At 47.7% G+C, this 122,625-nt stretch overlaps 1 protein-coding gene across 1 annotated transcript; it reads right to left on the reverse strand.

Annotated features, from left to right (window-relative positions):
* Window positions 1-28,408: 28,408 nt before the first annotated feature.
* hhipl1 (HHIP-like 1) lies at window positions 28,409-92,931 on the reverse strand. The gene is made up of 9 exons (XM_070877598.1): window positions 92,644-92,931; window positions 82,474-83,120; window positions 79,813-79,956; window positions 66,846-67,174; window positions 43,564-43,690; window positions 42,824-42,969; window positions 35,770-35,851; window positions 31,296-31,378; window positions 28,409-29,227 (listed from the first exon to the last, which is right to left on the reverse strand). Exons 1-9 carry the CDS (start codon window positions 92,929-92,931, stop codon window positions 28,620-28,622), a joined length of 2,454 nt encoding a protein of 817 aa, XP_070733699.1. The 3' UTR covers window positions 28,409-28,619.
* Between the last annotated feature and the right edge of the window lie 29,694 nt (window positions 92,932-122,625).

The following is a 122,625-nucleotide window of genomic DNA, read 5'->3' on the forward strand; positions in this document are numbered from 1 at the left end:
GGTTATACACTTTGGTGCCAAAAAAATGAGAACAGAATATTATCTGAATGGTGGCAGATTAGTAAAAGGGGAGGTGCAACGAGACCTGGGTGTCATGGTACATCAGTCATTGAAAGTTGACATGCAGGTACAGTAGGCGGTGAAGAAAGCAAATGGTATGTAGGCCTTCATAGCTAGGGGATTTGAGTATAGGAGCAGGGAGGTCTTACTGCAGTTGTACAGGGCCTTGGTGAGGCCTCACCTGGAATATTGTGTTCAGTTTTATTCTCCTAATCTGAGGAAGGATATTCTTGCTATTGAGAGGGAGTGCAGCGAAGGTTCACCAGACTGATTCCCGGAATGGCAGGACTGACATATGAGGAGAGACTGGATCAACTGGGCCTGTATTCACTGGAGTTTAGAAGGATGTGAGGGGATCTCATAGAAACATATAAAATTCTGATGGGACTGGACAGGTTAGATGCAGGAAGAATGTTCCTGATGTTGGGGAAGTCCAGAACCAGGGGACATAGTCTAAGGATAAAAGATAAGCCATTTAGGACTGAGATGAGGAGAAACTTCTTCACTCAGAGAGTTGTTAACCTGTGGAATTCCCTACCGAAGAGAGTTGTTGATGCCAGTTCATTGGATATATTCAAGAGAGAGTTAGATATGGCCCTTACCTCAGTACCCCATTCCTGCTTTCTCTCCATACTCCTTGATCCCTTTAGCCGTGAGGGCCACATCTAACTCTCTCTTGAATATATCCAATGAACTGGCATCAACAATTCTCTGCGGGAGAGGATTCCACAGGTTAACAACTCTCTGAGTGAAGAAGTTTCTCCTCATCTCGGTCCTAAATGGCTTACCCCTTATCCTTAGACTGTGACCCCTGGTTCTGGACTCCCCCAACATCGGGAACATTCTTCCTGCATCTAACCTGTCTAGTCCCGTCTGATCCCTGAGTGGGGACGTGTTCCCGGATCCCTGAGTGGGGATGTGTTCTCAGATCAGGGTGTCAGGGACATGTTCTTTGACCCCGGACTTGGGACGTGTTCTCTGATATTGGAGTTGGGTTCTGTTCGCCGATCCTGGAGTCGGGACATGTTCTCTGATCCCAGATTTGGGACGTGTTCTCTGATCCCGGAGTTGGGATGTTTTCTCTGATCCCAGAGTCGGGTTGTGTTTCCTGATCCAGGAGTTGGAACTTGTTCTCTCATCCCGGAGTCGGAATGTGTTCTCTGATCCCAGAGTTGGGACGTGTTCCCCGATCCCGGATTTGGGATTTGTTCTCTGATCTCGGAGTGGAGATGTGTTCCCTGATCCTGGAGTCGGGACATAGTCCCCGATCCCATAATTGGGACATGTTTGCTGATCCCAGAGTCGGGACATGTTCTCTGATCCCGGAATTGGGACGTGTTCTCTGATCTCGGAGTCGGGACGTGTTCTCTGATCTCGGAATCGGGATGTGTTCTCTGATCCCAGAGTTGGGATGTGTTTTCTGATCCCAGAGTCGGGTCGTGTTCCCCGATCCCAGAGCTGAGACATGTTCTACGATCCTGGAGTCGGGACCTGTTCTCTCATCCTAGAGTCGAGACGTTTTCTCTGATCCCGGAGTTGAGATGCGTTCCCCAATCCTGGAATCGGGACGAGTTCTCAGATCCCAGAGTCGGGACGTGTTCTCCAATCCCGGAGTTGGGATATGTTCTCCGATCCTGGAGTTGGGACGTGTTCTCCAATCCCGGATTCGGAATGTGTTGTCTGATCCAAGAGCCAGGACGCGTTCTCTGATCCCGGAGTCGTGACGTGTTCAATACAGGTTTAGGATAGCATCACTACTTTTCTATTTTATCCCTCTCGAAATAAACCCTAGTGCTTGGTTTGCTTTTTTTTATGGCCTTGTTACTTTTAGTCGATACTTTTAGTGATTTAAATATTTGTACTCCGTGATCCAGACTAACAGAGAACAGAGAGTCGGGATAAATGGTTCATTCTCTCATTGGCAACCAGTAACTAGTGGGGTGCTGCAGGGATCAGTGCTGGGACCCCAACTATTTACAATCTATATTAACGACTTGGAAGAAGGGACTGAGTGTAACGTTGCCATGTTTGCTGATGATACAAAGATGGGAGGAAAAGCAATGTGTGAGGAGGACACAAATGATCTGCAACAGGACAGAGACAGGCTAAGTGAGTGGGCAAAAATTTGGCAGATGGAGTATAATGTTGGGAAAGTGTGAGGTCATGCACTTTGGCAGAAAAAAAATCAAAGAGCAAGTTATTATTTAAATGGAGAAAGATTGCAAAGTGCTGCAGTACAGAGGGACCTGGGGGTACTTGTGCATGAAACACAAAAGGATAGTCTGCAGGTACAGCAAGTGATCAGGAAGGCCAATGGAATCTTGGCCTTTATTGCAAAGGGGCCGAAATTGCCCCTTTCCTTAAGGCCTGTTACTCCCAAAAAGCGGCGGCCACACTGCGGAGCGCAGTTGCCACTGACTTTGTGAAATGGCTGCTGATAGCCCGATTGCCCTCCGGAGTTTTCCGGGCGGTGCCCCGATCCGCCCCCCCCTCCCCCCTTACCACTCCGCTGCTGCCGATCCATGGTGTAACGTCTGTAAGCTTGTAATGTTTGTAGCTCCACACTGTGGATGTGGACGTATTGTGTACTGCAACTGCAGAGTTAATAATAAACAGAACCAGGCATATTCTGGAGGCTTCCGAGAGAGAGCTGCCTGCCATGTTGGAAGCTGTGTGTGCTTGTGCTCTGTGAATATATCACACATGGTAAGCATATCCTCACCGTGCGCACCGCCGATCTAACTCCCCGACAGTGACATTACCTTTGAAAAATCTTCAGCCCACTCAGTGGTGCCAAAACAAGCTTTCATCTGGTGCTCCAATGAGGCTGTGGCCTTTTGCAGTGGCAAACGGTGTAAACCTCAAAGTTTTCTCAAAATTCAAAGATTCCCCCTCTGTGTGAAGAAACCCTAAGGAAGGATCATTTTGGACTCGCTTAAAATGAACTTTGGGATTGTAAAAGGTGCATGGGTCTGCAAGGGAAAAGGACCGCAAAACCAGAGGAATACTAACCTCTGAAAAGGCCAGTTTTTGGGTATTGGAGCTGTCTGGGATATTGGAGCCAAACAAATTGTCTGGGGAATTGTGTAAACTCCAAAACTCTGCTCCCTAGGAGACATTAACATAGCAACAATTGACCCAGAGACAGCCAGCCATAGCTCTAAGCATGAAACACATCCAGCACATGCATAATGTTAATCACCTATCCAGCCTGCATGGAAAACCCAGGCCTAGGCAAAATACACCAAAAATAGTTTTTACAATCGCACCTCGAATTCAACAGATCAACACATCCTAAACAAGTTACCGTTAACGAGCCCGCCAAAATTCAATAAAGAATTACCAAGCCTGCCAAAACTAAGACAAAGAATCGGGTTTGATTTGGCGTGCAGATTAGAAAGGCTCTCAAAGTATAAGTGAGGCCCTGTTTTGCAGCCAACAACTCACTTTTGCTTCTACACCAGCTTCGTATGCTTCAGACCTGGCAGAATTCGAGATCACCACACCAGCTTTCATTAACCTGGTTCTTCAGAACATCAACCAAGACAACATCGCAAATGACCAAGACACCAAGCATGCCGCAGCAGCAAGAGGCTCATGAAACAATCACCAAGATATTATCAGCAACCAAATTGGTAATATTGAGCCACCATGACCAACGATTTCCAAACCGAAGTCAACTCGACGAAAATCCCAACATTCGCTAGCTTTTCCACTCTACAAGCTATCCCTGAGCTACTAATGGGTAAAACATTACCTAAAATAACTTTAAAACCTACTGCTGAAGGAAGAAAGTGGGTACTTACTCCATAAATCCAATACGCGCCCTACTGCATCAGTGGACACCACCCAACTGAAGACTACACAGTAAGAAGTCTTCCACAACGTTTGGGGTACGGCAAGCAGAACCTACAGAGTCCAGAGAACCCCAAAATCGCGAACCACAGCTAACTGTCAAAAAGAGGATTGGTGAGCATTATCCCTGTTGCCCTAGAGTTTGACCTAGTCAAATTTAGGCATTGGGAGGTGGGAGGTGTGAAGGGGGCAAAATTCATGGGAACCCCACCCCCCCCGCCCCCCCAGTGTTTGGACTCATTGGAAAGGAAATTTAATTTGGAACTATCTACCAGAAAATTTGAAATACTAAAGTACACATGGAAGGAACTACGGACTTTAATCGAATTTGGGTTTTTACAAGACAAATTTAGTCTGTGTGGGCGGGCTTAGAGAAACTAAAGGGTGACCACCCTACAAAGAAACTAGTTTGAGTATTGACACTGTCTGGGGTATTGAAACTAAAGTAAATTGTCTGGAATTGTGGATACTCAAAAACCCTTCTCCACAAGAGACATTAACATAGCAACAATCAATTCCGAGATAGCCAGCCATCACCCTGAGCAGGAAACCAATTCAGCCCATGCATAATAACAAAAGGCCCAATCCAGCCTGCATGCAAAACCTAAACATAGACAGACATTTCAAATACCAAGCTAATATTTCCATCAAGAAACAGATTTAGAAGATCGACACACCTGAGTCAAGTTAACATTTTTAATAAGCCCGCCAAAATATGACAAAAGAAATTAAACAAAGAATTCTGGATTGATTTGGCACAAAGATTAGGACAACTCAAACAGTATAACTGGGCCCTGTTTTACCAAAGGGTATGCTATGCAGTTGTTACTGTCTCAGAAGACACTGCTAGGGATGCTTAGCATCAAGAAGGGAGAGAGACCACCACAGCAGTAATTAACTTCTCCAGCCTCAACATCCTGAAATCGAAAAGGAAGGAAGAACATCACCATCACGGCAGTAACCAACCACAGCCAACGTGGTACCACCAAAACCCACCGCGATCGACCAATTTCAAAACAAAACTCCACAAGGAAGAAACCGAAGAATCAAAAGTTTTCACCCTACAATCTAAGTCCTGACTACCAACAGGTGAAAACATTACCTAAAGAGACTTTGAACCTATTTCTAACGGAGGAAAGCAGGTACTTACCCCATAGATCCAAAACACGCTCTACCGCATCAGCGGACACCACCCAACTGAAGACGACGCAGTGAGAAGTCCTCTACGATGTTTGGGGTACGGCAAGCAGAACCAACAGTGAACCCCAAATTCGTGAACCACCGCTAGCTAACAGTAAAGGATTGGTAAGCATAGTCCCTGTTTGCCCTGGAGTCTAATCTAGCTAGTATTAGGTATTGGGAGGTGGGAGATGTATTATTCACTGTAACCCCTTTGAATGTGTGATGTACTGTTCTTTATTAGAGTAATTATAAGCTTGACATTGTATTTTCTTGTCTTTAATAAAATCAAAGTTCTTTTGCATCAAACCAGTTGTCTCTTGCACTTTATCACCCCCCCTCCAAATAAATCCAGAGTCTAGAACCCAAGGGAGTGGGAGCGATTCGAACCGCTCAGAAGGTCAGAGGTGAACCTGACCCCCGAGACCACCCCTTACAGGTGTATTATTTTGCTATGTAATAAAGTGTTCCTTATTTTAGAGATTGTAAGTTTTGACATTGATTTTATTCAGGAAAGAAAGTACAAAGTTTCTTGCCCCAAAACCAGTTGCCTGCTGCACTTTGTCACATCCCCAAATAAATCCAAAGTCTAGAACCCAGGGAGTGGGAGCGATTCGAACCGCTCAGAAGGTCAGAAGTGAACCTGACCCCCGAGACCACCCCCTACAATGGCAACCTTAAAGGGGAGGGCCTACTGCCACTGCTGCCATGTTTTATTTTGTCGGCCTCTTGGATGCCAGGCCGCTGGCCCGGCCAAAACCCTCCCTGGTGGCCCAGTGGTCTGAGATTTTAAAAACGCGAATGTTCTCCCCTTTAAGTGAAGGGGAGTGCCGTGGTGACGTTGTGCCATGATGATGTCATTGCGGCAGCTGCTCCACACCCCACCCCCCCCTCCACCCCCACCACCAACTTCCGCCCCTCAGTTGCCATCACCACTGCGGTTTTACCCCCTCAGGTGTTGAACCCACCTCCTTATGACCGACTTCCAGATCAAAACAAAACAAAACCAAAGAGACGAATGTCGCAAGAGAGTCGACCTTAACAGCAGCTGCGTTTCGGGGAGGGCAATTTGTATCCCTTAGATTCTTAGGGGCCGCGATTACCCCTTTTTATATACTTGTTAATGACCCTTTAACGTCCCACGGGGTAAGTTGCCCCGTGGCCACGAAGCTGGCAGACATCTGCTCTCAGGACGCTCCTTAAAGGGGAGGGCGCCAGTGTCCTGGGCCGCCATCTTTTTTTTGTCTGACGACTCTCGGGCCGGCCCAACGATGGTGGCCCTAGCGTTGTCCGGGCTGCAATCATGTAGCCCGGCACTCCATCTTAGTTGCTGGACTGCAGGCCTGGTCCAACGCTGCCCTGGTGGCCTAGTGAAGGCAATCCGAGGGCTTGCAGAGTGTGCAGCAGCCCTCTCCCTTAATCGCGGAGCTTCCGCATAATGCTTCCTTCAGGGTACCAGTAGCACCCCGGTTATTGCCCCCAAAGGAAGTGGAGCTCCGCTTCCTTTGAATGGTGGTAAGGGCAATTCCACAGCAGGGGCAGGACTCTGTGCCGAGCGCAGAATGTCCCGGCTCCAGAAGGTTACCAATCCCAATTGCAGGGCAATTTTGCCCCCTTATTTTCCAAGTAATATGTGACCTCCCTATCTTTCTTACCAAAATGTAATACCTTACATTTATTACCTGTGTTGAATTTCATGTGCCAATTATATGCCCATTCCGCAAGTTTATTAATGTCCTCCTTTAATTTGTTGCCGTCCTCCTCAATATTGGCTATCCCCCCAATTTGGTGTCGACCGCAAATTTAGAAATTGTGTTTTGGATTCCAAAATGTAAATCATTAATATAAATTGTGAGCTACAGTGGTCCCAGCACTGATCCTTGTGGAACACCACTACCCACCTTCTGCCACTGTGAATAGCTGCCCTTTACTCCTACTCTCTGCTTTCTGTTTTGAAAATCCAGATAAATTACATCTACTGCATTACTTTTGTCTACTTTCTCTGTTACCTCTTCAAAAAATTCAATGAGGTTGGTCAAGCAAGACTTTCCCTTTTGAAATCCATGCTGACTATCTATTATAGTTTCTGTTTCTAGATGTTCTTCTATTTTCTCTTTTAGTAGGGATTCCATTATTTTTCCTACCATGGATGTTAAGCTGACTAGCCTATAGTTCCCTGGACATGTTCTATCACCTTTCTTAATTTGCCTCGATTTCAGAATTCTCATCCTTGTTTTCAAGTCCCTCCATGGCCTTGCCCCTCCCTATCTCTGTAATCTCCTCCAGCCCCACAACCCCCGAGATATCTGCTCTCCTCTAATTCTGCCCTCCTGAGCATCTCTAATTATAATCACGCAAACATTGCTGGCCGTGCCTTTTGCCTAGGCCCCAAGCTCTGGAACTCCCTGCCTAAACCTCTCCGCCTCTCTACCTCACTTTCCTCATTCAAGACACTCCTTAAAAGATATCTCTTTGACCAAACCTGCGCTAATTTCTACTTCTGCGGCTTGGTGTCAAATTTTTATCGCATAATAATCTCGTGAAGCACCTTGGGACATTTCACTACATTAAAGGCGCCATATAAATACAAGTTTTTGTTGTTTGTTGTTGTTAAATATAGGTATTACTTTAGCTATCTGTTAGTCCTCTGGCACAACCTCTTTTTCTAAAGAATTACTAAATATGTGTAGTAAAGCCTCTGCTATTTCTTTCCTAGATTCTTTTAAAATGCATGGATGTAACTTGTCTGGACCAGGAGTTTTATTCTCTTTGAGCTTCATCAGTTTATTTAATATAGCTCCTCGTTTCATTTTAAATGCAGTTAACTCATTACTAATCTCATTAATCACCAGCTGTTCTATCTCCCTGGTAAATAGTGCAGGAAAGTAATTATTTAATATCTCTGCCATCGCTCTACCATTACCTGAGGTGGTATCCTGTTCATCCCTTAATGGCCTATTCACACCCCAACCTTCTTTTTTTAATTTATGTGCCTGTAAAATATGTTACTATTTTGTTTTATGTTCCTTGATAATTTAATTTCATAGCTCCTAATTTTTTTGACTTCTCTCTTAATCCCTTCATATTCTCCCTTATCATGCACTCCCCTGCTGTTCATGTACTTAATGGATGCCTCTTTCCTTGTCTTCAATTTTTCCCTCGTGGCTTTATTCATCCACGGTGTCTCATTAGTATTTAGCTTGTTCTTGTTTATTCGCAGAATATATTTTTCCTTGACTCTATTGAACACCGTTTTAAATGTTTCTCATTGTTGTTCTACATCATTGTTTGCCAATATTGTTGTCCATTTTATTATCCCAAGTTTTATTCTAAGCCTCTCAAAATCAGCTTTTTTCCAATCTATTACTCTGGTCTTACTCATAATTGTGTCCTTCTCAGTTATTATCATAAAGCGTATTATATTATGGTCACTATTGCTTAGATGTTCCCCTATTTTTACTTCTCTTATCTGCTCTGGTTCATTCCCCATTACTAGATCCAATAGCAAATCCTCGCTTGTTGGGCTTTTTACATATTTGGTTAGAAAGGAATCCTGTACACATTGCAGGAACTCTATTTCCTTATCCCCTTTACCGACCTCTTCTGTCCAATTAATATCTGGGTTGTTGAAATCCCCCATGATTTGTATTCTATGTTTTTTACTAATGTTCCTAATTTGGTTGCATATTTCTTCCTCCACCTCCCTTCCACTATTAGGTGGTCTGTAGACTACACCTATTGTATAATTGATTTATTATCTTTTATCTCTATCCACATGGATTCTATTTCTGCCTTGCTGATAACTGTGTCACTTTTTCTGCTGCCATTATGTTATCCCTAATAAGTACAGCTACTCCACCTCCCCTTTTCCCCTCTCTATCTTTTCTAAATATGTTATACCCTGCAATGTTTAATGCCCAGTCCTGATTTTTCTGTAGCCATGTCTCAGTAATCCCTGTTATGTCTGGTCTCTCACAACACAAGATTGCCTCTAGCTTCCCTGTGCATTGCTGCACAGTCAGATTAACTCGATTTTAATAGCAGTTCCTCTCACTTTATTTTGAACCATCTTTTTAAACTCCTGTTCTGTAACTCCAATTATTTCCTGGCCATCAACGTCCTCCCTTACTTTACTCTTCGCTATGCTCTCCTTTCCTGTTTTTTAATATTTAGGCTGGTTTCTTTTCTTGTAGATCCCTCCCCCTGTCTTACTAGTTTAAAGCCTTTGCCACCTCCCTATTTACCCTTTCCGCAAGGACATGGGTCCCATCCTGGTTCAGATGGAGCCCGTGCCATCGGTACAGCTCGTTTCTGTCCCAGTACTGGTGGCAGTGTCCCATGAAAAGGACCACTCCTTCTCACACCAGCTCTTTAGCCACGTGTTATTTCTCCTGATTTGACTGTTTCTATAGCAATTTGCACCTGGCTCAGGCAATAATCCAGAGATTATTACCCTCGAGATTCTGCTTTTTAATTTAGCTCCTAACTCCTGATACTCCCTCAGCAGGACCTCATCCCTGCTCTTGCCAAAGTTGTTTGTTCTGACATGGACCATGACAATTGGATTTTCCACCTCCCTTTCTAATTTCCTCTCCAGCCACCATGGGATATCCCTTACCCTGGCACTGGGTGGGCAACACACCCTTTGGGATTCTCATTCTTGGCTGCAGAGGACGCCATCTATCCCCCTAATTATAGAGTCGCCTATCAATGCCACATTTCTATTCTACTCTTCCCCCAGCGCCCCCCCCCCCCTCCCCCACCCTTGAAGAACTTTCTGAGCCACGGTGCCTTGGTCTGCCCTCCCTGCAGACTTTCTCATTGTCCTCACAGGTAGTGTGTACATTGTACCTGTTGGACAGGACAGTGTCTGCAGGACCTCCTTCTCAACCTCTCCCACGTCCCCGCTACCCGTCTCCCTAACAGTCCTGAACCTGTGCTTTCCTCTGGGGTGTGATTGTATTCTGGATAAAACTATCCAGAAATTCCTCCCCGTCCCTTATGTTTCGGAGGGTCTCTAACTCACACTCCAGCTCAGTGACTCTGAGCCGGAGTGACTGGAGGCAGACACTTTTCCTGCTGATGTGGGAATCCGGGACAGTCTCGCTGTCCACAAACTCCCACATACTGCAGACCCCACACACAACCTGCTCTGCCATCTCTAGATCTTTATTTTATTTATTTTTGTAAAGTCCTTACACAATGCCACAAATCCACACGAGGCACATTCTATGGACAAGGTCACTCCATGACCTGAACCTTTATTCACAGGACCAAGAAATGATGACCCTGCATGGGACCTCCTTTATATACCTGGATAACCAGGTGAGGAGTGTCTCCCACAAGTTCACCCCTTGTGGTCAAGGTGTGCATTTCTTACGTATATACAGTATTGCAGTGGTGTTACATAAAGGTCACATACATGACAATTTTGTTATTTAAGTAAAGTTTTTAATAAAATGATTATTTATAGTTATATTAATTGTTTAATTTATCTAGTTAAGTTAATATTTAATAATGTAGCAGTTATAGTTGCCTAGCTCTTAATTTAAAGATAAAACTATACAACTCACCCACCAATCACCTTCCTGTTGTCCTGTGACGTCAATCCTTGCTCTGCGAATGGGGGGCCCCGAGGTACAGTGTCAGTACTCTTCGGGCAATTACACAAGCTGCTCCAAGGTGAATGCACTCACCTACACTGCGATCTCTGAAAACCAGGGAGAGAGGACCTGCGGAAGGGAGGAAGTGGGTTAGTAGGTATATGTGTGTGTGTGTGTGTGTGTGTGTGCGCGCGCACGCTAGGCCCATGTAGCAGAGCCTGGTCTCCAATCGTCTTCGATCCCCTTGCCATTGGACCAAGACCGTGCTCTGACAAGCCCGTGTGGTGGCTCGTGTGCAACAGCCACCCCACGTTAAAAGAATTCATGCACAGGCATCTTCCATCCTTTAAAATGGCCCGCATTGGTCTCATCAGTCACCTTAGAACTCATTTTGGTGTGGAAGCAAGTCATCCTCGGTTCCGGGGGACTGCCTAAGGAGAAGAAGAAGCCATCGGGAGCAGCTCTATCCCACACGTGATCCCCCGTCTGGGCTGAGCTAACAGCTATCAGCTAAGGATCAGGCAGAAACAGTCACCCCCTTTCCTGCTCCCAATCCCTATTCATTTACTCCCCGCTCGTCGTTCCCATTCTCTGTAACTCCCTCCCTCAGCACCTCCTTCCCAGCTTTCAAAAGCCTTCCAAAGACACCCTTCTCTTCCACCGTGCTTTTGCCACCTTCCAATCGCACTGTTCCTCTTCTCCTCCCCACCCCACCCCCCCCCCGGTGTGGTGTCCAACTCCTTATTTACCACCCTGTAAAGCATTCTGAGCTATCTCCCAGTACCTGAGGCACCCGATGGAAATGGGAATGGTCGTACAGAATGCCTGTGCGTTAGTGTGTGCATGCGCATGGATGTTGGCCAAGAACAAGATCAAGTTTAGAGGAGATTTGAGGGGAAGTGTTTTCACCCAGAGGGTGGTGGGGGTCTAGAACTCACTGCCTGAAAGGGTGGGAGAGGCAGAAACCCTCACCACCTTTAAAAAGTATTTGAAGTGCTGTAACCTGCAGGGCTATGGACCTAGAGCTGGAAAGTGGGATTAGGCTGGATAGCTCTTTGTCGGCCGGCACAGACATGATGGGCCGAATGGCTTCCTTCCATGCTGTAAATTTCTATGAATAGTCCCCCCTCCACCTGCCCCCGCTCTCCCCAACTGTCCAACAGGAAGAAGAAGATGACTCCAGCCTCTGAGAGTGCTCTGTCAGCAGACCCAATGATGCTCTTCCGTGGAAAGGATGGCCACCTGCATGGAGCCACCTAATGCACCACTCGCATGAGCACATGCTAGCGAAGGACAACAGATGGCAATGGCTCATAGACCTCCTCTCTAGAAGGGGTCTAAATACAGACTTGGGTTCGTCATCATCCCACTGCTATGCAGCAAGGTGCTTTCCAGCTCCTTGCTAGCAGCGTGTGGCCCATGAGAGGGATGATGGTGAGAGGGGACGTGGAGCTGGGGGTTCCTCAAAGCACTCACAGTTCTCCCTCATTACCCCCTCTCAGTCAGAGCCGCAGATGCTTCCTCAGATCACGATGGCCAAGTCTGCCCCTGCACAGTCACAACAGGAGCAGATATTGGCAGAGCCATCAGGGGTTCCAAAGCATAAAGGAGCAGAAATTGCCCCTTTCGATAAGGACTCTGACCGCCGGAAAGCGTGGAGGGGCTGCCATTTTAGAAATTGCCTTCCTCAGGAGTGGAGCGATGTCCGGGACTGCTCCGCCCGTTTTCCCACCGTGACGTGCACAAGCCGACCCCTTACCATCTGGCGGGGACACCCTCATGAAATTGCCTTCGTGAAATTGCCCCTTACCCGAAATTGTTCTCTGCGAGTGGCCCCGCCACCGGCCGGTGTCCCCGGTGCACTGTGTGTGAAATGGATACATGGCCGCCCTAAATGGGAATGGCGTACTGCCGTGGCCGCCATGTTGTTTTTATTTTGTCCAGCCGACTGTCAGGTTGGGCTGATAATCAAGCCCCCAGGTTCAGCCCGGCCTCCAACAGGCTGGCCCGGCCGAAACCCTCCCCGGTGGCCCAGTGGACTTAACTAAAATGAATGCAGAGTTGGCAGCGGCTCTCCCCTTTAACTGAAGGGGAGGGACGTTGCGACGCACCAGCGCGAGCACGGTATCAACACGCCGCTGATGACTGACAGTCTTGGTTACTCCGCCCCATCCCCACTCGACCCCGCTAACGGCGGTCACTCCACTCCGCTCCCACCTCCACCCCCATGATGATCCACTTCCGCCCTGCTGGAAAAAAAACCCAGAGGAGCTGAATTTCCATTGCGGTGGCCAGAAAACTTCAAAAATGGTAGGCGCGCCCCGTTTCCAACAGACGGCAATTTCTACCCCAAAGTGTCTGCGCAGTCGCAGCAGGGAAGTGAGCAGCCTGCCTCTACCTCTGCTGAAGCCACAGGGGTTGCTCCTCATAGAAGCACACGTAAAAGAAAAATGACACAGAAGCAGATGCACAAGGGTAAGCACATGGGTGTTCAAAGAAATATTATTGTGAAGGTTCCGTTACTGTTACAACACATATAAAAATATTTATTTTCACTACTGCCCATTTTTGTCTGCTACTTTGGGAGTGGCTTTCTGAGTTGGATTGAATGGTGAGACTAGAGGGCTGGCCATCCTAGACTGGGTGATGTGTAATGAGAAAGGACTAATTAGCAATCTTGTTGTGCGAGGCCCCTTGGGGAAGAGTGACCATAATATGGTAGAATTCTTTATTAAGATGGAGAGTGACACAGTTAATTCAGAGACTAGGGTCCTTCACTTAAGGAAAGGTAAGTTCGATGGTATGAGACGTGAATTGGCTAGAATAGACTGGCGAATGATACTTAAAGGGCTGATAGTGGATAGGCAATGGCAAACACTTAAAGATCACATGGATGAACTTCAACAATTGTAGATCCCTGTCTGGAGTAAAAATAAAACGGGGAAGGTGGCTCAACTGTGGCTAACAAGGGAAATTAAGGATAGTGTTAAATCCAAGGAAGAGGCATATAAATTGACCAGAAAAAGCAGCAAACCTGAGGACTGGGAGAAATTTAGAATTCAGCAGAGGAGGACAAAGGGTTTAATTAGGAGGGGGAAAATAGAGTATGAGAGGAAGCTTGCTGGGAACATCAAAACTGACTGCAAAAGCTTCTATAGATATGTGAAGAGAAAAAGATTAGTAAAGACAAATGTAGGTCCCTTGCAGTCAGAATCAGGTGAATTTATAATGGGGAACAAAGAAATGGCAGACCAGTTGAACAAATACTTTGGTTCTGTCTTCACGAAGGAAGACACAAATAACCTTGGAAATACTAGGGGACCAAGGGTCTAGTGAGAAGGAAGAACTGAAGGAAATCCTTATTAGTTGGGAAATTGTGTTCGGGAAATTGATGGGATTGAAGGCCGATAAATCCCCAAGGCCTGAAAGTCTGCATCCCAGAGTACTTAAGGAAGTGGCCCGAGAAATAGTAGATGCATTGGTGATCATTTTCCAACAGTCTATCGACCCTGGATCAGTTCCTATGGACTGGAGGGTAGCTAATGTAACACCACTTTTTAAAAAAGGAGGGAGAGAGAAAACGGGTAATTATAGACCGGTTAGCCTGACATCAGTAGTGGGGAAAATGTTGGAATCAATTATTAAAGATGAAATAGCAGCGCATTTGGAAAGCAGTGATAGGATCGGTCCAAGTCAGTGTGGATTTATGAAAGGGAAATCACGCTTGACAAATCTTCCAGAATTTTTTGAGGATGTAACTAGTAGAGTGGACAAGGGACAACCAGTGGATGTGGTGTATTTGGAATTTCAAAGGGTTTTTGACAAGGTTCCACACAAGAGATTGGTGTGCAAAATTAAAGCACATGGTATTGGGGTAATGTACTGATGTTGATAGAGAACTGGTTGGCAGACAGGAAGCAGAGAGTCGGGATAAACGGGTCCTTTTCAGAATGGCAGGCAGTGACTAGTGGGGTGCCGCAGGGTTCAGTGCTGGGACCGCAGCTGTTTACAATATACACCAATGATTTAAATGAAGGAATTGAGTGTAATATCTCCAAGTTTGCAGATGACACTAGGCTGGGTGGCGGTGTAAGCTGTGAGGAGGATGCTAAGAGGCTGCAGGGTGACTTGGACAGGTTAGGTGAGTGGGCAAATGCATGGCAGATGCAGTATAATTTGGATAAATGTGAGGTTATCCACTTTGGTGGCAAAATCACGAAGGCAGAATATTATCTGAACGGTGATAGATTAGGAAAAGGGGAGGTGCAACGAGACCTGGGTGTCATGGTACATCAGTCATTGAAAGTTGGCATGCAGTTGCAGCAGGCGGTGAAAAAGGCAAATGGTATGTTGGCCTTCATAGCTAGGGGATTTGAGTATAGGAGCAGGGAGGTCTTACTGCAGTCGTACAGGGCCTTGGTGAGGCCTCACCTGGAATATTGTGTTCAGTTTTGGTCTCCTAATCTGAGGAAGGACGTTCTTGCAGGGAGTGCAGCTAAGGTTCACCAAACTGATTCCCGGGATGGCAGGACTGACATATGAGGAGAGACTGGATCGACTGGGCCTGTATTCACTGGAGTTTAGAAGGATGAGAAGGGATCTCATAGAAACATATAAAATTCTGACGGGACTGGACAGGTTAGAATGCAGGAAGAATGTTCCCGATTTGGGGAAGTCCAGAAACAGGGGACACAGTCTAAGGATAAGGACCAAGATGAGGAGAAACTTCTTCACTCAGAGAGTGGTTAACCTGTGGAATCGTCTGCCGCAGAGAGTTGTTGAGGCCAGTTCGTTGGATATATTCAAGAGGGAGTTAGATATGACCCTTACGGCTAAAGGGATCAAGGGGTTTGGAGAGAAAGCAGGAAAGGGGTACTGAGGGAATGATCAGCCATGATCATATTGAATGGTGGTGCAGGCTCGAAGGGCCGAATGGCCTACTCCTGCACCTACTTTCTAAGGGCTAGTTTTTCCACTTCACATCGCCCATTTATGGCCCATATATGGCCCAAAACGGACCTCTATCGCCCATTTTGTGCAAGAAGTGGAAACTAGGCCCAAAATATCAGCCGAAAAACAGGTGTCCAAGTTTCCACTTTGATCGCCGAGAAGATTGCCGAAATTATAGCCCACACAAGGCCCATCCCATGTTTCAGCACCTAGCATGCACTTCACTGGGCCGATGTAAGACCCAAAACAGTGCTGAGAAATAGTTGCTTAAGGGAAGGAAAATGGGCAGGACGCCATTTTGACTTCAATGGAAGGGTAGAGGATTAGTTGTGATTTAATTAGAGAGCTAGTTGTACTCAGAATATTGAGACAGGGAATATAAATAGGTATTATTACGTTATTTTTATTAAATAGGTTTTATATAGTATAATTTACTGAGAGCTATAAGTTTTCATATAGGTATTATTACATTGTTTTTAGTGAATAGGTTTTATATAATAGAATTTATTAGAAGGTGTTACTAAAGTACTCATATATTAATAGAATGCTCAGATATGGAATAACATCTGTGTAGTTGATAACTAACTAAGAGAGAAGACACACAATTTATTGAATTAAATGAAAAAAATTTTATAAACAAAAACACATATAAAATTTGAAAAACTATCCCTCCAACCCCCCGCCCCCCCACCCCCTGCACCAACCCACCCTTCCCTCAAATACAAAATCTTAACAATTAACCAATAACAACTAACAAAACTAACAAAATAGGAACAAGAACAATTGAACAAGTGAACAAACTGAAAAAAACACCCCCCTCCCTACCTGCGGCCACGTTTCCCTCCAGGTCCAGTCCCACCCCGTGTTCGAACCCCACCCGCCCATTTTGTTCCATGCAGACCGACACCAAGACGTCGTGCAGAGTGGGACGGCAAGATTTCCAGCCGTGGTGGAGATGACGGAACGGAAGCAGAAGCCTGAAGCTCCACTTCCGAGTCAGGAGGAACTGTGTCCTCCGTACTCACTTGCGTGTTCGGGGTCTCACTGCGAGCAGACATGACACCTTGGGGTGCAGCGCCGTGTCCAGCCAGCAACGCATGTCATAGGGCATTGGTTGCGGCTGTCAGCTGCCGAATGGTCTCCAAGGTCTCCTTTGCAGTCTGTGCCTGCTCGGAAGATCAATTGGAGAAGTTCGTGCGGAACTCACTCCAGGATGCTGGAAACTGGCTCCAGTTCACGGAGAACTGGCTCCAGTTCGCAGAGAATCCCGCGAACCCCTGGATAAGGTTGCAGCCAATCGCGATTGTCTCTCTGCACAGGGAACTCAAGCTCTCTGTCTGGCCCTCCATGGTAGGCAATTGCTCGCCACGCTGACCGGACCTCCGTGGGGTCGGGGTTTGCAAAATGACGCGCCTTGGCGTCGCCACCTGCACACCGCTTGGTCCCGGTGCTTCTTCCATCTCAATCGAGGCCGCAGGTTGTTACCCACCCACAAAAAAATCTCTTCATCCTCCTCCTCCTCATCCTCCGCCATCTCAGCCTCCTGCGAGCTGCTTGAGGGGTCTATCACATTCTCTGCTACTGAGCACTGCTCATCGGACACTTGACCTTAGAAAGGTGAATGAAATTTCTAAACAACTCATAACAATACATAACAATATATTTCAATATTTCAATATCAATATTTCAACATAACCCAAAACATTGCAATACTTTGCAAAACCACATATGCACAAGGGTTCATCAGGGTTAACATGGCCTCATTCGTAGATCAGACTACATCTAAATTAATGAATTATAATTGCATAACAAATGCGTAACTACGATATTTCTCGTTTGTATTTAGTAATGTTTGACACATCGCACATTTACCATTACTCACCAGACTCAAGGGTGGGCTCGGCCACACCACGAGTCGTGACCAAACGGCTTTCAGGCCCCACCAAGGCTACCGCAAGCTCCTCGTACACATTCAGTGTGTGCACCGTCACGGAGCCGCCACCCGTCCTTCTTTGCTCCGCGCGGTTGCGACTGATCTTTTTCTGTAAATGATAATTTAACATTGCATGGCATAAGCTACTGTACTTGACAATAAACATTGAAGACTGATTTAAATGTTCAATTATTACATAACATCGTAGTGCATATGAATAATTTTTAATTATTCTAATTATAAACAGCAAGTAAATAATACATATATATGATTTTAAATATGACTTTTAAAGATCTTTTAAATATTAAAATGCAACTTACTCTGGTAGCTACATATGAATAATTTTAAATACTATAACATGCAACTTAGTATTAAGGTGAATAAATGTCATTGGTAATGTAATTTTTTTTAAATTAATGTAGTTTTAAAATTAATGTTATTACTTCACATTATAAATAAATAACATTGAGGATTTCATTTGCAATTTATAAACATCAAGTAAATAATACATAATAACAATAATTTATAAACATGAATTAAATAATACATATGTGTGCTTTTAAATATGACTTTTAAATATGTTTTAAAGCCATATCTAAAATCCAACTTACTCTTGCAGCTGCCAGCAGGCTGTTCCATCTCTTGCAGCACTGGTCACCCGTCCGTACCTCATTGGATGCCGATGTGACCACATTGGCGATCTCCAGCCCGATCCGTCGATAGGAACGGGTTGGAGGTTTCCCAAGGCCACCCCGTGTCAAGTCCTCCCACCTTGTGGAAACATTTACAAGGGCCTTGTTCGCCTCCTCACTAAAGGCTTTTGCCCTTTGCCTCTCTATCTCCCTGCTATTTGGTGTTTCCATTCTTGAATTTTAAATCAAGTTAGCAAAATACAAACTTCTTCCTCGATGATTCTCTCCTTCTCTCTCTCCCGCTCCCTCCGACTCTCCCTGTCCTTCTGAGCATGTGCAATGACCCACGAACTCTCCAAAAGCGGCGAAAAAAATTGACCCAAAAAAAAACATCACACACATGCGCACAATGTCGTTGCTAGGGAAGCTTTTTTTTTGGGGACTTCCATTTCACTTCCTCTTTTTTTGGGCGATCGTGAGATCGCTGAGAAATCAGATCGTCCATTTGACATTGCTGGGGTAAAGCCGAGTGGAAAATCGCAAAAAAGTAAATGGGCCTTATGCCAGCAATCAGCATGGGTGATACATCACATTGCTGGAATAAGGCCCATTTTTTGGGGCCTTAGCCACCTAGTGGAAATTCTAGCCCTATATTTCTATAATGTTACCTTCGGCAATGGGTGTCGGTGTGAAAGGAATGGCTTGGTCATTGCTGGGATGCTTTATGGTGTTGCTGGGGTGGTAACTTGACACAGCATGTGGCCGTCATATGGGGGCGATGCAGGAAGTTAAATAAATCTGGCCATGATGATGTCCTTGGCCTCCCAGACAGCAACATCCTTCCTCCGCCTCGTCTTCCAGCTGATTTTCTTCCTCCTCCTCCTGTTCTTCCTCTGAAGATGCGGTGTGCTCAGTGTCTTGCTCCTCATGCATCTCTAATCCTCCTTGCTGCACTCTGTTGTGCAGTGTGTGGCAAACGACAATGTTTCTCGAGACCCTGGGTAATGCGTACTGAAGGGCTCCTCCAGATCTATCGAGGCATCTGAAATGCATCTTCAGCATGCCTATTATTTGCTCTATGACACATCTGCTCGACATCTGGCTTTCATTATAGTGCTTCTCACCCTCATTGCTTGGCTTCCTCAAGGGTGCCATGAGCCACGTCGTCAGTGGATAGCCCTGTCTCCAAGCAACCAGCCGGTGTGTTTGGCGGCATGAAGAGCTGAGGGAGGGTGGACCAGCACAGGATGAAAGAGTCACGGCAGCTGCCAGGGAATCTGGTGCACACATGCATGGTGATCTTCTTATAGTTGCAGACCAGCTGCACATTGAGGGAGTGGAAGCACTTGTGGCCCTGATGGCCACATGTGTGCAGTCGATGATGTCCTGCACCCAGAGCGGCAAAGCCCAACGGCAAAGCAGACACAGCAGCTGGCCGACAGCCATGATGTGCGAGGATTCTTCATCGCAGTCAAGGCCACCTACGGTCCAAACACCCAAGGCCCCACCCCCACTGCTGGCCAAGAATGGGGAAACACTCATCAAGGACACCGAGGCAGTCAGGGCCCGCTGGAAGGAAGATCTCCTCAATCGAGACTCTGCCTTTACTCAAATGTTCTCGACTCCAGCTCACAGCATGCTACCTGCCACGACCTCATTAAAACCCCAAAGCCACCCTGATAAAATGCAACACCCCCACTGACACCTGGGAGTCCCTGGCCAAAGACCACCTTAAGTGGAGGAAGTACATCCGGGAGGGCACTGAGCACCTCGCGTCTCATCGCCGAGAGCATGCAGAAATCAAGCGCAGGCAGTGGAAAGAGCGTGTGGCAAACCTGTCCCACCCACCCCTTCCCTCAACAACCATCTGTCCCACCTGTGACAGAGACTGTATTGGACTGTACAGCCACCTAAGGACTCATTTTAAGAGTGGAAGCAAGTCTTCCTCAATTCCGAGGGACTGCCTATGATGATGCAGCACCCATGGGAAGTCAGCCAGAGTGGCAAAGGCGAGCGCACGGTCAGTAACACTGGCTTAATCTGTGGCAACGTTCACATATTTGGCTGACTTGTTAAAGATGGCATCAGTGACCTGTGTGATGCATCTGTGTGTGGCCGACTGCAAGATGCCGCAATTGTCTGCTGTAGATCCCTGGAACCCGAGGTGAAAAATTTGAGGGCACTGGTGCCTTTGAAAGCTACTATCAAGGTATAGTCACCTCGTCCTCTGGGGTGCAGGTCTTTCTCTAGCAAGCTGCAAATATCTGCGACAACCTGGTGTGATATCCTGTATCTCCTTTGGCACTGTTGCTTAGTCATGTTGAGGAAGCTCATCCTGCCTGTATACCCTGTGTTGGGGTATAGCCTCCGGCATGGTGCAGCCCTGCACTGATGCCCTCTGTCCTGTGGAGCATCAGGTCATTGAGAAGGTTGTTGGTGGTGTGGCTGCTGCTGCTGGTTTTGGGGCTCATCCTGGTCCCATTGTGAGGACCAAGGTGAGACAGTATAAGCGACACCCATGCTGATGTAGTAGATGGCAGGTCAAGTAGAGATCAGAGAAGCATTCCATCAATGTTGTGAAGGTTACTAGCAATGTGGTGAGAGTGGCTTCTGAGGTTGCAGAAAAGACTTGCAAACTCTAGACACCTAAATCTCTGCTCAAAATGGGGTCAGCTAGAGCCTTTCCCGGAGGCAAGTAACGAGATGTCATGTGGGAGTATATATTGGGATTCCCATACTCTCCAGTAATGAGCCCTCACAATTGCCACTGAGCTTCTGCCTCAGGTTGACAGACGTGGTTCCTGAGCTGCCTGAGTCCCGTGGTCATTCAGCGAATTTCAAAAGGTCTGGTTAAAATCCCTGTCAAGGATTTAATTAGGTCGCCTGCCTCTGCCATTTGGGTCTGCGGTGTGCTGGCAAATGCGCCCGAGTTAAAGGTGCGAGGAAGGATGAGACGCATTCCTGACGTGCTCCCATTTATTGCCGACCCACCTCCAAACCAGCACGCACGGCAGCAGGACAATTCCAGCCATTATCTTTCTACATTCCCCTTCAGTGCATGTGAGTTTGTGCGTGAGCATCCATTTGGCTGTGCGTGTGACTGATTGTGAGTACATAAGAACATAAGAATTAGGAACAGGAGTAGGCCATCTAGCCCCTCGAGCCTGTTCCGCCATTCAACAAGATCACGGCTGATCTGGCCGTGGACTCGGCTCCACTTACCCGCCCGCTCCCCGTAATCCTTAATTCCCTTATTGGTTAAAAATCTATCTATCTGTGATTTGAATACATTCAATGAGCTAGCCTCAACTGCTTCCTTGGGCAGAGAATTCCACAGATTCACAACCCTCTGGGAGAAGAAATTCCTTCTCAACTCGGTTTTAAATTAGTTCCCCTGTATTTTGAGGCTGTGCCCCCTAGTTCTAGTCTCCCCTCCCAGTGGAAACAACCTCTCTGCCTCTATCTTGTCTATCCCTTTCATTATTTTAAATGTTTCTCTATAAGATCACCCCTCATCCTTCTGAACTCCAACGAGTAAAGACCCAGTCTACTCAATCTATCATCATAAGGTAACCCCCTCATCTCCGGAATCAGCCTAGTGGATCGTCTCTGTACCCCCTCCAAAGCTAGTATATCCTTCCTGAAGGTGACCAAAACTGCACGCAGTACTCCAGGTGCGGCCTCACCATGTTCTTATGAGGCGGCCCGGCCCGGAAATTGGTGCGGTCCCGGCCTGCAAGACCATCAGCAGGCCGGGGTCATTGGAGGGAGCAGTGTGCGGCAACATACCACTGCAGGGAGCAGCGCGTGCTGCTGCAGGAGGGCGACGGCTACAAAGCCAGGTCGCTGATTGCAATGCGAGCAGGCACAGTAGGAGCGGCGAAGGAGTGTCAAGAGTCCATAGAGGGAATTGACCGGGGCCCAGGAGAGGCATAAATCTGGGCCCAGAAGCGGCGAGGGCCGAGGGGCAGCACAGGACAGCTCACACTGCGATATGTGTGGCGCTCGGTCCGTGCAGCACAGCTGGTCTCCAGTTAGTCTTGGTTAATCCTGGTCACTGGACCACGACCTAGCCCTGTCAAGCCCGTGTGGTGGCTGCTGTGCAATGGCCATCACACGTTAAAAAAATCCACGCACAGGCATCTTCCACCCTTCAGGATGTAGTTCGGGATCTGGAATATTAGGTCCTTCATTGAAACACCTGTGAACTCATCCCTTTTTGGCGTGGAAGCAAGTCATCCTCGCTTCGAGGGACCGCCTATGATGATATCTGCCACTCTGTGTGAAAGTGACAGTGTGCGTGTGTATATATGTGTGTGACTGTGTGTATGAATGGGAGAGTTTATACTTGTAAAAACTTGGCCCCCTCCTATTTCTTACCTGTATGCTGCCCCTTGGCGACATCATCCAAAAAGTGATCTTATTGAAACATATAAGGTAATGAGGGGGCTCGACAAGGTGGATGCAGAGAGGATATTTCCACTCATGGGGGAAACTAAAACTAGGGTACACAGTCTCAGAATAAGGGGCCGCCCATTTAAAACTGCGATGAGGAGGAATTTCTTCTCTCAGTAAATCTGTGGAATTCTCTGCCCTAGAGAGCTGTAGAGGCTGGGTCATTGAATATATTTAAGGCAGAGATAGCCAGATTTTTGAGCGATAAAGGAAAAAGGGTTATGGGGAGCGGGGAGGGAAGTGGAGCGGAGTCCATGATCAGATCGGCCATGATCTTATTAAATGGCGGAGCAGGCTCGAGGGGCCAGGTGGCCTATTTCTGCTCCTATTTCTTATGTAAAACACGGCATCAGTTTCTACATTACCGCTAACGACACCCAGCTTTATCTCCACTTCTCTCGACCCCTCCACATTCTCTAAATTGTCAGACTGCTTGTCTGACATCCAGTACTGGATGAACAGAAATTTTCTCCAATTAAATATTGAGAAGACCAAAGCCACAAACTCCGTTCCTTAGCCACTGACTCTATCCCTCTTCCTAGCAACTGTCTGAGGCTGAACCAGACTATTCGCTACCTTGGTGTCATATTTGACCCTGAAATGAGCTTCCAACCACATATCCGCAGCACAACCAAAACCGCCTATTTTCACCTCTATAACATCGCCCGTCTCCCCCCCTGCCTCAGCTCATCTGCTGCTGAAACCCTCATCCATACCTTTGTTACATCTAGACTTGACTACTCCAACACATTCCTGGCTGGCCTCCCACATTCTACCCTACGTAAATTTGAGGACATCCAAAACTCGGCAACTTGTGCCCTTATTCGCACCAAGTCCCGTTCACCCATCACCCCTGTGCTTGCAGATCTACATTGGCTCCTGGTTAAGCATGTCTCGATTTCAGAATTCTCATCATTGTTACAAAACGCTCCAAGGCCTCGCCCCTCCCTATCTCTGTAATCTCCTTCAGCCTCACAACCCCCCGAGATATCTGTGTTCCTCAAATTCTGCCCTCTTAAGCATCCTTGATTATAATCACTCAACCATCGGTGCCGTTCGTTCAGCTGTCTAGACCCGAAGTTCTAGAATTCCCTCCCTAATCCCCTCTGCCTTTCTACATCATTTAAGACGCGAGTTAAAACCTACCTTCTTGACCAAACTTTTTGTTGTGTTCCTAACACAGATGAGACTGCACACGGGGAGGTTAAAGTAAGTGAGCTCAGTCTTTATTAAGACACTCCAGAGTAACAGTCCTTAGGGGCCGGCTTATATACAGTGCTCCCAAGGGATGCTGGGATCCTTTGGGACTTCAGGGGATGCGCTCCCTGGTGGCGGAACATGGGAGTGTATGCTTTACAGATACAAAATACTTTTGGCCATCTGCGATGATCTCTTCTTATAGAAACATAGAAATCAACAGTGCAGAAGGTCATTTCGGCCCGTCGTCTCCGTGCCGGCCGACAAAGAGCCACAAGGCCCTTGGTCAAGAGCCCTGAAGGTTACATATAAACCAATGAACAATGGCGGATAGGTAAAGAACATCTGGGCTAACCAGTCCACCCCACACAACCGCGACACTCCTTGCACCGCAACATTCTACACTCCACCACAACTGGAGCCATGCGGTCTCCTGGGAGACCAAAAAACAAAAAACTTAGGCCAATTGGGGAAAAAAATCTGGCCATATTCGATTTCCTTCTGTACTTACCATTGTACCTAAGCCAGCCAACAAGAGGTTATCCAGTCTAATTCCACTTACCAGCTCTAGGTCCATAACCCTGCAGGTTACAGCACTTCAAGTGTGGTGAGGCATCTACCACCCTTCCAGGCAGTGAGTTCCAGACCCCCACAACTCTCTGCGTGGCCCAGTGTCAAATTTCTGTCTTGTAACAATCCTGTGAAAGCGCCTTGGGACAATTTACTACGTTAAAGATGCTATATAATTACAATTTGTTGTATGTTTATGTACATCTGCTTTTGAGTGTGTGGATGGGCGTGAGTTTAGTTGCGTCTGCAGCTATATATTTGCATCTGTCAGCATGTTTGTCAGTTTTTATGTAGCTGTTTTTGTTTGTGCATGTAAATGTGTCTGAGAGTGTGTGTATTTAAAACTGGCTCATGTTTGTTAAAATGGTGGACAGAGGAATTCCATATGAATGTGTACCCCATTCCCCGGCAAATGGTTTTAACGGCGTTTCTGATGTGATGGCTTTCCCTTTTATTTAACAAATTAGATTTGTGAATTCCACCTTCTTACTCCCACTTACGTTTGTAGCGTGACTAGTGCAGATTCTGAGAAAATACATACCTGTTAATCTGAGTTCAGCTGGGACGGACACGATCGGTCAACACATTTCTGCGTTTGCTTCTCTGCAGCGGCTGTTTATTTCAGTGGTGAATCCACATCAACAGGCCTTGTCTTTTAGAGCCACTTTTACATTACTGCAATCTGCCAATGCAGCTTTGTCAATGTTGCTCACAACCCCCGAGATCATATAATAAATTAACAAACATTACCAACACAAAGGGTTGCCAACTCTGGCTGGACATATTCCTGGAGGTTTCATCCCATGACCTCCAGCTTCCAACCATCTTGCCCGGTTAAAGTGCATTTTACCCCATCTTCCACCTGTACTTGGAATTCCCATGCTGGCCATTAAGTGTGCTGCGATGGGCCAGCCAGTTAGTGTTACAGAGCACGTTGTGCTGTGCCACACGGGGGCCCAATTCATTAGAGTAACGGAGAAGCCGACATACAGGATAGTAGAAACCTGGGAGAGCGACATAAAAGGTGGGCTTACCTGTGCTCTCCCAAAACCTGGGAGAAATGTACTCCAGAGTAAAAGTGTCTTTAGAGGCTTAACTGAACTATAAGGAAAATTGTCCTGAAATATACCATCAAATCTATAATTTAATGTGACTTAATTTAACGTACTTGGTGCATTAAACATACAGGTTTTAGCATCCTTGTAGAATGACAGGCGTTTGTTTTTGTACTATCGCTCATTTCTCCCCCATCTCTCTCGAAGGTACTGGCTCTTTGCTGCGCTACAGATCCACGATTTCTTTCTGCTTGGCCCAAGTGACCATTCTTCATCTGTATCCAGTCAGTGTATTCAATCCTGGGACTATCGTGGCCAAACGCAATCCTACCGCTACTAGTCATTCGCACATCACAGTAAGTGTTGTTCGATAGTGAGCAGGGGGAGCAGTCTCCGAATGATTTCCTTCCTCTCCATCCTAGCCCAAGGATGGTTCTGAGGCCAATTAGCTCACCTCCAGTGCTAGCCCAGATGGTGCGATTAACCTCAGCACTGAGAAGGGGTTGAACCTGAAGGGTGTACGATTCAGTACCATACCATGTAGGATATTTATTTGGACTAATATCTTGAGTAAGATTCAGAAATGGCACTGTGCAATATTTTAATGAAATCCCATTGAGTTCTTTCCCATTCTTTCCAGCTCCAGGAAACATTAGCTTCATTTCATTGATGAATGAAATAACTTGGATTTCTATAGCGTCTTTCACACCCTCTGGACATCCCAAAGCGCTTTACAGCTAAATAAATACTTTTGAAGTTCAGTCACTATTCTAGAAAGAAGATTTGCATTTAAATAGCGCCTTTCACGACCATCAGACATCTCAAAGCACTTCACAGCCAATGAAGTACTTTTCGAGTGTAGTCACTGTTGTAGTGTAGCACAGCAAGCTCCCACAAACAGCAATGTGATAATGACCAGATAATCTGTTTTTGTTCTATTGATTGAGGGATAAATATTGGCCAGGACACCGGGGATAATTCCCTTGCTCTTCTTCGAAATGGTACCATGGGATCTTTTACGTCCACCTGAGAGAGCAGACGGGGCCTCAGTTTAACATCTCATCTGAAAGACATCACCTCTGACAGTACGTGCTCCCTCAGTACTGCACCGAAGTGTCAGCCTAGATTTATGTGCTCAAATTCCTGGAGCAGGACTTGAACCCACAACCTTATGACTCAGAGGCGAGTGTGCTACCAACTGAGTCACAGCTGACACTACGATCAGCTATAATCTAGGAAACTCGGCAGCCAATTTGTGCACAGCAAGGTCCCCAAAATAGCAACGATAAAGACCAGTTCATGTTTTAATGATGTTGGTTACGGTATAAATATTGGCCAGGGCTCGATGAGAACTCCCCTGCTCTTTGAATATTTTACTTCCAGAGAGGGCCGATGGGGACTCGGTTTAACACCTCTGACACTGCAGCACTCTCTCAGTACTGCACTGAGTGGCAGCCTGGATTATGTGCTCAAGTCTCTGAAGTGGGGCTTGAACCCATGACCTCTGGCTCAGTGCTACCACTTAGCTAAGGCTAACAGAAGATAGCCTGGAGTATGCACTATTTCAGACAAATCCTTTTGCCAAGAAAGCTTCCAACGTATGCCAGATAACTCAGTGTCTCGGGTCTATAATGAGGCACCAGAAGACCCTGTAGGAGTAAGTCCACACTTGCGGTGGAAGAAGGTATTAGCGTCTGCCAGCACTTGTGGAATTGTACCCCAGGAGGGATCACTGCCTTCTGGAGAGAAGGGGAAAAAACGAGGGAAATGAGGAGTACATTGGCCTTATAATAAAATGAATTCTGGAATTGCCTTGGTGTTTGGAGTCCAATAATAGCAATTTTGTCAATGGTATAGTAGCTAAATAAAGTTACATTTGTTTAAAGGAGCTATCGGTTCAGTTTTTGAGATGTAGATTGATCTGACATGGTTTGATCACCTTTCTACAACTCATCATTTAACTGTAATTTATTGAATATTTCACTCCACATTAATTAACTTCCTTCAGATCACAAACCCACAATGCTCACAACTTCCAGTCCTCTTCTGGTTTGTAATGTATGCACCTGTATGCTGTGAGGATGCTCACAGGTTTGTCGAGCTGGTGAGTTGGGAGTGGCTTAGCCAGTTACGTGATGTTCACAAGATTCAATAAAACCCCAGCTAGTTGGATTCGGGGGATCCACGATGAGGCAGGTGGTTGTGAACCTGGTGGATGAACTGATAATGTGTAGTGTGATTGTTAAACCTTTGCTAATAAACCAATGAGTTCTTAATAGCAATGTGTTGCTATGAATTCGTAAGCAAAGAACCCATGAAGCAAATACATTACATGGTTCAGTGACTGAATCACTGTGGGGCTAATAATGATCAGCTGCCCCAAGTACTATGGGCCGCGAAGGCCTGAGGCCTACCTGGCACTTGATGTGATGAGATCTCCCAATGCAGCTGGCCAATGACTGACGAGCTGGTCACAAGGCCCTTGTTTTATTTAAATTAGGGAGCCATCCCATAATGTGACGAGAGTGTCTGAGCAGTTGCACAGTGCCCATTCGGAACAGTGGCTGAAGGGGAAGTCCTGTTGAAGAATTTCTACAGTGGCCATTGCTCCTTTGAACTTTGCTCTCTTGCTCATAAGCATCAAATACTCTATCCTAAATGCCCTTCTTCCTTCCCACTTCCTTAATGTAATGAAATCAAGACTTGCTGCACTATCTCCTATTCCAACGGATTCTTTCCCACAACCTCAACATTATTTTCCTTTTTCAACCTTGTGGTGTCCTTCCCTTCACTTTGGTCAGCCCGAATACCTATCATCCATATTTGCCAAGAATACACAAGGACAGATTAAAAATACACTATTCCAAGGTCACAATATGTTTAAAATAAGATATTATTTCAAAAATGGTATACGGCTTTCAAAAAGATTGAGACTTTGCTGTAATTATTTATAAGCACCTCGTGCCAATATCTGTAACAGCCTCAAGCTGCTGCTGACTGTAGTAAGCACTCTCTCCTGCTCCGTGCCACCCTCCACCGGCCAAGAAATGGCCATCCGTTTTGGAAAGATTGTTCTTGCTTTTGATTTCACAGGCGGATTGCATTACATGCTCTTAATCTTCACTGTGTACTAGGATTGTCCAGCTGCTTCAGGCTCTGTGTACCCACACATGACGCCTGCATCCTCCCGGTGCGAACAGTTGGTTTCCCCAACGGCTGAATGGAGACATTGCAAGAGGCTCTTTTCGTTCCCTTCACATTCCACATCATCCAGAAGAATTGGTCCACTTCCTTCTCCAAACTCTGCTCTCCGATATGCCTTAATGGCAAATGGGAATCCAAGCTGGCGACACACAACAGCAGCCGACTGGCTGTTCCACAAGTCATCGCACACTGTCCCCCATTCTCCATTGATGTAAATCTCCACCCTGCCACGGTCTGACCTGGCCTGCTCATCCACAAGTCGCACTGCTCCATTCACAGGGCTACTTTGTGGTCTCCTGTTTGCTGAGTCATGGCCGCTCTGCTGGCTGCCAGTCTTTGTACGTGGTTTAGAAGGCCTTGGTGCTGAAGTAGCTGCTGTCTGCTCAGGAGCAACATCCCATTCTGCTTGCAACCTGTCTAAGGTCTTGAGGAGCTCCAGGAACCAGTCTGGGGTGTTTTCCTCCTGTTGTTGTGTGGGTCTTTGTCTTCCTTTGGACTTCTTTGCAGGCTTCTTCTTTGGGCGGTGCGTCAACTCTGTGTGCACAAAGAGCACTTCCATTTAAAGAATTACATTTAAAGAGCACCTTCTCTGTTAGAAATATCTCAAAATAATGGGCAGATGGAGTCTTAGTTTCTTGCTTTATTTGGCTTACAATGCAGCACGCCATCAGCGCATCCTAGTATGGGACTTGAACCTCTGACTCCAAGGTAAGAGTGCTACCAACTGAGGGAGGGGACTTGACAAAACATAACAGAGCAAACATAATGGCCAAGAAATTTGGGGCGTTAGCGCCTCCCGTTGGGCACAAATTACATTTCACCCGGGTGCGGCGTCACTAACGACTCTCGCTAAATTACACAGGAATTTATCGCTGGCGATAACCCATAGTGCCCCGCTCCGCTGGCCATAACATCATCATAGCGTGCAGCGCGCCGGACCCTAAACTGGGCATCGCCCCCTGAAGCTTCGGCGCTCGATGCTAGTGACAGCTTCAGGGGACGTGTACAGGGTGGTTGGTCGCACGCGGGGCGATAGTTAAAGCAGAGGTGTGGGCCATGCAAAAAAAAATTCATCTGATTTTTTGGTGCGCCCCGCTTTGAATGCGGGATCCCTGCCGCGATCGGTCAGCCCGCGCTATGCTCGAGTGCCAGGCTATTGGCATGGCACCCCCGCTCCCGGGTGGTCCATGGAGGCCTATTTTTACAATGCAGAGTTTGTAGCTTGGGCCCTTCCTGTTAATTAAGGAAAGAGTCCCAGCTACGCGGCAGCGTTACCCGGTCTTGTGTGTAGCACTGCACCCGGCTCCCGATGCATCTGCCCCACTGACGCTCCAGAGGGAAAGTGGAGCGCGTTATTTTGCCCAAATTCTCGCGAGAGGCAAGACTTCTGCACCTGGTGCAAACTCTCGCGCCTCGCGAGTGTTACTGGCCACAAACGGGGCACAACGGAATTTTCCCCCCAATATTTCTTTCTCTTCATACCCTTCAGTTATGTTACAAATCTTTAAAACCCACTTTCGGTGACTATTTTTCATTCTTCAATGTGGGGAGTCTCGGTCTTGGATGAAACATAGTAATTTTGTTCAGTTGTCAGAATCAAAAACATCCAGGTCATGTACAGCACGGGTTAGATACAGAGTAAAGCTCCCTCTACACTGTCCCATCAAACTCTCCCAGGGCAGGTACAGTACGGGTTAGAAGAGTAAAGCTCCCTCTACACTGTCCCATCAAACGCTCCCAGGGCAGGTACAGCACAGGGTTAGATACAGAGTAAAGCTCCCTCTATACTGTCCCATCAAACAATCTCAGGGCAGGTACAGCACGGGTTAGATACAGAGTAAAGCTCCCTCTACACTGTCCCATCAAACACTCCCAGGGCAGGTACAACACGGGTTAGATACAGAGTAAAGCTCCCTCTACACTGTCCCATCAAACTCTCCCAGGGCAGGTACAGCACAGGGTTAGATACAGAGTAAAGCTCCCTCTACACTGTCCCATCAAACACTCCCAGGGCAGGTACAGGGGGTTAGATACAGAGTAAAGCTCCCTCTACACTGTCCCATCAAACACTCCCAGGGCAGGTACAGCACGGGTTAGATACAGAGTAAATCTCTCTCTACACTGTCGTGTCAAACACCCCCATTTAGATACTGAATAAAACACCCTCTACACTGTTTCATGAAGCATCCAAAGCCAGATATAGCATGGATTAGATGCAGAATACTACTCCCTCTACAGTCCCATCAAGTTCTCCTAGGTAAGATACAAAAGAGAGATACAGAGCAAGACTTCCTATATAATATTGTATCAAACACCCCCAGGTGAAATATATATAGCATGGGATAAATGCAAAGTAAAGCCCCCTCTACGCAGTTGCCTATTTTAAATAAGCCAATCGAGGTGTCACTGATAGAAGGGCAACTGCACTAACTGAGGAGTCACCAAAATCAATTCCAAGTGCACCAGTTCCAATATAAGGTTACTACAATGGACAGCGACTGTAGTTTCTGTTTTTATTACTCAGCCAGTCCCACTGATGACCATAATGGTTAAGTCACACTGTACCTGTGGAGAAAACAAACCTGTCGAGTGGCACACGTACTTGGTTTAGGCACGAAGCTGATGAGCCGGCTTTTCACTTTAACGGGTAAGGGGGTGTAGTGACATTTTCGGGGCGGTGCTCTCCTGGTAGGCAGAAGAAGAATTAGGAGTTAAATGATTCCGTCCTCCCAAGAAACCATCTGATGTTTCCTTTCTCTTCAAAAAATCTGCTACAGAGTTCAAAACTTGTATCGAACCCGGCTTAGACCACACTTGGAGTACTGTGTGCAGTTCTAGTCGCCATATTATAAAAAGGATATAGTCACTGGAGAGGGTGAAAAACTGATTTACAAAGGTGATATCAGAACTGCGCAATTAGGGACCAACTATTTGTACAACACTGTTTTTGATAGACTGGCGTCTGTCCAGCCCTGCCCCCCAGCCCCCCACCCCGCTTTTTTGACCGACAGGCAACAAGCTCTGCCCCCTGTTAAGCTCCGCCCACCTTCCGGCCGAATCATTCCATGCGCGGGATGCCGAAAAGCAGGACCTGAGCCTCTGACTCCCCCTCCCCGGCCGGCCTGGGCCCAGAGAGCGGCGGGAGGGGGTCTGATGGCAGTGGGACTGGGCTTGTTAGTGGAGGGAAGGGGCTGATGGTGAGAGAGTGGGAGGGGGAAGAGAGAGGGGCTGGGGGGGGCGGGGACGGGGACGGGGAGACTGGAGGGGGAGAGAGAGGCGGGGGGGGGGGGAGGGAGAGAGACAGGGGAGTGAGAGAGGCTGGGGGGAGGGTGGGAGAGAGACAGAGGGGCTGGGGGGGAGAGAGAGAGACTGGGGGGGAGTGAGAGAGAGACTGGGGGGGGGAGAGAGAGACTGGGGGGAGAGAGAGAGACTGGGGGGGAGAGAGAGAGACTGGGGGGGAGAGAGAGAGACTGGGGGGGAGTGAGAGAGAGACTGGGGGGGGAAGAGAGAGAGACTGGGGGGGGAGAGAGAGAGACTGGGGGGGAGAGAGAGAGACTGGGGGGGAGAGAGAGACTGGGGGGGAGAGAGAGAGACTGGGGGGGGAGAGAGAGAGACTGGGGGGGAGAGAGAGACTGGGGGGGAGAGAGAGAGACTGGGGGGGGAGAGAGAGAGACTGGGGGGGAGAGAGACAGAGACTGGGGGGGAAAGAGAGAGACTGGGGGGGGGGGGAGAGAGAGACTGGGGGGTGGAGAGAGAGACTGGGGGGTGGAGAGAGAGACTGGGGGGGAGAGAGAGAGACTGGGGGGGGAGAGAGAGAGACTGGGGGGGGGAGAGAGAGAGACTGGGGGAGAGAGAGAGACTGGGGGGGAGAGAGAGAGACTGGGGGGGGAGAGAGAGAGACTGGGGGGGGGAGAGAGAGAGACTGGGGGGCAGAGAGAGAGACTGGGGGGGGGAGAGAGAGAGACTGGGGGAGAGAGAGAGACTGGGGGGAGAGAGAGAGACTGGGGGGAGAGAGAGAGACTGGGGGGGAGAGAGAGAGACTGGGGGGGAGAGAGAGAGACTGGGGGGGAGAGAGAGAGACTGGGGGGGAGAGAGAGAGACTGGGGGGGAGAGAGAGAGAGAGAGGGGGGGGAGAGAGAGAGAGAGGGGGGGGAGAGAGAGAGACTGGGGGGGAGAGAGAGACTGGGGGGGAGAGAAAGAGACTGGGGGGGAGAGAGAGAGACTGGGGGGGGGAGAGAGAGACTGGGGGGTGGAGAGAGAGACTGGGGGGGAGAGAGAGAGACTGGGGGGGAGAGAGAGAGACTGGGGGGGGAGAGAGAGAGACTGGGGGAGAGAGAGAGACTGGGGGGGAGAGAGAGAGACTGGGGGGGGAGAGAGAGAGACTGGGGGGGAGAGAGAGAGACTGGGGGGCAGAGAGAGAGACTGGGGGGGGGAGAGAGAGAGACTGGGGGAGAGAGAGAGACTGGGGGGAGAGAGAGAGACTGGGGGGAGAGAGAGAGACTGGGGGGGAGAGAGAGAGACTGGGGGGAGAGAGAGAGACTGGGGGGGAGAGAGAGAGACTGGGGGGGAGAGAGAGAGACTGGGGGGGAGAGAGAGAGAGAGAGGGGGGGGAGAGAGAGAGACTGGGGGGGAGAGAGAGAGACTGGGGGGGAGAGAGAGACTGGGGGGGAGAGAAAGAGACTGGGGGGGAGAGAGAGAGACTGGGGGGGTGAGAGAGAGACTGGGGGGGTGAGAGAGAGACTGGGGGGGAGAGAGAGAGACTGGGGGGGAGAGAGAGAGACTGGGGGGGAGAGAGAGAGACTGGGGGGGAGAGAGAGAGACTGGGGGGGAGAGAGAGAGACTGGGGGGGAGAGAGAGAGACTGGGGGGGAGAGAGAGAGACTGGGGGGGAGAGAGAGAGACTGGGGGGGGGAGAGAGAGAGACTGGGGGGGGGAGAGAGAGAGACGGGGGGGGGGGGAGAGAGAGAGACTGGGGGGGGGAGAGAGAGAGAGACTGGGGGGGGGAGAGAGAGAGACTGGGGGGGGGGAGAGAGAGACTGGGGGGGGGGGAGAGAGAGAGACTGGGGGGGGAGAGAGACTGGGGGGGAGAGAGAGAGAGACTGGGAAAGAGAGAGGAGAGGCTGGGGGGGGCGGGGGGGAAGAGAGAAATGCAGGGGGGGGGGGAAAGAGAGAAATGCGGGGGGGGGGGGGCGGGGGCGGGGAAGAGTGATTGCGGGGGGCAAGTTTCAGGGTGTGGCTTATCATCCAAGGGGACGAATCAGAAACAAAGGCCATTTTGGCATTGCAAATAAACGTGTCTGTGCTATTAAATTCATCAGGAATGCATGAACAGGCTTGGTCTCTTTTCTCTTGAAAAAGGAAGGCTGAGGGGTGATCTAATAGCGGTCTTTAGAATTATGAAAGGTTTCTATGTTTCTATGTTTTGATAGAGTAGACACAGAGAGAATGTTTCCACTTGTGGGGAAGAGCAAAACTAGAAGCCATCAACACAAGATAGTCACCAAAAATCAAATAGGGAATTCAGGAGAAACTTCTTTACCCAGAGAGTGGTGAGAATGTGGAACTCGCTACCACAGGGCGTGGTTGAGGCGAATAGTATCGATGCTAGATAAGCACATGAGAGAGAGAAGAATAGAGGGTTATGCTGCTAGAGTTAGATGAGGAAGAATGGGAGGAGGCTCGAGTGGAGCATAAACGCTGGCATGGACGTGTTGGGCCAAATGGCCCGTTTCTGTGCCCTATATCCGACGTAATTCTATCTAAAACACTTTTGCATTAAACTCATTACCTACTTGACACAAGTATCTACCAATATTTGAAATCCAATCTTCTCCCAGAATTGAGAATCACTAACTTTTATAAGTTATATAGGATTGGAGCTCTACCAATGACACAGTGGGTAAATGCACCAGACAACGTGATGCTATAGGCTGGGGTGGTCAGAGATTTGATCGCATGTGTGCGCTGAGTTATCTGATCTCAGCCGAGTGGGTAGAAACCTCTGGAATAGGTAGTAAAAAATATCAGCCAGGGTTCCCACTCCTGACTACTATCATGTAACTCCTGCTGGTACGTGCACATGCGTACATGTCACTTGTGAGGACAGGATCAGGCTTGGCCGTGATGCCACTTGAGTTGAATATCCCATTGACACTCAATGTCTAGGTTTACCCATGAAGAATGACAAACTCCAGAAAGGGTCAGCACTTTCAAGATAGAAGGGGGAGAAAATTGTAAAATAAACTACTTTGGCTTGATTGACATCTCATTGAATTGTAGTCTTGGGAGAATTACCTACTTAGGATGTAAAGGGAAATTTCTGGTGGCGGGCCCCCAGATACGGAGCCTTGGCAGGAGCGGGTATCAGGAAATCGGTCCATTCTGGTGATTTTCTGTTCATTAAAATGCACAGAATACACTCCCTGTGGGCGAGGCTCAGCCCTGGGACCACAAGTAGCCTCATATTCCCAAATGTTGATCTGCCCCAATGATTTTCTGAAATTAATGTCCTAATTGCTTTTCCTGTTGAGGTTCTTCCACATTATAGGAATGCAGCTGAAGACACACATCAATTTTTCCCTTCATCAGCCGAGGCTCTGGGAGCAGAAGGGTGACTGATCCACAAAAATGTGGATTTATCAATGCTCTCTCCGATTAAGAGCCATTTTGTGTGAAGTAAGTATGGCGAGCTGGTGCACAAGTTTGCTTTCTGCATTACACCGTTAAGCCCAGCAAACCCACAGAGACTGGATCCCAACTCAAAGCCTAAGAGCAGGAGAGAGGCTCGAAGAAGCCGCTCTCCTGAAAAAGATCCACGAAACAAGCACCCAGACGAAGGGTCGTTGACCCGAAACGTTAACTCTGCTTTCTCTCCACAGACGCTGCCTGACCCGCTGAGATTTCCAGCATTTTCTATTTTTATTCCAGATTCCAGCATCCGCAGTATTTTGCTTTCACTTTGTTATAATGTCCTTGGGCAGATTATGAGTCAAGGCTTTACCTACAAGGCTCTCAGTAATCATTCAGATGCTCCAGTTCTACTTATTTTTATCAAATGCGTTTGTTGCTGTGCCTTACCGTGAAGTGTCAACTATTTTGTAAACCACTCCGGCAGTAGATGTAGCTGTAGGAATCCGCGTAGACAGGAAATATAATTCCCCTGGGGAGAAAAATGATTTGGAAGAGACAGAAGTGAATACATTTCAATTTCAGTACTGTCAACAGATTCAGATGTTACCGCTCATCTTGAGAAGGCGAAAATCGGTTTCTACTGCATTTGTATTTATATAGCGTCTCATTGCATCCCAAACTGCATCACATCCAATTAATTACTTATTGAAGAGTAGTCATTGCTATTATGTAGGTAAATGGAACAGTCACTGTGCACACAGAAAGATCCCAAGTGAAAGGCCAGCTAATCTGTTTATGGTCAGGTCACCAAGTGAATAATGCCATGGGATCAGACAGCAAGGACCTCAGTTTAACACCTTACTGAAAGATGCCACTTCCCGACATCGTTAAAATCTTAATCTTAGAATTACAGCTAGGCCATACAGGAGTAAAATCAGGAAGCATTTTTTCACACAGTGGAAAAGGGGAGTGGAAATATGGAACTTGCTCCCTCCAAAGGCTGTGAATGTGGGTCAATTGAAATTTTCACGACTGAGATCGATGGCTTTTCATTGAGTAAGGATATCATGGGATACGGGCAAAGGCAGGTAAACATAGAAACATAGAAAATAGGTGCAGGAATAGGCCATTCGGCCATTCGAGCCTGCACCGCCATTCAATAAGATCATGGCTGATCATTCCCTCAGTACCCCTAAATGGAGTTGAGGTACAGATCAGCAATGAGCTGACTGAATGATGGAGCAGGATCAAGGCACTGAATGATCCACTCCTGTTGCCTTGTTTCTTCAGTAGATGTCAGCCGTGACTCAATGGCAGCACTCTCATGAGCATCTCTGACAGGGCAGCCCTCCCAAAGTACTGCATGGAAGTGTCAGCCTGGATTACGTGCTCAAATCTCTAGAGTGGGTCTTGAACCTTCTGACTCAGAGGCAAGAATGCTATCACTGAGCCAAAGCTGACACCATCAGGGTTGGTTTTTTTAAAAGGCTGCAGGATGTAGGAGCATCCTCCTATAAGATTGAGGGAATTAGAGTTCAACAGCTTTGAGGTCCTGTGTCAACCGTGACTCAGTGGGTAGTACTCTCGCCTCTGAGTCAGAAGGTTATGGGTTGAAATCCCACTTGAGACTTGAGCACAAAAATCTAGGCTTCACTCCAGTGCAGTGCTGAGGGAGCACTGCACTGTTGGAGATGAGATGTTAAACCGAGGTCCCATCTGCTCTCTCAGGTGGACGTAAAAGAACCCATGGCACTAATTTGAAGAAGAGCAGAGAAGTTATCCCCAGTGTCCTTGTCAATATTTATTCCTCAACCAACATCACTAAAGCAGACTATCCGGTCGTTATCACATTGCTGTTTGTGGGAGCATATTGGCTGCTGTGTTTCCTACATTACAACAGTGACTACACCTCAAAAGTACTTCATTGGCTGGAAAGTGTTTTGGGATGTCCTGTGGTTGTGAAAGGTGCTGTACAAAATGCAAGTCTTGCCCTTCTTTTGTTGATAAAGGATGATTTAGATCAGGATTCAATGTGACCAGTATTGATTTCAGTAATTTCACCACCTTTTCAAGGGCAATTAAGGATGAGCAATAAATGCCAGTGACATCCACATCCCATGAATAAATGTTTTAAAATTACGTACATAGGAGCGTAGGAACAACTTGAAACATAGAAACATAGAAAATAGGTGCAGGAGTAGGCCATTTGGCCCTTCGAGCCTGCACCACCATTCAATGAGTTCATGGCTGAACATGCAACTTCAGTACCCCATTCCTGCTTTCTCGCCAATGCCCCTTGATCACCCGAGTAGTAAGGACTACATCTAACTCCTTTTTGAATATATTTAGTGAATTGGCCTCAACAACTTTCTGTGGTAGAGAATTCCACAGGTTCACCACTCTCTGGGTGAAGAAGTTTCTCCTCATCTCGATCCTAAATGGCTTACCCCTTATCCTTAGACTGTGACCCCTGGTTCTGGACTTCCCCAACATTGGGACATTCTTCCTGCATCTAACCTGACTAAACCCATCAGAATTTCAAACGTTTCTATGAGGTCCCCTCTCATTCTTCTGAACTCCAGTGAATACAAGCCCAGTTGATCCAGTCTTTCTTGATAGGTCAGTCCTGCCATCCCGGGAATCAGTCTGGTGAACCTTCGCTGCACTCCCTCAATAGCAAGAATGTCCTTCCTCAAGTTAGGAGACCAAAACTGTACACAATACTCCAGGTGTGGCCTCACCAAGGCCCTGTACAACTGTAGCAACACCTCCCTGCCCCTGTACTCAAATCCCCTCGCTATGAAGGCCAACATGCCATTTGCTTTCTTAACCGCCTGCTGTACCTGCATGCCAACCTTCAATGACTGATGTACCATGACACCCAGGTCTCGTTACACCTCCCCTTTTCCTAATCTGTCAACATTCAGATAATAGTCTGTCTCTCTGTTTTTACCACCAAAGTGGATAACCTCACATTTATCCACATTATACTTCATCTGCCATGCATTTGCCACTCACCTAACCTATCCAAGTCGCTCTGCAGCCTCATAGCATCCTCCTCGCAGCTCACACTGCCACTTAACTTAGTGTCATCCGCAAATTTGGAGATACAACATTTAATCCCCTCGTCTAAATCATTAATATACTTTATATAGCATATAAAGTACCTTTATATGCAATATGCCTTTATATAGCATATTTAATGTAGTAAAACGCCTCAAGGGGTTATAAAACAAAATTTGTTTGGGAGGCCAGCCAGGAGAGCACTGAAGTAACAAAGTCATGGATGAGGGTTTCAGCAGCAGATGAGCTGAGGCAGGGGTGGAGACAAGTGATGTTACTAAGATGCGGTATTGGTGAAGGAGTAGATATATGGGCAGAAGCTCAGCTTAGGGTCAAATAGGACACAGATGTTGCAAGCAATCTGGTTCAGCTTCAGACAGTGACCAGGGAGACGGATGGAGTCAGTGGCTCAGGAACAGAATTTGTGGCAGGGACCAAAAACAATGGTTTTGGTCTTCCCAATATTCAATTGGAGGAATTTCTGCTCATTGAGAACTGGATGTTGGACAAGCAGTTTGACAATTTAGAGACAGAGGAGAGGTTGAGCGAGATGATGGTGAGGTAGAGCTGGGCGTCATCAGCGTACATGTGGAGCCTGGCGTGTTTTTGGATGATGTCACCAAGGGGCAGCATGTAGATGAGAAATAGAAGGGAACCAAGAATAGATCCTTGGGAGATTCCAGAGGTTATAATGCGGGGGGGGCCGGCGGAGGGGGGGGTGATTCTCTGGCTACAACTGGATAGATAATAATGGAACCAGGCAAGTGCAGTCCCACCCAGCTCGATGACGGAGGAGAGGTGTTGGAGGAGAATGGTCAAGCACGTCAAAGGCTGCAGACAGATTGAGAAGGATGTGGAGGCATAGTTTACCATGGTTACAGTCACATAGCATGTAATTTGTGACTTTGATAAAGGCCGTTTCAGTGCTGTGACTGGGGAGCAAACCTGATTGGAGGGGTTCAAACATAGAGTAGAATTACAGCACAAAAGGCCATTCGGAGACAATCGTGCCTGTGCCGGATCGTGGAAAGGGCTATGCAATGAATCCCACTCCCCGGCTCTTTCCCCATAGTCCTGCAATTTCTCCTTTTCAAGTATATATTCAATTCCCTTTTGAAAGTTACTATTGTGGGAAAGATGGGCATGGAAAGCGGAAAAGACCATTATACTACATCTGGCTGGTCCCAGAATCAGTGAAATATCATAGATAGGGAGGAGGATAAGTGTGCAGGATGGACTATTTGGAATTGATTACAGTCACCGATTTTATTAAGCTGGCTATAAAAATAATGGGCTGAATCTTAATTCCGAAAAATGAGTGGGTTGGGCTCATTCCAGAGGTTAAAATGCAAAAATTCTGGAACAGGAACCAAATCGCTCACTTCCGGTTTTAACAGAGGCGGGACAAGGGGCAGGCGACCAATCCGCTCGTAGGAAGCGGGTTGGTCATTTAATCATTATAACAAGGCTGCCTGCCTTCTGTCATATATTGATGCTTGGGGTCAGTAGATACCAGGGTCCGCGCACACGTGTGTACCGCCTGATGACCTGCGACAGTGGCGCCCCCTGGTGGTCTAGTGACCCCAAGCACCAATACATAACACCTTCACTTTAACAGACATTCTATTTTTAACCACAGGCAACTGGGTTTCCCTGGCCACGAGAAACCCGGCAGCTTAAAGGAGGCAGGAAGCGCTGAATCCATGAGGTAAGTGCCTTCACAGCACTGCTTGTGGGCCAGGAGGAGCAGAACTGTTTGCTCCAGGTCCAACAAGCTACCCAGTAAAGCTCTGCCCCCCACGATCTGTCTGCCCCACCCCCCGCCTCGGACCAGCATCGGTACTCTGATCACCACTGGGTCCCCCCAGACCACTATCAGATCAGCCCACCCCCCACCTTTCACAATCCGGACCCCCACCACAATAGGAAGCCCCCAGGGCCACCATCAGTCCCTGGGGATTAGCACGGCCCAAGATCTCTCTCACTACTCCAATGCACCTACATAAGAAAATAAGAACATAAGAAATAGGAGCAGGAGTCGGCCATTTGGCCCCTCGAGCCTGCTCCGCATTAAATTAAGATCATGGCTGATCTGATCATGGACTCAGCTCCACTTCCCCGCCCGCTCCCCATAATCCTTTATTCCCTTATCGCTCAAAAATCTATCTCCTCCTTAAATATATTCAATGACCCAGCTTCCACAGCTCTCTGGGGCAGAGAATTCCACAGATTTACAACCCTCAGAGAAGAAATTTCTCCTCATCTCAGTTTTAAATGGGCGGCCCCTTGTTCTGAGACGATGTCCCTTAGTTTTAGTTTCCCCTATGACTGGAAATATCCTCTCTGCATCCACCTTGTCGAGCCCCCTCATTATCTTATTTTGATAAGATCACCTCTCATTCTTCTGAACTCCAATAAGTATATTCCCAACCTACTTAACCTATCTTCATAAGTCAACCCCTTCATTTCCGGAATCAACCTAGTGAACCTTCTCTAAACTGCCTCCAATGCAAGTACCTAAGTAGGACTCCCAAAGCAAGCGCTCTACTCGGAACACCTTCATGGCAAAGTAACCAAAGGTGGACAGAGGAAACGTTACAAGGACCCCCTCAAAGCCTCCCTGATAAAGTGCAACATCCCCACCGACACCTGGAAGTCCCTGGCCAAAGACCGTCCTAAGTGGAGGAAGTGCATCCGGGATGGCATTGAGCGCCTCAAGTTTCATCGCCGATTGCATGCAGAAATCAAGTGCAGGTAGCGGAAAGAACATGCAGCAAACCAGTCCCACCCTCCCTTACTCCCAACGACTGTCTGTCTCACCTGTGGCTCTCGTATTGGACTGTTCAACCACCTAAGACCTCATTCTAAGAGTGGAAGCAAGTCTTCCTCGATTCCGAGGGACTCCCTATGATGATGATGATGATCCTTCCTTAAATCCGGAGACCAAAACTGCACGCAGTACTCCAGGTGTGGCCTCACCAATATCCTGTACAGTTGTAGCAGGACTTCTCTGCTTTTATACTCTATCCCCCTTGCAATAAAGGCCAACATTCCATTTGCCTTCCTGATTACTTGCTGTACCTACACATTAACTTTCTGTGTTTCATGCACAAGAATCCCCAGGTCCCCCTGTACTGCAGCACTTTGCAATTTTTCTCCATTTAAATTATAATTTGCTTTTCTATTTTTTCTGCCAAAGTGGATAACCTCACATTTTCCCACATTATACTCCATCTGACAATTTTTTTCCCACTCACTTAGCCTATCTATATCCCTTTGCAGATTTCTTGTGTCCTCCTCACAATTTGCTCTCCCATCTATCTTTGTATCATCAGCAAACTTGGCTACATTACACGCGGTCCCTTCACCCAAGTCATTAATATAGATTGTAAATAGTTGAGGCCCCAGCACCAATGACTGCGGCACCCCACTAGTTACTGTTTGCCAATCGGAAAGTGACCCATTTATCCTGACTCACTGTTTTCTGTTAGTTAGCCAATCCCCTTTCCATGCTAATATATTACCCCCAACACTGTGAACTTTTATCTTGTGCAGTAACCTTTTATGTAGCATCTTATCGAATGCCTTCTGGAAATCCAAATACACCACATCCACTGGTTCCCCCTTATCCACCCCGTTCTTTACATCCTCAAAGAACTCCAGCAAATTTGTCAAACATGATTTCTCTTTCATAAAACCATGCTGGCTCTGCTTGATTGAATCATGCTTTTCCAAATGTCCTGCTACTGCTTCCTTAATAATGGACTCCAGCATTTTCCCAATGACAGATGTTAGGCTAACTGGTCTATAGTTTCCTACTTTCTGTTTGCCTCTTTTTTTTTTAAATAGGGGTGTTACATTTGCGGTTTTCCAATCTGCTGGGACCTCCCCAGAATCCAGGAAATTTTGCTAGATTACAACCAATGCATCCACTATCTCTGCAGCCATTTCCTTTAAGACTCTAGGATGTAAACCATCAAGTCCAGGGGGCTTGTCTGCCTTTAGTCCCATTATTTTACCGAGTACTACTTCTTTAGTGATAGTGATTGTTTTAAGTTCCTCCCTACCTATAGCCCCTTAATTATCCACTATTGGGATGGTTTTAGTGTCTTCTACCGTGAAGACCAATACAAAATATTTGTCCAAAGTCTCTGCCATTTCCCTGTTCCCCATTATTAATTCCCCAGTCTCATCCTCTAAGGGACCAACATTTACTTTAGCCACTCTTTTTCTTTTTATGCACTTGCTTGTGAAATAAGCTTGCCACCTGAAAGGCCTCCAGCCTGTCAATCAGACTGCCTGTGGGCCGCAACCCCACTTAAAAGAGCTCTGTAGTTAAATTCTGCAGGACATTCCCCCGCCCTGTGCAAAGAACAGCCTCCAGGCTGAAATCCAGGCCAACGGGTACAAATCACAGTATGTGTCAGATGAAAATTACCTGCTTCATCTTCAGCAAAGGAGATAATGTAGCGAAAGTATTGATTCAAGAGTCCTGGGAAAAGACATGTCTGACCCTTTCCCATGCAGATCTTATAATCATCCCACCTTCCTGTTCTGGAATCCTCAGCCAGAGCCATTAGACGCCTGTTTGGGGAGTAAGGACAAAACACAGCATAATAACAGAGCGACAATTAGTTAACAAAGCAGGTGAAATACTATGATTGATGCTAAGGAGCTTTCTTTTCCATGTACATTTTATGTTCAGCTAAATGAGGATTATGGTGGGGAAATGGAGCATTTTCTTACTTCCAGCATCCAGTGTCAGTATCAGTGGCAGCTGTGGCTCAGTGGGTAGCACCCTCGCCTCTGAGTCAGACGAGGAGCAGAGCTGTGTGAGTCAAAACCTCATCTCCTTTAAAAATTCCTCTATGGCGTCACCTCACAGTATTTCTGCCCTATATCCCAACCTGTGCCTTTAGTCCCGAGATGCTGGTCTCGTGTGCACTGACCGAGCTCCTACTCCAGCATTAGTGGCAGAGCCTTCAATTACCTTGACCGTCAGAAACTCCATCCTTAGTACCTCTTCCCCTTCCCCATTAAAAACCTTGGAAAAACCAGATTCTTAAACCATGCTCTCTAAACTCTTCCACCATTGCTTGACATCCATTTCTCCACTGTAAAACCCCGTGGGACGTTTATTATGATAATATAAATGCAAATCAGTTGTTAATGACTTACCCACTCATAAAGTCTCCGAATATGTAGAGTCCGTTAAGGTTGGGAGATTCGCAGCCTCGATAGATATAACCCCCAGTGATAGACTTGCCAACGCTATGAGGATAAGCATGTATAGGCAGGACATCATCTGTAAAAGAACAACAGTGTTAAATATCTCAGTCAGCCAATCAGGAGAAAAGCTGAGAGGTTGTTGGGAATGAAGGACATGCGTCTGTTTAAAATAGCTCAGGTATATTGTTCATGCAGTTTCATCAGATTCTCTAGATATACACAGGGTCTGCTATCATAATAATCGCACCTTGCAGTGCTGAAATTGCTGCGGTTTGTGGAGGCGGGCACCAAATTACCATAGCACAGATGGGCACAAGAGCTACTTCAAGTACATCTCCATCATTAGCCTGCTCATGTTGGCTGGAAGCTCCAGTCGCCCATCTGCATGGGGGCCGATCTAAAAACATGTACACAAATAAATCCTTTGCAAAACCAGACTCCGCACCTGACCAGTCTGGCTCATTCACTTCGCGTACTAGCCTCCACTGATTCATCAAATCCCACTTAAGGCCAAGGAGGAGGACCTTGCAGTAAAGGGTGTCCCCACGCTGGCTCTACCCTTTAGCTGTCATTTACCTTGTAAGGGATGGAAGAGACTCCGGGAAACAGTAGATACTTCACACAAATAGGCTTCATCTGTTTTGCAAGATTTCGCCAATCTCCCATCAGAATTATAGCTGAATACCAGTGGAACGCCCAAGGAATTGGGGCCAGGGGCTGCTATTCTCTATAATATACACAGGGGCTGCTATTCTCTATAGCATACACAGGGGCTGCTATTCTCTATAGCATACACAGGGGCTGCAATTCTCTATAATATACACAGGGGCTGCAATTCTCTATAATATACACAGGGGCTGCTATTCTCTATAGCATACACAGAGGCTGCTATCCTCTATAATATACACAGGGGGCTGCTATTCTCTATAATATACACAGGGGCTGCTATTCTCTATAATATACACAGGGGCTGCTATTCTCTATAATATACACAGGGGCTGCTATTCTCTATAATATACACAGGGGCTGCTATTCTCTATAATATACACAGGGACTGCTATTCTCTATAATATACACAGGGACTGCTGTTCTCTATAATATACACAGGGACTGCTATTCTCTATAATATACACAGGGACTGCTGTTCTCTATAATATACACAGGGACTGCTATTCTCTATAATATACACAGGGACTGCTATTCTCTATAATATACACAGGGACTGCTGTTCTCTATAATATACACAGGGACTGCTATTCTCAAAATATACACAGGGACTGCTATTCTCTATAATATACACAGGGACTGCTATTCTCTATCATATACAGAGTCTGCCCTTCCCTATAATATACACTGGGACTGATTTTCTCTGACATAAACACCGTGGCTGCTATTCCCTATAATATACACAGGATTTCTATGCCACTTTAAGACATATTAGCCTAGAAATCTGAAGATGCTTAAGATGCCGCAGATGTTCGCACCCTCCCCCCCCAAACCCATATGTTGGTAACGGCTCCTGCATAGCCGTTCAGTGGCCGTGCCTGAAACAGGTGTTCCTCCTGTTCCATATGCAAATAGAGGGCCTAACGCCTGCTTCAGGCACACTTTACGAAATTCGTTAGCGACCGACTGCAGCATGCACTGTGCATACTGTGGTCAGTATTCTCAGGTGCTTGGCAAGACGCTTCCTCCCCAAAGATAAGTTGTATCTTTTCTACTAACCTTATTGTGGAGTCGGGGAGAGCTGGAGTGCTCCTTACGGCACCACAGTACATTCACGAACCAGCAGTATGGCCCCCACCCCCCCCCCCGCCCCCTTCTCGAGTGCCATCCCCCTACCCCCGGACTCTGCCGGCATACAGGCCAACCGATCTTCATGCTTTCTGGGACCAGCGAGCTGCCTCTGGGGCCACAACTGGCTCCTACAGCTTGACACTAATAAACAAATGAGTCCAGCCGACTAATTTCCGGTGGTTGTGCCATGGCCTCGTTAGGCACGTGCAGTGAGCGCCGGTCGGGTGTGGTCCAATTTCTAGGCCATTGTGTTTGTTATTCCCTAAAACATAAATTGTGTCTGCTGTTTCTTACTACATGCATAGAACTGCTCCCTCATATGTATAGAAAGTGTTATTACTACAATAAACACAACAGGGGGTATATTCCAGGTTGGAATGCCTGGGTACAGTGACTATCTGAAAACCAGATGGTTGTGCACCCACCTGTGAAGGAGTCTGCATGACTTCCCTTCTATTGAAATTATTAGCAGGAAATTCTTCAACCACTGATTTGTCGATATTCGTTGCACCCAGGCAATTTTTCACTGGGATAGTTAGCACCTATACTACACTATACAATGGGTCTGCTACTCCCCCATGATGTAAATGGGGTCTACCATTCCTTATAAATTACGCAGGTTTACCATTCCTTATAATGTACAAAGGCCTGCTATTTCCTAACATTTTCTAATATCAGTTGTGGGCAAACTCTTTGAATCTATAATTCAAGCTAATAATTAGCAAGCACTTACATTTTTATGGGTTAAGCAAGCACATCGGTTAAAGGCAAGTCATGTTTGACAAATGTAATAGAATTGTTTGAAGAACTGGGTCGATAAAGGGAATGCAATAATGTGGTGTATATGGATTTTCAGAAGGCATTTAACGATATGTCTCACAATAAATTTGTTAGAAAAGTGAGTCTTATAGTTTAAGGAAATGTAGCAGCACTGATAGAAGTGTGGTTGATGGAGTTAGAGTAGTTGGGTGTTGCTCGGGTTGGAGAAGGCTTGGAAGAGTTGGAAGTGGTGTACCCCAGGGATCAGTGCTGGGTCCACTTTTGTTCTCAGTATATATCATCATAGGCGGTCCCTCGAACGAGGATGACTTACTGCCATGAGAGATCACAGATGTTTCAATGAAGGACCTGATGTTCCAGTCCTGAACTCCAGTTGAGGTGGTGGAAGATGCCTGTGCGTGGATTTTTTTTTAAACGTGTGGTGACCATTGCACATCAACCACCACACATCAGTCACCACAAGAGCTAGGCCTTTAACCAGTGGCAAGGATTAACCAGGATGACTGGAGGCCTGCTCTGCTGCACGGACCTAGTATGCACACATATCGCAGTGTGGGCTGGTCCGTGCTGCCCCTGAGCCCTCGGCTCTTCTGGGCCCCGTACCCTCATTCACCGCAGCTCCACCCACGATGTTCCAGGGCCCGGCGCTCCAGCTCTATTTATAGCCCCGACCTGCGGTGGTGTTCTCTCACATAGGTCGGGGCGGCCCACGATGTATATATAGTATAAATCAGTATATATAGATGATACAGTATAAATCATGTATAAATGATACGTATAAATCAGCATATAGATGATACAGGGAACACAATTTCAAAATTTGCAATGGCACAAAAGTAGGGGCTTTACAGCAAAAAGAGGCTGTACATTACTTCAAGTAGATATAGACAGGTTAGCAGAATGGGCAGGTGGTATGAATGTGAATAAGGCAATACATTTTTGGAGAAAAATCAAGCAATAGCAACATCCTCACAATATAATGACAATATAGGATGTGGATGAATAGATGGACCTTAGCGTTCAAATATACAATTCTTTGAAAGTGTGATTGCAGGTAGACTGTGATTGGGTTTTATAAATAGAGGCATAGAGTATAAGACTAAATCAGTAATGATGAAGTTATACCCAACATTGATTAGACCACAGTTAAACACAGTTAAAGTACTTTGTGTAGTTTTGAACGCACCGTTATACACAGGACATTAAAGCCCTCGAAAGTGTATAGCATTGATTCACCAGGATGACACCAGTACTGGGAAACTATAGTGATCAGAAAAGCTACAGATGGGTATGGTAGCATAGTGGTTGTGTTACTGGACTAATAATCTAGAAGCCAGGATTAATAATTTGGAGAATGAGTTCAAATCCCACTACGGCAGCTGGGGAACTTAAATTCAGCTAATTAAATTTTTAAAAATCTGGAATAATTTTTTAACAATAGTATCAGTAATAATGACCATGAAACTACCAGGTTGTTGTAAAAACTCATCTGGTTTATGAAAGAATGCACCATTTTTTGCTATATAAATTTGTTGTAACTCTACTATAACTTGGCTCAACGTAAAAGTTGATCAAATGTTATAGAAACATAGAAACATAGAAAATAGGTGCAGGAGCAAGCCATTCGGCCCTTCGAGCCTGCACCACCATTCAATATGATCATGGCTGATCACGCAACTTCAGTACCCCATTCCTGCTTTCTCTCCATACCCCTTGATCCCTTTGGCCATAAGGGCCATATCTAACTCCCTCTTAAATATATCTAATGAACTGGACTCAACAACTTTCTGTGGCAGAGAATTCCACAGGTTCACCACTCTCTGGGTGAAAAAGTTTCTTCTCATCTCGGTCCTATATGGCTTACCCCTTATCCTTAGACTGTGACCCCTGGTTCTGAACTTCCCCAACATCGGGAACATTCTTCCTGCATCTAACCTGTCCAATCCCATCAGAATTTTATATGTTTCAAAATTTCAGTGAGCATAAGCCTAGCCGATCCAGTTTTTCTTCATATGTCAGCCCTGCCATCCCGGGAATTAGTCTGGTGAACCTTCGCTGCACTCGCTCAATAGCAAGCACGTCCTTCCTCAGATTAGGAGACCAAAACTGCACACAATACTCAAGGTGTGGTCTCACCAAGGCCCTGTACAACTGCAGTAAGACTTCCCTGCTCCCATACTCAAATCCCCTCGCTATGAAGGCCAGCATGCCATTTGCTTTCTTTACTGCCTGCTTTACCTGCATGCCTACCTTCAGTGACTGATGTACCATGACACCCAGGTCTTGTTGCACCTCCCCGTTTACTAATCTGTCACCATTCAGATAATAATCTGCCTTCCTGTTTTTGCCACCAAAGTGGATAACCTCACATTTATCCACGTTATACTGCATCTGTCATGCATTTGCCCATTCACCTAACCTGTCTAAGTCATCCTTCAGCCTCTTAGCATCGTCCTCACAGCTCACAATGCTTAGTGTCATCTGCAAACTTGGAGATATTACATTCAATTCCTTTGTCTAAATCATTAATGTATATTGTAAATAACTGGGGTCCCAGCACTGAACCTTGCGGCACCCCACTAGTCACTGCCTGCCATTCTGAAAAGGACACATTTATTCCCACTCTTTGCTTCCTATCTGACAACCAGTTCTCTATCACATCAATACATTACCCCCAATACCATGTGCCTTAATGTTGCACACTAATCTCTTGTGTGGGACCTTGTCAAAAGCCTTTTGAAAGTCCAAATACACCATATCCATTGGTTCTCCCTTATCCACTCTACTAGTTACATCCTCAAAAAACTCTAGAAGACTTGTCAAGCATGATTTCCCTTTCATAAATCCATGCTATATACCAGTATGCTTTGCAAGGCCAGGAGGCTAGCTGCTGTGAGAACTGTTAATTAAAAAAAAAACCTGCTGAACTTTGCAAGCTGCCTTTCTCATAGGTAAGGGAGTGGGAGACCTAAGGCAAGAATAAAGCAATTGAGCCATCATGGAAAAACAAGAATATGAATAACGGACTACTGATAAGCAGTAATGAAAAAACAACTGCTAGTCTAGTTTGATATGTATAAAGTGGGAAAGTTATCATGTTTTAGATTATAAAAAGTATGGACAAAAGACACACGCTGCTGCAGTCGTTAGAGGGCAATGTGGTCAGTTGCCAATTAAAGTCATCGGCCTAGCCATCAACGAACCGACCACTCGCTGGGGTCAGTATGTATGCGGTGTTTTCTTATTATCACTTGATTTTAAAGTAAGGGAATATTACTGTATGCTGATGTATAATCAGGGTATTATACGCTACAGTTCTGTGTGAACTTACTTGTCGTTTCTTGCTGTTTTTAAGTAAAATAAGTTTGTTTTACAAATCCATTGGATTTTGCAGGTGCAGCAGGTAATCAGGAAGGCGAATGGAATGTTGACCTTCATTGCAAGGGGGATGGAGTACAAAAGCAGGGAGGTCCTGCTGCAACTGTATAGGGTCTTGGTGAGGCCACACCTGGAGTACTGCATGCAGTTTTGGTCACCTTACTTAAGGAAGGATATACTAGCTTTGGAAGGGGTACAGAGACGATTCACTAGGCTGATTCCGGAGATGAGGGGGTTACCTTATGATTATAGATTGAGTAGACTGGGTCTTTACTCGTTGGAGTTCAGAAGGATGAGGGGTGATCTTATAGAAACATTTAAGATAATGAAAGGGATAGACAAGATAGAGGCAGAGGTTGTTTCCACTGGTCGGGGAGACTAGAACTAGGGGTCACAGCCTCAAAATACAGGGGGAGCCAATTTAAAACCGAGTTGAGAAGGAATTTCTTCTCTGAGGGTTGTGAATCTGTGGAATTCTCTGCCCAAGGAAGCAGTTGAGGCTAGCTCATTCAATGTATTCAAATCACAGATAGATAGATTTTTAACCAATAAGGGAATTAAGGGTTATGGGGAGCGGGCGGGTAAATGGAGCTGAGTCCACGGCCAGATCAGCCATGATCTTGTTGAGTGGCGGAGCAGACTCGAGGGGCTAGATGGCCTACTCCTGTTCCTAATTCTTATGTTCTTATGTATGGAGAGAAAGCAGGAAAGGGGTACTGAGGGAATGATCAGCCATGATCTTATTGAATGGTAGTGCAGGCTCGAAGGGCCGAATAGCCTACTCCTGCACCTGTTTTCTATGTCTATGTGTTATTTATTCGACAGGTCTGAACTCTGGAAACTGTGGGATGGGGCGAAGGGTGATTACCCCACGTCTTACATTTACTAATGTCCCTTAGGAAATCTGCCGCCCATACCCCGGTCTGGCCTATATGTGACTCTAGACCCACAGCAATGTGGTTGACTCTTCCGTTCCCTCTGTGGTTCAAGAAGGTGGCTCACCACCACCTTCCATGGGCAATTAGCGATGGGCAATAAATGCTGGCCTTGTCGGCGACGCCCACATCCTGCGAGAGAATTTTAAAAAAGATATTGAGACTATTTCCATTGGAGGAGAGAAGGCCAAGAGGAGATTTAATAGAGGTTTTAAAAATTAGTTAAGAGTTTTGATAAAGTGAATCAGAGAGACTATTTCCTCTGATTGGGGAGTCAGTTTTGAGGGGTCATCAATTTAAAATCACCATTACTGCTTGCTGATGTATAATCAGAGTGTAAGTATTAACAGAGTGAGGTTCAGATTTCTTTACACAGGTTTTTAGAGTATGGTATGCTTTGCCACAGGGAGTGATTGAAGTAGACCTTTGCATCTTTTAAAGGAAAACTGAATAAATATTTGAAGCAGGGGAAGGTACAAGGTTATGGGGAGAGGGCAGGGCAGTGCTTATGGATTGCTCTCGTAAAGTGCCAGCACAGACAATGATTGGAATGGCCTCCTTCAGTGCTGTAAACTTCCATGGTTATTAAATAACACACAGGAACTGCTTTCCCTGTAATACCCACATGGGCTGCTATTCCCCAATGTGATACCAAGGGACTTCTATTACCCATCTTAATAGGATCTCCTATTCCCTATACTATATACAGGGTCTGATATTCAACAACAACAACTTGTATTTATATAGCGCCTTTAACGTAGTGAAACGCCCCAAGGCGCTTCACAGGAGTACTAAAATTTGACAACGAGCCGCATTCATAGAAATTAGCGCAAGTGACTAAATACTTGGTCAAAGAGGTATGTTTTAAGAAGCGTCTTGAAGGAGGAAAGAGAGGTAGAGAGGCGGAGAGGTTTAGACAGGGAGTTCCAGAGCTTGGGGCCGAGGCAACAGAAGGCATGGACACCAATGGTTGAGTGATTATAATCAGGGATGCTCAAGAAGGCAGAATTAAAGGAACGCAGACATATCGGGGGGTGGGGGGGTTGTGAGGCTGAAGGAGATTTCAGAGATAGGGAGGGGCGAAGCCATGGAGAGACTTGAAAATAAGGATGAGAATTTTGAAATCGAGACGTTGCTTAACCGGAAGCCAATGTAGGTCAACGAGCACAGGGGTGATGGGTGAGCGAGACTTGGTGCGAGTTAGGACATGGGCAGTCGAGTTTTGGATCGTCTCTAGTTTATGTAGGGTAGAATGGGGGAGGCCAGCCAGAAGTGCATTGGAATAGTCAAGTCTAGAGGTAACAAAGGCATGGATGAGGTCTTCAGCAGTGGATAAGCTGAGGCAAGGGCGGAGATGGGCGATGTTACCGAGGTGGAAATAGGCGGCCTTCGTTATGCTGTGGATATGTGGTCGAAAGCTCATTTCAGGGTCAAATATGACACCAAGGTTGCGAAGAGTCTGGTTCAGCCCCAAACAGAATTTGGGGAGAGGGATGGAGTCAGTGGCCAGGGAACGGAGTTTGTGGCTGGGACCAAAAACAATAGCGTCGGTCTTTCCAATATTCAATTTGAGAAAGGGGCAGTATATAGATGAGAAATAGGAGGGGGACAAGGACAGATCCTTGTGGGACACCAGAGGCTACGATGCAGGAGCGGGAAGAAAAGTCATTGCAGGTAATTCTCTGGCTGCAATTAGATAGATAAGAATGAAACCAGGCGAGTGCAGTCCCACCAGCTGGATGACGGTGGAGAGGTGTTGTAATATAAACAAGGGCTGCTATGCTCAAGAATATACACAGAGGTCGCTCGTCCCTTTAATATGTACAGAAGCTGCCAGAACCTATAAGATACACAGGGGCTGCTATTCTCTATAATATACACAGGGGCTGCTATTCTCTATAATATATACAGGGGCTGCTATTCTCTATAATATACACAGGGGCTGCTATTCTCTATAATATACACAGGGACTGCTATTCTCTATAATATACACAGGGACTGCTATTCTCTATAATATACACAGGGACTGTGTAGAATTTACCAATATCTCGCAAAGATTCCAGGTACCTTTCCCCTGCAGAGGAGAAGAATCCCTTTCTGTGCTTTTAAAATGAGTTTAAAGGGGCAGACGAAGCCTGCGGGGGATAAAAGGGGATGCATTCATGGAGACCCCCCCCCCCCCCCCCCACAGTGTTTGGACTCATAGGAAAGGGAATTCAAAATGGACCTAAATTGCAGAAGCTTGAGATCCCCTAAACATCTATAGGAAGGAGCATATCAATTTTAAGATTCTACAACATTTTGGCTGCGAAAAAGAATGACCAAATACAGGAGGTGGGGCCAACGTCTGAAGCAAATTTGTGTATTAAAGACCCCAGGCTATTCACCCCCTAAGAGATAATCGAATTACCCAATCAAGCACAATGGAAATCATGGTCAGAAAAACTGGACAATCCTAAAACAATGCAAAACCAGTGATAGCACATTCTCACACCCTAATCGAGTTACTGCTGACAAAGGAGACATTTGAAAATCAATGGGCAGAACAGTTTAAACCGAGCCCAAGAGATTTGATGGGAGATAACGGAGCATTTTTTGGGGATATATCTATCCCCCAGTTTTACAAGAAAAACTGGCGGAACACAGACTAGCAGAACACAGGAACGAAGCAGAACACAGACTCGAAAGGGACACAGACAGACACAAGCAGCCGGAGTGAAGAAATGGAGTTGTGAAGGAACTTACAAGAAATCGTCAAGGACCGACTGAGCACGAGGCCCACGAAATGGAAGGTTGTCAGCAACCAAATTGACAAACCCGGGCTACCGGCAACCAGCGAAACGACCAACCAAAACCAACTCAGCAAAAACCGAAGAATCGACATTTATTTCCAATCTACAATCTACTTCTGAACTAGTTAGTTAGGGGAATTGGGAGGGGGAAGGCTGGGATAACTTGTGTAAATGTATCTGCATTCTCCTCTTTACCCCATTTAGAGTTTAAGCTGTATTCTTTTCCCCACAGGCTGTAATTTGACAATTTATTTAATGTGTTGTACCCCTCAGTGTGTTTTGGTCTGTGTGAGTTATTAAAGGTGTGTCTTTTCCTTCTTTTTAAACACAATTAAAGGTGTGCCTTTTACTTCTTTTTAAACACAATAAAGCCATACCTGCTTCCTACCTTGAAACTGATTGTCTGTCCAAGTCTGTCACAGTCCCTTCATAATTCCAGTGTCTAGAACCAAGGGTGTGGGAGCGATTCGGAACCACTCATATAAGGTCAGAAGGGAAAGCTGACCCCCTGAAACCACCCTTTACATAATTGTGACCCAGATGGGACACTGGTACAAGGGACGTGATAAGAGAGAGACTGGTTTCAGGAAACAAAGCAAAATGGAAGAGGGGATTTCCTCGTATGTGTTTAAGAGAGTAAATGTGGCTAAGGAGTGGGTACTCGATCTATTGTATGCTGAGCGTCCAGAAGATGCTGCAGCTCAATGGACCGAGAGCAAGGACCATAAAAGGTCGAGAGAGAAGGCCATTTGGCTAATTTGCCTTCAGCAACAGATCCGGCTTCTAGATGAGGAGAATGAGAAATTAAAGGGAGTATTGAGGTCCTGCGCAAGGGCCACAGTCGGGGAAAGGCTGTGGATAGAGGTCGGACAGTTAAAGGAAAGTAGAGAGCTCATTAAAGAAAGGTACAAAACCCAACTGGACCTTTTACAGTGTCAGATTATTGAAGCCAAGAATAGCGAACGGGCGTTGCGGGAAGAGAATTCCTGCCTCACCAAGCAAGTTAAAGAGTACGGGGAGAGGGTGAGAGACATTCAGGTAGCCTATAAGGTAGCCAGTACCAGGGAATTTGAGGCAGGAGACCACGGCCCCTGCCAGCAGCAGATCCAAAGCTTGAATCTTGCTCTATCCCGGGCTAAAGGCATGGTGTGCCTGATAAACCCGGGTTTAGCCCAGGAACACCTGGTTGGGCAAGGAGAAACCCCTCAGTCACTGCTTGCAGCTCCCAGGAATGGCCCGGGTCAGCCAGAGTGCGGGGCAGGCAAGGATTGTGAACTACCAACACCGGCAGCCCCGAGTTTTAACTCGGCTTGGCAGCAGGGGGAAGAGGGCGAGCCAATACAAGAAGGGCCGGAACCAGGGGCCAATGCACCCGGTCCTGCAGCAGAAGTTTGGCCCGCCTGATGCCAATGGGGCAGCAGGACCCCTAGAAAGCAACTTCGTAGTTCCCCACGACACCCAAAAACTGAGGGCTATGATAGGCCACCTAAGTAAGCTCACCCAACAGGGGGATCTCTCGGTACACTTCCTGGAAGTGGAACACACAGGGGATATTAACGGGTGCGATGATTCAGAGCAGGCTAAGCTGTTGCTCTTCTCGCTAGACACCAAGCTGTGCCATTCCCTCTCTGCAGACAGCAGAAAGGGGTGAAACACGTACGCTACAGTTAAGGAGGAGGTTCTAGAGGCCATGGGTATGAACGACGGGAGTCCTTTCTCTCGAGTGGAGAAAACAGTGCAGCTCTATGGGGAGACTCCACAGGCTTTCGCCGACAGGTTGTGGCCGGTCTATGAAAGGGCCTGTAGTGGGGTTCTTGACCGGGCCCACCTGAACCCTAACGAGCTGGCTCACTGGCTCCGCAGCCTGGTGGCAAACAGCTTACCTGGAGTAAAGGCAAAAGCCGAGGTCTGGTTCGATCCAAGAGATCCCAGAACCACCGAAGAGACAGTGGTCAGACAGTTGACACTGGCTTACTGGAACAGTAGAGGGACAGAGGAGCCTTCCTCTAAAGGGAGGGTCCATGAGATTAAACCCAGCCAAGGCGCGAGAGAGTGGCATCAGGAAGGTGGGAACCCTCCCCACAAAGGGGGCGAGTGTTTTGGGTGTGGGAAAAGTGGGCACTGGAGGAAGGACTGTAGGAACCCATGGAAAGAGACTAAGGGAAAGGCCACTTCAGCCCCAGCCCGTAAGGCCGGGGCAGGAACATCCGACTCATCTGAGACACTCGTAGCCGCCCTACAGACACTCATAAACGGACAGGGAGCAGTAGCTATCGCAACTGGTGCAGTAGCCGGTACGGTAAAACCCTCTGCTCCAACCCACCCAGATGCATGATTAGAGCCAGCGCAGCCTGTGTACCTGTGTTCCCTAGAGTACGATGCCTGGAAGAGACCGTGCGTTACGATGGAGGTGGAGAAAGTGAAAGGGACCTACCTGCTAGATACTGGTGCTTCCAGCACCCTTGTATATGCAGATAACCCAGCTACCTCACCTCTATCGAACGGGGTCACGTACAGTCTAGTGGGGTTCACAGTCAATGAGCAAACTGGTTTGTTTTCCATCCCGCTCACCATTCAGTTAGGGACACTCAAAACCAAATGGAAGTGTGTCCTGATGAAATGGGAGCAGAAGGGAAAAGGGATCCTGGGGGCTGATTTTATCATTGACCACCAGATCCTAGTGGATCTCAGGAACCACTGTCTATGGGGAGCCATAGTGACTGACAGGGAAGGTGTGGTGGTGGTGATCCCAGAAAAAGGGCCCAAAGGAACATTGTGTACCGTGAAGCCAAAGGAGGGTTACGACTTGAAATTACTGGTCAGTAACACCCCAGTGGAGTACCAGGCATATGTACGGGTACACTTTGCAGCATTTGCCACCCACAAACATGACTGTGGTAGGGTAACGGGGGTGGAAGTTAGTATAGTAGGGGACCCCATGACCCGACCACAAAAGCAATATAACTTCCCCAGAGAGGCAGAGGCAGACCTGACAACGGCGCTGGGATCACTGGTAGAGCAAGGGGTGTTAAGACCGATAGCAACCCATGTGAACTCTCCACTGTGGCCGGTTAAAAAACCGGACAACTCATGGAGGGCCACCGTGGACTATCGAGTACTAAATAAGAATATCCCTGCCTGTGCACCCACTGTAGCAGCCGTAGCGGATCTCATAGGGAGTATTCCAGCATCCGCGACCACTTTCACGGTGCTGGACATTTCAAATGGGTTCTGGTCAATTCCTTTAAAACGGGAGGACCAGTACAAGTTCGCCTTTACCTTTAAGGGCCAACAATACACTTGGAACTGTCTTCCCTAAGGCTTCCACAATAGTCCCAGCATTTTTCACCAATGTATGGCGAACTGTTTAAAGGGCTTTAGCAGACCCCAGCAGTTGGTGCAGTATGTGGATGACCTGCTCCTGTTTACCGATCAGGAGGAGGAGCATGGCCCACTGCTGGCCGAGCTGCTGGAGCTGCTAAAAGAAGAAGTTAAAGTAAGCCCCAAGAAGGCACAGATCGGCCAGAAGGAAGTCAAATTCCTGGGGCTGACTGTGCGCGCTGGGGAAAGGGCCATAGACAAGGCTAGAAGGGAGGCAGTACAGGAGTTACCAGCCCCCAACACAGTGACAGGGGTAAGATTCTTTCTAGGGCTCACCGGGTACTGCAGAGACTTCATTGAGGATTATACAGCCACCGCAGCCCCTCTGCTCAGGCTCCTACACAAGAGTGTGGAGTGGGACTGGGATGAGGGTTGCGAGGCAGCATTTAATCAGCTCAAGAAGGACTTGCAGACCGCGCCAGCCTTGGGAGTGATAGATGTAGGGAAGGAGCTTTTCCTGGAGGTGGCAGCCAGCGGGGACAGTTTAAGCTTAGTGCTGCTTCAAGAGCAGCACGGCCAGCTGAGGCCGGTGGTTTACTCCTCCAGGATCTTCACAGATGTGGAGAAGGGGTACTCCAACTGTGAGAGACACCTCCTAGCCACACATTGGGCAGTGAAAAGATCCTTGATCTTCACGGGAGGGTCTCCTCTAACACTCCTTACCCACCACACACCTACTCAGATGCTCCTAGATGGGAGGATTAAGGACGGGACAGTGAGCAGTGCCCGCTTGCTCGCTGGACCCTGCTCCTCTCCCAGATGGACCTCAGAGTAGAAGGCCCCCGCGAGCCAAGGCTCGCAGCCAACCTAATCTATCCAGGGAAAGCCCATAGGTGCTCCATAGAAGGGGTATGGGAGGTGAACATTGGCCTTCGGGCTGGGTTACACCCTACAGGCCGGGACATCTACGTGGACGGGTCCAGCACGGTATCTGCTGGCGAGCGACTCACTGGGTGCGGAGTCTACGACCCAAGGGCAGGTATTGCCCTGGCAATCAAGCTCCCCAGCACCATGAGTGCCCAGCATGCTGCATTGTCCACCGTAATGTACGTGGTGACCCACCCCGAGGAATTCCCTACCCTGTACACGATTTGCTCGAACAGTATGTTCACCTGCAATTCATGTACGGAGTACCTGGCTATCTGGTCCCGTCGCGGATACACGTCCGCTGACGGGAGACCCCTGGCAATCAAGCCCCTGCTGGAGAAAATCATGACAGTGGTGGGGGAAGAAGGAAAGATCTACATACATAAGGTGAAGGCCTATTCAAAAATCGAACCCCGTGCAGAGGGAAACCAACAGACTGACAAACTGGCCAAAGAAGGTGCCCGCACGGGAAAGTTCTGGGACCCCTATGACACCGGCCGCATAGCAGCGGTCAAGAATAAGAACAGGGCAGCAGAGAGTACAGGGATAGCTTTGGCCCTGGACTTAAAAACAGTTCAGCTACAGGACCCAGTCCTGAAAGCTGTCCTGAATCGCTAGCTAGAGGAGAGAGAGTAGAAGGTCCGTACGGCACAGCAGCCATTACCGTTAAGGAAGGCATGCTGTTTAAAGAGGGACAATGGGTCGTGCCACAGCAGTACCAGAGGGAATTCCTAAAACTGGCCCATGAGGGTCCAGGAGCGGGACACCCCGGGCCTGAGACCACCGGGCAACGGGTGGAACAGGCAGGATGGTGGCCGGGACTCAGGGAGGACGTCCGCGAGTTCTGTGCGAACTGCCTGGTGTGTGCTGCGAACAACACTGACCCCCAGAAAAGGAAGGTGTCCCTAGGACATGTCAGGAGGGTAGAGGGACCATGGCAGTCAATCCAAATTGACTACATCGGGCCCCTACCCACTGCCCAGGGAGGCTACAAATACTGCCTAGTCCTGGTGGACGTGTTCTCAAAATGGGTTGAAGCCTTCCCCTGCCGAACAGCCACCGCACTAGGGACAGCTAAGATTCTAGTGAGGGAAGTGTTCTCCCGGTGGGGACTCCCACAGTATGTGGAGTCGGACCAGGGGAGCCATTTCACCGGGCAGGTAATGCAGGCAACCCTTAAGGTGCTCGGCATTGAGGGGAAATGGCACGTTGCCCACAATCCCCAGTCATCGGGTATTGTGGAGCGTTTAAACCGCACCATTAAAGAAAGGCTGCGGAAGGAAACGGGAGACTCACCCCAAAAGTGGGTGGAGGTCTTACCATTGGTCCTAATGGGGATCCGAGCCAGCCAGTCAAAGAGCACCAGGTATTCCCCATACGAGCTCATGACTGGCCGGATCATGCGGACCCCCACCCATGTCCTAGCCCCGGTGCTCACAGAAGGTCAGCTCAGAGAGGGACCGGTTTATCAGGAACCTGTTTGAACACCTTAAACAGATTCACTGGCAGGCTGCTAGTAACATGGGCAGACAGCATCAGGGGAACCGATTGCTGCTCGAACCCAGAAAACACCACGAATGGGCGATAGGGGACCAGGTCATGGTGAGGAACTATACTGGGGTCGGGGTTTTTGAAGCATTATATATGGGGCCATACAGCATTGTGGACAAGGCAAGTCCGATGGTCTATGCCATAAAGCTGCCCCGCCGTACTAAGTGGTTCCACATCAACCAGTGCAAGCTGTACAGCCCAGGGTCAGCCAAGCACAGAGGGCAGCCAGGAGGGGTGAACCGTCCTCAGGACAGGGACCCTCCGTTGGCCACCCCCGATGGTGGAGGGCCCACAGGGAATGTGGCAGGCTCAGAAACCATGCCTATAGGGGCGGTAAATTGCAGTACTGGAGGGGCTATCCCACCCATCGTTTGGGATTCAGACGCACCCCCAGTAACCCAAGCCCTGAGAAGGACCTTCCGTACACCACGGCCAAAGATACCATGGTCACCGGCATCTGAGCCTCAGCGATTCTACCCTAGGAGAAGGGCAGCCCGACAGGAAAGGCCGAAGGTCAGAAGTACAGAGGCCGCTCAGAGTAGGAACCACCAGCCAGCCGCCTCCAGCGGTGAGGGTCTCACAGGAGCAGTAGCAACGAGCTATCCCAGAGACAAGGGTCTCCAGCTCACCGGCTGCGGGGAAACCCTAGCATCCAGGCGGCTATCAGGCCGCACAAGGCATGGGCCTGACAGGGACTAACCAGGCCACCTGGAGACGGGTGGCGGTTGTACATAGCTCTAATTTTAGTTTAAGGCAGCTGACTGCACCATTTTACATTTTAAGGTTTAGTTTAGAATTGAGGGTAATGTTGCAGTAATGTTTAAGTGATTATTTTGAGTTTGTCTTGTGTGTCAACCAGCCTGAGAGCAGTTCTCGAGGGCAGGATCCAGACATTACCGGACAAACCTCAGGAGACCAATTGATTTTGTTTAATTTTAATCTATGTTTTTTTCCTTCTGTAATGTGGTTGTACGTTGCCTATATGCTGGTGAATATAATGTAACTGAAATGAAATGTAACTGTGCTGAAATGCAATTGTAGTGATTGAACCCCCTCCAAGCTGGGAGGGTATAAATGTAAAAGGTTTGTACCTATAAAGGGAAAAGTGTGCATCTATGGTGATGTTGCATAAGTGTAATGCATTTTGTGTATTAGTTTAGCTAATTTACAGGGAAGGTTATCTCTTGGGAGTCAGGAACTTTGCTCACCTTGAAGATGATATCATAAGTGATATGGTATCACAGGGGGGAATGTAGAATTTACCAATATCTCGCAAAGATTCCAGGTACCTTTCCCCTGCAGAGGAGAAGAATCCCTTTCTGTGCTTTTAAAATGAGTTTAAAGGGGCAGACGAAGCCTGCGGGGGGTAAAAGGGGATACATTCATGGAGACCCCCCCCCCCCCCAGTGTTTGGACTCATAGGAAAGGGAATTCAAAATGGACCTAAATTACAGAAGCTTGAGATCCCCATAACATCTATGGGAAGGAGCATATCAATTTTAAGATTCTACAACATTTTGGCTGCGAAAAAGAGTTACCAAATACAGGAGGTGGGGCCAACGTCTGAAGCAAATTTGTGTATTAAAGACCCCAGGCTATTCACTCCCTAAGAGATAATCGAATTACCCAATCAAGCACAATGGAAATCATGGTCAGAAAAACTGGACAATCCTAAAACAATGCAAAACCAGTGATAGCACATTCTCACACCCTAATCGAGTTACTGCTGACAAAGGAGACATTTGAAAATCAATGGGCAGAACAGTTTAAACCGAGCCCAAGAGATTTGATGGGAGATAACGGAGCCTTTTTTGGGATATATCTATCCCCCAGTTTTACAAGAAAAACTGGTGAAACACAGACTAGCAGAACACAGGAACGAAGCAGATCACAGACTCGAAAGGAACACAGACAGACACAAGCAGCCGGCGTGAAGAAATGGAGTCGTGAAGGAACTTACAAGAAATCGTCAAGGACCGACTGAGCACGAGGCCCACGAAATGGAAGGTTGTCAGCAACCAAATTGACAAACCCGGGCTACCGGCAACCAGCGAAACAACCAACCAAAACCAACTCAGCAAAAACCGAAGAATCGACATTTATTTCCACTCTACAATCTACTTCTGAACGGCCAACGGGTGAGAAATTACCTAAACGGACTAACTAAAACCAAAGAAAGTGGGTACTTATCCCATACATCCAAAACGCAACTTAGCGCATCAACGTACGCACCCCAACCGAAGACTACGCAGTCCGAAGTCCTCTCCTCCGTCCAGGGTACGGCTCGCCTAGAAGGCCAAGTGCAGCGAACCCCGAAACCGTGATTCACCGGCAACTGTCTAAAGGGATTGGTGAGCATAGCCCCTGAACCCTCAGAGCTATAACTTAGTTAGTTAGGGGAATTGGGAGGGGGGAGGCTGGGATAACTTGTGTAAATGTATCTGCATTCTCCTCTTTACCCCATTTAGAGTTTAAGCTGTATTCTTTTCCCCACAGGCTGTAATTTGACAATTTATTCAATGTGTTGTACCCCTCAGTGTGTTTTGGTCTGTGTGTGTTATTAAAGGTGTGCCTTTTCCTTCTTTTTAAACACAATTAAAGGCGTGCCTTTTACTTCTTTTTAAACCGATTGTCTGTCCAAGTCTGTCACAGTCCCTTCATAATTCCAGTGTCTAAAACCAAGGGAGCGATTCGGAACCGCTCATATAAGGTCAGAAGGGAAAGCTGACCCCCTGAAAACCACACCTTACAACTGCTATTCTCTATAATATACACAGGGTCTGCTATTCTCTATAATATACACAGGGGCTGCTATTCTCTATAATATACACAGGGGCTGCTATTCTCTATAATATACACAGGGGCTGCTATTCTCTATAATATACACAGGGGCTTCCATTTCCCTACATTATGAGTTAAACATAGGAGCCTATTTTCTGAATGTGGTTGTCTCGATCTCACATCAGATTCGAGCTTTTCAAACCTAAACGATTTACTCTAAAAATAGTAACCGTCAGAACTTACTAGTAACAATTGTTGCTGTTATGTGCCAAAAAAGATATCTAAAAATTTGCTGATGCTAAATTAGGGCCCATAACGAACATGAGAAATGCAGGAGACAAAGGGCAGTGGGCAGATATATTCGGCAAATGCAGTTCAACATAAATAAATGTGAATGAGCACATTTTGGGAAAAATGCTGCCATTGTGCCTCTGGATTAGGGAAGGATACCCGGGTTCCCACCGGATTATCAGGAGCGGCAACCCAGATATTCCTCCCTAGCCCCGAGGCACTGCGGGAGCATGACATCTCAGCCGAGCTCAGGCTGTGAGAGGGGATGGGATTGGATTTGACTGACATATCATGCTCCCACAGTCGAATAGCCCGCCGATGATCACCAATGAATAACTGGATGAGGGAGAGGGAGGAAGACTGGTGCTGGTGGAACTGTAACCCAGTGAGGAGAACAATTGGCAGTTAAAACATTCTTCTCCCCCCACTCCACCGAAACAGCAAACCTTGGAGCTCTGCCAACACCATAAACTATGAGCGGCAGCGCTTTGAAACCGGCGCTTTAAAACTGACGATACAAAGATGGGAGGAAAAGCAATGTGTGAGAACACAAAAAATCTGCAAAAGGACATAGACAGGCTAAGTGAGTGGGCAAAAATTTAGCAGATGGGAGTATAATGTTGGAAAGCATGAGGTCATGCACTTTAGCAGAAAAAAAATCGAAGAGCAAGTTATTATTTAAATGGAGAAAGATTGCAAAGTGCTGCAGTACAGCTGGGACCTGGGGGTACTTGTGCATGAAACACAAAAGGATAGTATGCAGGTACAGCAAATGATCAGGAAGGCCAATGGTATCTTGGCCTTTATTGCAAAGGGATGGAGTATAAAAGCAGGGAAGTCTTGCTACAGTTGTACAGTATATTGGTGAGGCCACATCTGGAATACTGCGTGCAGTTTTGGTTTCCATATTTACGAAAGGATATACTTGCTTTGGAGGCAATTTAGAGAAGGTTCACTCGGTTGATTCCAGAGATGAGGGGGTTGACTTATGAGGAAAGGTTGTGTAGGTTGGGCCTCTTCTCATTGAAATTCAGAAGAATGTGAGGTGATCTTATCGAAACGTATAAGATTATGAGGGAGCTTGACAAGGTGGATGCAGAGAGGATGCTTCCACTGATGGGGGAGACTAGAACTAGAGGGCATGATCTTAGAATAAGGGGCCGCCCATTTAAAACAGAGATGAGGAGAAATTTCTTCTCTCAGAGGGTTGTAATTCTGTGGAATTCACTGCCTCAGAGAGCTGTGGAAGCTGGGACATTGAATAAATTTAAGACAGAAATAGACAGCTTCTTAAACGATAAGGGAATAAGGGGGTTTTGGAGAGCGGCGGGAAAGTGGAGCTGAGTCCATGATCGGATCAGCCATGATCGTATTGAATGGCGGAGCAGGCTTGAGGGGCCATATGGCCTACTCCTGCTCCTATTTCTTATGCAAAACTATGACAATCATTCAGCTTCAGATTGCTGGGAAATCCACCTTTGGAAGTGGGTTTTCAGCCAAACAGTAACTACATTTGGAAGATACTGCTGTCACCCCCAGAATGGAGGGCAGCACCCCAGTGGTCGAGGGAAGTAGATAGGCAAGTAGAGTACTGCAATATATACAAACCGGTGTAGCTGTCAGATGTGGCTCAGACGAGGAGAAGTAGTGCTTCATTTTGTAAAATATATATTTAAACTTCTTTTCTGATGTGGGATCTAGACAACCACATTCAGAAATAGGCTCCTATGTTTAACCACTGTGAATCTGGATTACTGTTATAAAGAAATAACATTGGGCCAGAATTCACTATAGCAGGGCATCTGCTGTTCGTTAGACTTGTCCCTGCAGACTTCTGCTCCAGAAAACATGCCCAGAATGTTGCTGAAAGAATGAGCTGCTAACGCAGCCGCGAGAGAATTGTGCAACCGGGAACTGAGTGAGCGGGGTATCCCCATAACCAATGAGATACACGGATTGGGAATTAAACAGTGGGAGAACGGAGAAGGCGGGCCAATTGAATCATAGAATCATAGAAATTTACAGCACGCAAGGAGGTCATTCCCTGTATTACAACAGTGTCTACACGTCAAAAAGTACTTCATTGGCTGTGGAGCGCTTTGAGATGTCTGGTGGTTGTGAAAGATGCTATATAAATCTAAGTCATTCATTTCGGCCCATTGTGTCCATGCCGGCCAACAAAGATCTATCCAGCCTTATCTCACGTTCCAACTCATGGACCATAGCCCTGTAGGTTATGGCACTTCAAGTGCATATCCAAGTACTTTTTAAATGTGGTGAGGGTTTGTGCCTCTACCACTGTTTCAGGCAGTGAAAAAAATTCCTCTTATATCCTCTCTAAACCTCCTATAAAAGAGCATACCACTACAACTTCCAGCGCGAGCCGTTCCAAGTTTGCGACGATTTCGAGGTGGGCGACTGGGTGACATCATCAAAACCCAGGTCGCTGTTTGGAACGTGGGCAGGAACTTCGACGGGGCTCAGGTACAGCGAAGTAGCGGGAAGGTCGGGGCGGAGGAGCGGCAAGAAATCGTGACGGAGGTGCAGCGAATATTTGTGGTGGAGGAGCGACGAAAGATTGTGGCGGAGGAGCGACGAAAGATTGTGGCGGAGGTACGTCAAATGAGTGTAAAGGGGCCAGAAGGGGCGAGGGCCCAGGGGCAGCATAGGCCAGTTCACACTGCGATATGTGTGCGCACTAGTTTCGTTCAGCAGAGCAAGTCCCCAGTCATCCTGGTTAACCCTTGCCACTGGACCAAGACCTAGCTTTGTCAAGCCCGTGTGGTGGCTGGTGTGCAACGGCCACCACACATTAAAAAAATTCACGCACAGGCATCTTCCACCCCTTCAATTGGAGTTCAGGACTGAAATATCGGTCCTTCATTGAAACATCTGTGAACTCATCCCTTTTGGTGTGGAAGCAAGTCATCCTCTTTCGAGGCACGGCCTATGATGATGATGATGATGATGATGATGATGGACATTATGGGTATCCAAGTTCTTTGCATTTGTTGACCACTTTGGTGTGCACGATTAAGCTTCAGAAATGAAATATAAAACTTAAATTCGTGTCCTCATTAATTTTTATATATCTCAAGGTACTTTGATTTAGGTTTTACCCACCAATGAGTAAACAGTGCGAAGAGGATCCCTTTCCAACCTTCAGGCCTACACATTTGAAACATGAACAAAGCAATAAGAAAGAATATGTATTTATATAGCATCTTTCAGGACCTCAGGAGGTCCCATCGCACTTCATAGCCAGTGAAGTACTTTGGAAGTGCCCTCATTGTGGTAGTGTAGGGAAATGCAGCAGCCAATTTGCACACAGCAAGGTCCCACAAACAGCAATGCTATAAATGCCAATTGAACGATTTTGGTGAGTTTGGTTAAGGGATAAATGTTGGCTAGGACACGGGGAGAACTTTTGTGTTCTTCGAATAGTGCCATGGGATCCTTAACATCCACCCGAGGGAAAATGGGAACTTTGTTTAATGTCCCATCCAGCTCGGTCAGTGGTGGTGCTACTGAGACATTGAAGTCCCCCACCCAGAGTGCCCTTGCTACGCTCAGTGCTTCTTCCAAGTGATGTTCAACATGGAGGAGTACTGATTCATCAGCTGAGGGAGGGCGGTAGGTGGTAATCAGCAGGAGATTTCCTTGCCCATGCTTGACTTGAAGCCATGAGACTTCATGGGGTCCGGAGTCAAGGACCCCATGTTGAGGACTCCCAGGGCCACTCCCTCCCGACTGTACACCACTATGCCGCCACCCATGGTGGGTCTGTCCTGCCGGTGGGACAGGACATACCCAGGGATGATGATGGAGGAGTCTGGGACATTGGCTGAAAGTTATAATTCTGTGAGTACGACTATGTCAGGCTGTTGCTTGACTAGTCTGTGGGACAGCTCTCCCAAGTCTGGCACAAGTTCCCACTTTGCAGCATGAGCTGGGTATGCCTTTGTCATGTCTAAAGCCAGTGCCAAGTTCAATGCTGGGTTGTGTGTCTGGTTTTATTCTTCTTATTGCTTTCTTTAGTGGTTTGTTAGAACTGAGTGGGTTACTAGGTCATTTCAGACGGCAGTTAAGAGTCAACCACCTTGCTGTGGGTCTGGAGTCACGTATAGGCCACACCAGGTAAGGATACCTGTATATTATAGGGATCATAGAGATGACTATTCCATATAATATACATACAATATGCTGCCCCTCTATAATATATTCACTATAATTTCCTGTGTGAAGCACCTTGGTACATTTTTCTATGCTCAAGGTGCATACACAGGGTCCATTATTTTTTGTTTTGACAAAGTTGCTGCATCAAATTGTTTCCTGTGATAAAAGGCTCAAAGACTCGGGAGAAGAAGTTAAAAAGGAGCAAAGTGAGGCAAAATGTTTTCACCCAAAGGGTAATAGAGTTATGGAATAAATTACCAGCAAAGGAGTGAAAATGGAAAAAATTGCAAGTGTTGAAAAGGTGAAATCCAAACAGAAATGACTGGAAATATAAAGCAGGTCTGTCAGCATCTGTGAAGAGAAAGGGCAGGTTAACATTTGGGCTGTCGAACCTATGAGAGAACTGAAAGACAGAGCAGACAGTAGAAACAGGATCACAAAGATCTGGATGATCTGGGTGTTAGGACCTTAGATGAGCATTAAATAAAAAATTGTTACTCACTCAGGGAGGAATTTGCACAGAGCTTCTTGTCGTAGCATGAAAACCCTTCTCTCGCTTTCCAGCCATAGTTCTTCCCTTTCTCAACAATGTCCACTTCCTCAAATTTGTTCTGTCCTACATCGCCACAGAAGATCCTTCCTTTCCCATCCTTTGTTTGAGGGTCACCGCGATCCACAGAGCATCGCCACATATTCCGTACGCCGTAGGCATAAACCTCTGGCCGTGCATCTGGATCCAGGACGAATGGATTGTCTGGTGGAATCTTATAAAGGGGACCACGATTATTATTGTTGACATCAATCCGAAGCACTTTACCCAGTAAGGCTGACCTGGAAAGGTGTGGAGACGCAGATTACATTGCAACTGTGACAAGTAACACTTTGCATTTGAAATTTTATATCGCTTGTTCATTTTGTAATACAGTAGCCCTGAAATTCTGATGTCCCCCCCCGTCCGTAAGAAGTTCCTACGGACCCGGGAAGGCATCGGAAAAGCCGGTTTCCAGTGCACAATACACATGCGCTGGAAGCCAACATTTCCGATCTGTCAAGTTTTTGGTCTTGACAGATGGCCGTATCGCAGGAGCGAGTACACTTGCAGGGTAAGATTTCCGATATTTACTAATATCTTGCCCTGCAAATGTCCTTTAAAATCCTGCGTCTGAAAAAGCAGGCGTATAGCCTACTTTTATAGGCGCAAGTGGTTAAAAATACATATACAAATAAAAAATAAAGTTATAAAAGCACCTTTTATGTTTAAAAACCCTCCCCACTACGGTAAGTTTATTTTAAGTGTTAATACATTTTTTTTTAAGTCCGAAAACTTTTCTTTCATAACAACTTTAATTTAAATGCATGTTAATTGTATACATTATTTTCTATTTTTTTATTAGTTTTTAAGTGTTTGGGGGGGTTTGTCATACATAGTAATAGGAATTCTGTACTTACGGAACTCCCATTGCTATGAATCAGAAACTATACTGTACCTGATTGGCTGCTGTCACTGGATCCCGGCCTGCGCACGTGCCCACGTGCACGTGCTGCGCGAGCAGTCACCTCTGGGCCTCAGGCTCGTAAGTTCGGACAGTCGCAGCAGCAGCAGATCAGTGCATATCTTTATGCTTTTTTTAGGTCGTTTCCCCGCAGCAAGAGGTCGAACAGAATTTCAGGGCCATTATGTTCTTTAGTGTTGGGAAGGTTGAATCTCTCATATATATGGGCATCAAAGAGATAAAACAGTAGCAGAGAAAAAGGTTAATTGAAGGGAGGTAATCCTGGAAGAACCACACCATTACTTAAGCAAGGAGGGAAGGTCTGGGTAAAATGTCTTCAATAAAGACATGGTAGGCGGAATTTCCTGAAATATTTCTGCTACCTTAGTGGCAGTAATGGGGCAGAAACCTGTTAAACTGGATCCATTTTTGCCTCCGACATATGTTCCAATGTCGCTTCCATATTTAGGTGGGTGCATTTAAATAAATTAATAATGATAAAGTGACATTCTGCTCTGCATGTTTTGACATCATCATCTTCCATCACCCACTCCTGCCTCAGCCCATAAGCTACTGAAACTCTCATCCATGCCGTCATCACTTTCAGACTTGACTATTCCAATTCTTTCCTGGACGGCCTTCTATTTTCCACTTTCCGCAAACGTCAGCCCATCCAAAACTCTGCTGTCCACATCCGAGTCTGCAACAAGTCCTGTTTGCACATCATCCCTGTCCTCACGTATTTAATGTGAAGCCGGGAAGAGAACGTGCCCAATTTAAAGTTCACACTGTGTTCAAATCCCTTCATGGCCTCGTACGTCTCTGACTCTGGCCTACAGCAGGCGGTGAAGAAGGCAAATGGTATGTTGGCCTTCCTAGCTAGGGGATTTGAGTATAGGAGCAGGGAGGTCTTACTACAGTTGTAAGGGCCTTGGTGAGGCCTCACCTGGAATATTGTGTTCAGTTTTGATCTCCTAATCTGAGGAAGGACATTCTTGTTATTGAGCGAGTGCAGTGAAGGTTCACCAGACTGATCCCTGGGATGGCAGGATTGACTGGGCCTGTATTCACTGGAGTTTAGAAGGATGAGAGGGGATCTCATAGAAACATATAAAATTCTGACAGGACTTGACAGGTTAGATGCAGGAAGAATGTTCCCGATGTTGGGGAAGTCCAGAACCAGGGGACATAGTCTAAGGATAAGGAGTAAGCCATTTAGGACTTAAATGAGGAGAAACTTCTTCACTCAGAGTTGTTAACCTGTGGAATTCCCTACTGCAGAGAGTTGTTGATGCCAGTTCATTGGATATATTCAAGAGGGAGTTAGATATGGCCCTTACGGCTAAGGGGATCAAGGGTATGGGGAGAAAGCATAAAGAGGTACAGAGGTGAATGATCAGCCATGATCTTATTGAATGGTGGTGCAGGCTCAAAGGGCCGAATGGCCTACTCTTGCACCTATTTTCTATGTTTCTATATTTCACCATTGGGACCATGCTTTCAGGTGTCTATTCCTTCTCGAAAGCCCTCCATCTCGCTACCAACCTCTTGTCCTTTAAAGCCCTCATTAAAACCCACCTTGATTACCAAGCCTTTAATCACGCCTCTTAATATTTTCTTATATCTCAAAGACCAAACTTGTCTGATTACGCTGCTATGAAGCACCTTGGGTTGCTTTTTGTGTTCAGTTTTGGTCCCCTAATCTGAGGAAGGACGTTCTTGCTATTGAGGGAGTGCAGCGAAGGTTCACCAGACTGATTCCCGGGATGGCTGGACTGACATATGAGAAGAGACTGGATCGACTGGGCCTGTATTCACTGGAGTTTCGAAGGATGAGAGTGGCTCTCATAGAAACATATAAAATTCTGAAGGGACTGGACAGGTTAGAGTGCGGAGAGGCGGCAGTTCGGAGAGGCCTATAAAGACCAGGAGTCCGGGGAGTTCGGAGAGGCGGGAGTTTGAGCGGCAGTTCGGAGAGTCTGTAAAGGCCAGCGAGTCCAGGGTGTTCGGAGAGGTGGGAGTTCGGGCGGCAGTTCGGAGAGGCCAGCTGGTGCAACTGCAGCAGGGAGAGAAGGCAAAAAAGTCGAAAGAAATCGAAAGGTGATGTCACAGCCAAGGGGATAAGTGATTGGCTGGTGATTGGTGAGTAGTTTTTCTTTTTCTTTTCTTTATCATTAAGTAACCTTTAGCGTTGTTGTTGCCAAATTAAGTTAATCTAAGGGTTAAGTCATGGCAGGAGAGCTCGGACACGTGTTATGCTCCTCCTGTACTATGTGGGAAGTCAGGGATGCTTCCGGTGTTCCTGATGACTACGTGTACGAGAAGTGCATCCGCCTGCAGCTCCTGACGGACCGCATTGCGACACTGGAGCTGCGGATGGATTCACTCTGGAGCATGCACAATGCTGAGAATGACGTGAATAGCACGTTTAGTGAGTTGGTCTTACCGCAAATAAAGGGTACACAGCCAGATAGGGAATGGGAGACCAACAGGAAGAGCAGTGCAAGGAAGGTAGTGCAAGGGTCCCCTGCGGTCATCCCCCTGCAAAACAGATACACCGCTTTGGGTACTGTTGAGGGGGATAACTCATCAGGGGAGGGCAGCAACAGCCAAGTTCATGGCACCGTGGGTGATCTGCTGCACAGGAGAGCAGGAAAAAGAGTGGGAGAGTTATAGTGATAGGAGATTCAATTGTAAGGGGAATAGATAGACGTTTCTACAGCCGCAACCGAGACTCCAGGATGGTATGTTGCCACCCTGGTGCAAGAGTCAAGGATGTCTTGGAGTGGGTGCAGGACATTCTGAAAAGGGAGGGTGAACAGTCAGTTGTCGTAGTGCATATAGGTACCAACGATATAGGTAAAAAACGGGATGAGGTCCGACAAGAGAAATTTAGGGAGCTAGGAGCTAAATTAAAAAGTAGGACCTTAAAAGTAGTAATATCAGGATTGCTACCAGTGCCACGTGCTAGTCAGAGTAGGAATCGCAGGATAGCTCAGATGAATACGTGGCTTGAGAAGTGGTGCAGAAGGGAGGGATTCAAATTCCTGGGACATTGGAACTGGTTCTGGGGGAGGTGGGACCAGTACAAGCCGGACAGTCTGTACCTGGGCAGGACTGGAACCAATGTCCTAGGGGGAGTGTTTGCTCGTGCTGTTGGGGAAGAGTTAAACTAATATGGCAGGGAGATGGGCCCCTATGAAGGGAGACAAAGGGAAGTAGAATGGGGGCAGAGCAAAAGATAGAAAGAAGAAAAGTAAAAGTAGAGGGCAGAAAAACCTAAGGCAAAAAGCAAAAAGGGCCACATTACAGCAAAACTCTAAAGGGGCAAAGTGTGTTAGAAAGACAAGCCTGAAGGCTCTGTGCCTCAATGCGAGGAGTATTCATAATAAGGTGGACGAATTAACTGCGCAGGCAGCTATTAACGAATATCATATAATTGGGATTACGGAGACATGGCTCCAGGGTGACCAAGGCTGGGAACTCAACATCTAGGGGTATTCAACATTTAGAAAGGATAGACAGAAAGGAAAAAGAGACGGGGTGGCATTGATGGTTAAAGAGGAAATTAATGCAATAGTAAGAAAGGACATTAACTTGGATGATGTAGAATCGGTATGGGTGGAGCTACGGAATACCAAGGGGCAGCAAACGCTAGTGGGAGTTGTGTACAGACCACCAAACAGTAGTAGCAAGGTTGGGGACAGCATCACACAAGAAATTAGGAATGCATGCAATAAAGGTACAGCAGTTATTATGGGTGACTTCAATCTACATATTGATTGGGCTAACCAAACTGGTAGCAATGCGGTGGAAGAGGATTTCCTGGAGTGTATTAGGGATGGTTTTCTAGACCAATATGTCGAGGAACCAACTAAGGAGCTGGCCATCCTAGACTGGGTGATGTGTAATGAGTAAGGACTAATTAGCAATCTTGTTGTGCGAGACTCCTTGGGGAAGAGTGACCATAACATGTTAGAATTCTTTATTAAGAAGGAGAGTGACACAGTTAATTCAGAAACTAGGGTCCTGAACTTAAGGAAAGGTTTGAGGCGTGAATTGGCTAGGATAGACTGGCAAATGAGATTTAAAGGGTTGATGGTAGATAGGGAATGGCAAACATTTAAAGATCACATGGATGAGCTTCAGCAATTGTACATCCCTGTCTGGAGTAAAAATAAAACGGGGAAGGTGGCTCAACCGTGGCTAACAAGGGAAATTAAGGATAGTGTGAAATCCAAGGGAGACATATAAATTGGCCAGAAAAAGCAGCAAACCTGAGGACTGGGAGAAATTTAGAATTCAGCAGAAGAGTTTAAAGGGTTTAATTAATTGGGGGAAAATAGAGTATGAGAAGAAGCTTGCCGGGAACATAAAAACTGACTGCAAAGGCTTCTATAGATATGTGAAGAGAAAAAGATTAGTGAAGACAAACGTAGGTCCCTTGCAGTTGGATTTAGGTGAATTTATAATTGGGAACAAAGAAATGGCACACCAATTGAACAAATACTTTGGTTCTGTCTTCACGAAGGAAGACACAAATAACCTTCCGAAAGTACTAGGGGACCGAGGGTCTAGTAAGAAGGAGGAACTGAAGATATCCTTATTAGGCGGGAAATTGTGTTAGGGAAATTGATGGGATTGAAGGCCGAGAAATCCCCGGGGCCTGATAGTCTGCATCCCAGAGTACTTAAGGAAGTGTCCCTAGAAATAGTGGATGCATTGGTGATCATTTTCCAACAGTCTATTGACTCTGAATCAGTTCCTATGGACTGGAGGGTAGCTAATGTAACACCACTTTTTAAAAAGGGAGAGAGAAAGCAGGTAATTATAGACCGGTTAGCCTGACATCAGCAGTGGGGAAAATGTTGGAATCAATTATTAAGGATGAAATAGCATTGGAAAGCAGTGACAGGATCGGTCCAAGTCAGCATGGATTTATGAAGGGGAAATCATGCTCGACAAATCTTCTGGAATTTTTTGAGGATGTAACTAGTAGAGTGGACAAGGGAGAACCAGTGGATATGGTGTATTTGGACTTTCAAAAGGCTTGTGACAAAGTCCAACACAAGAGATTGGTGTGCAAAATCAAAGCACATGGTATTGGGGGTAATGTACTGACGTGGATAGAGAACTGATTGGCAGACAGGAAGCAGAGAGTCGGGATAAACGGGTCCTTTTCAGAATGGCAGGCAGTGACTAGTGGAGTGCCGCAGGGCTCAGTGCTGGGACCCCAGCTCTTTACAATATACATCAATGATTTAGATAAAGGAATTGAGTGTAATATCTCCAAGTTTGCAGATGACACTAAATTGGGTGGCGGTGTGAGCTGTGAGGAGGACGCTAAGAGGCTACAGGGTGACTTGGACAGGTTAGGTGAGTGGGCAAATGCATGGCAGATGCAATATAATGTGGATAAATGTGAGGTTATCCACTTTGGGGGCAAAAACACGAAGACAGAATATTATCTGAATGGCGGCAGATTAGGAAAACGGGAAGATTAGGGCAACGAGACCTGGGTGTCATTGTTCATCAGTCATTGAAAGTTGGCATACAGGTACAGCAGGCCGTGAAGAAGGCAAATGGTATGTTGGCCTTCATAGCTAGGGGATTTGAGTATAGGAGCAGGGAGGTCTTACTGCAGTTGTACAGGGCCTTGGTGAGGCCTCACCTGGAATATTGTGTTCAGTTTTGGTCTCCTAATCTGAGGAAGGATCTTCTTGCTATTGAGGGAGTGCAGCGAATGTTCACCAGACTGATTTCCGGGATGGCAGGATTGACATATGAGGAGAGACTGGATCAACTGGACCTTTACATATTCGAGTTTAGAGGGATGAGAGGGGATCTCATAGAAACATACAAGATTCTGACGGAACGGGACCGATTAGATGCAGGTAGAATGTTCCTGATTTTGGGGAAGTCCTGTGCAGCTACAGGGGAAGGCAAAAAAGAAGTAGAAAGAAACAGAAAGGTGACATCACTGCCAAGGGGGTAAGTGATTGGCTGGTGATTGGTGAGTAGCTTTTCTTTTTTCTCTTCTATAACAGAGAGTAAACTTTAGCATTGTTGTTGCCAATTTAAGTGTATCTAAGGGTTAAGTCATGGCAGGAGAGCTCAGTCACGTGATATGCTCCTCCTGTACCATGTGGGAACTCAGGGACACTTCCGGTGTCCCTGACGACTACGTGTGCGGGAAGTGTATCCGCCTCCAGCTCCTGACGGACCGTGTTGTGGAATTGGAGCCGAGGGTGGATTTACTCTGGAGCATTCACGATGCTGAGAATGACGTGAGTAGCACGGTGTAGCGAGTTGGTCTTACCGCAGGTGAAGGGTCCACAGCCAGCTAGGGAATGGAAGACCAGCAGGAAGAGCAGTGCAAGGAAGGTAGGGCAGGGGTCCCTTGCGGTCATCCCCCTGCAAAACAGATACACCGTTTTGAGTACTGTTGAGGGGGATGACTCATCAGGGGAGGGCAGCAGCAGCCAAGTTCATGGCACCATGGCTGGCTCTGCTGCACAGGAGGGCAGGAAAATGAGTGGGAGAGCGATAGTGATAGGGGATTCGATTGTAAGGGGAATAGATAGGCTTTTCTGCGGCCGCAACCGAGACTCCATGATGGTATGATGCCTCCCTGGTGCAAGGGTCAAGGATGTCTCGGAGCGGGTGCAGGACATTCTGAAAAGGAGGGTGAACAGCCAGTTGTCGTGGTGCACATTGGTACCAACGATACAGGTAAAAAAAGGGATGAGGTCCTACGAGATGAATTTAAAGAGCTAGGAGCTAAATTAAAATGTAGGACCTCAAAAGTAGTAATCTCGGGATTGCTACCAGTGCCACGTGCTAGTCAGAGTAGGAATCGCAGGATAGCTCAGATGAATACGTGGCTTGAGCAGTGGTGCAGCAAGGAGGGATTCAAATTCCTGGGGCATTGGAAACGGTTCTGGGGGAGGTGGGACCAGTACAAACCAGACCGTCTGCACCAAGGCAGGACTGGAACCAATGTCCTAGGGGGTGTGTTTGCTCATGCTGTTGGGGAGGAGTTAAATTAATATGGCAGGGGGATGGGAACCAATGCAGGGAGACAGAGGGAAACAAAATGGAGACAGAAGCAAAAGACAGAAAGGAGATGAGTAAAAGTGGAGGGCAGAGAAACCCAAGGCAAAAAACAAAAAGGGCCACTGTGCATCAAAATTCGAAAGGGTCAAAGTGTAATAAAAAGGCAAGCATGAAAGCTCGATGCCTCAATGCGAGGAGTATTCGGAACACAGGAGAGGGCTCTGAGCTAGTTAGAATGGGTGAGAGCTCAGATGAACAGGGTCCCAAGAAAGAATGCAAAAGGCAGGAGGCAACAGAGCAGAGTAGCACTGGGGTAAGTGTAAACCATAAGGTGATAGGAAGGGACAATATGTATGAATATAAAGGGGCTGCAGGAGGGCTCAAAACTAAAAATCATGGTTTAAAAACTAGTATTAAAACACTATCTCAACGCACGCAGCATTCGAAATAAAGTAAATGAGTTGACGGCACAAATCATTATAAATGAGTATGATTTAGTGGCCATTACAGAAACGTGGTTGCAGGGTGGCCAAGACTGGGAATTAAACATACAGGGGTATCTGACAATTCGGAAAGATAGACAAGAAGGGAAAGGAGGTGGGGTAGCTCTGTTAATACAGGAAGATATCAGGGCAGTTGGTCAAATCAAATCGCACGGGGTAGCCTTGAGGAGGAATTCATAGAATGCATACGGGATTGTTTCTTAGAACAGTATGTTCCAGAACCTACAAGGGAGCAAGAGTAATGAGACAGGAATAATAAACAATCTCCTAGTAAAAGATCCTCTCGGAATGAGTGATCACAGTATGGTTGAAATTGTAATACAGATTGAGGGTGAGGAAGTAGTGTCTCAAACGAGCGTACTATGCTTAAACAAAGGGGACTACAGTGGGATGAGGGCAGAGTTGGCTAAAGTAGACTGGAAACACAGACTAAACGGTGGGACAATTGAGGAATAGTGGAGGACTTTTAAGGAGCTCTTTCATAGTGCTCAACAAAAATATATTCCAGTGAAAAAGAAGGCCGATAAGAGAAGGGATAACCAGCCGTGGATAACCAAGGAAATAAAGGAGAGTATCAAATCAAAATCCAATGCGTATAAGGTGGCCAAGGTTAGTGGGAAACTAGAAGATTGGGAACATTTTAAACGACAGCAAAGAATGACTAAGAAAGCAATAAAGAAAGGAAAGATAGATTACGAAAGTAAACTTGCGCAAAACATAAAAACAGATCGTAAAAGCTATTACCGATATATAAAACGGATAAGAGTGACTAAAGAAAATGTTGGTCCCTTAGAAGATGAGAAGGGGGATTTAATAATGAGAAATGTGGAAATGGCTGAGACCTTAAACAATTATTTTGCTTCGGTCTTCACAGTGGAAGACACAAAAACCATGCCAAAAATTGCTGGTCACAGGAATGTGGGAAGGGAGGACCTCGAGACAATCACTATCACTAGGGAGGTAGTGCTGGACAGGCTAATGGGACTCAAGGTAGACAAGTCCCCTGGTCCTGATGAAATGCATCCCAGGGTATTAAAAGAGATGGCAGAAGTTATAGCAGATGCATTTGTTATAATCTACCAAAATCCTCTGGGGAGGTACCAGCGGATTGGAAAGCAGCTAATGTAACGCCTCTGTTTAAAAAAGGGGGCAGACAAAAGGCAGGTAACTATAAGCCAGTTAGTTTAACATCTGTAGTGGGGAAAATGCTTGAAGCTATCATTAAGGAAGAAATAGCAGGACATCTAGATCGGAATATTGCAATCAAGCAGACGCAACATGGATTCATGAAGGGGAAATCATGTTTAACTAATTTACTGTAATTCTTTGAGAAGATAACGAGCATGGTGGATAGAGGTGTACCAATGGATGTGGTGTATTTAGATTTCCAAAAGGCATTCAATAAGGTGCCACACAAAAGGTTACTACAGAAGATAAAGGTACGCGAATTCAGAGGAAATGTATTAGCATGGATAGAGGATTGGCTGGCTAACAGAAAGCAGACAGTCGGGATAAATAGGTCCTTTTTGGGTTGGAAATTGGTGGTTAGTGGTGTGTCACAGGGATCGGTGCTGGGACCACAACTGTTTACAATATACATAGATGGCCTGGAAGAGGGGACAGAGTGTCGTGTAACAAAATTTGCAGGTGACACAAAGATTAGTGGGAAAGCGGGTTACGTAGAGGACAGAGAGGCTGCAAAGAAATTTAGATAGGTTAAGCGAATGGGCTAAGGTTTGGCAGATGGAATACAATGTCGGAAAGTGTGAGGTCATCCACCTTGGAAAAAAAACCAGAAAGGGAATATTATTTGAATGGGGAGAAATTACAACATGCTGCGGTGCAGAGGGACCTGGGGGTCCTTGTGCATGAATCCCAAAAAGTTAGTTTGCAGGTGCAGCAGGTAATCAGGAAGGCAAATGGAATGTTGGCCTTCATTGCAAGAGGGATGGAGTACAAAAGCAGGGAGGTCCTGCTGCAACTGTATAGGGTATTGGTGAGGTTGCACCTGGAGTACCGCGTGCAGTTTTGGTCACCTTACTTAAGGAAGGATATACTACAGAGACGATTCACGAGGCTGATTCCGGAGATGAGGGGGTTACCTTATGATGATAGATTGAGTAGACTGGGTCTTTACTCGTTGGAGTTCAGAAGGTTGAGGGGTGATTTTCTAGAAACATTTAAGATAATGAAAGGGATAGACAAGATAGAGGCAGAGAGGTTGTTTCCACTGGTCGGGGAGACTAGAACTAGGGGGCACACCCTCAAAATACGGGGAAGCCAATTTAAAACCGAGTTGAGAGTAAATTTCTTCTCCCAGAGGGTTGCGAATCTGTGGAATTCTCTGCCCAAGGAAGCAGTTGAGGCTAGCTCATTGAATGTATTCAAATCACAGATAGATAGATTTTTAACCAATAAGGGAATTAAGGATTATGGGGAGCGGGCGGGTAAGTGGAGCTGAGTCCACGGCCAGATCAGCCATGATCTTGTTGAATGGCGGAGCAGGCTCGAGGGGCTAGATGGCCTACTCCTGTTCCTAATTCTTATGTTCTTATGTTCTTATAACCAGGGGACACAGTCTTCGGATAAAGGATCGGCCATTTAGAACTGAGATGAGGAGAAACTTCTTCACTCAGAGAGTTGTTAACCTGTGGAATTCCCTGCCGCAGAGAGTTGTTGATGCCAATTCATTGGATAGATTCAAGAGGGAGCTAGATATGGCCCTTACGGCTAAGTGGATCAAGGGATAAGAAGAGAAAGCAGGAAAGGGGTACTGAGGTGAATGATCAGCCATGATCTTATTGAATGGTGGTGCAGGCTCGAAGGGCCGAATGGCCTGCTCCTGCACCTATTTTTTATGTTGCTATGTTTTTCTATGTTACAGACACTATACATATGCAAGCTGTTGTTGTTTCTGCCAAATCTGGGCATCAGGATATCGCATTGCTCGGAAAGGCCCAAGACACCGAAGCGTTTAACTCTCCACAGAGGTGAGCACAATAAATTCAAGGACCATCAACGCACGCATCATGCAAGTCCAGATGAGTCTACCTTTCCGATTTAACCTGCTGCAGGCATCCGACTCCAGTAGCAGCAGCCACGCCACGCAACCGCCTCTCCCCCCATCCCAACAGTGAGCGCCCCAGTGGCAGTGGGAATCCTGCTATGAGCTTGCCGAAAAATTTAAATAAGCTGACCCTATAAACGTCACCGGAGTCAGTGGTGGGTCAGTTAATCAAACAGAAGCCATTCTTTGTTGGTAGGTGTCATGTATTCAACCAGCATTGTAACCCATTTATAATCTGACCTAAGTTGTACACTGTGAGAACAATGACCACTAGGTGGTGAACTTGTGGGAGACACTCCTAACCTGGACCTTCAGATATAAAAGGGCAAGCTCCACCCATTTCCATCACTTGAGTGCTATGGAATAAATGACAGGTCACAGACTGACCTTCTCTCAAGCGTGGGCCTCGTGTGCATTTATACTGTGTAGTAAGGACGTATCAGTAGGCAAGGGTTCTTTGGTAATGATAAATACTACTGCAAAGTTCGTTATGGTTTGGTGAAATAGAGAAACAAGTTAGGTTCGAATTTTCTTAAGGTTTTGATTCTCACTATAATCACTACTGGCCTGATGGGAGTAGTCTGTAGAGCCAATAATTGTATAGTGGCCGGACCTGTATGAAACCACTTCCGTGGTGAAAAAAAAGTTGTCTTTAATCACACCCATCCAACTGCCATATCTAAAGGAGATTGAGAGAGAGTGAGAGAGAGAGAGGGAGACTAAAGTGCTGGTACATTCGAAAGGACAAAAACAAACGGAAAAACTCAATGTAGAGTGTTCACTAAACCAGACAAATTTGTAGTGAAGTAGAAGTGTCTTTTCCCTTCGTAACGCATCATTTTAGATGGATGTAGGGGATTTAGGAAAGATCTGCTTGTGTGGCAATCAAAGCAGCACAGCATTTAACACATACACTGGCTCACTTCGTGGTCTGTGCTCAACTAACTGATCTGAAATGGGGTGGCAGTGAAGATGCTAGAATTGGCTGCAGTTCCTCGTGCAGGGAAGAAACATTGCTCCTATCTGCTATCCGGTAACCCGCACTGTTGGGGGTGGGGGGGGGGGGGAAGAACAACATCGGGCTTCGGATTGATGCCTTTCACAGTTAAGTAGCTTATAGACACTCATAAAATTCAGCTCCCGCAGAAGCTCCAATGGAAAGCGAATCATGCGGTGATGGGGCCGGGGGGGGGGGGGGTGTAATATGAGCAGCTGATCAGCTATCATCCGTTTTGCGCTTCCGCCAAAGTTGAATTTCATTCCCAGTGTTTCATAAAGTAATGTTGTCACATGACTGCTTTCAGAAAAACATTGCTGAAACTGGAATGAATGGAAGAAATAATACTTTACTTGTTTTGAGCATTTCCGAATTTCCCGAAAGGATCACCAGCCATTCCGCCATCTCCGGTGAAAATGTAGAGATAGCCATCATCTGCAAAAAGAAGCTGACCCCCATTATGGTTTGATGCTGGCTCGTCTACTTCCAAAATAATCCTGCAAAAACAATAGGACTTCTGGTGAAAGTTGGCAATAACTTAGAAAAGAATCAATGTCTTTCGAACAAAAGTAAGGCTTTTATTGGCTACATTTGGGGCACACTAAGTTGGCATTCCATAATTGGGACAGTGAGTTCCTCACAGAATCATAGAAATTTATGGCATGGAAGGAGGCCATTTGGCCCATCGTGTCTGTGCCGGCTGAGAAAGAGCTATCCAGCCTAATCCCACTTTCCTTTCTGCCTCTACCACCCTTTCAGGCAGTGAGTTCCAGACCCCCACCACCCTCTCGGTGAAAACAATTCTCAAACCCTCTCTAATCCTTCTATCAATTACTTTAAATTTATGCCCCCTGGTTATTGACTTCTCTGCTAAGGGAAAGAGGTCCTTCAAATCCACTCTATCTAGACCCCTCATAATTTTACACACTTCAACTAAATCTCACCTCAGCCTCCTCTGTTCCAAAGAAAACAACTCCAGCCTATCCTCCAATCTTTCCTCATAGCTAAAATTCTCCTGGCAACATCCTCGTAAATCTCCTCTGTACCCTTCATCTCAGTCAAGCTGAGCAGACATTACTCATTTCACCATCATCATCATAGGCAGTCCCTCAAAATCGAGGAAAATGCTTCCACTCTAAAAGTGAGTTCTCAGGTGACTGAACAGTCCATTACGGGAATTACAGTCTCTGTCGCAGGTGGGACAGACAGTGGTTGGAGGAAAGGGTGGATGGGGAGTCAGGGTGTTTGTCAAACAGATGCCCCCTCATGTCATTCTCAGCTATTTCTAGTTGGTGATGTAGTTCTCAAATTTTTGCACTCCCTCTTCCAACCTGATCTCCAGATAGTTACACAAACAAGGAATCAGTCTTTTGAACTGGCAGCTTCTGCAGATCCAACACAATCTAACATTGAACTCAATCTCTATATCATTGCTCCGCTCATCCTTGACGTTTCACGCACCATTAGATGTTGGCTTATGAATGGCATTGGCAGGGGTTAGGCTATAGATTTGCTGCATCTCCTCTTCACCAATGATTTGTGCACAGTCTAGGAAAACCTATGGAGAGGAAGAAGAGGGACTGGATGGGTTAGCATTCTGCCCTTTCAGTTCACACCCAGCCTAGAGTGGCTATAAGTAGTCAATGAATCTGGGTCATTTCAACTCAATTCCTAAGGTCTATACCATAAAACTGGCCACATATTGACATTAAATTGGTTCCACAAGGGCTGGTGTAGGAAAAATAAATGTCTCAGAGGTGCAACTGAGTAGCTTTCCTCACATTTGGGTTAAGGTACATCGTAGTGAAGTGGACTGTCTGTGCTATATCTGTTCTGACAGCACTTGATCCTGGAACCTGGCGCCACTTCTTTGATCCCCAAAGCATGGGAAAATGCAGGGTCCTTCTGCATATCTCAACGTTAAAAAATAATTCTCCGCTGCACTGAAGAGGCATTTTCTTTACCTCATCGGAGCTCAGTATAGCATCTCAGAGAGATTATCAAATTAGAGCTTATTTGTACTTCAAACCAAAACCAATACATTTCACTGGTAGAGAAATAAGACTTTTACCCCATTAGACTCTCAACTCAAATTTATATAGCGCCTTTCACAACCACCGGACGTCTCAAAGTGCTTTACAGTCAATGAAGTACCTTTGGAGTGTAGTGACTGTTGCAATATGGGAAACACTGCAGCCAATTTGCACACAGCAAGCTCCCACAAACAGCAATGTGAGAATGACCAGATAAACTGTTTTTGTTATGTTGATTGAGGGATAAATATTAGCCAGTACACCGGGGAAAACTTCACTGCTCTTCTTTGAAATAGTGCCATGGGATCTTTTATGTCCACCTGAGAGAGCAGACAGGGCCTCAATTTAACATCTCATCTGAAAGACAGCAGCTCCGACAGTGCAGCGATCCCCTGGAGTGTCAGCGTAGATTTATGTGCTCAAATCCTGGAGTGGGAACTTGAACCCAAAACCTTCTGACTCAGAGGCGAGTGTGCTACCCACTGAACCACAGTTGACACATATAGAATTGAAAAGACAGTGTTCTAACCCAAAGTACCATTCAGTCCCCTCAACAATACAAGCAGAAGGAATTTATGGGCAAAGTTTCCTCTTTTGTACTCTCGACGCAAAGCATCGCAAACTGGTGGGTGGCACTTGGAACATGGTGTGAAGGAAGAGGTGGCCATTAGACAGCCGAGAGATTTTCTGCCCATTAATTTAAATGGACAGCAAATTGGGCAAACTGTGACAAGTGCACCATGCTCAGTGCCCAATATTATGATAAGATCCCTCAATGTGCTCTGTTTTAGGAACACAAAAGTAGAAATTGATTCCTTTCGTGTTCCGTATGGTAGGGCATCAATCGGCAGTGTGGCGGTGAAGGGATCGGACGGTGTCAACAGAATATATATATGGACTCTGGAGAGAGTGGGTTGTATGACCTTTTCTGGATTTTCTAATGTCTATATGTAGAGCTGAAATGTAATTATTTGCACCCACCTCTCAGATCTGTGATCCAACACGTTCATGTCATTAGAAGAAATTCTAAACTCGCTGATTCTGATCTTCTCCTCAAAATGCAACTCAACAGAGTAATATACATAGACCTTTCCTGTGTGCTTGAATTTAGGGTGAAATGCCAGACCCAGAAATCCTCGCTCATCCCCTTCCCAGGGAGAGGTTAAGACCGCCCGAGTAATGTTCAAAAATGGCTTCTCAAGTCTGGCCCGGTTGGGCAGGTATGCCCACACAACGCCAATCTGTTCTGCGATAAAAAAACGATGAGTTCCATCATTCGCATGTACCATAGCGACAGGATTGCGCAAACCATTTGCTAATTCCTCCAGGCACAGCTGGAGACAGCCATCAGAGTCTGCTATCACCACCCCGAGGTTTTTAGTCAGATTCTTGTTGGACAGAACGTGAGGGAAGCAATAATCTAGATCTTGCAGCTGTAAGACTTCACAGAATTTGTCTCTGTTGGATACGAGCTCCAGAAGCTTTCCTTCTCCCACTAAAGGTCCCACAGTTGCCTTGCATTTATTCCAGAATTCAAAGCAGTATGCACCACAAAGACCAGGCAACTGTCTCAATGGGGTGGTTGGATCCTCTGCATCGTACATATGAGCAGAATATGGAGAGCATTCCTGTAGAGAAAATAGATCACGGTCAAATGAATTAACTGTCAGCAACAATTTACATGCATATAGATGCTTCTTGTAAGCAACTTCCCTGGGTGCTTTACAAGAGACAGAAAGACACTGAGCAAATGGGAGAAAAGTTAGGAAATGTGACAGAAGGCATGCTCAAAGAGGTAGGTTTTGAGGAGTTTTTTGGAGTCGGATGAAGTGCGGGCTGAAGGGTTTATTACCAACCCTGGAATGAAGCGAGGGGGGTGCACCGTATATGATAGCAGAATGTGCCACCTTGTTATATAGGCCTGCAGAATATGCAGAAGTAGAGTGGAGCCAGCCGATGAAGAGATTTGAAAATATGAACAAAGATTTTGAAGTTGATGCGCTGGGAAATGGGAAGCCAAAAGGGGATGGCTCGGTCAGGCAATGGAGCGTGAAACAGTGCAGTTTAGGATACAAGTGCAGAGTTATGAATGGGTTGAGAGTTTATGTAGGGGAATACTACATACTATTGTCCCTTTCCTTCCAGGTTCATGTTGGCACTCTCATGTTCTCCCTCTGAATTTCCGGTTCAATCTGGCCCTCTTCTCCTTCACAGCCCCAAATTCATGCTGGCATTCATTTCTTCCTTACCCCAGAATTTTTACAGCCACACTGCCACTGGTCCAAAGGACGAATTCCTCATCCTGTGACATTTCCTGGACAAAGTATGTTGTGACTTTCAATCACACGCAGCATCAGAAGGTAGGAGCACTGAGCAGTGCTGAGTGAAGGGGAGTTACTGAGTTATGTTAAGGGACTATGAAGTGATGTGTTTGAGATTGTGTATAGTGTGTTACCTACAGTGTAATCTGTGTGGAACTGTGTACAAATTGGGCCAGATTTTACGATAAGAATAACGGTGAGGCTAACAGCTTTATAATGGAGAAAATCGGATAGCAACTTCTGGGGTCCGCACATGCGGAGTTAAATGCAGAAATCTGGAAGTTGCTGTTAGAGAAACCCTGCTCCTCTAAGTGATCAGGAAGGCCAATGGAATCTTGGCCTTTATTGCAAAGGGGATGGAGTATAAAAGCAGGGAAGTCTTGCTACAGCTATACAGGGTTTGGGTGAAGCCACACCTGGGATACTGCGTGCAGTTTTGGTTTCCATATTTACGAAAGGATATACTTGCTTTGGAGGCAGTTCAGAGAAGGTTCACTAAGTTGATTCCGGAGATGAGGGGGTTGACTTATGAGAAAAGGTTGAGTAGGTTGGGCCGCTACTCATTGGAATTCAGAAGAAATGTGTAAGATTATGAGGGGGCTTGACAAGGTGGATGCAGAGAGGATGTTTCCACTGATGGGGGAGACTAGAACTAGAGGGCATGATCTCAGAACAAGGGGCCGGCCATTTAAAACTGAGATGAGGAGAAATTTCTTCTCTCAGAGGGTTGTGGATCTGTGAAATTCACTGCCTCAGAGCGCTGTAGAAGCTGGGACATTGAATAAATTTAAGACAGAAATTGACAGTTTCTTAAACGGTAAAGGGATAAGGGGTTATGGGGAGCAGGCAGAGAAGTGGAGCTGAGTCCATGATCAGATCAGCCATGATCTTATTGAATGGCGGAGCAGGCTTGAGGGGGCTTATGGCCTACTCCTGCTCCTATTTCTTATGTTCCACAGAGTGCGCTGTTGCAGTCCTTGCCAACAGACTCAACACTGAAATGAATGCAACGGCTTGAACTTGCTCACTAGTTCCACATTACGACGTGATGTGATAATTACTGTCAAACGACCTCCCTGGCCCTGAAAAATTAATTTTATAAGTGTGGAGTCTAATTCCCTTAGAAGATAATTAGTGTTGGAGATTAAAAAATATAATTTTTTTTTTTTACTGTGCTGCCTTTTATCTCTCAGTATTTCTGAATCTTTATTAAACTTTTTGTACATGATTTAACTCAAATTTATATTTCCTCCTTTATACTTCCTGATTCAGACTGCATGTCTCAGTGATGATTCTTCAATCTCACAGTTTCTTGACCTGCTCACAGATGTTACAGATCCCCTGAAGAGGGCACCGTGCTGGATCAGATGCCGAATTAGAGCAAGTCTGACCGAGAAAAATTTGTGGGCAGCTGTCAGCGAGGTGAATGGCAAGTTCTGTTCCTTTGCCACTGATTGCAAAATCTGGGCTAGTGAATTACAACAACAAAAACTTGTATTGATCTAGCGCCTTTAACATAGTAAAACAACCCAAGGCACTTCACAGGAGTGTTAAGACAAAAATTTGACACTGAGCCACATAAGAAATTACGACAGATGACCAAAAGCTTGGTCAAAAAGGTAGGTTTTAAAGAGCGTCTTAAAGGAGGAAAGCGAGGTGGAGAGGCGGAGAGGTTTAGGAAGGAGTTCAAGAGTTTAGGGTCTAGGCAGTTGAAGGCACGTCCACCGATGATTTGAGTGATTATAATCAGGGATGTGCAAGGGGGCAGAATTTGAGGAGCGCAGATATTTTGGGGTGGGAGGGTGGGGGCTGGTTGTGAGGCTGAAGGCGATTACAGAGATATTGAGGGGCAAGGCCATCGCGGGATTTGTAACCAAGGATGAGAATTTTGAAATTGAGGCGTTGTATAATCGGGAGCCAATGTAGGTCAGCGAGCACAGGGGTGATGGGTAAATGGTGCGAATTAGGACACGGGCAGAGTTTTAGATCTCAAGTTTACGTATGGTAGAATGTACGAGGCCAGCCAGGAGTGCATTGGGAGTAGTCAAGTCTAGAGGCACGGATGAGGGTTTCAGCAGCAGCTAATCTGAGGCGGGCCGGAGACGGACAATGTTAAGCAGGCGGAAATAGGCGGGTTTAGTTATGCCATGGATATGTGGTCGGAAGCTCATTTCAGGGTCAAATATGACACCAAAGATGCTAACAGTCTGGTTCAGTCTCAGACAGATGCTAGTGAGAGGGATGGAGTCAGTAGCTAGTGAATGGAGTTTGTGGCGGGGACCAAAGACAATGGCTTCAGTCTTCTAAATATTTAATTGGAGAAAATTTCTACTGATCCAGTACTGGTGTCGGACAAGCAGTCTGACAATTTGGAGACCATGAAGGGGTCGAGAGAAGTGGTGGTGAGGTAGAGCTGGGTGTCATAAGCATACAGGTGGAAACTGATACCATTTTTTTAGATGATGTCATCAAGGGGAAGCATATAGATGGGTACCAAGGATAGATCCTTGGGGGACACCAGAGGTAACGATGCGGGAGTGGGAAGAGAAGCCGTTGCAGATGATTTTCTGGCTACGATTAGATAGTTAAGAATGGGACCAGGTGAGTTACTTACAGTATGTGTATAAAATTGTGTGCACGTGAGATACCTATAGTCTGTGTATAGGACTGTGTACAAAGTGTAATAAATATGGGATTGTCTACAGAGTGATTTACATACAGTGTGTTGTGTGTGGGATTGTGTACAGAGGGATGGTCATGGTCGTGGCCCAGAATCAGCATGGTCGGAGTCGAGGAGGGGCAGGGTTGTGACACAGGAGCGGCGGGGTCGTGGCCCAGGATTAGCGGGGTCGGAGGCGAGAATGGCGGGGTCGTGGCCCAGGATTGGCGGGGTCGGAGGCGAGGATCGGCGGGGTCAGAGGAGAGGAACGGCGGGGTCGTGGCCCAGGGGCGGCGGGGTCGTGGCCCAGGATTAGCGGGGTCGGAGGCGAGAATGGCGGGGTCATGGCCCAGGATTGGCGGGGTCGGAGGCGAGAATGGCGGGGTCGTGGCCCAGGATTGGCGGGGTCAGAGGAGAGGAACGGCGGGGTCATGGCCCAGGGGCGGCGGGGTCGTGGCCCAGGGGCGGCGGGGTCGTGGCCCAGGGGCGGCGGGGTCGGAGACGAGGATTGGCGGGGTCGTGGCCCAGGATCGGCGGGGTCAGAGGAGAGGAACGGCGGGATCGTGGCCCAGGGGCGGCGGGGTCGTGGCCCAGGGGTGGCGGGGTCGTGGCCCAGGGGCGGCGGGGTCGTGGCCCAGGGGCGGCGGGGTTGTGGCCCAGGGGCGGCGGGGTCGTGGCCCAGGGGCGGCGGGGTCGTGGCCCAGGGGTGGCGGGGTCGTGGCCCAGGGGCGGCGAGGCCGTGGCGGGGTTGGAGTCGAAGAGCGGCGGGATCGTGGCCTAGGAACGGCAGGGTCGGCGGCGGGGTCGTGACCCAGGATTGGCGGGGTCAGAGGAGAGGAACGGCGGGGTCGTGGCCCAGGGGCAGCGGGGCCCTGGCGGGGTTGGAATCGAAGAGCGGCGGGATCGTGGCCTAGGAACGGCAGGGTCGGCGGCGGGGTCGTGACCCAGGAGCGGCAGGGTCGTGGCAGAGTCGGAGTTGAGCAGAGGCAGGGTCGTGGCCCACGATCAGCAGGATCGGAGGCGAGGATCGGCGGATTCAGAGGCGAGGAGCAGCGGGGTCGTGGCCCAGGAGCAGCGGATCGGAGTATAGGAGTGGCGGGATCGTGGCCCAGGAGCGGCGGGGTCAGCGGTGGGGTCGTGACCCAGGAGCGGCAGGATCGTAGCGGAGTCGAGGTGTGGTGGGGTCGGAGGTGAGGAGCAGCGGGGTCGTGGCCCAGGAGCGGCGGGATCGGAGGCGAGGCGGGGCGGGGTCGGGGCCCAGGAGTGGCGGGGTCTGAGTCAAGGAGAGGCAGGGTCGTGGTGGTGTCGGCATCGAGAAGCGACGGGGTCGGAGTCGAAGAGCAGCGGGATCATGGCAGGGTCAGAGTTGAGGAGCGGCGGGGTCGGAGTCCAGGAGCGGCGGGGTCATGGTCGAGCATATAACAACAACAGCAGGGCCGGGGCCCAGCGATGGTGCAGCAGAGCTGGTCTCCAATTGTCTTGGTTAACCTTTGCCACTGGACCAAGACCTAGCTCTATCAAGCCCGTGTGGTGGCTGGTGTACAATGGCCACCACACGTTAAAAGAATTCTCGCACAGGTACCTTCCACCCTTCAAGATGTAGCTCGGGACCCAGAATGTCAGGCCCCTCATTGAAACACCTGTGAACTCATCTTTTTTGGTGTGGAAGCAAGTCATCCTCCATACAAAGGACTGCCTAATACTATACTACCACAGAGGGAGTTACATACAGCATATGTGTGTGGGATTGTGTAGAGGGAATTACCTACAGTGTGATATGTGTGGGATTGTGTAGAGTGAGCATCTACAGTGTGATATATATGCGGTTGAGTTACCTACAGCACTTTGTGTGTGATAACATGTAAGGTAGCACGTATGTGGTATATAAACCGCTGGTTGCCTTGAATGTGTTTTCATCAAGATCTGACAGAATGCTTAGTTAAGTGTCAACCTTAAAATGCTTAATGTTAATAGTCATTATGAGGATGATTGCATGAACATGAGGTAATTACAGATGGGGAAGGTCATTGGCTCATCTTAATTGATCCATCCCGAGAGGTGCTACATTTCCCCCATTGCAGTATGCAAGTGTCTTTAAGCGGTTTTGTCTCCACCACTCTATCCCTTATAGGGTACATTTTACAACTCCTCACTGCCAGTGCGAGTAGTGAATCATGGACAACACTTCCTTATCTTATCAAATTTGTGGATTTTGGCCCTTAGTTGTATAATCAGCGAATGGGAGTCATGTGCAAATTCCACACACAGAAATGACTCCGATCAAACCTGCACGTGCTGTTTAATATTTAATTAGTCGATCAACAAACCACATTCCACCTCCACAGGGAGGTACCCTGAGTAAGCCTGTTGGAGTTTGTCAGTCAGGGTTTGTCAAGAATGACCTGTCTGGTGTGGATCAGATTTGTAGGGACTTGTTTTACAGCAGAATTCTCTGTAGTATTAAGCTTTAACTTTAATCCTTTGTTCAAAATTGCAAAGGTTGCCTGTTCTGGATACGGAAAAAAAACAAGGAAAATTGGGACTTTAAAAACCTTCAAAATAAAACTGGTTTCTTTCCCTTTTCTCATTTCAGAAGAAAATTATTTTTATGAGAACAGTTGAAATAAAAACAAACAATCAATTGGTTGCTGTTGGGGTTTGGGCAATGTGATCAGACACTATCCTTTCATCTCTGAGACCTGGATTCAAGTCCAGCACAAATGGATGGGACAAAATCCTATGTCTGATGGGAGTTCAGTTAGTTCGTAAATTGATTGTCTTTTTACCTCTGGTTAAAATGCTGCCCAGTCAGAAATAATTGAAGGCCTCACTCACCCTCTGATAGGAATTATAGAAATTTACGGAACAGAAGGAGGCCATTCGGCCCATCGTATCCGCGCCAGTCGAAAAGGAGCTATCCAGTCTAATCCCACTTTCCAGCTCTAGGTCCGTAAGCCCTGCAGGTTACGGCACTTCAAGTGCATATCCAAGTACTTTTTAAATGTGGTGAGGGTTTCTGCCTCTACCACCCTTTCAGGCAGTGAGTTCCAGACTCCCACCACCCTCTGGGTGAAAAAGTTTCTCCTCAACTCCCCTCTACCAATCACTTTAAATCTATGCTCCCTGGTTCTTGACCTCTGCTAAGGGAACTAGATCTTTCCTGTCCACTCTATCTAGGCCCCTCATAATTTTATACATCACAATTATGTCTCTCCTCAGTCCCTCTGTTCCAAGGAAAATACTCCCAGCTTTTCTCATAGCTGAAATTCTCCAGTCCAGTCAACATCCTCATAAATCTCTTCTGTACCCTCCCCAGTGCAATCATGGCCCAGAGTGTACACGGACCCGGGAAGGCGCCTCAAAAGTAGTTTTTCAGCGCACAAACCGGCTGGAGCTTGACAGATCTTCCCTTTCTCCACATCCAGGGCAAGATTGCGGTATTTACCCATATCTTACCCAGCGGATGTCCTGAAAACTCTTGCACCTGATAAAAGCAGGCACATAGCCTACTTTTACAGGCATAAAAGTTTTAAAATACACAAAAACATAATAAAATAACATTTAAAAAAACACATTTTGTTAAAAACCCTCCCCATTATGATAAGTTATTTTAAACCATAATTAAAAAAACTTTTTAAAAAATCGGAAAAATATATATTTTTATAATACATAAATAGCTTAAATTTAAATTAATAAAAATATGTGGTGTATGTTTTCCATTTTTTCTTAGTGTTTTGGGGTTTCTCAATCATAATAATGCATTCTCCAACTTGCGGAGTTCCCATTATTATGAATGAGGACATACTTTACTTGGATTGGCTGCCCAGAGCCATGTGACTGTGCATGTCCTGACGTGCACACGCTGCGACGCGCAGTCAGTGGAGGCCTCAGGACCGGGATCTCACGTGGGCGCAGCAGGAACAGGTAGGTGTGCATCTTTTTTAAAAACTTTTTTTTACCCAATTGCCTGCTGGAAGCAGCCAACCTGGATTTCTAGGCCCATATCTTCCTGTAATGTTGTGACCAGAACTGCACGCAATACTCTAGCTGTGGCCTAACTAGTGTTTTAACAGTTCTAGCATAACATCCCTACTCTTATATTCTCTGCCTTGGCTAATAAAGGAAAGTAATCCGTATGACTTCTTAACCACCTTATCTGTCCCGCCACCTTTAAGGGACATGCACCCCAAGGTCCCTTTGTTCCTCTACACTTCAGTGTCCTACCGTTTAATATGTATTCCCTTGCCTTCTTAGCCCTCCTCAAATGCATTACCTCACTCTTCTCCAGATTGAATTCCATTTGACCCTTTTCTGCCAACCTGAACAGTCAATTGATATCTTCCTGCAGTCTACAACTTTCTTCCTCACAATTAACCATTCGGCCAAATTTTGTATCATCTGCAAACTTCTTAATCATGCACCCCACATTGAAGTCTAAATCATTGATATATACCACAAAAAGCAAGGAACCTATTACTGAGCCCTGTGGAACCCCAGTCTTCCAGTCACAAAAACACCCATTAACCATTACCCTGTGCTTCCCGCCACTGAGCCAGTTTTGGATCCAACTTGTCACTTTCCCTTGGATCCCATGGGCTTTTATTTTTTTGATCAACCTGCCATAGGGACCTTGTCAAAGGCATTGCTAAAAATCCATGTCGACGATATCAAACGCACTATCTTCATCGACCCTCGTTGCCTCCTCAAAAAATTGATTCAAGTTAGTCAGACACGACCTTCCCTTAAAAATTCCATGCTGATTTTTTAAATGAGGAATAGGGTGGTTCGTAATCCAACCCAGACTGCTTGGACACATGGCACAACATAGGAAACAGGCACTGGGGAGAAAATAACTAAACAATCTTTAAATATATATATATAATGCAATCCCTACACTGTCTTGGGAGTTTAGTGTTAAGGCCTTGCGACTACCTAGTGCCACTGGCTTTTTCTTTCATTTGGTTTGATACATATGAGAAAACATAGAAAGAAGAAGTATGGGATTCCACCCTACTCGTGTAATCTACTTTGAACACGAGGATGGGAATTTTAAATTTGAGGCTTTGCCAGACGAGGAGCCAATGCAAGTCAGCGAGCACGGGGTGATGGATGAGTGGGTCTGGGTAAGGGTTAGGATACGGGCTGCAGAGTTTTGGGTGGCAGTATGAGCTGTGAGGAGGATGCTAAGAGGCTGCAGAGTGACTTGGACAGGTTAGGTGAGTGGGCATATGCATGGCTGATGCAGTATAATGTAGATAAATGTGAGGTTATCCACTTTGGTGGCAAAAACAGGAAGGCAGAATATTATCAGAATGGTGACAGATTAGGAAAAGAGGAAGTGCAACGAGACCTGGGTGTCATGGTACATCAGTCATTGAAAGTTGGTTGGCATGCAGGTACCGCAGACGGTGAAGGCAAATTGTATGTTGGGCTTCATAGCGAGAGATAGGAACAGGGAGGTCTTACTGCAGTTGTACAGGGCCTTGGTGAAACCACACCTTGAATATTGTGTACAGTTTCGGTCTCCTAATCTGAGGAAGGACATTCTTGCTATTGAGGGTGTGCAACGAAGGTTCACCAGACTGATTCCCGGGATGGCAGGACTGACATATGAGGAAAGACTGGATCGACTAGGCTTATATTCACTGGAATTTAGAAGAACGAGAGGGGATCTCATAGAAACATATAAAATTCTGACAGGATTGGACAGGTTAGATGCAGGAAGAATGTTCCCGATGTTGGGGAAGTCCAGAACCAGGGGTTACAGTCTAAGGATAAGGGGTAAGCCATTTAGGACCGAGATGAGGAGAAACCTCTTCACTCAGAGAATTGTGAACCTGTGGAATTCTCTACCACAGAAAGTTGTTGAGGCCAGTTCTTTGGATATATTCAAAAGGAAGTTAGATGTAGCCCTTACAGCTAAAGGGATCAAGGGGTAAGAAGAGAAAGCAGGAATGGGGTACTGAAGTTGCATGATCAGCCATGATCATATTGAATGGTGGTGCAGGCTCAAAGGGCTGAATGGCCCACTCCTGCACCTACTTTCTATGTTTCTATGAACTCAAGTTTATTGAGGGTGGAAGATGGGAGGCTAGCCAGGAGAAAATTGGAATAGTCGAGTCTAGTGGTAACAAAAGCGCAGATTAGTAAGATCCAATGAAAGTCACTTACCTGACACAGAATATCCTGGACGTACACACCACACGTGGCATACAGAGAATAATCAAATTTGTCCATGACTCTGTAGAAGCGGTTCATGATTTCCCTATCTTTGGTGGAGTCACAGCAACCAAACTTGCTGTACATGGCACAGAAGGTCAGGCCATTTGGTGGCTGGAAGGGGGGCTTGAAATCCAAGCATTGGGGGTGGCATTTCACCAGTAGTGCAGGGAACGTAATGGGAACGAGGAGGGCAAGGAATTGCCACCCACAGCCATGCCTGCGATACCCACAGGCCATACTTGCCTCCAGTTGCAGCCCGAGTAAAGGGAGATGACTGCTGACACAAAGCGAGCCTGATCACAGCGAACTAACTGTGCGAGTAAAACAGTGAAAATAATGGGTCTGCAGCAAAGATCTGGACTGTGCACTTTGTTCTGCTCATTTGACAAACCTCAGCCTCTCACAGCAGCACTAGATATGGTCAGGTCAGGCAATCTTTAAACTCTTAATCTGACATCGTGTGCAGCACAAGGCAAACAGAACTCTGCACCAACAAGAAAATATTTGCTGAGATCCTGACAGTTAAAATATAACTACCCTTAATTGCAGGTGTCTGGCGAAGCAAGTTTAACCCGCCTTAGTGCTTCCTGTTTTGTCATTCCAGCAGGGAATCGTGCTCCTGTTTGATTTGAAGTATTGCTCAGTTTTTATGTTTTGACAGCAGAAATATTTTGAAAAGTTGCTACCTGTGTTGGGTTTAGGAATGTTTGGAGAGGGGTGGAAGGGGGATAATGGACCACTGGCTGGATGGCACGAAGGCATCTTTTGCAGCAAAATACAATTACAGGTAAAAAGAGACAGAAATAAAGCGAAAACACAGATAATACAGCAAAAGGAGAGAGAAATATAGGGCAGCTAATACAGAAGAGAGAGAGAAATACGGGGAGAAGAAAGTGGAATACAGTAGAGAGAAATACAACAACTTGTATTTATATAGGCCTTTAAAGTAGTGAAACATCCCAAGGTGCTTCACAGGAGTATTATAGACAAAAATATAAATTTGACATTGATCCAGATAAGAAGAAATTATGGCAGATGATCAAAAGCTTGGTCAAAGAGGTAGGTTTTAAAGAGCGTTCTGAAGGAGGAAAGAGAGGTAGAGAGGCGGAGAGGTTTAGGGAGGGAGTTCCAGAGCTTAGGACCCAGGCAGCTGAAGGCACGGCCACCAATGTTTGAGCGATTATAATCGGGGATGCTCAAGAGGGCAGAATTTAAAGAGCGCAGATATCTCTGGGGTTGTGCGGCTGGAGGAGATTACAAAGATAGGGAGGGGCGAGGCCGTGGAGGGATTTGTAAACAAGGACGAGAATTTTGAAATCGAGGTGTTGCTTAACCAGGAGCCAATGTAGGTCAGCGAGCACAGGGGTGATGGGTGAGCGGGACTCAGTACGAGTTAGGACATGGGCTGCTGAGTTTTGGATGACCTCAAGTTTACGTGGGGTAGAATGTGGGAGGCCAGCATGTAGTGAGTTGGAGTAGTCAAGTCTAGAGGTAACAGAGAGATAATATAGGGAAAAGAGGCAACAGCTAAAATAGAAGTACAAGGAAACAGAATTACAGGGGAAAAAACACTTTTTTGGCACTGATTTTTATCCCGGGATTGCCTTCCTCCCCTTGTCTCGATCTGCGCACATCCCCTGACTCGGTTTCACGGAGGAGCCACTGGATTGCACACCTCCCCTTGATTGGCAAGCTGCTTGTCAGCACTCGTTCAGTGCTCTGGCAGTTTACCAATCAAATTAAAATGAGGCCCGAGCATGAAAATGGTTCAAGTTTCTCATTAATGCCGTCAGGCAAATTGTATGATCGCACCAAACCCCGACCATCCAATATTCGCTATATATAAAAACTGGAGAAATACAGGGTAATGACTGACTTTGAGGGAAAAGTCAGAAATACAGGGAAATCAGACAGACAATACTACAACAACTTGCATTTATATAATACATTTAACGTAGTAAAACATCCCAAGGTGATTCACAGGAGCATTATCAAACACAATTTAACACGGAGCTACATAAGGAGATATTAGTGGAGATGAGGGTCAAAGAAGTAGGTTTTAAGGAGCATCTTAAAGGAGTAAAGAGAGCTAGAGAGGCGGAGAGGTTTAGGGAGGGAGTTCCAGAGCTTAGGACCAAGGCAGCTGAAGGCACGGCCACCGATGGTGGAGTGACTAAAATCGAGGATGTGCAAGAAGCCAGAACTGGAGGAGTGCAGAGCACGCGGAGGGTTGAAGGGCTGGAGGAGGTTACAGAGATAGGGAGGGGGCGAGGCCATGGAAGGACTTGAAAACAAGGATGCGAATTTTTAAATATGGGACAAAGAGACATACAGGGAAAAGTCAGAAATACAGAGAAAAGAGACAGACAATACAGGGAAACAGTCTGAAATATTGGGAACAGCACGCCCTACATATATAAAGAAGTTTCAAGGCAAAATAAAGGACTTTGATAAAAATTAGGTTGAAGTCTGAGACAAGCTGAAATTACTTGAAACAAATAAATCACCAGCATTAGATGGCATTTATTCTACAGTGTTGAAACTAGTGAGGAGATTTGCACGGCACTGCCAATAATTGTGAAGGAGTCAACAGACACCGGGATGGTTTTCGATTGGAATCATGCGAACGTGGAGACCGTATTCAAAAAAGGTGGTCAAACACCAACAACAATAATTTGTATTTATATAGCGCCTTTAATGTAGTGAAACATCCCAAGGCGTTTCACAGGAGTATTATGAGATAAAATGTGATGCCGAGCTGAATAAATAGAAATTAACGCAGGTGACCAAAAGCTTGGTCAAAGACGGAGGTTTTAAGAAGAATCTTGAAGAAGGAAAGAGAGGTGGAAATGTGGAGAGGTTTAGGCAGGGAGTCCCAGAGCTTTGAACCTAGACAACAGAAGGCAATGCCAACAATGGTTGAGCGATTATAACAGGGATGCTCAAGAAGCCAGAATGAGAGGAGAATAGAGATCTCAGGGGGTTGTGGGGCTGGCGGAGATTATAGGGGGGGGGGGGGGCGAGGCCATGGAGCGATTTGAAACTAAGGATGAGAATTTTGAATTTGAGGCATTGCTTAACCAGGAACCAATGTAGGTCAGTGAGGGGTGATGGCTGAGTGGTGTGAGTTAGGACACGGGCAGTTGAGTTTTGGATCACTTCTAGTTTACATAGGTTAGAATGTGGGAGGCTAGCCAGGAGTGCGTTGGAATAGTCACGTCTAGAGGTAACAAAGGCGTGGATGAGGGCTTCAGCCGCGGATGAGCTGAGGCAAAGGCGGAGACAGGCGATGTTATGGAGGTGGAAATAGATGGTCTTAGTTGTGCTGTGGATATGTGGTCGAAAGCTAACGTCAAATATGACACCAAGGTTGCGAACAGTCTGGTTCTGCCTCAGACAGAAGTTGGGGAGAGGGATGGAGTCAGTGGCGAGGGAACGGAGTTTGTGGCGGGGACCAAAAACAATGTCTTCGGTCTTCCCAGTATTCAATTGGAGAAAATTTCTGCTCATCCAGAACTGGATGTCGGACAAGCAGTCTGACAAGTTAGACCGTGGCAGGGTCGAGAGAAGCGGTAGTGAGGTAGAGACAGACATAGACCTAGCAGTCTCATTTCAGTTCCATGTAAAATAATGACATCGATTATCAGAAGTGAACCTGAGGATTATCTGCACGGAAATGTAGTAAACAGCAGTCAACATAGCTTTAGATGAGGGAGATTTTACCTGACCAATCTTCCTTGTGTCTTTGAGCAATTACCAATCTAAGTTGACATTGATAAATTGAGGATTTAGACTTCCAAAGGCCTCTGAAGTTCCACATGAAAAATTACGAATTAAATTCAAAGTTATGAGGACACAGGACAAAACTTGGGTATAGATAAGAAATTGGCTGAAGGGTTGAAACTAATGGGTACTGGTTAGGGTGGAATGTTAGACTGGCAGGGGCGGGTGGGGAGGGTGGGGAGGGTGGGGGGGGAGGGAGGAAGTACTGAGGGGTTGCCGCAAAGCTCAATGTTGGAGCCACTGCTGTGTGGATTCAGAAACTCAATGCAAATTGATCAAATTTGTAAATGATACCAAAGTCAAGAGGGGCAGTGGGCTCGAAAGAAATTAGAGAATGAGCTAAACAAAATATGTGAGTGGGTCGAACTTAATGCAGACAAGTGTAAAGTATTGCACTTGGGAAGGAAAAATGGGCAACATACATACTGCTGAATGATGTTGGAATAGCCAAGAATGAAGTTCAAAATGATATGCGAGTCTTGGTAGACTCAATGATTGCTGCTCTGCATTTGTCAATCAATTAAGACAACGAAGTTCAACCAGTAGAATACAAGTCAGGAGAAGTCATGCTCAAACTGCATCGTGCTCTGGTTAGACCACACCTTGAGTACTGTAACCAGATACTGAAGCACTGGAGGCAGTGCAGAGAAGGGATACATGGATGAACCCCCGTCTCAGAGGGTCTGAGTTATGAGAGAATGCCTGGAGGGGCTTGTTATTTTTCTGCTTTAAGGAAATGTCGGCCCTCAACACATTAATATCTGTTCTCTCCACAGATGCCGACTGACCTGCTGAGTTTTCAACATTTTCTGCTTGTTCCAGATTTAATTCTGTTTGATGTTCTGCATGGAATGGTCACTGGATGGCGCTCCTACTTTGCATCTGAAGGAACTATGGGGGAGACATTGTTCTGCTTTGTGTCTCCCTTTAGAGCTTCTGGAGGGGGCGATAATAGGGCGTAATTATTTTTTACATTTCTTCATGGGATGTGGGCATCACTGGCAAGGCCAGCATTTATTGCCCATCCCTAACTGCCCTTGAGAAGGTGGTGGTGAGCCCCCTTCTTGAATCGCTGCAGTCCGTGTGGTGAAAGTGCTCCCACAGTGCTGTTCGGGAGGGAGTTCCAGGATTTTGACCCAGCAACGATGAAGGAACGGTGAAATATTTCCAAGTTAGGATGGTGTGTGACTTGGAGGGGAACTTGCAGGTGATGGTGTTCCATGCACCTGCTGCCCTTGTTCTTCTTGGTGGTAGAGGTTGTAGGTTTGGAAGGTGCTGCCGAAGAAGCCTTGGCGAGTTTGCAGCAGTGCATCTTGTAGATGGTACACACTGCAGCCACGGTGCGCCGGTAGTGGAGGGAGTGAATATTTAAGGTAGTGGATGGGATGCCAATCAAGTGGGCTGCTTTGTCCTGGATGGTGTCGAGCTTCTTGAGTGTTGTTGGAGTTGCACTCATCCAGGCAAGTGGAGAGGATTCCATCACACTCCTGACTTGTGCCTTGTAGATGATGGATAGGCTTTGGGAGTCAGCTGGTGAGATACTCACTGCAGAATACCCAGCCTCTGACCTGCTCTTGTTGCCACAGTATTTATGTGACTGGTCCAGTTAAGTTTCTGGTCAATGGCAACCCCCAGAATGTTGATGGCGGGGGATTCGATGATGGCAATTCCGTTGATTGTCAAGGGGCAGTGGTTAGACTGTTGCTTGTTGGAGATAGTCTTTGCCTGGCACTTGTGTGGCGTAAATGTTTCTTGCCACTTATTAGCCCAAGCCTGAATGTCATCCAGGTCTTGCTGCATGCGGGCATGGACTGTTTTATTATTTATGTTCCCAACCAGGCGCGGTGAATTCAACGCCTGCGAACTTCCCTGCCGGTTTTACGACGGCGCTAAAACTTACAGCCTCGGTCCCTAGCGCCCTGTTGATCGTGACGTCATCCAGTGTGCTGACCCAGATCAGAAATTCCCCCTCGCACCGTGCCGGAGTGCCTGCCGTCAACAACAGCAGGAAGAGGAGGCGGTGTGCAGTCCGATGGCCGCTGGAGGAGCGGCATTCTAAGGCGCCAACATCCGGTTTATTTGTAGTCGGCAAAGAATGCTGGCTTGTCAGTTTGACATAGGCAAACCGCCGTTTTGAGTGATTTCAGCATTTTTCACTTTCAGATGTCTTCGGCCTCAAATATTATTCAGAATCATTTAGGTGAGATTTAGTGCAACATTTCCATACATTAATGGGGGCTGTACTGGCACTCGCCCTCCAGCATCAACATTGGAGACAGAGAGAAAGATTGCAAAATTTGGCCAGGGGGAAGGGCCAACAGGGCTCTTAACAGGTGGCCTTACACTCCCAGGGTATTTTGGGAGCACTTCTGCATCAATTTCACTGAGGAAGTGTGTCTTAGAAGGCTCCGCTTCACCAAGGACGTGGTCACAAAGCTCTGCCATCTCCTGCAACCAGACCTCGAGCCTCAGACCAGGGTGACCACTTCTCTCTCAGTAGCAGTCAAGGTCACTGTCGCCCTCAATTTCTACGCCAATGGATCCTTCCAATGTGCAACAGGAGACATATCTAACATATCGCAGTTTGCCATCCACTGTTGCATCTGCAACGTCACAAATGCTCTCTACAGAGGAGAAGGTACTACATTTCCTTCCCCATCACCAGAGAGAAGCAGCAAAAGCGGCATGTGGCCATGTTCCCCATGGAGCAGGGCGCCATTGACTGCACACATGTCACTTTACGGTCACCGCATCACAATCGTGAGGTATTCCGTAACTACAAAGGCTACCACTCACTGAATGTGCAGTTGGTATGTGACCACACATGCAGAATCCTCAACGTCAATGTCCGTTATCCTGCCAGCAGCCACGATGCCTTCATCCTGCGCCAGACTGGTGTGCCAGCTCTCTTATAGCCACGACATCAAGCTCGTGGCTGGCTGCTAGGAGACAAGGGCTATCCACTTCTTCACCTGGCTCATGACTCCACAACGCCAACACTTGTGCCCCGCTCTCATACAATGAGCGCCGTGCTGCCACCAGGAACATCATTGAGCAGACCATCAGCGTGCTCAAACAACGGTTCCACTGCCTTGACCGCTCGGGAGGAGCCCTCCAGTACTCGGCTGAGCGGGTGTCCCTATTTTTCGTCGTCTGCTGCATGCTGCACAGCTTGGGCCATCAGGAGTGTGCAGCCATTGCCAACAGGCACAGCCGTACCACCTCAGGAGGAGGAAGAGGGAGAGGAGGAGGAGAAACAGGAGCACGAACAGCAATGAGGGAGGAGGCAGCCACTTAATCAGCCTCGTGGAAGGGCGGTCCATGACCACCTCATCAGACTTCAGTTCCAATGAATCTGAGGCCACATCCTGGTTGCTGAGCACATCCCAATCACTCCATCAATTTCTCATATGACACCCCAAAGCTGAAATGAGGTACACCACCAAATCTGCCATATTGCATTAATCCAAATTCAGTAATCACATATATACAATATTAACTAATTAATCATCCTGATGCAAACCCTTACTTCCCTTCTTTACAGTGCCTTTTCCTAATCTATTGCTCCTACGTAGTATCTCCACAGTGGCTGCAACAGGATTGGTGGAAGGCTGCAAAGTGTCGGTGCCAGAGATACAGATGGCCTTGCAGGACGCCCTCGACCAGCTCTGGGCTTGGAAGGCTCAGCTGTAAATTGCACCACCTCAGGCTGGGCGGCGGCAGTCTGGGCTGGCTGAGTGACAGGCAGCGACAAATGCAATGGCGAAGTGGCAGTGGTGGGCTCAAGAATGCTGCCATCTTGAAAGGGCACAGTAGGTTCCTTCTCCACTGACCCACCACCACTCCCCTGAGGCAGCACCTCAGCATCAGATTGGTGGCCTGCTGGGACACCGTAAGATCCACGGTGGATTGTGATAGTCCCAGCGACAATTGTAGCAGTCAGAGCTAGCGTGACACTTCTTATACGTTGCGTGACATCCAGCTGAGACTGTGAGAGCAGTCTGAGACTTGATGCCACCAACCATTGTCTGCATTATAGCACCAAGATGTTGGATTGCTTCCACCTGTACTGCAATGGAAGCTGCCACATTGCCCATGACACACGTCATGAGGTCTGGATCCACGGTCTCTCTGGGAGTCCACCATCGTCTGCAGAGTAAAATTGATGGGCTCCATGGTATGCGCAGAACTCTGTGCAATGCTGGAGGTGGACTCCTCCATGCTCCTTACCATTACCGCGAGGCTCTCGGGCACCCTTGTCATTACACCTATCATCTCCGAGTGCATGGCCATCATCATCAGCATCATAGGCAGTCCCTCGAACCGAGGATGACTTACTTCCACATCAAAAAGTTCACAGGTGTTTCAATGATGGACCTAAAATTCCAGGTCCGAACTAAATCTTGAAGGGTGGAAGATGCCTGTGCGTGGATTTTTTTTAACATGTGGTGACCGTTGCACACCAGCCACCACTCGGGCTTGACAGATCTAGGTCTTGGTCCAGTGGCAAGGATTACCCAAGACAACTGGAGACCTGCTCTGCTGCACGGACCTAGCATGCACACATATCGCAATGTGGGCTGGCCCGTGCTGCCCCTAGGCCCTCGTCTCTTCTGGGCCCCAAACTCGCGCCGCTCCTGGGCCCCGATCACGTCCCTTAGTCTCTCGCCACTCCTTCGCCCCGACCTCGCCGCTCCTGCAGTACCTGCCGATGCTCCAATCACCGACTTGGACCTTGGTGATGTCCCAATTTCACTGCCGTTGCTCACCTCTCCAGCACGTGCTGCTCCCTGGAGTGGTATGCTGCCCGCTGCTCCTTCGGCTCCCCGGCATGCTCTGATGGTGCTCGCAGGCCGGGGGCCCGCGCAGATGGCTGGGCCAGGCTGCCACGCTGCTCCTTCCGTCCCCGGCCTGCTCCGATAGTGCTCCAGGGGATTTCAGAACAGAAATCAGGAAGTGGGTGCCCTGGTGTATGTGAGGTGAGGGAGTTTGTTGCTGCATTGTCTTCCCTCCGCCCTTGCCTCTGTGCCTTGCCCTGATTTTGAACTTACTACAGGACGGAAGAACTTGCTAATCACAGCCTGGTTCCCAACACTCTTCTTCCCACGACCTTTCGTCTTGGACTTGCAAATATCCACCAGGCCAGCTCTGCATGCGTTAGTCCCTTAACTTGCAGTTCAGCAGCGACCGCTGGTCAATCCCGGAGCTGCTGCATGGCCATCACCCTCATTGTAAACGCCTCCCCCATCGAGCTCTTCATCAGAGTTCTGTGCAACAGAACTCACGCACAAACTCGCCTTCCGGGGAGCTGGCTCCTGAGCTACCCTTTCCCCCTGGCCTTGCTGCAGCCTGCTCGTCCCCAGTGCATCACCCAGTGCCGACCTCTCTACTAAACTTGCCTCTAAATATCGCGTAGTTCCAATATCAAGGCGGTGCCTGTGGGTGAGAGATGCAGTGATGTGGTGCTTTGCTCCTCCTCCTCTTCTCCTTCCTCACTCTGCTGGGAGGCTCAGGGACAGGCTGGTAATCTAGTTGCTGATTATCTGAAAGCATAAAGACACAGGTGGGGGCAAAAATGGAGCAAGGAATGCAGATGTTATCAGAAGCTGGAAAGTGAGAAAGGCTTGTGTGTGAGGGGAAAGTGGGATTAGAGAGGGACAAACATATGATCGTTGCTCCCAAGGGCACCCACCATCTGGGTGCCCACTGAGTCGTAGAACTCACTCCTCCAGGTCTGTAAGGTATTGGATCTGTGCATCACCCCCACTTGTTCTCTGCTGCTCCCTCCTATTGTGGGCCATCTTGGCCTGCAAGAGAAATGAATGTGTGTGAGTGGGAGTGCAGCTATGTATACAGCTATGAATACATGACCTCCTCCAAGATAAGAGAAATGAGGAGAGCATGCCAGGAGATCTCAGGGACGCCATAATCGTGACCATCTTCAAAAAAGGGGATGTCTGACTGCAGTAACTACAGTCGGCCACAGGGAAAATCATTGCAAGAATCCTCCTCAACCGTCTTCTCCCTGTGGCTGAAGAGCTCCTCCCAGAGTCGCAATGCGGATTCTGCCCACTGAGGGGTACAACGGAATGATCTTCACCGCACAACTACGAGAAATGCAAGGAACAGCACCAACCCTTCTACACGGCCATCTTTGACCTCACAAAGGCCTTTGACACTGGTAACCGTGAGGCATTATGGTGCATCCTCCTCTATTTCGGCTGCCCCCAAAAGCTTGTCACCATTCTCCGTCTGGTCCACGGTGCCATGCAAGCCTGAATCCTGACCAATGGATCCACCACAGATCCAATCAACGTCCGGACCGGGGTCAAGCATTCTTTTCAATCTTCCTTGCTGCAATGCTACATCTCACCCTTAACAATCTCACCCTTAGCAGGAGCAGACATTGACGATGAGGTCCACCACCCTGGTCTTCAAACACTCTCACCTGAGGAAGAGAGTGTTTGAAGACCAGGACCTCAAACCCGACACCAAGTTCATGGTCTACAGGGCAGTAATGATACCCATCCTCCTATATGGCTCAGAGACGTGGACTATATACAGCAGACACCTCAAAGCGCTGGAAAAGTACCACCAGCGCTGCCTCCGCAAGATCCTGCAAATCCATTGGCAGGATAGATGCATCAATATCAGGCCAACATCCCCAGCATCGAAACATAGAAAATAAATGCAGGAGTAGGCCATTCGGCACCACCATTCAATAAGATCATGGCTGATCATTCACCTCAGTACCCCTTTCCTGCTTTCTCTCCATACCCCTTGATCCCTTTAGCCGTAAGGGCCATATTTAACTCCCTCTTGAATATATCCAATGAACTGGCCTCAACAACTCTCTGCGGTAGGGAAGTCCACAGGTTAACAAATCTCTGAGTGAAGCAGTTTCTCCTCATCTCAGTCCTAAATGGCTTACCCCTTATCCTTAGATTGTGTCCCCTGGTTCTGGACTTCCACAACATCGGGAGGGAACATTCTTCCTGCATCTAACCTGTCCAGTCCCGTCAGAATTTTATATGTTTCTATGAGATCCACTCTCATCCTTCTAAACGCCAATGTATAAAGGCCCAGTTGATCCAGTCTCTCCTCATATGACAGTCCCGCCATCCCGGGAATCAGTCTGGTGAACCTTCACTGCACTCCCTCAATAGCAAGAACGTCCTTCCTCAGATTAGGAGACCAAAACTGAACACAATATTCCAGGTGAGGCCTCACCAAGGCCCTGTACAACTGCAGTAAGACCTCCCTGCTCCTATACTCAAAACGCCTAGCTCTGAAGGCCAACATACCATTTGCCTTCTTCACCGCCTGCTGTACCTGCATGCCAACTTTCATGACTGATGTACCATGACACCCAGGTCTCATTGCACTTCCCCTTTTCCTAATCTGCCGCCATTCAGATAATATTCTGCCTTCGTGTTTTTGCCTCCAAAGTGGATAACCTCACATTTATCCACATTATACTGCATCTGCCATGCATTTGCCCACTCACCTAACCTGTCCAAGTCACCCTGCAGCCTCTTAGCGTCCTCCTCACAGCTCACACCGCCACCCAGCTACATGACATCTGCAAACTTGGAGATATTACACTCAATTCCTTCATCTAACTCATTAATGTATATTGTAAATAGCTGGGGTCCCAGCACTGAGCCCTGCGGCACCCCACTAGTCACTGCCTGTCATTCTGAAGCATTGACCACGTTCGATCAGCTCCATTCGGCGGGCCACATTGTTCATATGCCCGACATTAGACTCCCAAAGCAAGTGCCCTATACGGCAAGCGAGCCTCAGGTGGGCAGAGAAAACGCTTCAAGGGCACCCTCAAAGCCTCATTGACAAAATGCAACATCCCCACAAACTCCTGGGAATCCTTGGCCCAAGACCGCTCAAAGTGGAAGAAGAGCAAGTGGGAGGGCGCTGAGCACCTTGAGTCCCATCACCGAGAACAAGCAGAAACCAAGCGTAGACAGCGGAAGGAGCAGGCATCAACCCAGGCTCCCCCCCACACCCCCGCCCTTTCCTTCAACCACTGTCTGCCCCACCTGTGACAGAGACTGTAATTCCAGCATTGGAACTCACTTTTAGAGTGGAAGCAAGTCATCCTTGATTCCGAGGGTTTGCCTAAGATGAGCTATGTGCTTGGGAGATGTGTGTGCCATAGCTGAATAGCTGTAACTATAGGTAAGGTGTGAGATGTGCATGTGAGTTTTAGTAGGTGGAGATGCTTGGTGGGTGAGGGGTGGGGATGTGGTGGTTTGTGTAGTGTGTACAGATTGAGGTTCAGATGCTGGTATGTAGAATCTGTTGAAGCATGTACTCACCCTGACCACCCAAGTAAAGTCGTTGAATTTCTTGCGGCACTGTGTCAGGCTCCGGACGACCACACTGCTGGCCGAGACCTCCTGGGCCACTTCCCTCGACATTGCACTGAAGACCTGGGGTAATGGATTCCTTCCAGTGGCCGGGAACAGCACTGCCCTCCTTCGTTCCACTCCTGCGACCAATATCTCCAGTGCCTGGTCGGTGAAACAACGAGTTCTCTCCCTGGGATTGGGATCAGCCATCATGATCAGGGGATTGAGTTGGTTGTAGGTCACCTTCACAGCCAGCAGTGTTGATAATGAGGATCTGCACAATGATGGAACCTTCCCTTTAAGAGCTGGAAGGAGCCAGTGTAAAGGATCATTCCCGATTGCATTGCACCTGAAATTCATTATCGCTCTGTTGGTAGAGCTACTGTCGTGCCCTACTAAGGTCATTAGCATTTGATTTAGCGCTTCAGTTCTTTCCTGGAGTGCGAACAGACAATTTAGTGGAAGCTCAGAATCATTAGCGACTGGCACTAATTTTTCAATATTTCAAAAATTAGCACCCCAAACGAATTTCTGGGCCTTTGACCTTCAACTTTGATTAGGCCCGAAAATGGGCACGGAGAGCATGATGCACAATCTGCCCGCACCCGTTCAAAGTGGTGCAGGCAACATGCAAAATCTGTGCTGCCTGCTCATTTACATGATTGGAGCACTGGCCTCAGCGCTAAACGCGCTGCTGGCTAACTTAGCCCACAAAAGGGGTGCCATTATCAGGTGCAGTCTGCTGGCCAATAACATTTTGCCTAGGCTCTCTGCACAACTTAAAGGGGGATGCTTTGTTGCGGAAGGACCTCATTGTTACTTTGGATTAAGCTATCGATCAACAGGATTGAGAGAGGGTATGAAGTTTCTCAGATGCAGCACTGGAGGCCTCGTACCTGGGGGTGAACAAAAGGCAGGTCCTCTATCCGCAGGCAGTGTGAAGAGATAGCAGAAGCTGTCAGTGCCACGTGTGTTGCCCCCAGGTCCTAGGTCCAGTGCTGCAGGAAGTTTAATAACATGACACGAGTGATCAAGGTCAGTGAATGAATCTTTCTTTTTAGTCGTTCACGGTATGTGGGCCAGCAAGGCCAGCATTTATTATAAAATCAAAATACTGCATTTATTGCCCATCCCTAATTGTCCTTGAGAAGGTGGTGATGAATTGCCTTCTTGAACCTTGTAGGTCATGTAGTGAAGGTATTCCCACAGTGCTGTTAGGGAGGGAGTTCCAGCGACGATGAAGGAACGGTGATATATTTCTAAGTCAGGATGGTGTGTGACTTGGAGGAGAACTTGCAGGTGGTGGTGTTCCATGCGCCTGTCGCCCTTGTCCTTCTAGGTAGTAGAGGTCGCAGGTTTTGGAGGTGCTGTCAAAGAATCCTTGGCAAGTTGCTGCAGTGCATCTTGTAGATGGCACACACTGCAGCTACGGTGCGCCGATGGTGGAGGTAGTGGATTAGGTGTCAATCAAGCGGGCTGCTTTGTCCTGGATGGTGTCGTGCTTCTTGAGTGCTGTTGGAGCTGCACTCATCCAGGCAAATGCCATATGCCACCAGCTGCACCACTAGCCTCACATACTGCTCAATGCACCATATCCCCATTACTCACCTCCCAACAAACTCTAGCAATCATGACTCATACCTCACAATCATAGCTTCACCTCACCCTCACACTTACCACTGCTGCAAGACTCACACCCACATCTCACACCTTACACACACTGCCAGCTATTCAACCATGACAGGCACATTGCACCACACTTGACACACTTTCCTTTCTCTTGCAGGCAAAGGTGGCACACAACAAACGTGAGCAGCAGCAGATTGGCAGAGGGGAAGCACGTCTTCAGAATCTCACTGAGCTGGGGGAGACAGAGCTAGAAATCATTGGAGGGGCCATCACTGAGGCCGTGGTGAGGGACAAGGTTGAAAGCATTGCTGATGGCGGTATGCTCATTCCTAATCCTTCTTCTCACAGCCCACTTGCCTCTCATTCCACAATCTCTTCTCACTTACAAGCTGCTGATGGTGTAAGTATGCACATCTTGCTTCCCGCCCACCTTACCATTTGTGCTGTTCTCCTTTCAGATTCACAAGAACTGCTAGCAACCCAGCCTGTCTCCGACGCCGTAGAGGATAGTGAAGAAGAGGCACCGTCGCTCAATCTGACATTCCCAGGCACCAGCTCAGAAAATGGCACTGCGCATAATTTAGAGAGTAGTATAAAAAGACTTGCATTTATATAGCGTCTTTCACGACCACTGGACGTCTCAAAGCCAATGAAGTACTCTTTGACATGTAGTCACTGTTGTAATATAGGAAACACGGCAGCCAATTTGAGCACAGCAAGCTCCCACAAACAGCAATGTGATAATGACCAGATAATCCGTTTTTTGTTATGTTGGTTGAGGGATAAATATTGGCCAGGACACCAGAGATAAGTCATCTGCTCTTCGAAATAGTGCCATGGGATCGTCTACATCCACCTGAGAGAACAGACGGGGCCTCGGTTTAACATTTCATCTGAAAGACGGCACCTCCAACAGTGCAGCACCCCCTCAGTATTGCCCTGGAGTGTCAGTCTAGATTTGTGTGCTCAAGATTCTGGAGCGGGACTTGAACCCACAACCTGCTGACACTGTGATGGGATCTGCACATGGTGAGTCACCCGGCATGAGTGGGCTGCAGCCAGGCCAAGGAGAAAGGATAGCTCAGGTGCCAACCACCCGATGGGCAGAATGGCCTCCTTCTGTGCTTATTGGTTCTACAACTCTGAACTGAGCTTTGAAGTGACCCTAACAAGCCACTCAGTTGAATCAAACCACTACAGCTGTTCAATAAAGAGGCCAAGCACCACCTTCACAGGTCAAGTTGAGAATTAATAAAAAAAGAAATAATGGAGTACTTTACTATTTTCATACAATGTTATTACTGTCTAGCGGTGGATGATGCCAGCCTTCACGTGACCCAGCCTGTTATGTGATCTTAGATCATAACTAATGTCGTCTCAAAGGTCACTGAACTTGTCATTAAATCGACCTCCCAGTGACAGTAGCAAACCAAGCAAATCAAATGGTCCTCTCCAGTACTGAAGAAAACTACACGTAGGCCCAACCATCTGAATATGCCAACTTGACATCGAAGACATCTCTCATTCAAAATGCGAATTATCTCGAAAGGTTACTCAAGAAACACAGCGTTGATATCCTGGTTCTTGAAGAAACACACATTTGAACACATCCACCAGTTCGACACAGGAGAACGTATCACAGGTTGTGACCTAATCGCTTGCAATAATCATCCCAAAAATGGCCTGGCCTGCTATGTCAAACAAGGCATCGAAGGCTGCACTGAACTCAAGCAGACCAGTATTGCTGGCGTTTTCGAGTAGGAGAGCTAACAATCTGCCAAGTCTACAAACCACTACTTGTACAGTGGCCTGACCCATCGCTCCCTTCTAATCAACATCCATCCATCCATCACGTAGACTTTAATAGCCACCAAACAATATGGGATTATACAAGCTTCAACTATAATGTAGAAGCAAATGTACAGTGGGCTTCACTAAAGAATAAATTGCTCCTTCTTTATGTCAAAAAGGGCCACATTACAGCAAAATTCTAAAGGGGCAAAGTGTGTTAAAAAGACAAGCCTGAAGGCTCTGTGCCTCAATGCGAGGAGTATTCATAATAAGGTGGACGAATTAACTGCGCAAACAGCAATTAACGAATATGATACAATTGGCATCACGGAGACATGGCTCCAGGGTGATCAAGGCTGGGAACTCAACATCCAGGGGTATTCAACATTCAGAAAGGATAGACAGAAAGGAAAAGGAGGTGGGATAGTGTGCCTGGTTAAAGAGAAAAGTAACGCAATAGTAAGGAAGAACATTAACTTGGATGATGTGGAACCTGTATGGGTGGAGCTGTGGAATACCAAAAGGCAGAAAACACTAGTGGGAGTTGTGCAGACCACCAAACAGTAGTGGTGAGGTCGGGGACAGCATCAAACAAAAAATTAGGGATGCGTGCAATAAAGGTACAGCAGTTATCATGGGCGACTTTAAACTACATATAGATTGGGCTAACCAAACTGGTAGCAATACGGTGGAGGAGGATTTCCTGAAGTGCATTAGGGATGGTTTTAACATAGAAACATAGAAAATAGGTGCAGGAGTTGGCCATTTCTAGACCAATATGTCGAGGAACCAACTAGAGAGCTGGCCATCCTAGACTGGGTGTTGTGCAATGAGAGAGGATTAATTAGCAATCTTGTTGTGCGAGGCCCCTTGGGGAAGCGTGACCATAATATGGTAAAATTCTTCATTAAGGTGGAGAGTGACACAGTTAATTCAGAGACTAGGGTCCTGAACTTAAAGAAAGTAACTTCGATGGTATGAGACGTGAATTGGGTAGGATAGACTGGCGAATGTAACTTAAAGGGTTGACCGTGGATAGGCAATGGCAGACATTTAAAGATCACATGGATGAACTTCAACAATTATACATCCCTATCTGACATAAAAATAAAACGGGGAAGGTGGCTCAACCGTGGCTAACAAGGGAAATTAGGGATAGTGTTAAATCCAAGGAAGATGCATATAAATTGGCCAGAAAATGCAGCAAAATCACAATATGGTTGAATTTGTAATACAGATTGAGGATGAGGAAGTTGTGTCAGAAACGAGCGTACTATGCTTAAACAAAGGGGACTACAGTGGGATGAGGGCAGAGTTGGCTAAAGTAGACTGGAAACAAGGACTAAACGGTGGCACAATTGAGGAACAGTGGAGGATTTTTAAGGAGCTCTTTCATAGTACGCAACAAAAATATATTCCAGTGAAAAAGAAGGGCGGCAAGAGAAGGGATAACCAGCCGTGGATAACCAAGGAAATAAAGGAAAGTATCAAATCAAAGACCAATGCGTATAAGGTGGCCAAGGTTAGTGGGAAACTAGAGGATTGGGAAAATTTTAAGCAACAGCAAAGAATGACTAAAAAGGAATAAAGAAAGGGAAGATAGATTACGAAGGTAAACTTGCGCAAAACATAAAAACAGATAGTAAAAGCTTTTACAGATATATAAAACGGAAAAGAGTGACTAAAATAAATGTTGGTCCCTTAGAAGATGAAAAGGGAGATTTAATAATGGGAAATGTGGAAATGGCTGAGACCTTAAACAATTATTTTGCTTCCGTCTTCACAGTGGAAGACACACAAACAATGGCAAAATTTGCAGGCCACAGGAATGTGGGAAGGGAGGGCCTTGAGACAATCACTATCACTAGGGAGTAGTGCTGGACAGGCTAATGGGACTGAAGGTAGACAAGTCCCCTGGTCCTGATGAAATACATCCCAGGGTATTAAAAGAGATGGCGGAAGTTATAGCAGATGCATTCGTTATAATCTACCAAAATTCTCTGGACTCTGGGGAGACACCAGCGGATTGGAAAGCAGCTAATGTAACGCCTGTTTAAAAAAGGGGGCAGGCAAAAGGCAGGTAACTATATGCCGGTTAGTTTAACATCTGTAGTGGGGAAAATGCTTCAATACTCAGGAAGGATGGACAGAAAGGAAAAGGAGGTGGGGTAGTGTTGCTGGTTAAAGAGGAGATTAACGCAAAGTAAGGAAGGACATTAGCGTGGATGAGCTGGAATCTGTATGGGTAGAGCTGCGGAACACCAAAACGCAGAAAGCACTAGTGGGAGTTGTGTACAGACCACCAAACAGTAGTAGTGAGGTTGGGGATGGCATCAAACAGAAAAATTAGGGATGTGTGCAATAAAGATACAGCAGTTATCATGGGTGACTTTAATCTACATATAGATTGGGCTAACCAAACTGGTAGCAATACGGTGGAGGAGGCGTGAGTCCGGGGTCGGCGAGAGGCCTATAAAGACCGCGAGTCTGGGGAGGTATCAGCGGATTGGAAAGCAGCTAATGTAACGCCTCTGTTTAAAAAAGGGGGCAGACAAAAGGCAGGTAACTATAGGCCGGTTAGTTTAACATCTGTAGTGGGGAAAATGCTTGAAGCTATCATTAAGGAAGAAATAGCGGGACATCTCGATAGGAATAGTGCAATCAAGCAGACGCAACATGGATTCATGAAGGGGAAATCAGGTTGAACTAATTTACTGGAATTCTTTGAGGATATAACGAGCATGGTGGATAGAGGTGTACCGATGGATGTGGTGTATTTAGATTTCCAAAAGGCATTCGATAAGGTGCCACACAAAAGGTTACTGCAGAAGATAAAGGTACGTGGAGTCAGAGGAAATATATTAGCATGGATAGAGAACTGGCTGGCTAACGGAAAGCAGAGAGTCAGGATAAATGGGTCCTTTTCGGGTTGGAAATCGGTGGTTAGTGGTGTGCCACAGGGATCGGTGCTGGGACCACAACTGTTTACAATATACATAGATGACCTGGAAGAGGGGACAGAGTGTAGTATAACAAAATTTGCAGATGACACAAAGATTAGTGGGAAATCAGGTTGTGTAGAGGACACAGAGAGGCTGCAAAGAGATTTAGACAGGTTAAGCAAATGGGATAAGGTTTGGCAGATGGAATACAATGTCGGAAAATGTGAGGTCATCCACCTTGGGGGGAAAAAAAAGCAGTAAAAGGGAATATTATTTGAATGGGGAGAAATTACAACATGCTGCAGTGCAGAGGGACCTGGGGGTCCTTGTGCATGAAACTCTTTTTTGGAGTTTATCTGCAAAACAAAAACAGTAATCGGTGCCACCCGACCTGGATGACACACCAGACATTTACAAGGCCCTCTTTTTTTGGTTTTTTGGGTTTTTTTTTGGTGTTTTTCTTTTTTTTTGTTTTTTGTTTTTTTTTTGGGCACTAAAATCACCTTTTTTTCCCCAGTGCCCCCTATAAAAGGGAAGGGGACACTAAAAGCACCGGCAATTAAAACAAATTAAACTTTAAAACGTAAAATCAAATTAAAATTTGGTTGCCGGGCGTGATGATGCACTCCAGTCCCTCCGGTGCCCACCTCTCGCGGAAGGCCGCGAGCATACCGGTGGACACCGCGTGCTCCATCTCCAAGGACACCCTGGCGCGGATGTACGCGCGGAAGAGAGGCAGGCAGTCAGGTTGAACGACCCCCTCGACCGCCCGCTGCCTGGACCGGCTGATGGCACCCTTGGCCGTGCCCAGGAGCAGTCCTACGAGGAGGCCCTCGGACCTACCCGCTCCCCTCCGCACAGGGTGCCCAAAGATCAGGAGAGTGGGACTGAAGTGCAGCCAGAATTTCAGGAGCAGCCCCTTTAAATAATAAAACAGAGGCTGCAACCTCGTGCATTCCATAAAAACATGGAACACGGACTCTTCCAGACCGCAGAAATTGCAGGCGGCCTGGGAGTCCGTGAACCGGCTTAAAAATTTGTTGCACGGCACTGCTCCGTGCACCACCCTCCAGGCCAAGTCCCCGATGAATAATGGGAGGACTCCCGCATAGAGTGCCCTCCATCGGGGACCCCCGCCTCCTCCGGACGGCAAGATGGTATGCCATGGCGTGTCCGGACGGCCGGCGAGGATGGCAAAGTTGAGAGTGTGCAGGAGCAGCCCGTACAGGAAACCCCTCCGTGCGGAACTGAAAGGCACGGAGGGGATTTCCTCGAGGCGGCTCAAGTTGTGAGGCGCCAGCTCCCGAGGGAGGTTCCGGGGTTTGGCGCCGATGAGGAATTCCGTCCGGACGGGGGTCAGTTCGGACGGGATCTCCCCACGTGCTTGAGCCTCCTCGATGCACCTAACAGAGTCAGGGCCCAAAGCTGTTTTTAGCGACTCGATGGCTTCGGCCGCGCGGCAGACGTTGGCTTAATTTAGGCACCACGCCAGCGTGCCTGGCGCCATCCAGCCCGCTCCTCCGGCATCGAGCAGGTCCCTGACCCTGGTCACCTCACCAGCCACAGCCCTCTCTTCCGACCGCCACATAAAACCTCGGTCGTGGAGGTACGGATTCCCGAGCAGCGGCTCCTGCAGGACAGCCGCCACTCCAGCCGGCGGAGAGCTGCGCTTGGTGGAGACTTTGTTCCAGACCCTGATGAGTTCCTTGTAAATGACAGGCAGCTCCTGGAGGGCGGTCCTGACACCCCCCAAGTTCACAAACAGGAGCTGCGTGTCGTAATTGAGGTCGCGCTGCTGGCGGAAGAAATACGTCGCCAGAGCACACCACCTAGGAGGGGGCTCGACGTAAAGGTATCTCTGCAGGGTCTGAAGACGGAAAGTCGCGAGCTGGGCGCTGACGCACACCAATGACTGACCGCCTTCCTCAAGCGGGAGACTCAAGACCGCGGCAGAGACCCAGTGCTTCCTGTTGTTCCAGAAGAAGTCCACCAGCTTCTTCTGTATCTTGGCGACAAACGCAGGGGGAGGGGTCAAAGTGACCAGCCGGTACCACAACATTGCGGCCACCAGCTGGTTTATGACTAGCACTCGACCCCTGTAGGACAGCACTCGGAGCAGTCCCGTCGAGCGCCCTAGGCCTCCAGCTCCTGCCAGTTCGCCGGCCAGGCTTCCTCGTCGGGGCTAAGGTAGACTCCCAGATAGAGGAGATGGGTCGTGCTCCAGGCAAAAGGCCTGAGCTCCTCCGGCAGGGAGTCCACCCGCCACTGACCCACCAGGAGTCCGGAACATTTTTCCCAGTTGATTCTGGCGGAGGATGCGGCCGAGTAAATCTCCTGGCACTCACGCATCCTCCGCAGGTCAGCGGGATCCTCTACCGCGAGGAGCACGTCATCGGCGTAAGCCGAGAGGACGACCTCCACGCCCGGCCCTTGCAGAGCTAGTCCCGTCAACCTCGTCCGCAGGAGGCGCAGGAAAGGCTCCACGCAGATGGCATATAACTGGCCGGACATGGGGCATCCCTGGCGCACCCCTCTCCTAAAGCGAAGGGGCGCCATCAAGGACCCGTTAACCTTAATCAGACACTCCGCGGCGGCGTACAAAAGTCGGATCCGGGCGACGAAATGCGTCCCGAACCCGAAAGCGCGCAGAGTTCCGAGCAGATAGTCGTGATCCACCCTGTCGAACGCCTTCTCTTGGTCGAGAGATAGGAAGGCGACCGACAGACCAGCCTCCTGGGAATGATGGATGAGGTCCCGGACCAGATGGATGTTATCGTGGATTGTCCGGCCCGGGACCGTGTAGGACTGGTCGGGGTGGATCATGTGGTCCAGCACGGTGCCAAGGCGAGCAGACATCGCCCTGGCGAAGATTTTGTAGTCCGTGCTGAGGAGGGAGACCGGGCGCCAGTTCTTAAGGAGGCGGAGATCGCCCTTCTTAGGCAGCAGGACGATGACTGCCCTGCGCCAAGAGAGGAGCATCTCTCCGGTCGCCAGACTTTCCCCCAGGACCCGCGCGTAGTCGCTCCCCAGGACGTCCCAGAACGCCCTGTGGAACTCCACGGTCAACCCGTCCAGAGCCGGGGATTTTCCCCTCGAGAGCCGGTCGAGGGCACCGGTCAGCTCCGCCAGGCTTAGCGGAGCTTCCAAATTTTCACCGCCCTCCGGGCTGACTTTCGGCAGGTCCTCCCACAAAACTCTACGCGCTTCCTCGCTGGACGGATCCGGAGAGAACAGAGCCCCGTAATATTCACGGGCCCTGTTGTTGACGCCCTCCGGATCCGAGACGAGAGAGCCATCGTCGGCCAGCAGCGTCAAGAGCTGCTTACGGACACTCTGCCTTTTTTCCAGCGAGTAGAAGAAGGGGGAGCCGCGGTCCAGATCCCGCAGGAACCGGATCCGCGACCTCACGAACGCGCCTCGGGACCCGACGAGCTGCAGGTCCTTCAGCGCAGCCTTCTTAGCTTCGTACACCATCCGCAGGGCCGGCTCCTCGACGACTTGACCGAGACGGGATTCCAGGTCGAGCACCTCTTTTTCTAGGCGCCCGACCCTGGCCGCCCGCCTCTTGGTCGACCCCCTCGCGTACTCTTGACAGAAGACGCGGACGTGAGCCTTGCCCACGTCCCACCATAGCCTCAAGGAGGGGAAGCCCCCCTGCTTCCTTCTCCAGTCGGCCCAGAATCAACGGAACGAGTCCTGGAACCGCTCGTCCTCCAGCAGCCGGTTGTTAAAATGCCAGTACCCGGACCCCCTCCTCGCGCGGAGTGAAGCGAGCTCCGCCCACACCAGGTGGTGGTCCGAACACGGCACCGGCCGCATGGAGGCCGTCGGGACACAGGAAACGTACGCCCGAGACACGTAAAGGCGGTCGACTCTGGACCATCCTACTCCAGGCCTCACCCAAGTAAAGGCGCTGGAGTCGGGGTGGAGATTTCGCCAGACGTCCACCAAGTTGAAGGACCCGACCAGGTCCCTCAACTTCTCCATCGCCGTCATGCTCTGCGGGGCACCGGAGCGGTCCCTCGCCTCGAGGGTGCAGTTAAAATCCTCCCCGAGGACAATGCAGTCGCCGACGTCGACGGAGCCAAAAAGAGCGGACACTTCTTCGAAGAAGCGCGCCTGCTGCGGGCCGGGCTGAGGGGCGTACACGTTCACGAGATGGAGCGGCACGTCCCCCAGGCGAACCGTTACGTGCAGCAAGCGGCCTGGCACGGGCTCCTCGACCCCCAAGATCTCCGGCTGAAAATGTGGGCCCAGCAAGATGGCCACCCCACTAGAAGTGGCGGTGAGGTGGCTCATGCGGACCTCTCCTTGCCATTCCAGGAGCCACGTGGCTTCGTCTCCCGGAACGGTGTGGATTTCTTGCAGGAAGCACACCGCATATTTCCCCTCCCGCAGGAGCGAAAAATTGTCAAATCTACGACGTGCCCCTCTGCCGCCGTTGATGTTGAGGCTGGCTATGGTTATCTTCATGGCAAAAGCATAGTGCAACCTCTACCTTAACCTATTGCGGGGGAGGGAGCGGAGTCTTTTGTTGACCTCCACTCCTTCAGCAGCCCAGCGAGGAACTTTTTGAGCCGGCGCAGCTCAAGGCCTTGCACCCTTGATAAGGGCCCGCCCGCGGCCATGGTTTTAGCGGCGACGCGGACGGAAGCGATGAGCAGCCCCGGCTCGGACCATCTTTCCCAGGCCAGATGGGCTCGGTTGCGGCGACCCTGGTTCTCGACCAAAAAGTCCCGGAGATCCTCTACGGGAATGAGGGGAGACACAGCGGCGGGCACGAGGAGATCCACCGCCTCACTGGCGATGGACTCGAGATCTTCACCCGCGTCCTTCACCGAGTCCCCGTCCTCCTCCAGGAGGTCATCGCTAGCAGCCGGCCCGTCGACCGCACGAGGTACGGCAAACAGCCCGGCCGCTCTATCCGGCCCTAGCTCTGCCCCGATCCCACCCCGAGGATCGTCAGCAGAGGAGTCCCCACTGGGCTCTTTTAGAATTGGTGCTGGGTCGGGAAGCGACAGCGGAAGGGGTTCCTCCTCCGCCCCAGGAACCGGGGAACAAGGAGAGACCCGGCCATAGAAAATCCCCAGGCCCTCCAAGCGCTCCAGCTCCAAAGTAGGGGGCGAGGGTGGGTGTTCCTCCCCGTCCCTGCCGCCACCCCCCGGCCCAGCGTGTACAGATTCATTAAAAGTGTTAATACTTTGTATTTCTGCCGAGTCGAGCAAATCCCGGGGGAAGTTGGATATTGGCTGGGCGGGCTCAGGTTCGGCCTCGCCCGCCTCAGTCCCCGGGACGCTCGACCCGGCGGCTACGCATTCTTCCGCTGGCCCCACGCCCCCCACGACAGGCAGATCTTTCACGCCATCCCCGGGAGGCAGCGGCTGGGCAGCCTCGACTGCCTCACCCTCCCCAGGGACAGATTCCTCGTGCCTACGGTGCAGTTTGGGGGCGCCGGTGGGGGACGCGGGACACGCGGCGGGCACCGACTCCTCCGCGGAGGGATGTTGTTCCCCCCCCGCCTCATTGGAGCGGTGCCTCCTTTTTTTCCTGGGGGGGCACGGAGACAGGGAGACACCCGTGTCTGCCGAGGCCTCCCGCTCCACTCCCCCCTTTGTCTTATCTTGCCCGCGCCCGAAACCCTCTGCGGTATTAGTCAAGGGCTCGGGCACGGGCTCAGGGCACCCCGCGCTCGCCGGTGACGGGGTTGGGCCGAGCGCGGTGAACAGCTTGTCTGGCGCACTAAGGGGACCCGCCTCTAGGTGTTTCGCCTTCTTCTGCGCCTTCTTTCCGGCCGGACGCTCTCCCTCCCCCCCGCCGGAGGCCGTGAAAACAAAGGCCACCGACGATGCCCGCGCACCCACAGCTCCCGGCACGTGGACGCTACTAGGGGGAGGGGTGGCGGCGGCGCCAGCCTTGTCCGCTCTCGGTGGTTTGGCGGCTTTGGAGGCGGGGCAGTTCTTGCGAACGTGCCCCACCTCCCTGCAGGCATGGCACCACACGCCGTCCGACGTCCAAAAGACACGGTAGGCAGTCCCCTCGTGCACCACATTAAAATTGCCCTCTGTCGACTCTTCCCGCGCCAGCCGGACAAAGAGCTGGCGGCGGAAGGAGAACACATGGCGCAGGCTGTTCTCCCTGAGGCCAAGCGGTATGGGGTTGATCCCCGACCTTACCTCCCCCAGTTGGTGTAGGTGAGGGAGGAGGAGCTCAGCGGGAACAAAGGGCGTGACGTTTGATAGAATGACCCTCTGCGCGGTGGCCTCGAGAGGGTCCACCGGCAGGAATGCCCCGCCCACCGTGAGCCCCTTTTCAATGGCCAGGGACACCGCCCGCTCCGACCCCAGGAAGAACACGGCCTTCCCAGACATCTTGGAGGCTGCGACAATGGCCGAGGGGCCGACTACCCCAGCCATCGCCCGCACGCACTCCTCAATGCTCATTGTGGGGTGAGTGTAGCTCTTGACTCCGTGTTTCGTAGTTATAAGTCTGAATGGTGGCAGGGCAGCAGGTGGCGCAGGAGGTGCCGTGGATGTGGATGCCGCCTGCGCATAAGTCCTAGCTGGCCCTGCCACCGGCGTAGATGGGGTCGCCATCACGGGGTCCCTTTAAGGGCTACACCCACCCCAAAGTCACAGGCCTTAATGGTCTTTAAATGGCCTCGTTTAATAGACTGAGCAGAGGAGCTCTTAACGAGGCACACCTCTCCCCTAGTTGACAATTGGGGAGGGGCCTTGCTCCCTCTGCTCAGTTGTCTTAATTGTTTTATATTTTTCCAATCAATTTGGGAGGAAAAGGGCTCTCAGAGAGAGAGGGGAGAGACAGAGATTAACAGAGAAAGAGAGAGCGGGGTGGGAAGGGGGGAAACTGTGAGGGCAGGTCTCCCCTCGCAGCTGTGGGTGGGTGCAATCCCCAGATGGCAAACAAAAATAATCTTTGGTGTGGTCTTCGGGTGAGGGGAGAAGATGTCTTCACCTGGTGCAGCTGGAGCCACACAGGCACACACTCCCAATTATTTAATTAGGGTGGATTAATTGTTTCTTCAGCCTGGTAGCTCCAGCTATCCCAGGCTAGGCAATGGGGGAGGGGTGCTTCAAAGGTGTGTGGGGCCTAGTTGTAAGCAAGGCCCCCACACACACTTCCACACACACACACACCCCCCGCGATGTTCCGGCCCCCGACTGGTCTTCTTTCCTCCCCCCACCGATACAGCAAAGTCTTTTAGGGACTGCACCAATACACCCACCTGTAGAATGGTAGAGTCTCCCTCCTTCCACACTGGATGTTGTTGTTGGTCTTTCCCCCTCTCTCCAACTCTTTGTAGAAATGGTGAAGTTGTTCAAGTTTTCTGCTTTTTCCTCCTCTCCCTCTGGGTGAAAGTTGGTGGTGATGCCCCTTCCTTCCTTCCTTCCTTCCTTCTCTTCCTGGGCTGATTCACAGGCCCAGCCAGGAGCAAAAGCAGCAGCTCCTTCTCTCACTGCTCACAGCTCCAACTGTTTAGGCCACGCCTCCACTGCTCCACAATTGGCCCAGGTGCAGCAGCTAATCAGGAAGGCGAATGTAATGTTGCCCTTCATTGCGAGAGGGATGGAGTACAAAAGCAGGGAGGTCTTGTTGCAACTGTATAAGGTATTGGTAAGGCCGCACCTGGAGTACTGCGTGCAGTTTTGGTCACCTTACTTAAGGAAGGATATACTAGCTTTGGAAGGGGTACAGAGATGATTCACTAGGTTGATTCCAGAAATGAGGGGGTTGTCTTATGATAGATTGAGTAGACTGGGTCTTTATTCGTTGGAGTTCAGAAGGATGAGGGATGATCTTATAGAAACATTTAAAATCATGAAAGGGATAGACAAGATAGAGGCAGAGAGGTTGTTTCCATTGGTAGGGGAGTCTAGAACTAGGGGGCACAGCCTCAAAATATGGAGGAGCCAATTTAAAACCGAGTTGAGAAAGAATTTCTTCGCCCAGAGGGTTGTGAATCTGTGGAATTCTCTGCCCAAGGAAGCAGTTGAAGCTAGCTCATTGAATGTTTTCAAGTCAAAGATAGATAGATTTTTCACCAATAAGGGAATTAAGGGTTACGGGGAGAAGGCGGGTAAGTGGAGCTGAGTCCACGACCAGATCAGCCATGATCTTATTGAATGGCGGAGCAGGCTCGAGGGGCTAGATGGCCTACTCCTGTTCCTGATTCTTATGTTCTTATGTTCTAAACCTGAGGACTGGGAGAAATTCAGAATTCAGCAGAGGAGGACAAAGGGTTTAATCAGGAGTTGGAAAATAGAGTTGGAGAGGAAGCTTGCTGGGAACATAAAGCGTGACTGCAAAAGCTTCTATAGATATATGAAGAGAAAAAGATTAGTGAAAACAAACATAAGTCTCTTGCAGTCAGAATCAGGTGAATTTATAAAGGGGAACAAAGAAATGGCAGACCAATTGAACAAATACTTTGGTTCTGTCTTCACGAAGGAAGACACAAATCACCTTCCGGAAATACTAGGGGACCGAGGGTCTAGTGAGGAGGAGGAACTGAAGGAAATCCTTATTAGGCGGGAAATTGTGTTAGGGAAATTGATGGGATTGAAGGCCGATAAATCCCCAGGGCCTGGTAGTCTGCATCCCAGAGTACTCAAGGAAGTGCCCCTAGAAATAGTGGATGCATTGGTGATCATTTTCCAACAATCTATTGACTCTGGATCAGTTCCCATGGACTGGAGGCTAGCTAATGTAACACCACTTTTTAAAAAAGGAGGGAGAGAGAAAACGGGTAATCACAGACCAGTTAGCCTGACATCAGTAATGGGGAAAATGTTGGAATCAATTATTAAAGATGCGCATTTGGAAAGCAGTGACAGGATCGGTCCAAGTCAGCATGGATTTATGAAAGGGAAATCATGCTTGACAAATCTTCCAGAATTTTTTGAGGATGTAACTAGCAGAGTAGACAAGGGAGAACCAGTGGATATGGTGTACTTGGACTTTCAAAAGGCTTTTGACAAGGTCCCACACAAGAGATTGATGTGCAAAATCAAAGCACATGGTATTGGGGGTAATGTACTGACGTGGATAGAGAACTGGTTGACAGTCAGGAAGCAAAGTGTCGGGATAAACGGGTCCTTTTCAGAATGGCAGGCAGCGACTAGTGGGGTGCTGCAGGGCTCAGTGCTGGAACCCCAGCTATGTACCATATACATCAATGATTTAGATGAAGGAATTGAGTGTAATATCTCCAAGTTTGCAGATGACACTAAGCTGGGTGGCGGTGTGAGCTGTGAGGAGGATGCTAAGAGGCTGCAGGGTGGCTTGGACAGGTTAGGTGAGTGGGCAAATGTATGGCAGATGCAGTATAATGTGGATAAATGTGAGGTTATCCATTTTGGGGGCAAAAACACGAAGACAGAATATTATCTGAATGGCGGCAGATTAGGAAAAGGGGAGGTGCAACGAGACCTGGGTGTCATGGTACATCAGTCATTGAAAGTTCGCATGCAGGTACAGCAGGCGGTGAAGAAGGCAAATGGTATGTTGGCCTTCATAGCGTGGGATTTGAGTATAGGAGCAGGGAGGTCTTACTGCAGTTGTATAGGGCCTTGGTGAGTACTCACCTTGAATAATGTGTTGAGTTTTGGTTTCCTAACCTGAGGAAGGACGTTCTTGCTATTGAGGGAGTGCAGCGAAGGTTCACCAGACTGATTCCCAGGATGGCAGGACTGACATATGAGGAGAGACTGGATCGTCTGGGCCTGTATTGACTGGAGTTTCGAAGGATGAGAGGGGATCTCATAGAAACATATAAAATTCTGATGGGACTGGACAGATTAGATGCAGGAAGAGTGTTTCCGATGTTGGGTAAGTCCGGAACATAGAAACATAGAAAATAGGTGCAGCAATAGGCCATTCGGCCCTTCGAGCCTGCACCTCCATTCAATGAGTTCATGGCTGAACATGCAACTTCAGTACCCCAATCCTGCTTTCTTGCCATACCCTTTGATCCCCTAGTAGTAAGGAGTACATCTAACTCCTTTTTGAATATATTTAGTGAATTGGCCTCAACAACTTTCTGTGGCAGAGAATTCCACAGGTTCACCACTCTCTGGGTGAAGAAGTTTCTCCTCATCTCGGTCCTAAATGGCTTACCCCTTCTCCTTCGACTGTGACCCCTGGTTCTGGACTTCCCCAACATTGGGACATTCTTCCTGCATCTAACCTGTCTAAACTCGTCAGAATTTTAAACGTTTCTAAGAGATTCCCTCTCATTCTTCTGAACTCCAGTGAATACAAGCCCAGTTGATCCAGTCTTTATTGATATGTCAGTCCCGCCATCCCGGGAATCAGTCTGGTGAACCTTCGCTGCACTCGCTCAATAGCAAGAATGTCCTTCCTCAAGTTAGGAGACCAAAACTGCACACAATACTCCAGGTGTGGCCTCACCAAGACCCTGTGGAACTGTAGTAACACCTCCCTGCCCCTGTACTCAAATCCTCTCGCTATGAAGGCCAACATGCCATTTGCTTTCTTAACCGCCTGCTGTACCTGCATGCCAACCTTCAATGACTGATGTACCATGACACCCAGGTCTCGTTGCACCTCCCCTTTTTCTAATCTGTCACCATTCAGATAATAGACTGTCTCTCTGTTTTTACCACCAAAGTGGATAACCTCACATTCATCCACATTATACTTCATCTGCCATGCATTTGCCCACTCACCTAACCTATCCAAGTCACTCTGCAGCCTCATAGCATCTTCCTCGCAGCTCACAATGCCACCCAATTTAGTGTCATCTGCAAATTTAGAGATACTACATTTAATCCCCTCGTCGAAATCATTAATGTACGATGTAAACAGCTGGGGCCCCAGCACAGAACCTTGCGATACCCCACTAGTCACTGCCTGCCATTCTGAAAAGTACCCATTTACTCCTACTCTTTGCTTCCTGTCTGACAACCAGTTCTCAATCCATGTCAGCACACTACCCCCAATCCCATGTGCTTTAACTTTGCACATTAATCTCTTGTGTGGGACCTTGTCGAAAGCCTTCTGAAAGCCCAAATACACCACATCAACTGGTTTTCCCTTGTCCCCTCTACTGGAAACATCCTCAAAAAATTCCAAAAGATTTGTCAAGCTTGATTTCCCTTTCACAAATCCATGCTGACTTGGACCTATCATGTCACCTCTTTCCAAATGCGCTACTATGACATCCTTAATAATTGATTCCATCATTTTACCCACTACCAATGTCAGGCTGATCGGTCTATAATTCCCGGTTTTCTCTCCCCCTCCTTTTTTTAAAAAGTGGGGTTACATTGGCTACCCTCCACTCCATCGGAACTGATCCAGAGTCTATGGAATGTTAGAAAATGACTATCAATGCATCCACTATTTCCAAGGCCACCTCCTCAAGTACTCTGGGATGC

This window comes from Pristiophorus japonicus, chromosome 4 (genome assembly GCF_044704955.1).
Source record: "Pristiophorus japonicus isolate sPriJap1 chromosome 4, sPriJap1.hap1, whole genome shotgun sequence".
NCBI classification, from domain to species: domain Eukaryota; kingdom Metazoa; phylum Chordata; class Chondrichthyes; family Pristiophoridae; genus Pristiophorus; species Pristiophorus japonicus.

Bases quoted from the DNA above. Each gene is read 5' to 3' on its own strand.
- hhipl1 (XM_070877598.1), bottom strand. From the start codon at position 92,931: ATGGCCTGTGGGTATCGCAGGCATGGCTGTGGGTGGCAATTCCTTGCC. The intron at 83,121-92,643 runs GTAAGTGACTTT...TTTTCTCTACAG, and splicing joins TCCAGGATATTCTGTGTCAG to GAATGCTCTCCATATTCTGC. The intron at 35,852-42,823 runs GTAATTTTCATC...TTTTCTCCCCAG, and splicing joins CTTTGCTGAAGATGAAGCAG to GGGAATTATATTTCCTGTCT.